Source organism: Dendrobates tinctorius, unplaced genomic scaffold, assembly GCF_039654945.1.
Source record: "Dendrobates tinctorius isolate UK_male_01 unplaced genomic scaffold, ASM3965494v1 ptg000063l, whole genome shotgun sequence".
In the NCBI taxonomy this organism is placed as follows: domain Eukaryota; kingdom Metazoa; phylum Chordata; class Amphibia; order Anura; family Dendrobatidae; genus Dendrobates; species Dendrobates tinctorius.
Genome location: NW_027361731.1, coordinates 12,076,316 through 12,216,432, shown reverse-complemented (window position 1 = coordinate 12,216,432; position 140,117 = coordinate 12,076,316). Strand labels below are relative to the sequence as shown.

At 45.8% G+C, this 140,117-nt stretch overlaps 1 protein-coding gene and 1 pseudogene across 2 annotated transcripts; one reads left to right on the top strand and one right to left on the bottom strand.

Moving 5' to 3' along the window:
- Nucleotides 1–29,507: 29,507 nt before the first annotated feature.
- On the bottom strand, nt 29,508–111,451 carry LOC141094230 (uncharacterized). 2 transcript variants are annotated; one of them, XM_073580038.1, is made up of 7 exons: nt 111,323–111,451; nt 90,147–90,296; nt 89,838–90,017; nt 89,632–89,755; nt 89,451–89,548; nt 89,162–89,264; nt 29,508–34,142 (listed from the first exon to the last, which is right to left on the bottom strand). In XM_073580038.1, exons 2-7 carry the CDS (start codon nt 90,222–90,224, stop codon nt 32,470–32,472), a joined length of 2,256 nt encoding a protein of 751 aa, XP_073436139.1. In that variant the 5' UTR covers nt 90,225–90,296; nt 111,323–111,451; the 3' UTR covers nt 29,508–32,469. The 2 variants fall into 2 exon arrangements, with proteins under 2 accessions (XP_073436139.1, XP_073436140.1); XM_073580039.1 differs by having other exon boundaries at nt 89,162–89,252.
- A 123-nt stretch (nt 111,452–111,574) lies between these two features.
- Nucleotides 111,575–136,706, top strand: LOC141094257 (uncharacterized; annotated as a pseudogene).
- Nucleotides 136,707–140,117: the final 3,411 nt, after the last annotated feature.

Sequence of the window (140,117 nt, the reverse complement as noted above, 5' to 3'; positions counted from 1 at the left end):
TTTATGAGCGCAGCGACGGCCTGCGCACGGCCGCCGCTAAGCCCCGCCCCCTGCCGCACCTCCGCCGGTAGCTCCGCCCACCGGCGCATGACGCTGCATGCGCCCTGCGTCCCCTATCTTTATCACGGGGGCGCAGGCCGTGCGCAGTATGCGTTTGGCGGCGCATGCGCCTTTTTGACTGTGCGCCGACGCAACCAAACTGCAGCAGGTTGCATTTGGCGCAGGTCGGCGCACCGTCAAAAGGATGCATGCGCCGCCAAACGCATACTGCGCACGGCCTGCGCCCCCAGTGATAAAGATAGGGGACGCAGGGCGCATGCAGCATCATGCGCCGGTGGGCGGAGCTACCGGCGGGGCACGGCAGGGGGCGGGGCTTAGCGGCGGCCGTGCTCAGGCCGTCGCTGCGCTCATAAACGCTAGTGTGAAACTAGCCTAAGAAAGATTTACAAACAATTTTAAGCCGTCTAAGCCTTGGTAATTTTCCTTGCCTTGGATGTGCTTGCTGCAAAAATTTGGTGAAAGGGGCCCAGTTTTTTCATCCCCAAACAGGGAATAAGTACGAGGTTCGGAAGCGATATACCTGTACTAGTGATTTTGTTATTTATGTCCTGAGTTGTCCATGTGGTGTCTTCTATGTGGGGGGATACCACTAAGGAGGTAAAAGCAAGAATTAGTAAACATAAGAGCAGGATCAGGACCGGTATGACGGAACTTCCTGTGCCGAGACATTTTCGCGATATGGGTCATTCTGTCAATTACGGTACAGGGTGATTGATGATGTGCCTGTACTCAGACGAGGTGGGATCGGATTACCCGTCTGAAAAAAAAGGAACTTGTGTGGATTTTTGAACTGGATACCCTGCAGCCTAAAGGCAAGAACGTGGGTTTGTTGGCTTCTTTGTATATCGTTTCCAAATCTCGTACTTATTCCCTGTTTGGGGGTGTTTTTTGGTGGTGTCTCATCGGTATATTGTTTTTAACCATGTTTATATACTGAGTATAATTTTTATCTGAGTATTGTGGGGCTATGGTTAATATGGGGTGGTTGATTTAGGGGCGCATCCCCCCTACTCTGGAACTCTACCACAACATATCAGACTCTCGCCTACCATGGAAACCTTCAAAAAGTACCTGAAGACCCACCTCTTCCGACAAGCCTACAACCTGCAGTAACCACCGATCCACCAAACCGCTGCACGACCAGCTCTACCCTCGCCTACTGTATCCTCACCCATCCCATTGTAGATTGTGAGCCCTCGCGGGCAGGGTCCTCTCTCATCCTGTGCCAGTCGTAACTTGTATTAAGATTACTGTACTTGTATGTATTATGTATACCCCTCCTCACATGTAAAGCGCCATGGAATAAATGGAGCTATAATAAATATTTGTATGTAACTTTTTTATGCAATACAGCTCACTTGAACTGATTCTTATGTGTTTATCTGATTATATAGGGTGGATTAGGGCATCCTGGGTACTTTTATATCCTTTGACAACTTTAGGGTTATTGTGGATTTATTCCACCTTAGTACCCGGGTTACATTTTTTCCCGAATTGAATGGTATTATGTTGCGAATGAGCCCCTATTATGTCTGTCCTATATCGCTTGTTCTATGATAGATTTATATCTAATTGGATGTGTATCTAACCATATTTACATAGTGTGGAACCAGCAGCCATTCTAGGCTGAAGTTGTATGGCTTTGTCGGATCACAGCCGCTAAGCAGCTTGAGGCTGGGCCAGTACCGGCATGGGAGACCTGCTGGGAATCCCTGGTCTAAGTTTTCTGGGTATGGTTATTTGGGATCATTTATAAGGTTTTATGCCTGCTTGAAGCGTACCCTAAGTGAAATGTATTTAATGATGAAATTATTTGCTTCTTTTAAATGTTATACCTGAGCTTTATATTTCCATAGGTATTTCTGCCGATTGATGTGATTTTTCTGATGTACTGGCATTTCTTCCCATATTATGTTTTTTGTTTTTTTTTTACTTTGTGTCAGACTAAGGCTAGTTTCACACTAGCATTTATTCCACGCAGCGCACGGCGCCGCTAAGCCCCCCCCTGCCCGCCTCATCCAGTCATCGCCGCCTACTATCGCACATGGACGCTTGCGATCTGCGCACCCTATCTTTAGCATAGGGTGCGCAGATCGTGCACTGGCCATGCGCTAATAGGATTTTGGCGTGCGCCCGCGTGCACCGAACGCAGCATGTTGCATTTCGGCGCACCTTCAAAAATGTGCAGTGCACGCCAAAATCCTACTAGCGCACGGCCAGTGCACGATCTGCGCACCCTATGCTAAAGATAGGGTGCGCAGATCGTAAGCATCCATGTGCGATAGTAGGCGGCGATGACCGGATGGGGCGGGGCTTAGCGGCGCCGTGCGCTGCGTGGAATAAATGCTAGTGTGAAACTAGCCTAATACATATAGGGGCGTTTATTACTGTGATGGACATCTTCAGTTAACCAATCACCTGGGAGTATCTGGGGGTCGACTAGACAAAAACACTGCGACATGTGCAGTGGAATTCAATGCAAGAACATGAGAGCTGCTAATTTAGCTGTCCGGACATGCGCAGTGATATGGAGCAAGTGCGGCATATTCATCAGCGTGAGCGGATTGGAGTTGTGCGGCGCTAAGGACTGCTGGGATATGTGCAGTACTATGCACTGTGAAGACGACGTGACATGCGCCATTATATTCTTTTTTGATTGGCTATAGTGTTGTCTACTATGATGACGCTGTGACATGTGCTGTTGTGTTTTTCTATGATTGGTTCTGGGGGTTTTGTGACCGCCTTTTTGGGGAGTGGCTGTCACTATGACAATGAGAATGCTCTTTAATGATTGGTGGGATGCCTTCTTTATTTACATGTGATCTCTGGGAGTTAGTTACAGGTTTTTGCATCTTCCTTTATGTATAATAGCGATCAGAACTAGCGATTTTGATGTCAACTTAACCATTAGTAGAACAGATAGTAGGATTGTTTTTAATTATGTGTTGGGATTTGTACCTTTATGTAACTATATGTGTATTTTCGATTGTTGATCTGTTAATTAGTGGGTGGTTCTTGTATATAAGGGTGGTTTGAACACTTTTGTACTGTGCTTGAAAAAGGTCTCTTGACCGAAACGTCGCCACAGGAGGCAGAATAAATATAAGGTTATGTGCACACGTATGCAGAAAATTTCTGCATAAAAACCGGACTCCTTCCCAGAAAACGTGCGTTTTTCCCGTGATTTTTTCTGGAGCGTCCCCAGACACAGAAAACAGCCAGAAATGCTGAATTTACTGCAAAATTAATGAGCATGCTGCATTTTTTTCACGGTAAAAAAACGCATCAATATGCACAAAAAGTGCAAAATGCATTAAAATGAATGGGAAGCTTCTTTTAGGCGTTTTTTGAGCGGATTTTTTGGTAAATCCGCGGGAAAAACGCGAAAAAAAAGAGACGTGTGAACACAGCCTAACACTTATTTCTTTAAAAAAAAGCCACAGGAGGCAGAATAAAGGTAAGACTTATTTCTTCACCACTGTCTGGGGCGCTGTCTTCTTTTTTTATTGTCATGCAATTTTTCCAGGTTGGACTCCCTGGTATTTGACATGCGCCTCAGGAACTTTGTCTATAAGATTTTGACATTTGAGGGGTGCGCTTTAACCCTTTTGTTCAAATTTTGTAATTGTCTTGTATATACTTTAACCCCTTTCTGACATCAGACGTACTATCCCGTCCATGGGACCCGGGCCCCTATGCCCATGGACGGGATAGTACGTCTACCGCGATCAGCGGCGCCCACGTGGTGAGCGCCGCTGATCGCGGACGGGTGTCAGCTGATTATCACAGCTGACACCCGGCACAATGTGTCAGGGGCGGTCACGGACCGCCCCCGACATGTTAACCCCTTGCACACCGCGATCAAACACGATCGCGGTGTACCGGGGGTTAAAGGGAAGCTTCGGCAGGGAGGGGGCTCCCTCCGTGCTTCCCTGAGCCCCCCACGGCAGCGCAATGTGCAGCGCTGCTGCGGGGAACTCCTTTCCTGCAGGCCCCCGAATCCAAGATGGTGACGGAGGCCTGCAGGAAGCTGGCTTCCTCAGTGCCTGCAAAGCGCAGGCAAGAGGAAGTCTTCAATGCCTGTGACAGATTGCTGATCTGTCACAGTGATCTGTGATGTGACAGATCAGCGATCTGTCACAGGACAGTGATGTCCCACCTGGGACTATTTAATAAAGTAAAAAAAAAAATAAAAAAAAAGTGTTAAAATAATTTAAAAAAAATCGCCAAATAAATTAGAAAAAAAAAAAATATTCCCCCAAATAAATCCATTTTTTGGAAATAAAAAAAAACAAACAATAAAAGTACACATATTAGGTATCGCCGCGTCCATAACGACCCGCCCTATAAAACTCCCATTAGTTAACCCCTTTAGCGAACCCCTTAAAAAATAAAAATAAAAAACGAAGCAAAAAATAATGATTTATTATCATACCGCCAAACAAAAAGTGTAATAACGCGCGATCAAAAAGACGCATATAAATATCCATGGTACCGTTGAAAACGTCATCTTGTTCCGCAAAAAACGAGCCACCACACAGCGTCATCAGCGAAAAAATAAAAAAGTTACAGCTCGCAGAATAAAGCGATGCAAAAATAATTATTTTTTATATAAAATAGTTTTCATTGCATAAAACCGACAAAACATAAAAAAAGACCTAAATGAGGTATCGCTGTAACCGTACTGACCCGAAGAATAAAACCGCTTTATCAATTTTACCGCACGCGGAACGGTGTAAACGCACCCACCCAAAAGAAATTCATGAAACGCTGGTTTTTGTTCATTCTGCGTCCCAACAATCAGAATAAAAAGCGATCAAAAAATGTCACGTGCCCGAAAATGGTACCAATAAAAACGTCAACTCGTCCCGCAAAAAATAAGACCTCACATGACTCGGTGGGTCAAAATACGGAATAATTATAGCTCTCAATATGTGGTGATACAAAAACTATTTTTACAATAAAAAGCGTCTTTTAGCGTGCGACAGCTGCCAAACATAAAAAACGCCATAAATAGTAAATAAAACCCCCCGTTATCACCCCCTTAGTTAGGGAAAAATAATAAAATAAAAAAAATGTATTTATTTCCATTTTTCCATTAGGGTTAGGGGTAGGGCTAGGGTCAGGGCTGAGATTAAGGTTAGGGGTGTGTTGGGGTTCGGGTTGGAGTTAGAATTGGGGGTTTCCACTGTTTGGGCACATCAGGGGCTCTCCAAATGCAACATTGCATCTGAGCTCAATTCCAGCCAATTCTGAGTTGAAAAAGTCAAATGGTGCTCCTTCCCTTCCAAGCTCTGCCATGCACCCAAACAGTGTTTTATCCCCACATGTAGGGTATCAGCCTACTCAGGACAAATTGCAAAACAATTTTTGGGATCCAATTTCTCCTGTTACCCTTAGGAAAATAAAAAATTGGGGGCAAAAATATCATTTTTGTGGAAAAAAATGATTTTTTTATTTTCACGTCCGAGCGTTATAAACTTCTGTGAAGCACTTGGGGGTTCAAAGTGCTCACCACACATCTAGATAAGTTCCTTAGGGGGTCTAGTTTTCAAAATGGGGTCATTTGTGGGGGGTTTACACTGTTTAGGTACATTAGGGGCTCTCCAAAGGCAACATGACACCCGCAGACCATTCCATCAATGTCTGCATTCCAAAACGTCACTACTTCCCTTCCGTGCCCCGACGTGTGCCCATACAGTAGTTTTCTCCCACATATGGGGTATCAGCATACTCAGGACAAATTGGACAACTTTTGGGGTCCAATTTCTCCTGGTACCCTTGGGAAAATAAAAAAATGGTGGCTAAAAGATCATGTTTGTGGAAAAAATATGAATTTTTTATTTTCACGCCCGGGCGTTCTAAACTTCTGTGAAGCACTGGGGGGTTCAAAGTGCTCACCACACATCTAGATAAGTTCCTTGGGGGGTCTAATTTACAAAATGGGGTCATTTGTGGGGGGTTTCCACTGTTTAGGTACATCAAGGGTTTTCCAATCGCGACATGGTGTCCGATCTCAATTCCAGCCAAAAACGTCAAATGGCGCTGCTTCGCTTCCGAGCTCTGCCATGCGCCCAAATAGTGGTTTACCCCCACATGTGGGGTATCAGCGTACTTGGGACAAATTGCACAATAACTTTTAGGGTGCTGTTACCCTTGGAAAAATAAGAATTGAGGGTGAAAAGATCATTTTTGTGGGAAAAATATGATTTTTTAATTGTACCGCTGTACGTTATAAACTTCTGTAAAGCCCTTGTGGGTTCAAAGTTCTCACCACATATCTAGATAAGTTCCTTGGGGGGTTTAGTTTCCAAAATGGGGTCACTCATAGGGGGTTTCCACTGTTTAGGTACATCAGGGACTCTCCAAACGTGACATGGCGTCTGATCTGAATTCCAGCCAATTTTGCATTGAAAAAGTCAAACGGCGCTCCTTCCATTCTGAGCTCTGCCATGCGCCGAAACAGTCGTTCCCCCCCACATATCAGGTATCAGCGTACTCAGGACAAATTGCACAATAACTTTTGCAGTCCAATTTCTCCTGTTACCCTTGGTAAAATAAAAAAAATTGAACCTGAAGTATTTTTTTTGTGAAAAAAAGTTAGATGTTCATTTTTTTTTAAATATTCAAAAAAATTCCTGTGACGCACCTAAAGGGTTAATAAACTTCTTGAATGTGGTTTTGAGCACCTTAAGGGGTGCAGTTTTTAGAATGGTGTCACTTTTGGGTATTTTCTATCATATAGACCCCTCAAAGTGGCTTCAAATGTGATGTGGTCCTAAAAATAAAATGGTGCTGTAAAAATGAGAAATCGCTGGTCAACTTTTAACCCTTATAACTTCCTAACAAAAAAAAATTTTGGTTCCAAAATTGTGCTGATGTAAAGTAAACATGTGGGAAAGGTTAGTTATCAAGTTTTTTGTGTGCCGTATCTCTGATTTAAGGGCATAAAAATTCAAAGTTGGAAAATTGCGAAATTTTCAAAATTTTTGCCAAATTTCTGTTTTTTTCACAAATAAACGCAAGTTATTTGAATGAAATTTTACCACTAACATGAAGTACAATATGTCACGAGAAAACAATGTCAGAACCACCGGGATCCATGTAAGCGTTCCAGAGTTATGACCTCATAAAGGTACAGTGGTCAGAATTGTAAAAATTGGCCCGGTCATGAACGTGCAAACCACCCTTGGGGGTGAAGGGGTTAATTGTATCATATTGCTATATCTTTTATACCTTTTGTAAACACTGCCTACCTTTTTGGAGTAAAATATGTAAAATTACTGGCTTTGTTTCTCCATGCTCTAACACGAATCTGCACACCTTCTGAAATGAATTGCGCTACCAAATTGGGTTGGCTTCGGACCCCTTATTAATTAAGAAATCGGAGCTGGTGGCAGCAAAGTGTGTTCTGAGCTGGCAGTGACAGAACGGGATTTATAAGCGTATTGCCTGGCGGTGGCTAGGAATAGTTATAATTCCCTCGCTGCAGCGTGCCTAATAGCCAGTACACATTCAACGGGCCTGTCCGGCGACTAATTATCCTAGGTTCAGTTCCCTGATGACCTGAGGGTAAGGGGGGTGCCGTAAAGTTGCGAGTTCCAAAGTGGAACTGGAAAGTGGGATATACATAAATCCCTGCAGTTCTTGACATATTGGAGGCAGAGGTGGGATAGCTAAAATAAGCCCCCCTGCAAATGTGATATATAGATGTGTGTGTGTGTGAGGTTTTTTCCCGACACTTTGGTCTTGATAAAACACAGTGGACCTACACCAGTCGATGACGTGACTTTCCAAACCATCATTGATTGAGGAAACTTCACTGTTATGGAAATATATATGTATATGTATTTCATCTAGATCTCACTTGCCTGCTATAGGCTATATACTATTGACAAAAAAGTGACGGCACATCTAGAACTAGTCTGAATAGGTGCATACCAAAAAACAGCTTACATATCAAACAAGGAAATGGTTGCACTCAATTGCATTAAGGCATATCAAATATGAAATATGTGAAATACGAATAGCATAATGGCTTTGGTAATCTAGAAAAACATATGAGATACTTAGCACAAAATGTCAAATATGAATATCTGACATACGAATAGCATAATGGCTTTTGTAATCTAGAAAAACATGAGATACTTAGCACAAAATTTGGCCAAAAGATGTGAGCCCATTCACCAATGTCAAGGTGATCTCATTGAACAGGTCCCTATTCTAACTGCCTAGTGTGAACTAACCTCTGGCTAATAACATGGTAAAGCCTGTTTTTATAGGACAATAGGAACCAAAATGTGATTGGATGTAATTAAAATCACAGCCTGATGAAGGGCTGAGTGCTCAGTCAGAAAGCTAATATACAATTGACAAAAAACTGACGGCACAACTAGAACTAGTCTGAATAGGTGCTAATTTTGTGCTAAGTATCTCATGTTTTTCTAGATTACAAAAGCCATTATGCTATTCGTATTTCACATATTCATATTTGGCATTTTGTGCTAAGTATCTCATATGTTTTTCTAGATTACCAAAGCCATTATGCTATTCGTATTACACATATTTCATATTTGATATGCCTTAATGCAATTGAGTGCAACCATTTCCTTGTTTGATATATAGGCTATATACTGCTATATACTTATATACTCTTATATACTCATATGCACACAGATACATATTCAGTTTGAACCTTCTAACTAGTTGGTGGAAATGACCTGCTACCTCCCCCATGAGAGTCTGGGAGCTGATGGTATCTCATGATAGCATTGCCTTGTGACATTTGTCCCAGACACACAGAAGAGGAAGTTAGGCCAGATGGTCCAAGCCGATATTGGAGTCTTGCTGACATTGTAAGACAAGGGACAGCAGTAAATCATCTGATATTTAACTCACCTCAGGTTGGACACCCATATATGTTCATGTATTTAAACTGACCAATTAGATAAGTTCAGCCTTTATGTTAATGAGTAACCACTCCTTTGTACGAACTGATAAAACCAAGTATATTCAATAAACTTCCAGAGTTCTGCTGGAATGGATTGCTATTAACCAGGTGTGGTGTCTTTCCTTTCTTGAGCGCTCAATAAGACTCTGTCTAATTAGGACAGGCCACAGCACGCTCAAGGGTATATCTACCTAATCAAAAATCCATGACATCACAGTAGACCTCAAGCAGCTTGTATTGTGGCATCTCCACTTCTCTTGATTCTTTGACCTTGATGCCCAAATGAAATGCAATTTACTTTCATCTGAAAACACCTTGGACCACTGACAACAGTCCATTTCTTTTTCTCCTTGGCCCAGGTATGATGCTTCTGGTGTTGTCTATTTGTCATAGCCTTGACCACAAGGAATGCAACACTTGTAACCCATGTCCTGGATTTGTCTGTGTGTGGTGGTTCTTGAAGCAATGACTCCAGCAGCTGTCCACTCCTTGTGAATTTCCCCCCCAATTTTTGAATGGCCTTTTCTTAATCCTTTCAAGGCTGCGGTTATCCCGGTTGCTTGTTCACATTTTTCTACCACACTTTATCCTTCCACACAACTTTCCATTAATATGCTTGGATACAGCACACTGTGACCAGCCAGCTTCTTTAGCAATGACCTTTTGTGGCTTATCCTCCTGGTGGAGTGTGTTAATGACTGTCTTCTGGACATCTGTCAAGTCATCAGTGTTCCCCATGATTGTGTGGCCTAGTAAAACAGACCAAGTGACCTTTTTAAATGCTTAGGAAGCTTTTGCTTTTGATATTTATTCTAATTTACTGATATAATGACTTTTGGGTTTCCATTGGTTGTAAGCCATAATCATCAATATTAACAGAAATAAACACTTGAAATAGATCACTGTTTGTAATGACTATATAATGAGTTTCACTTTTTGTTGTTTTGTGACACCATTTTGAAAACTAGACGCCCAAGGAACTTATCTAGATGTGTGGTAAGAACTTTGAACCCCCAAGGGCTTCACCGAAGTTAAGAACTTACAGGTGTACAATTAAAAAAATCATTTTTTCCAAAAAAATCTTTTCACCAACAATTTTTATTTTCCCAAGGGTAAGTTATTGTGTAATTTGTCCTGAGTACGCTGATACCCTACATGTGGGGGTAAACCACTATTTGGGCGCATGGCAGAGCTCAGAAGGGAAGCAGCGCCATTTTACTTTTTTTGGCTGGAATTGAGATCGGATGCCATGTCGCGTTTGGAAAGCACCTGATGTGCCTAAACAGTGGAAGCCCCCCACAAATGACACCATTTTGGCAACTAGAACCCCAAGGAACTTATCTAGATGTGTGGTGAGCACTTTGAACACCAAAGGGCTTCACAGAAGTTTATAACGCCCGGGCGTGAAAATAAAAAAATCATATTTTTTCCACAAACATGATCTTTTAGTCCCCAATTTTTTCATTTTCCCAAGGGTAACAGGAGAAATTCGACTCCAAAAGTTGTTGTCCAATTTGTCCTGAGTATGCTGATATCCCATATGTGGGAGAAAACTACTGTATGGGCACACTTCGGGGCTTGGAAGGGAAGTAGCGATGTTTTGGAATGCAGACTTTGATGGAATGGTCTACGGGTGTCATATTGCCTTTGGAGAGCCCCAGATGTGCCTAAACTGTCAAAAAAAACCCCACAAGTGACCCCATGTTGGAAACTAGACCCCAAAAGGAATGTATCTAGATGTGTGGTGAGCACTTTGAACCCCCAAGTGCTTCACAGAAGTTTATAACGTATAGCCATAAAAATAAAAAAAAACATTTTTCCACAAAAATGAAATTTTTGCCTATTTTTTTTTCTCAAGGGTAACAGGAGAAATTGGACCCCAAAAGTTGTTGTGCAATTTGTCCTGAGTAGGCTGATACCCCATATGTGGGGGTATACCACTGTTTGGGCGCATGGCAGAGCTTGGAAGGGAAGGAGCACCATTTGACTTTTTCAACGCAGAATTGGCTGGAATTGAGATCAGACGCCATGTTGCATTTGGAGAGCCCCTGATGTGCCTAAACAGTGAAAACCCCCCAATTCTAACTACAACCCTAACCCCAACACACCCCTAACCCTAATCTCAGCCCTAACCCTAGCCCTAATCCTAATGGGAAAATGGAAATAAATACATTTTTTTAATTTTATTATTTTTCCCTAACTAAGGGGGTGATAACGGGGGGTTTGATTTACTATTTATGGCGGGTTTTTATGTTTGGCAGCTGTCGCACGCTAAAAGATGCTTTTTATTGTAAAAATAGTTTTTGCATCACTACATTTTGAGAGCTATAATTTTTCCATATTTTGACCCACAGAATCATGTGAGGTCTTATTTTTTGCAGGACAAGTTGATGTTTTTATTGGCACCATTTTCGGGCACGTGACTTTTTTGATCACTTTTTATTCCGATTTTTGGGAAGCAGAATGAACAAAAACCAGCATTTCATGAATTTTTTTTGGGAGGGGGCGTTTACACAGTTCCGCATGTGGTAAAATTGATAAAGCGGTTTTATTCTTTGGGTCAGTATGATTACTGCGATAGCTCTTTTATGTCATTTTTTGTTTTGGCGCTTTTATGCAATGAACACTATTTTATATAAAAAATAATTATTTTTGCATCGCTTTATTCTGCGAGCTGTAACTTTTTTTTATTTTTTTGGTTATGACGCTTTATGGTGGCTTATTTTTTGCGGAACAATATGATGTTTTCAGCGGTACCATGGTTATTTATATCCGTCTTTTTGATCGCGCGTTATTGCACTTTTTGTTCAGCGGTATGATGATAAAGCATTGTTTTTTGCTAAGTTTATTTTTATTTTTTAAGGGGTTCACTAAAGGGGTTAACTAGTGCGACAGTTTTATAGGACAGGTCGTTATGGATGCGGCAATACTAAATATGTGTTCTTTTGTTTTTTATTAGCAAAAAATGAATTTATTAGGGAATATTTTTTTTAATTTATTTAGGGATTTTTTATAAATTATTTTTACACTTTTTTTACTTTATTTTACTGTCTAGTGTCAGATCGCTGATCTGACAGGTGCTGCTGAAGTCTTTCTCAGTGATCTGAGCAGGCACTGAGAAAGACGCCTCCCTGCAGGAGGCCATATTGGATCCGGGGGCCTGCACTGAGGGAGGCTCTTGGAACAGCGCAATCACATCGCGCTGTTCCGAGGGTCCAGGGAAGCGCGCAGGGAGCCTCTTCCCTGCGCATTTCTTCCCTGTGCCCCGGTACACTGCGATCATGTGCCAGGGGCAGTCCGTGACCGCCCCTGACACATAGTGCCAGGGGTCAGCTGTGATAATCAGCTGACACCCGGCCGCGATCAGCGGCGCTCCCCCCAGGGGGCGCAGCTGATCACTTACACGTACTATCCCGTCCCTGGTCATAGGGGCCCAGGAATCGTGGATGGGATAGTACGTCTAACGTCAGAAAGGGGTTAATAGGAACCCTAGGACTGAAAGTTTGACTTACACCTGTAAAGACAACCCCTGTTAGGGACTTCCAGTGGGATCAGCTTGTTTTGCAGTTTCCTAATGTTCGGTATATTCACAATCTATACCTCCTCTTAGACACGGAGAGGTAGACATTACTATCTAACATCTATACTTCCATTGTTCTCTTTTTTTCCATAAAATATGGCTTGGCTAAAAACTTGCTCATTGAATGTCAGAGGACTTAATGTTCCAGAGAAAAGAGCTCCAGTGTTTTATCAGATGCAGAAACTACACGGACATTTTCTCTCTCTTCAGGAGACCCTCTTTAGGGGCGATCATACACCTCAGTTACTAGCAGATATTATTCACCTTGGAGCCACAGTACAAATGCTGGCTCGAGGTCTAAGGTGCTCAGTATGGGCCGACACAAATCACTGCCGCAGACTATGTTAGAACCACTGTCTGACACGGAGGGGAGGTGTGTGTCTGATAAGATCTCCATCTACACCAAAAATTTGACTTTCACAAACTTCTATCTCCCCAATTGTGACCAAATTAAGACATGCCATCAATACTTAAAGAAATGTAAACGTTTTGCGGAGGGTCTTATCATCATTGGAGGTGACTTTATTTTGTCTTGGATCCTTCTTTAGACGTGTCCCTGGGCCGGAGTCACCAATCTAGATCACAAAGAAAAGCTTTGCTAAATGTGCTCTGGTCGCTCCAACTGGTCAATGTATGGAGGATACTACTGTAAAATAATGCATATCCTGTAAAATACTCAGGACTAGTTACCAGATAAAAATATAGTGGTTTATTTGATTTCTTCCATCAAAGAAAGGTTATTACAGAAAAACAGGTGAATAAAAATAAGTGAAAGAGATATTGTCCATTAGATCATGCTCTGAGATCCCACATGACAAAAGCAACATGTATTCTTCTTCTCTCCGAGATCCTGAATAGCAAATGGCTGCTGTGTCTCAGTTCGGCTTCTCACATCGCCGTCAAGTAATATACCAGCTGTTATGTCATGTCATCTTGCGTCTGTCTCTCATGATGGTGAGGGAAGAAGAGGAGCGACCTCTACAGTTAGCCATGAATTATATACGTCTCCTAAAGCACGTGGTCTCTACATATATGGAGCTGTCTTTCTACCATGAGCCAAGCTTAAAAATAGCCTATGTCATGTAAGCTAAAGCATTCTACAGAACTGGGTCTTATAAGAAATTAACGGATTATTAATATTTAACAATTCCCCCTTTTGAGGGAGACAGACATTAATTGGAACCCTCAAATATAACGATCTTTTTTCTTCTTTTCTTCTTCTTTGACAAAATAATTTAATATCAATAATAATAATAATAATAATATTAGATTACCGTTATAAGTACTCAATGACATAATTGATGTGAATTCATGTTATGGTAAGCCGTGAACAATATTCATATAAAATATGTATAATTATACTTCCCTAAGTCTAAATTGAAGCATCTCAGGTCCAGTCATCATCATCTGATGTCATCTGGTCTTCATTTTGATGTCTTCTGTCTTCTTCTTGGTTCTTTTAAAAATACAGTTTTCTTATAGCATATAGATGTTGTAGGAATTGTGTGGTGTATCAAATCAAAGTCCATAAATTCAAATGTTGATAAGAAACAAAGTCTATAGATGAAATGCAGCTTTAATATCTGTGCAGTGTCATCTTTAAAAACCTGGGCTTACATTGGCTCGCCTTGGATATTCTGGAATCCTCCATCGGTACTGGTCTTTGAACAGGTGTGACGTCTTTGGTCAGCAAAGCAAGGGTTAAAATGACTCTTCCTTGCTAAACATAGCACCATAACCAGTCCTTGTCCTAATGCACAGGACATATGTCAGGGTTGTAGCTTCCTGATAATTACCTTCATTGTTCACCAGCTTTCATCGAAGCTTTTCAGGTGATTGAAAACCTCTGGAACTTGATAAGAACGTGATAACACCGTTCATCTCAGCATCATAGGATCATCGTCCTCTGGTTGTCAGGTTAGACACTTTAATTGTGACTGTCGGTGGTGGATACTGCACTTGTGACTGTCAGTGGTGGATACTGCACTTGTGACTGTCAGTGGTGGATACTGCATTTGTAATTAACACAGTCTATTACTCAGTAATCATAGCTTTGTTACCTTCTGGGATTTCTGGATCGCGGCATTCTTCTTCTTGCAACTGATAAAAATCAATGAAGTTTAGAAATGTGAAAAGTCTTTATTAACATAATTTCAGTATCTTGCTTGAAGTCTTCATTCCCTATTCTATACCAAATCTGGTAATTTCCCTATCCCATAATATCACAGCGTACCATAGCAATCAGTAATATCCATATAATTATTATCAGAATTTGTACTGTATATGGATTTCAATATTTGAAATAATAAACCAATAATAAGTGATAATACATTATTATCCATTTTTTTCATGTGATAGAACATTTTTATGTCATAGGTGTAATTACCTTTTTCAACCCATAGGTGTCACTGTGTTTTATGTAACCAGTGTTTTCATCTTTATTAATAAGGAATATATTTATTATACTAATAATATGTAGGAATGTATAGCCATGAACCAAAATAAGAATATATGAGTGAGCGAATGAATGAATAAAAGAATTGTTGCATATAACTCAGAAGTGAAACATTTTCTTAGTAATAGAACCATATAATTGCTATATTTAATGAAGCAATATTCTCAGTAGATATTACTTTACTAAATATTGGTGAAAGAATTAAAAATAATGAAAAATAAGAATAAAAATAAAAATAAGAATAAGGCCTTTATGTTGATGCAGAGTAGTTATGTCTTCAGTAACATATACCCTTAATATTTCCATGATCTGGATTATTTCATAATTGTCATAAACTTGTGTTACCAAAATATTCAAATTATGCAACTTTGCATGTAATTCCTCTTAGTGTAAAGAAATGACTCTTTATAATACTTGTTATTATACCCAATACTTATACCATTGTACCTTATTAATATTTTTTCCTATTAAAATGTGTGAAGAAGAGGTATTAATCAAATGTGATTATGTAGTCAGGATAAAAAACATATTTCCCCCTTAATACCAAAAAATATTGTTTCATGAAATAATTCATTTATCAAAACCAAAATTAAAAATAATTAATGTATAAATTATGTGAATTTATACTTGCTTATACCATTATTTGTCTGAAGATGTGTAACCATCAAAATTAATTTGAATATCATAAAATTATCCTTTGGAAAAATTAATTTAAATGTAACACACTTGGACAGAGAAGGAAGGTCCACTATTCCCAGATGCAGCTGGTGAATACCAGGCTCTGTGCTGGTGCCTGTTTAAAAGAGCTAAAGCTGATAAGGAAAGAATAGATTTTCTTCCTAAACTATTTTCTATTTTGTTGTGCGATTGCACTTATCCACAATTAACTAAATCAAGAAATAATTACTATAGAAATACAGAAATATATGTTGTATAGATAATATTTCATTATATATCCTAATATTCTAATAATTTAACTGATCTGCATATTTCCTCCTAAAGATAAAAGCTTTTGGGGTTTTTTTTTTTTTTTTTTTCTCTCTTATAGAATCCTGAGGTCTCACAAACATATCACATTACTCGCTCAGCAGCTGCTCATACACTCAGTCACTGTCACTCAGACTGTGTCACATATTAACTTTAAACCAAATACCTCACATATGAAGGTGTGATGAATACACGTATTTTAACCCAAATTATCCTAATTATCAATGCATTGTAAACTATTTCAATTTAGTCTCTTAATATTTCTTTGAATATTCCCCAAATACACATGACATAAATATATGTATATGTATAGCTATACTTGACATTTAGGCCTGGAAAAAAAATTCCATTGCTTTGCAAAAGTTGAGACCCCCTTTAAAATTCTTTTCCTAAGGAACAGGGACATAGCATACTGGTATACTTGTATTATTAGAACAAGGTTCAAATTCCCCTGCTGTGGTTGTCATTCAAACCATGCAGTAAAGCACACACCCAGAACATTTTAAAAAGCAATTAGTTATTTCCTTTTAAGGGTTAGATATATAAAATCATGCAATATTGCAACTTCCTGTGTAAATAAAGGCATAAATCCTTGGAAGAGAATTTTTCTCGATTAAGTCCTGCTTTGAAATGAAAATTCTAAGGAAACATAAAAAAATAAGGTTAATATCATATTCATATTCTAAATATTATTACTGATGTAGATTTTAATTTTCATTAAAAAATACAGTTCTACTATTTCTACTTCTACAAACACTCTATATATATACTGTATGACTATGTATATATCCACAAACCATAAAACTACAGGATTATACTCTATAACTCACTAATTGTATAACACTGTTACACAATATATATTACTTTTTTCCTAGCCAATTCCTACACCCATACTTATTTCTCTGCAAAAAATATCCTGAAAGGTTCTTGCCATTTTAAAGCTGATAGATTCTTGGAGCAGAGTATTCAGTTTACAGGCCATGATGTCACTCACCACCTGTTTCTGTCTGTTAAATTCGGCCATCTTTGTTACAGAAAGAAAATCAGAACTCATCATTTTTCTTAATTCAATTTGTGTCTTTTCGGTGTTCTTTTGCATCATTCCATATGGTTTATAACAAACATGTGATTTTCTTTTTCTTTCTTCGTAGATTTGATTTTGGGGAAAACTCATTTTAGAAGGTTTTGCTAATACCGGCTTCTGATAAGATTTTACTCTGCCTGTCTTTACAAAATTAGCACAATTTACTTTCCTCTCACGATTCTCGTGTTTTCTGGCAAAATCAAGGGATTGCGCACATTCAAACAAAGAATCTTTTTGTGACGCAATAACGCGAGATGCAGGATTTAGAAACCAAAATTTGCTTACAAAACTCCTTATGAGGGACGGTGTTTTGACATTCTCACTCAGCATTTTGTACAAACGTTCATATATGGACATGAACGTAAAAATACATTCCTTCCGACCAATCCTTAATTTTTGAAGAATATCAATATCTGGATGATTTTCATTTGATGAACAAAAAATGAGAATTTTTAATCTGTCTTTATCAGTTAAATTCTCATGTGTTTCACCAGATAACTTTAAAGACAATCTCCTAGCAAAATTTACAGGGATCCACATTTTGAACAACTGATTCTTCTCCTCGTTAGATAAATCAAAGTTATCAGAACAACTTTCAAAGATCTCAGAGTTCCTACAAACATCTATTTTGTTGTCATAAGCAGGAATTATTTGGCATATCTTTATCAAATCCTTCCTCACGCTACTTCGGATTTGGGCCTGTGAGTCTTCTATTTTTAGTGGTACGTCTTTCCTTTGTACATCCTCTACGTCAGTTCTGAAGTCTCCTCCTACTTCTCCATCTTGTTCCACGTCTGCAAGGTCACCTTCAATGGCTGCTACAGACACTTGATTACAGTCAATCTCCCTAACTTTACAGCCAATCTCGAGAACATCACAACAATCATTTTTGGATTTCTCTGACACAGATCTATGAAATATATCTACCATCTGTAGAATATTTTTTAATCTCTCTCTTTCTCTATTGAAAAACTTAGAATCTAACCTCTGATTCTCGAGTTCACACTCGGCATATAAACTTAACCATAAAACTTCTGAATTAGAATTGTCTACAGACTTAAATTTCAATTTACTCTGCTTAGCAAGACAATTAATGACATCCATTTTATCTTACCTTGAAATGTCTCAGCTCCTTTGATGGACAACGCTGGGTTCCTGTCTTCACACGTCTGGCTTAGGTCTGGTACTTTTGGCACTTGTAGTACTTCTCAATCTATCTGGTACTTCTTACTTCTAGGTTCTATGTGATTCTTGTAAGTAGTGGAATTCCCGATAACTTGCACATATGATTTGACGTTAGCAAAGTCCAATCCCCCGTGTGTGCAAGTTGAGGGAAATCCGCAAAAAAGTACAAAAATTCAGATCTGGCTGGCTCTCCAATGTAAAATAATGCATATCCTGTAAAATACTCAGGACTAGTTACCAGATAAAAATATAGTGGTTTATTTGATTTCTTCCATCAAAGAAAGGTTATTACAGAAAAACAGGTGAATAAAAATAAGTGAAAGAGATATTGTCCATTAGATCATGCTCTGAGATCCCACATGACAAAAGCAACATGTATTCTTCTTCTCTCCGAGATCCTGAATAGCAAACGGCTGCTGTGTCTCAGTTCGGCTTCTCACATCGCCGTCAAGTAATATACCAGCTGTTATGTCATGTCATCTTGCGTCTGTCTCTCATGATGGTGAGGGAAGAAGAGGAGCGACCTCTACAGTTAGCCATGAATTATATACGTCTCCTAAAGCACGTGGTCTCTACATATATGGAGCTGTCTTTCTACCATGAGCCAAGCTTAAAAATAGCCTATGTCATGTAAGCTAAAGCATTCTACAGAACTGGGTCTTATAAGAAATTAACGGATTATTAATATTTAACAACTACAAGACGTAAAGGGTTATGCGTATTATTCTCCTATACACAATACACATGTCATGATCCAGGCAGGGGTTTGTTTCAGGTTACTCTCTCCCCAGTGTGGTCATGCGGGGGTTAACTTTCTCTGCCTCGTTTTGTTTTCTATGTGGCTATTTCAGTCTGCTGTGCCCTACAGACCAATGTCAGTGATAGTTTATGCTTCCAGGTTTGAGCTGCTGACCCCTTGATACCGTGTTTTGTTCTCTGTCCGTTTATTCTGTTCCCATGACTTCCCTCTCCTTCCACCCCATTTGTCTTAGTGTTCGTTCCCTGTGCTTGGACATTTTGGCATTTGACTCGGCTTGCCCTGTGACATGTTTTCTGCCTCACGTCTCGGTTATCTCTGCTCCTGTCTGGCTCTGACTTCTGGATTGGATTTTGACCATGTAAATTGCTGTTACAATGCCTACTCGTGTAGACTTTCTTAATTAGCCATCACTTGCTTACGTGGGAACATACAGCTCAGATAAAAACTGCTATAGGGTCAGATCATGCTCCTGTATATTGTAATGTGACTGTACCAGACTCCACCAAGGCTTCAGATGTTGAATCGTAAATGATAATCTGCTGTAAGACTCACTCTGTATCTCAGACCTTCGTGAGACTATCGCCTCCTTCAGATATACAGTGGCCAAAAGAAGTATTTGATCCCTTGCTGATTTTGTAAGTTTGCCCACTATCAAACACATGAACAGTCTATAATTTTAAAGATAGGTTAATTTTAACATTGAGAGATAGAATATCAAAAATAAAATACATTCTCATTTTGCAGTGAGAAATAAGTATTTGATCCCTCTGGTAAACAAAACTTAATACTTGGTTGCAAAACCCTTGTTGGCAAGCACAGCAGACACTTTTTTTTAGTTCACGAGGTTTACTCACGTCAGGACGAATTTTGGTCCAGTCCTCTTTGCAGATCATCTCTAAATCATTCAGGTTTTGAGGCTGTCGCTTGGCAACTCGTAGCTTCAACTCCCTCCAAAAGTTTTCTAAGGGATTACGGTTTGGAGACTGGCCACTCCATGACCTTAATGCACTTTTTGAGCCACTCTTTTGTTGCCTGGGCTGTAAGTTTTGGGTCATTGTCTTGCTAGAAGACCCAGCCACGCCCATTTTTAATGTCCTGGAGGAGGGAAGAAGGTTGTCACTCAGGATTTTACGGTACATGGCTCCATCCATTCTCTTATAGATGCGGTGAAGTAGCCCTGTGCCCTTAGCAGAGGAACAACCCCAAAACATCCATGCTTGACAGTGGGGACGCTATTCTTTGGGTCATAGGCAGCATTTCTCTTCCTCCAAACACGGTGAGTTGAGTTAATGCCAAAGAGTTTAATTTGTCTCATTTGACAACAGCACCTTCTCCCAAGTCACTCATAGAATCATCCAGGTGTTCAAGGGGAACCTTGCGGACACTGCAGGATTTTAAACCTTTTATGGTGTAATGTGTTAGCAATGACAGTGCAGCAAACACCGCTTCTGATAGGCGGTGAAATCATCCCCGGTCAGAGAGCTGCGGTTCTCACAATTTAAAAAAAAAACCCGGAGTGGGTCCCCCTGTATTTTTTATAACGAGCCAGGCGCATTGCCTGGCTCTTCCCACTTGCCCTGTAGTGGTGGCAAGTGGGGTTAATATTTGTGGGGTTGATGTCACCTTTGTACTGTTAGGCGACATCTGTAAGACACATCTCCATTACTAGTCCTATAGTTGTATGGTAAATAAACACAGCCAGAATAAAGCCCTTTATTAGAAAAAAATCAAAACCCTTATTTTTAAATAAAAATTGAAAACTAACAGTTATACTCACCTAAAGCCTAATTCCACTGAAGCCCTTGATCTCCTGTAATAAACAAAAAATAAAAAAACAATATACCATTCCTGTCTGTCGTTCTGTCCCACGCCGTAATCCATGTCTGAGGGATAGTTTTCAATCTGGACGGTGCCAAGATGCGACCGTTCAGGCTGAGATCCACTGGTGACTGAACTGCTGCGAGTGCAGCCTGAGTGACCGGTGGAGACGTCATCGAGGTTACCTCCAGTCACTGAGGCTGAGTTCCTCATGTTGCTGAACAGCCGTGACCTCGGTAAGATCCCTGCTCGCAGCGTGAGAAAGACTCTCACCGAGGTCACGGCAGTTCAGCCCGGCTGGGAACGGAGCCTCAATGACATGACAGCATGACAAACACTGTATGTTTGGGCCCCCCATTCAAGTGAATGGGGTCCGGGTTTGGGTACTGTTCTGGTACCTAAACCCAAATCTTTTGTAACTGTTTGGCCAAACCCATCGTACCCAAACATCCAGGAGTCCACCCATCTCTACTTGGCACCTGTCCACAATGCCAGAAGTACATGGCAGAAAATACCCAAAAGTGACACCATTCTAAATACTGCACCCCTCAAGCTGATCAAAACCACATTCAAGAAGTTTATTAACCCTTCATGTGTTTCACAGCAATAGAAGCAACATGAAAGGAAAAATGAACATTTAACTTTTTAGTCACAAAAACGATCTTTTAGGCTGGTTTCACACTTGCATTTTTTCGCGCTGTTTTTTAGCGCAAAAAACCCATGCGTTTTTTCCCCCTATCTTTTACATGGGTGCGCATACACATGCGTTTGTACGCGTTTGTACGCGCATGCTTTTTTTGTAGTGTGCGCTCGGGCGCACAAAATGCATCCTGTTGCATTTTTTGTGTGTCCGACTTGCCCCCAAAAAACGCATGCGCACACAATGCGTTTTTTTACAGCAAAACACCCATTATAGTCTATGGGTGCGCATTGTAATGCGCACATATGCGCAAAAAAGCACCAAAACCCGCAAAAAAACGCACAAACGCTTGATGCGTTTTTTTCATGCGTTTGTGTGCGCAAAAAATGCACAGCAAAAAAACGCAAGTGTGAAAGTAGCCTTAGCAACAATTTTTTTTATTTTCCCAAGGGTAAAAGGAGAAAGTGGACCCCAAAAGTTGTCCAATTTGTCCCGAGTACGCTGAAACCCCATATGTGGGGGGAACCAATGTTTTGGCGCACAGCAGGGCTCAGAAGGGAAGGAGCGCCATTTGACTTTTTGAATGGAAAATTGGCTCCAATCGTTAGCGGACACCATGTTGTGTATGGAGAGCCGCTGTGTGCCTAAACATTGGAGCTCCCCCACAAGTGACCAATTTGGAAACTAGACCCCCCCAAGGAACTTATCTAGATGTGTGGTGCACACTCTGAACCCCCAAGGGCTTCACAGAAGTTTATAACGCAGAGCCATGAAAATAAAACAAATTTTTTTCCTCAAAAAAATAATTTTTTTAGCCCGCAATTTTTTATTTTAACAAGGGTAACAGGAATAATTGGACCCCAAAAGTTGTTTTCCAGTTTGTCCTGAGTACGCTGGTACCCCATATGTGGGGGGGAAACCACTGTTTGGGCACACATCGGGGCTCGGAAGCGAAGTAGTGACGTTTTGAAATGCCAACTTGATAGAATGGTCTGCGGGTGTCATGTTACGTTTGCAGAGCTCCTGATGTGCCTAAACAGTAGAAATCCCCCACAAGTGACCCCATTTTGGAAACTAAACCCCCCCAAGGAACTTATCTAGATGTGTGGTGAGCACTTTGATCTCCCAAGTGCTTCACAAAAGTTTATAACACAGAGCCGTGAAAATAAAAAATCATTTTCCACAAAAATAAATTTTTAGCCTCCAATTTTTTTATTTTACCAAGGGTAACAGGAGAAATTAGACCCCCAGATTGTTGTGCAATTTTCCCTGAGTACGCTGATACCCCATATGTTGGGGTAAACCACTGTTTGGGCACACGTCGGGGCTTGGAAGCGAGGGATCACCGTTTGACTTTTTGAACGCAAAACTGGCTGGAATCAATGTTGGCGCCATGTCACGTTTGGAGACCCCCTGATGTGCCTAAACAGTGGAAACCCCTCAATTCTAACTCAACCCTAATCCCAACCTTATCCCTAATTCCAACCCTAATTCCAACCCTAATGCTAATTCTAACCCTAACAGAAAAATAAAAATATATTTTCTTTATTTCATTAATTTTCCCTACCTATGGGGGTAATAAAGGGGGTTTATTTACTTTTTTATTTTGATCACTGTGATAAACCTTATCACAGTGATCAAAATGTACCTGGAATGAATGAATCTGCTGGCCGATTCGGCGGGCACACTACACTACTAGTGTGCCCGCCATTTTGGAAGATGGCAGCGCCCATGGAGGATGAAGCAGGGACACCGGGACTCAGGAGGTAAAGGGGGGCATCAGAAGGTGGGGGGAGCGGAGGGCAGGGGGAGCAAATACTGACGGCGGGTGAAGTGCAAGACATCCTGTACCTGCGGGTCGGGTGACCTTTCGGTGACCCCGTCACCCGACCAGCAGGAGCGCGATCTCCCCATGATGTCACATAGGCGTCAGAGGGCAGATTGGCACCGACTTTCATAACGCCTACGTGGTGTCAAAAGTCAGGAAAGGGTTAATGGTGAAACCAGGTTTATGTGTCCAAATCTGCCCTGTTGATAAAGATGAATGGTGGCCGATATTTTTCAAAGCTTTATTTCAAATAGGTTAATAGTCGACGTGTTTTGAGATCATGGAGGAACTCTTCCTCAGGACAAACTTTACAAGTGGATTATCAGATCTGCACGTTCTTATATGCTGCTTTTTTTTTTCAATTTTCTCAAAAAAAAAAAATGCCAAACCGGGCACATGACAAGTCAAAGTTCATAAAGCAAAAAAACATCACAATGATTAAATACAATACAAAGAGACAGACTGTGATGGTGTGATATGTTATGTGGATATTATTTTTTGTATATTCCTATTTTTAACAATTCCAGTTATTTTCATAGTGTTTTTCTTATTACATTGTAAGTCTACAGCCTCACTGTATCTGTCTCTTGATGACCCCCTGTAGTGCATTAATCCCAAAGGCCTTTTGTTCTCCTCTGGGAGGCAACTTGTCGGACTACCCCTGGACAAGGAAGGGGGTGGGGGGAAGAACGGCAGCTGGACAGGTCAGTTCCGGTATAGACATGATGGTGAAAAGGCTGCATTTCAGAGAGAAGGATCCATTTTTATCCTCTGAATGCTAGAGTTGTGGAATCTCGTTTCCCTGGACATTTTATCCTGATACTGGACTGCATTCTTATTCTGGACTATCTTATCCTTTGTGTGGTGGACTGAATATGGACCTTTTCGTATTTTTGCCTGAATAAAGGTCTTGGAATTGTTCACTCTTCGCTTGCTCTGTTGATTGTGTGATACCAGAGAAGGACCCCGTGACAACTGGTGGCAGCGGTGGGATCAACAGAGCGTAACCCAATGGAGAACCACCCACAGAGTGAGTACAGAAATTGGACTGTATGCAGTTTACAGGAGAGAGCCAGAGACCTGGGCCTGAACTACTAGGGACTGACTAAAGAGGCCTTAATCGATCTACTGGTGGGCGCTAGCCCGGCCACCTCCTCCCAGATGTCTGAAGGACAAGCACTGGAGACCGGGATCCCCATCCAGAAAAGCCAGTGGTTGGTGTGGTATGAAGAGATGGCGGTTCTGGACCCCGGCGTCTCTCAGGAGTACAAGGAGGAGGCTGCCCGCCGGGCACAGCGGAGACAGGAAGCAATGGAGCTTGAAAAAGGGAGTAACGCAATGTGGAGTGTAACCCCAACAATCCGGGAGCCTGTGCGGATCACCCGGACAGAGTTTAAGCCATTTGATGAGGCTTCTGGAGATGTGGAGGGGTTCTTCAAAGACTTTGAGCAGCAGTGTGCTGTGATGGAGGTGCCCCACTCTAGCTGGATTCGTTTGTTAGTGGGGCTCCTGAACGGAAGCTTGGCGGAGGCTTACCGAACCATTGATGCACAGCGGAATCGGGATTATAACATTGTAAAGCGGACTATCCTGGATTACCATGCTATCACCCCAGACTCATATAGGGCCAAGTTCCGAGACCTCCCATGCACCATGGGGGGATCGTTTAGGATGTATGCACATAAGATGTCCGAGGCATGTCAGAGATGGCTGGAAGCAGAAAACGCCTTTACTGTGGAAGATGTTATACAGGCGTTCCTTATAGAACAATTTCTTGCCAAGTGCCCTGCAGAGGTACGGGAATGGGTCCAGGAGCGCACGCCGTGTACCGTGGATAGAGCTGCAGCCCTGGCCAATGAAGCCCTTACTATCCGGCCGCAATGGAGGCTTCTGGACAATGAACCACGGCCTGCTCCCGCGCCCCGTCCCTCTCCAATTATATCTGCCCTTCCACCTAGTCGCAAGCCGATGACAATCACGGCTCACAATCCTAGGCCCCCTTTAGTTCCGACCACGACCTGGGGGTATCACAGAGAGGAGGTGTTATGGGTGTGGGCAACCTGGACATTTGCAGTCTGGCTGCCCCTCCAAGATTCGGAGGGAGCCCCACCTCGTCCAGTGCATCTTGTACATTCCACCACACCTGAGGAAGAGCTACCACCACCCCCACCAGAGTAGACCACCGACCATGGCACCATGGATACCCCACCTGGAGTGTTCGGACTCCGGCCTCTGTCCTTTAGCTACTCAGAGCAACGGCAACGCCACCTGCAGGATGTCTTTATTGATGGATACAAAGTGTCAGGATTTAGAAACATGGGGGCATTCTTGACTATCGCTGACCCCCGTGTGGTTCGACCCTAGGCAATTTACCAGGGTCCGGGAGTTCCCATTGTCCTGGCGGGCGGTGCCCGCAAATATATACAGCGAGCTTCTGTGCGTTTGGATTATGGTTGTGGAGAAAAACTGTGTTGGATTGGAGTTATGGGAGGACTTCCTGCAGATATCCTCCTTGGGAATGACATTGGGGAGTTACAGTGCCAATTTGTGGGAGCAGTCACCCGACTACAGGCCCTTCAAGCACTACGTCATCCGGACCCCACCGGGGAGCAACCACCACAAACCGCATCAGAGTCGGTAAGCAATACTTTCGCTGATACTACATTGGGAGAGTCTTGGGACAGAGAGGAGTTTAGGAGAGAAATAGAGGGTGACACTACCTTAGCAGCCCTTAGGCAAAAGGCAGAAACTGGGCACATGGGAGATAATGGGGATGGCTTCACTCGAGAAAACGGACTGTATTATCATGTAACAACGGGCAGTGACCAGGGCAACCCTGACGCAACGACCAGGCAACTCATTGTCCCTCAGAAGTACAGGGCACAGCTACTTCAACTGGCCCATGACATCCCCTTGGCTGGGCATCAAGGGAGAAAAAGGACTGAAAAGAGACTCACCCAAAGTTTTTACTGGCCGGGCGTCTCGCAGTCTGTAGCCCATTATTGCCGCACCTGTGATGTGTGCCAGCGAATGCGGCATCCAGGAGCGTGACATAAGGTACCCCTGCAATCCCTGCCCATAATTGAGGAACCATTTCAACGTGTAGCCGTCGACATCATAGGTCCTCTGGCCCACCCCAGCAGGTCAGGGAAAAAAATATATCCTGGCCGTGGTGGACTATGCCACTAGGTATCCTGAAGCTGTGGCCCTGTCCAGTATTACAGCAGTAAAGGTAGACGAGGCCCTTATTACCATCTTTACCCGGGTAGGGTTTCCTAGTGAAATATTGTCAGATCAAGGCACTCAGTTCATGTCAGATCTGGTCCAGTCCCCATGGCATACCTGTGGTGTTCGAGCCATTCGCACCACCCCATACCACCCGCAGACCAACGGACTATGTGAACGCTTTAATGGAACCCTAAAAAATATGCTGAGGGCTTTTGTTGACGTTGAAAAAGACTGGGAAAAGTACCTGCCACATCTCTTCACCTATCGGGAGGTTCCCCAAGAGTCCACAGGGTTCTCTCCCTTCGAACTACTGTTTAGCCGGAAGGTCCGTGGGCCTCTCACTCTTCTGAAAGAACATTTGGAGGGAGACATCTCAGATACCGGAATGCCCATCATTCTCTATGTTCTAGAGCTCAGAGACCGTCTCGCCCAGCTAGCTACCTACGCTAAAGAACATCAGCGAATGGCCCAGTCCAGACAAAAAACCTGGTATGACCGTAATGCCAGGAACCGGGAATTTATGGAAGGACAGCAAGTGCTCATGATTACTGCTTCCCCTGCCAACAAGCTTCAAGCAGTGTGGGAAGGCCCTTACCAGGTTGTCAAGAAAATGAATGACAGTTATTGCCCTGGACTCTAGTGGTCGACGACAGAAAACAGTCCACATTAACATGCTGAAAGACTACCACGACCGATCTCTGCCTGTTCTAGCTGTCTGCCACCCCCCTAGTGATACCGCCGACGACGAGTATCTCCCAGATCTCCTCCAGGTTGCCGAAGCGGGAGGATCACTGGAACAAGTGCCCCTGGGCTCCCATTTATCGGATATACAAAAGGACGATATTGTCGCCGTACTAAGGCCAAGGGCTGCTGCTTTCTCCTCAAAGCCGGGGAAGACTACTCTCACCAGTCACCATGTGGAAACCCCTGGACAACGCCCCATCCAGCAGGCTGCCTACCGGGTTCCAGAGGCTGTTCAAGGCATGATAAAGAATGAACTGGAGGAGATGAAACTGGGAGTTATTCAGCCATCTCACAGTTCTTGGGCCTCTCCTGTCGTCCTGGTCCCCAAGAAGGATGGTATAACACGATTCTGTGTTGATTACAGATGACTAAATGATGCCACCAAGAGTGATGCTTATCCCATGCCCAGGATTGATGATCTATTGGATCGTCTGGCCAGTGCCCAATTTGTGACCACGTTAGACTTGAGCAAGGGGTACTGGCAGATACCCCTAACAGAGGACGCTCGGGAGCGCTCAGCCTTCATTACTCCATTTGGGCTTTATGAGTTCCTGGGAATGCCCTTTGGGATGAAAACTGCCCCCGCTACTTTCCAGAGACTGGTGGATCGACTGTTACAACAATGTCAGGACTTTGCCTGTGCTTACTTAGACATCGCCATTTTTAGCACAACCTGGGAGGAACATCTTAAACACTTGGGCATAGTGCTGGACTGTATCCTTACTGCAGGACTGACCATTCGCCCTGATAAGTGCCAAATAGGGATGGCTGAGGTGCAGTACCTCGGGCATAGAGTAGGGGGTGGGACACTAAGGCCTGAGCCTGCCAAGGTGGAAGCCATTAGCAACTGGTGTAGACCCCAGACTAAAAAGCAGGTACTTGCGTTTTTAGGAACTGCTGGTTACTATCGCAAATTTGTTTCTAACTTCAGCACCTTGGCCAAGCCCCTAACCGACCTGACCCGCAAGAACATGCCTAGGAATGTGACGTGGACGACAGCATGCAAGGATGCCTTTTCAGCGTTAAAGACTGCCCTCGTCACTGCTCCTGTCTTGGCTGCCCCGGATTACAAACGCAGGTTCCTCGTGCAGACAGATGCATCCAACTTTGGGATTGGGGCAGTACTTAGCCAAGTGAACACCGCCGGAGAAGAACATCCTGTTGCTTTTGCCAGTCGGAAACTACTGGATCGGGAAGTTGCCAATGCCACTATTGAAAAGGAGTGCCTTGCCATCGTATGGGCGCTAAAAAAATTGCAGCCCTACTTGTATGGCAGAGACTTCACAATTGTTACAGACCACAACCCCCTCACATGGCTGAACCACGTATCAGGGGACAATGGAAGATTGCTGCGGTGGAGCTTGTCCTTACAACCCTACAGCTTCTCCATCCAATACAAGCGGGGAAGCCAACACCAGAACGCCGATGGACTGTCTCGACAAGAACCATAGGCTCCCCAGGCCGACCTACCCCTGCCACTGTACAAGGAACTATAAATAACTGAGCAATATGGACTAAAGTGAGCAGGCCAGAGGTCTGTGTAGACCTCATGGCATGCTCACTTATTATGGGGGGGGAGAGGTTGTGATGGTGTGATATGTTATGTGGATGTCATTTTTTGTATATTCCTATTTTTAACAATTCCAGTTATTTTCATAGTGTTTTTCTTGTTACATTGTAAGTCTACAGCCTCACTGTATGTCTCTTGATGACCCCCTGTAGTGCATTAATCCGTAAGGCCTTTTGTTCTCCTCTGGGAGGCAACTTGTCGGACTACCCCTGGACAAGGAAGGGGGTGGGGGGAAGAACGGCAGCTGGACAGGTCAGTTCCGGTATAGACATGATGGTGAAAAGGCTGCATTTCAGAGAGAAGGATCCATTTTTATCCTCTGAATGCTAGAGTTGTGGAATCTCGTTTCCCTGGACATTTTATCCTGATACTGGACTGCATTCTTATTCTGGACTATCTTATCCTTTGTGTGGTGGACTGAATATGGACCTTTTCGTATTTTTGCCTGAATAAGGGTCTTGGAATTGTTCACTCTTCGCTTGCTCTGTTGATTATGTGATACCAGAGGACACCGTGACACAGACCATGTATGTAACGAGTCTACAAATAAAAAGAACCATCCAGAAAAATAAAAACACTAGTAATAAAATTTATAAAAATGATTGCTGAATAAAAAGCTCCTTTATCAAAACCTTTATTTGTCTTTGCGAAACAATTTATCCGAGATACGAACTCATGTTCAAATGACCTGAAGTTACCAAGCCCTTGTCAACAGGGCAGCGAGCCACTCAACCCGCATCAGGTCACCGGGAACATACTCTAGACCTGGCTAAAGTTAGAAGACGGACTGGTGCTTGTTAAGGATGACAGATAAGTGAATGGGTAACTCCTGGGAAAAAAGCCTCATGTGTGTTACACAAATGTATAGAATTAAATCAAAATGCTGGCAGAATTTTTTTTTTCTTTTAGGAATAGCAGAGAAGGCAAAACATTAAAATAGTGACGAGGGAATGTGGAAAACATCATATGAAAGTGAATGAAAATGCAGTGAATAGAGTGGTATATTCATTCATTTAATAATAAAGGTCGAGAGATGAAAATGCAAATTCATTATTTAGACTTGCTGAATAGTGCTAGGTATGGAGAAACAACCTAGCTGTGAGTGTAGGACAGCAGAGTGCTGCTAGATTCATTGGCAGTGGACCGATATCACCAGTGGGGAACGTGACTCTGTGTAGGTGAAACAAGTTAGGAAAAACAATTCAGCATGGGAACAAAACCGGGAGGATTCATGGTAAAAAAAACATTGAGCTACCTACTGACTCTGTGCATAAGGCATCTGAAAAATCAGATCAGTGAGCAGGGATGGGGACTGTTGGGCTGCGTTCCCTTACCCGAAGTGGGCTGTGTAAGTATTCGTGAGTATTTTATATTATATACTCACACATAGCGTGGGAGGGGAAAAATATAAGGAAAAAAGAGCAATGTATAAAAGAACACGACCTGGTAACCCATGTGCCCTCAAAAAAAGAATCTCCTCAGGGGTAGGAACAAGAACTGAAGGCCCTGAAATTGAAAAATGCCAAAATGTCGACATTTTTGCTAGTCAAGATGGGGTGCAGAGTGTACATTAATGAGAGAAAAATGAACTTTTTGAATTTATCAAATGGCTGCAAAAATTTCAAGGGGTCTGAACACTTTCCGTACCCACTGTACATCTCAGTAGGCGTACATTTCGGATTTAAAAAAAAAAATTCAAGCTGGTGTTATAAAGTATTCTAATTTAGTGAGATAATGACTTTTGGGATTTCATTGGCTGTAAGCCATAATCATCAACATTAACAGAAATAAACACATGAAATAGATCACTCTGTAATGACTTTATAGAATCAGAGTTTCACTTTTTGTATTGAAGAACTGAAATAAATTAACTTTTTGATGACATTCTAATTTTGTGATAATCACACTAAATATGGATTCTGGGAATGTCCAGGGCATCACAGAATGGTCTCATGTCGCTCGGATCTTTAAAAGTATACAACGTTCCATTTCTCCGGATCTGCAGCTGGAAAATGCACCTCCAGGAGCAAATCAGGACATTTTCCCAGACGGCATCAAGTAGTAGTTTCAATACCCTTTTTTTAGGAAGTGTCATTCAGGATGTGCGTTTTCCATTTAAATCAACAGAGACCAAACTCCTTGATTTCCTCATAATGGACTCTTTTACATTGAAAAAAAATGTGTGACAGATAACGTCTCTTGGACGCTCAGGATCTGGGCCATGATTGCCTAGTGTATATCAATCTTCAGTTCCTTATCAATAGGGTCACCAAAGATAATTTTGAATTATGTTTACAGTGTTGACTTAATCGCTTGTGCATTGATGCGTTGAAGTATACCCCTTATCCGATTATTGCAATTTTCTTGGTAATCAACCATATTAATCAGACTGTTTTTGTGGCTGTGAAGATCCAGTGTTTATGAGCATTTTGATGGCTCATAACTTGTTCGACATCATCCTGTAATCTCTGTACCTTGTCAGTAAGCTGTGACTATTCTAGAAGTGAGGGAACGTATTTCAGTTTTGTATGTGGTCTCCAGCCTCTGTGTATATTGCTCAAAGTCTTGATTAGTAGGGAAACACATAATATGATGCTTCAAATCAATTATGGCCTTCCCCATATCAGAATCTCCTGTGGCTAGGGAGGGGGGTTCTTAAATTTCACCGTGAAGCAAGCACTGCTCAGTGTGTGGTTTTCAGTGAGTATACGGAGATTGGTTGAGCTTTTTTCTTTCCCCCTATTGTGTTAAATATGTTTTTTCCATATGTTTTTTTGTTTTCTCCCTTCCTCCCCTCCCTGATATTCTCTCCTTTTAACCATCTCTCCTGGAGATTTCTCTGTTACTCTCTACTGCTTATAACAAAGCTGTTTGATTTAGGCTTGCTCAAAACGCTATCTCACTGTTCCTTATCAATTTCAACAGGAATTTTCTGTCTTTCTTCATCAACCGTCTCTATTGATCGCTTGTATTGTAAACTAGAGAGATATTTTCAAAGGGTATGTCCTATTTTGAGTTCTTACAAACCTCTGAGATTCTTGATATGCATCCAAAAGACCTTGCCAATTTTACCAGGCCTTTTGCCATTGCTGTCTCTATGCTTTGTATAATAATTAAAATATGTACAAAAATTAAAGTATGTATGGTAAAGTAACTATACCTTCATTGGTAACCTATAGTCATGCTCCCAAACTTGTATTTTGTTTTTTGCCGTGACATGTTTTCTTTATATATGTAAATATGTATATATTTTCTGTCTTTTCTGCATGATTTATTGTTTTCTTTCACTTATTTTCAGCGGCATTGTGATCAAGGCCATTAAGTGGCCGAAACGTTCATTTTTACCTCTCAGTTCGCCTATCACCTGTAATAAACGATTCACTTGAAGCAAACCTCTTCAACCTCTATGAGTGCAGTGATTATTCTACTTTTTTCTTTTAAGGCCGACATTGAGAGAAGATGGTGCAGGACTTACAGGCTTGAGCTGTCAGGCATCATGAGGGATAAGACTGCTTCTTTTTCTACATTGAGGTGAGGCAGTAATGGAGTGGGAAGATGAGCCATTCAGTAAAAAAGGTCTCTACCCTGTGTGACTGCTCTGGTGACTAAGAAGAAAGGATTTCTTCACAAAACATTTTCCACATTCTGAACATTTAAAAGGCTTCTCCCCTGTGTGGGTTCTCTGATGGTAGACAAGACTTGATTGCTGTGAAAAACATTTCCCACATTCTGAACATGAAAAAGGCTTCTCCCCTGTGTGGGTTCTCTGGTGGCTAACAAGTTGCGTTTTCTGGATAAAACCTTTCCCACATTCTGAACATGTAAAAGGCTTCACCCCCGTGTGAATTCTCTGGTGGCTATCATGATTCCATTTCTGGGAAAAACATTTCCCACATTCTGAACATGAAAAAGGCTTCTCCCCTGTTTGAGTTCTCCGATGCCTATCAAGATGCGCTTTCCGATTAAAACATTTCCCACATTCTGAACATGAAAAACGCTTCTCTCCCGTGCGAGTTCTCTGGCGTACAACATTATATTTCTCGTTAAAATGTTTCCCACATTCTGAACATGTAAAGGGCTTCTCCCCTGTGGGGGTTCTCTGGTGGCTAACAAGTTGTGTTTTCCAGATAACACCTTTCCCACATTCTGAACATGTAAAAAGCTTCTCCCCTGTGTGGGTTCTTTGGTGCCTAACAAGTTCTGATCTAAAGTTAAAACATTTCTCACATTCTGAACAGGAAAAAGGCTTCTTCCCTGTGTGGGTTCTTTGGTGCCTAACAAGTTCTGATTTAAAGTTAAAACATTTCCCACATTCTGAACAGGAAAAAGGCTTCTCCTCCCCTGTGTGGTTTCTCTGGTGGCTAACAAGTTGCGTTTTCTGGATAAAACCTTTCCCACATTCTGAACATGTAAAAGGCTTCACCCCCGTGTGAATTTTCTGGTGGTTATCATGATTCCGTTTCTGGGAAAAACATTTCCCACATTCTGAACATGAAAAAGGCTTCTCCCCTGTATGAGTTCTCCGATGCGTATCAAGCTCCGCTTTCGAATTAAAACATTTCCCACATTCTGAACATGAAAAAGGCTTCTCCCCTGTATGAGTTCTCTGATGCGTATCAAGCTGTGCTTTCGAATTAAAACATTTCCCACATTCTGAACATGAAAAAGGCTTCTCCCCTGTATGAGTTCTCCAATGCGTATCAAGCTGCGCTTTCGAATTAAAACATTTCCCACATTCTGAACATGAAAAAGGCTTCTCCCCTGTATGAGTTCTCCAGTGCGTATCAAGATGCGCTTTCGAATTAAAACATTTCCCACATTCTGAACATGAAAAACGCTTCTCCTCTGTGTGAATTCTCTTATGCTTAACTAAATATGATTTCTGGTTAAAAAATTTCCCACACTTGAAACAAGAAAATCTATTCTCCTCTGTGTGAATTTTTTGATGTTTAAAAGAAGACTTTTTGAGGGGAGAACTATTTCCATATTTGGAACATGAAAACGGCTTCTTTGCTTTTGTTGCAATTTGTTTTTTAATGCTTATTTTGTGACTTTGATTTTCCTTAGTAGTCAGTAATGAATCAGAAGACAGGACCTGTTTCAAAGGATCAGATGACATATTGCTGCTGTGAAGAGATGATGGTCTATCTGGAGTAATGGCATTCATTTCAATTGTATCCTGTGGGATCTCAAGAACATCTGATTTTAAAATTGAAGATGTCAGCTGTCCCCCTGATCTCCTGGTAAAGTCATCTGCAAAGCATAAAAAGAATTAGTATTTCGGAATAAAAAATTCTTGAATTTCACATTTTATTAACATTTCTACTTAAACGGTCAGTTAAAATGGCAATCTAATTAAAAAGATTCAATTATTCACCAGGACAGTGACAGTTCACAGTCTAATAGAAAACATCATAGGATGAACCAGTGGAACCTGGTGTTCAACTGTTTGTTTATTCCAATATTTGGAAGGCAGAATGAACAGGACACCAAACAATCTTATGTAGGTGAAAATAACACCAATAAAATCTTGTACTCATCTCGTATCTTGAGTGGGGACTTGAAAAAAGTCTTAGATACTTATCAGTAACAGGATTTTTCCAAACCTATGACAGCACCACAAGAGAGGGGATCTGTCAACCAAGCACATGAAACCTACAGGCTAAAAAGGCGGCACCTCTTCCTCGCTCGCATAAGTTGGATTACACAGCATAAGAGGACCTCCAATGGTTATTAATCAAAACATAATAAAACTAACACCACCTAATAAACTAAAGGTGTGGAAACACAACGCTAGCTAAAGTAGTGTTCACCCACATGTAATGGGAAAGAATAAAAGGGTGCTGTCATGGGTTCCGAAAAATCATGTTACCGGTAAGTAACTAAGACTTTATCGATCACCCATGACAGCACAATGAGAGATTCACAGGGAAATTTCATAATCTAAGGTGGGACTACCTCCTGGAGCAGCCCTGCCCAAAGGTGAGGTTGGAGGACGCACCCATATCCTATCTATAGTGCCTACAGAAGGTAGAAGTAGAGGACCAGGTTGCTGCATTACAGAAGTCTTCTATCGAGTCTTCTGACCTCTCTGCCCAGGAGGATGCCACGGCCCGAGTAGTATGATCCTTCAGACGTTATGGGGCCATCTTGCCACTTACTAAGTAGGCTAGAGAAATGGCCTCCGTAATCCAACTTGCAATTGTGGGTTTTGAGGCATTACACACTTTCCTAAAACTCTGGAGGGATAAGAACCAAAACCTATCCTTTCTCCGGTGTCTCAAAGTGGACAGGTATCTAATTACACATCTCCTATCATCCAAAGTATGCAGTTTTTCCTCCTTCTGATTTTTTGGATTGGAACAAAAGGAGGGGAGGTTGACTTCTTGTAGCTTGGAATCATGACCCTACTTTGGAAAGGTAGGCTGGATCGGGCTTAAAGGTTACCCTATCGTCTAGGATTTGGGTGAATGGTGGGGCTATAGAAAGAGTCTGAATATCACTGAATCTTCTGGCTGACATCAATGCTACCAGCAGACCCGTTTTAAGCGAAAGAACCTTCAGGGATGCCGGTTCAAAGGGAGCATCCGTTAAGGCTTTCAGGACCAGATTTAAGCCCCAAAATAGAAATGGTCCTTGATTTTAACCTCTTTCTGTCATGTGACGTACTATCCCGTCCATGTGCCCTGGGACTTAATCCCCAGGGATGGGATAGTACGTCACAGCGATCAGCAGCGCCCACGTGGTGAGCGCCGCTGATCGCGGCCGGGTGTCAGCTGATTATCACAGCTGACACCCGGCACAATGTGTCAGGGGCGGTCACGGACCACCCCCGACACGTTAACCCCTGGCACACGGCGATCAAACACGATCACGGTGTACCGGGGGTTAAAGGGAAGCATCGGCAGGGAGGGGGCTCCCTCTGTGCTTCCCTGAGCCCCCCACAGCAGCGCAATGTGCAGCGCTGCTGCGGGGGGCTCCATCCCTGCAGGTCCCCAAATCCAAGATGGCGACGGGGACCTTCGGGGGCCTGCAGGGAGCTGGCTTCCTCATGCCTGCAAAGCGCAGGCATGAGGAAGTCTTGTGCAGTGCCTGTGACAGATCGCTGATCTGTCACAGTGATCTGTGATGTGACAGATCAGCGATCTGTCACAGGACAGTGATGTCCCACCTGGGACAATGTAATAAAAGTTAAAAAAAAAAAAAAAAAAAAAAAAAAAAAAATATTCCCTAATAAATTCATTTTTTGGAAATAAAAAAAAAAACAATTAAAGCACACATATTTGGTATCACCGCGTGCATATTCATGAGTTTTAATGAACGGTACCACGTGACCGCTGAAGGCAGGAAGAGAGAACACGGAGAAGCTGGGGGCTCAAGAGACAGAGTCAGGATGGGTAAGTATGACCTGACACCCCTGCCCCCCTCCCCCTCTGACCCCCCGGTGTATATGACTCGAATATAAGCCGAGAGGGGGACTTTCAGCCCAAAAAAAAGGTCTGAAAATCTCGGCTTATATTCGAGTATATACGGTAAATATGCATATGGTACCGCTGAAAACGTCATCTTGTCCCGCAAAAAACGAGCCGCCATACAGAGTCATCAGTGACAAAATAAGTTATAGCTCGCAGAATAAAGCGATGCAAAATTAATTATTTTTTATATAAAATGGTTTTCATTGCATAAAAGCGCCAAAACACAAAAAAAGACCTAAATGAGGTATCGCTGTAACTGTACTGACCCGAAGAATAAAAAGGGCTTTATCAATTTTACCGCACGCGGAACGGTGTAAACGCACCCCCCAAAAGAAATTCATGAAACGCTGGTTTTTGTTCATTCTGCGTCCCAAAAATCGGAATAAAAAGTGATCAAAAGATGTCATGTGCCCGAAAATGGTGCCAATAAAAGCGTCAACTCGTCCTGCAAAAAATAAGACCTCACATGACTCAGTGGGTCAAAATATGGAAAAATTATATCTCTCAATATGTGGTGATGCAAAAACTATTTTTACAATAAAAAGCGTCTTTTAGCATGCGACAGCTGCCAAACATAAAAACCCACTATAAATAGTAAATCAAACCCCCCATTATCACCCCCTTAGTTAGGGAAAAATAATACATTTTCTTTTAATTTTATTTATTTCCATTTTCCCATTAGGGTTAGGGCTGAGATTAGGATTGGAGTTAGAATTGGGGGGGTTTCCACTGTTTGGGCACATCAGGTGCTCTCCAAATGCAACATGGTGTCTGATCTCAATTCCAGCCAATTCTGCGTTGAAAAAGTCAAATGGTGCTCCTTCCCTTCCAAGCTCTGCCATGCACCCAAACAGTGTTTTACCCCCACATATAGGGTATCAGCGTACTCAGGACAAATTGCAAAACAACTTTTGGGGTCCAATTTCTCCTGTTACCCTTAGGAAAATAAAAAATTGGGGGCAAAAATATCATGTTTGTGGAAAAAATACGATTTTTTTATTTTCACGCCCGGGCGTTATAAACTTCAGTGAAGCCCTTGGGGGTTCAAAGTGCTCACCACACATCTAGATAAGTTCCTTGGGGGGTCTAGTTTCCAAAATGGTGTCATTTGTGGGGGGTTTCCACTGTTTTGGTACATCAGGGGCTTTCCAATCGCGACATGGTGTCCGATCTCAATTCCAGCCAATTTTGCATTGAAAAAGTCAAAAGGCGCTCCTTCCCTTCTGAGCTCTGCCATGCGCCGAAACAGTGGTTCCCCCCCACATGTGGGGTATCAGCGTACTCAGGACAAACTGCACAATAACTTTTGCAGTCCAACTTCTCCTGTTACCCTTGGTAAAATGAAAAAAATTGAACCTGAAGTATTTTTTTTGTGAAAAAAAGTTAAATGTTCATTTTTTTTTAAATATTCAAAAAATTCCTGTGACGCACCTAAAGGGTTAATAAACTTCTTGAATGTGGTTTTGAGCACCTTAAGGGGTGCAGTTTTTAGAATGGTGTCACTTTTGGGTATTTTCTATCATATAGACCCCTCAAAGTGGCTTCAAATATGATGTGGTCCGTAAAAATAAAATGGTGTTGCAAAAATGAGAAATCGCTGGTCAACTTTTAACCCTTATAACTTCCTAAGAAAAAAAATTTGGGTTCCAAAATTGTGCTGATGTAAAGTAAACATGTGGGAAATGTTACTTATTAAGTTTTTTGTGTGCCATATCTCTGTGATTTAAGGGAATAAAAATTCAAAGTTGGAAAATTGCAAAATTTTCGACAAATTTCCGTCTTTTTCACAAATAAACGCAAGTTATATGAATGAAATTTTACCACTAGCATGAAATACAATATGTCACGAGAAACAATGTCAGAATCACCAGGATCCATGGAAGCGTTCCAGAGTTATTACCTCATAAAGGGACAGTGGTCAGAATTGTAATAAATTGGCCCGGTCATGAACGTGCAAACCACCTTTGTGGGTTAAGGGGTTAATGAGGCTTTTATAAATCGTGAAACCTAATAATTACCGGCCACATCACAGCTGTACAGAGCCCCAAGAGCTGCCACGTGCACTTTAATGGTACTGGTGGACAAACCTAACTCAAAGCTTTCTGCAAAAATTTGAAGATAATCCTTACCAGTGGTCCATCTTCAACCCTAGAACCTGAAGAGTATAAAAATCTTATCCATGTCCTAGCATATTTTTTGGTCGTGACTGCTTTCCTACTTTGAAGCAGAATGGATACAAGGTTTGGGGAAAAAACTCTCCCTTAACAGTGCGCTTTCAAATACCACAGTCAAGTTGAGGCTGGTTGCTTGCAGATTTCGTAACACTGACCCCTGAGAAAGAAGCTTCAGCACCTCCGAAAGAACCCATGGATTGGATACCTATATCCTTCTTAGCCATGAAAACCATGGTCTTTTGAGTCAGATGGGAGCAATCAACACAATCCTTGCCCTGTCCTCTCTGATTTTTCTTATGACTAGTGGGATCCGGGCTATTGCAGAGAATGAGTATGTCAGGCTAAAATCCCAGGAGGCCCGGAATGCGCCTACTACTAGGGGATACCGGTTTAGTCTGCTTGCAAAAAGGTCTATGAGCGAGAGACCCCACATCCAAACTATCTGAAGACTTCATGACTCAGCTTCCACTCCCCTTGATTTACATAAGCCACTGATAATTGATTGTCCAAGAGGATCGTGATATGCAGGCCCTGTAGAGATACAAGACATTTATTTACAGCCATCTCTACTGCCAGCAATTCCTTTGCATTTGACAACAGTATTTACTCACTCGTGGTCCATACTCCCTGGACCACCTCTCTTCCTAGTTCAACCCTGTGGAGACACGGGGGTCAGTGGGTGCTCTTGTCCACTTGCCCGGCTGTCTTTAGAAAGACTGCATGGACCAGGCTTATACCACTGAATGTCCTCTCTCCCCGTGGGCAGAACACTACTCAAACAACACAATGTGAAGGTAAAACAGTGTGGCATTGATATATTGAACCACCAACACACAATAGCATACATAACATTCCCAGCAAATACCCATGATGGTGAAAATTACCGTCTCACCCTTCTGCTGACTTGCCGGGATCAGAGCTGCTTCCAGTGCCAAATACCCCCACCAGTGGCTCACCACTTTTGGCGGGCCCCCACAGCGAGGAGGTAACGACAAGCTTAGGACGTTATATGAGAGCAGTGAGGTATGTGGCCAGGTGACCCGACTGTCCCAATCTGGATTCTTTAAGACATCTCTGGGGTTTCAGTGATGATCAATGAAGCAGTCCTGTGTTTTTCCAGCCATTTCCATGATCTTTTCCTTTTTACTGGGAGATAGAGACAGCGATTTCATTGCCGTAGAGGAAGGGCTGCAATTTCTTTAGGGCCAAGACTATGGCCGAGCATTTTTTTTCTATTGCGGTGTATGCCCTCTCCCGGTTCAACAGTTTCCGGGAAACATAAGCTACCGGGTGTTTCTGACCATCGTCCCCCACTTGAATGAGTAAAGCTCCCAATCCAATGTCCGATGCATCTATTTGGACAATGAACCGATGGTTTAAGTCAGGAGCAGTCAGGACTGTGCTTTGGGCTAGCTGTATTTTCAACTGGAGGAATGTGGACTCACACGCTGAGATCCAGATGATATTGCGTTCATATAATTTGGTTGGAAGGTCGGTGACGGGCTTTGCTACTGTAATTGATAAACATTTGATAATAGTTTACAGTCCCTAGGAAGGCACGCACCAGTTTTTGGTTGGCTGGGCGAGGCCACTGGGTAATGGCTTCTACTTTTGCAGGTTTGGGGCGAATGCACCCACTTCCCACCCAATGGCCGAGGTATAGTACCTCGGCCATCCCCATCTGGCAACTGTCAGATCTGATGGTAAGCTAGCCTTTTACTACGATCTGAGGCACATGTTGATGATGCTCTTCCCAGGTATCGCTGAAGATAGCGTTGTCATCCAGGTAGGCCCGGGCATACCCCTGACATCCCTCTAACTGGTCCACCATCCTTTGGAAAGTAGCTGGGGCGTTCTTCAACCCAAATGGTATGCTGGTAAATCCATACAGGCCAAAGGGGGTGATGAATGCAGACTTCTCTTGAACCTCTTGTGAGTGAGATCTGCCAGTATTCCTTGCTCAAAGCGATGGTAGATATCAACCGAGATCTGACTAATCTGTCTAGTAGTTCATCCACCTGAGGCATGGGGTACGCGTCTGTAAGTGACCTCATTGAGTCGCCTATAGATCACAAAGAAGCGAGTACTCTTGTCTTTCTTGGGCACTAACACTACACTAGCTGCCCATGGGCTATGGAAAGGAATTATGACCCCCATATTCAACAAGTCATCCACGACGGCCTTCATCATTGCCAACACTAGAGGTGTCACCTGGTAGGCACGTTGTCTTAGTGGAGTAGCTACCCCTGTTTTGATATAATGCTGGACCAAGGGGGTTCGACCAGGCCGACTTGTGAACAGGGAGCCATGTGTTCCAATCAGTCCTACAGACTTGTTCACTGTGTGCATGGCCCATGTGTTTGTATTTAATTTGCTTATTGTTTTTGCAAGATTAGGGAGGTTTTCCAGCGCTCTCATGGGCCAGCAAATATAGGTCGTCCTCTGTAGCGTGTCCACATCGGACATTACCTGTCTGAATACTGCTCATATAGGTACTATACACATGATCAGGTTTTTAAATACATCAGTTAGGGACTGCTCTGATATGGGTTACCTTGACGTTTGGTGGAGCGGCTTAGTATACATTTTTTTTTCCAAAAAATATATCAACAAATACCCTATTTTTTATCATCTTTTTACTAGCACGTGCTGATTATTGTTACTACTGTACAACAGAGTATTTTTATACACTTGTTTTACTGTGTTTTTCTGTGTTTCAGTTTTAATTGCTGTTTCTGTGATGAAGAAAGACGCTCGCCCAAAGGGACATCCATTAACCCCATTTCTCTTTTGGAATCCATCAATAAGTCTGGGATCTGGTCCAGATCTAGGTCATCTAAAGGGGGACAACAAACTGCTAGGTTGGTAACTTTCCTTTCTTCATAAGCTTTTAGCCTGTTAACATGATTGATGGAGCAGGTGTGCATTAACAGACCTAAAGCCACAGTGTAATTAGTCTCCCCGCATTTCCTAGTGATGGTAAACGGACCTGCCTACATGGCTTGCAGTTTGTTTTTGCGTACTGGTAACTAGTACTAGAACCTATTGTCCACAGGAAATTCTCGGAATCTGGCAGCATGGTTGTAACACTGTTATTGCCTTTACTGAGCTACTTCAAAATTCCCATGGGCTAAGACCGTGAGGTACCTCATCTTTCCCTTAAACTTTTGGACATACTCTAGAATAGGAACCTCTTCTGTGGGAAAAATGCCCTCCCAACTCTCTTACTAGCTCCAATGACCCTCGTACTTTGTAGCTGTACAGCAATTCAAAAGGAGAGAAGCCGGTAGAATCCTGCGGCACCTCCCAGAAGGCTAACAGGAGCTGCTGTAGGTTTTTCTCCCAGTCCCCCCTCATCAGACTCCACATATTGACTAATGAAGCTGCTTGAGTGTTCCGTTGAAACGCTCACACAACCTGTTAGTTTCGGTGTGGTACGCATGGCGTGGACACCAGGTTTCTCACAGAGGGTCTGAATCAGCTCGCTTTGGAACTGGGTCACCTAGTCGGTTAATACCTCCTGTGGAAACCCTACTCGACTAAAAATGTCCAGTAGAGCTCGAGCCACATGCTCCGCATCTATGGATGACAGGGCAACGGCCTCCGGATTGCAGGTGGCAAAGTCGAACAGGGTGAGGATGAACCCTTTTACACTGCAGCTGGAGATAGCTAAAGGGCCCACTAAATCAATTAGAACACCTAAAGCATTTACTAATATATGGGTATACTCAGTTGAACCAACATAAAGAAAACCCAAGACCTTTTTTTTTTTTTTTAAATTTTTTTTTGATACAATAGAGTAAATATATGTAGACAAATATAACTGACAGCACCTAGAACAAGGTAGGTTTTAAAAAAACGATACAGATCATCTCAGGAAAAGAGTGGAATATCAAATATAAGCCCTCTTGAATACCAATATAAACAATATTTTTATTTGACAAAAATATATTAAAGTAGTCCTATTGCAATAAAGGGCTACAAAGTCGACATAATAGTATATTACAAAAAACAAAACCAACCTATCACCACCCAACCACAAACCCAAAAAAACAGCTGAATAGCCAGTAGAGTTTATAGGTCTTTGAGGAAACGAGCACTTGCTCCTAAATTGAAGCAGTGTGAACTATAGTATACCTCACTACACTTGGTGAAAACATTGTCTCAAAAAATGCCCATACAAAACTGACCCTCAATAAGAGGTATTCTTCGCCAGTTAGTCATCCCGTAGACTATGCCATATAAAGTACTATATGGCCAAGAATTCCACTACCTGGATGTAATATGCCTAGTCTAGAAGCTTTCCCTCAAGCAATAAAGAAAGTGGGCTCTTACAACGAAATTCACATAAGCTTGATGTACAAACATGCTATGTCTACTCAGCTAGTAAATATCTGAACATGCTTGGTAGCCACATGTGGTTCGTGGTCCCATGAATTGGGGACGACTGGGTTAGGCAAATCATGGGTACTGTTGGTGACACTTTGTACTGGTGGCTTTTCTGCTGGGTAGCGAGAAAATCCTGCTTGAGTGACTGGTAGTCGATCAAATCTTTGGTTGAAGGGTCTTACTGTATCGGTGAGCATATTGAGTCTCCAACAGGGTTGATTGGCTGTAAACTCTTCAGCCAATCAGTCTTTTACCATCATGGGGAGCAATGGGAACAGGAGATAAGGAACCTGGGCCCCTGAACTGCACTCATGGAAGGGGAACTCTGTCTTTCCGTAACTCAGGGGTACCGTTGATGGTAGGGAAGGCCTGAGTCACTGACCTGTCCCCATCTCCTGTCCAGCCCTGAGCTGAACCCCAACCCCCACCTTTGGAGGTGAACCGTAATATAAAACACTGATAAAGACTGACAGGGATCAAGTAAACTGCACCACAAAGCAAACTATCAGAACGACACAAAATGTGTGGGGGGAACACAATACAAATAGGGAAACGAACAAACAAAGTATACTTAAACCAGACTCCAAATTCAGATTTGAATATCAACAGCTACTCCAACACAGGACCGGTAAAGCAAGAGGCATGCAAATGCTATAGTCGGCATCCAGGAATGTTCTGAGCCACACTTTAAAGGAGAATGCGTTCCCAGCAGCCTCAGCCTTCAATTGATACTAATCAAAAAATTAACTCCTGCAAAGCTGAACATCAGAGAACAAACCACTGCCGATGCCCATACTCAGGCTGAGCAACAGGAAAGTTTAAGACTGCACATCAGACTCCCCAGTGTGAACAGAGTCCAAAAGCCGGCATGACAACTACCCACTCTTGAATTTCTAGGGCCATTTTTTTCCATAAGTTGCTCAAGCACCGATCACATCCCGAAGGGCAGCAGCGGAGTGGGCAGCCCTACCATCAAGCCAGCGGTTGCGGTGTCGCTGGAATTGACTGCCAAATTCGACATAGGCGACCCCTTGGCAATGTCTGGAACTGAGGTGCGATATCGCTCGGGTGTGATGGTAAAAAGTGACAGCAGAGTGTCCTTAATAGTTCCATAGTCCAGGCAGTATTGAGGTCAAAGTGACCGGGCAGCATCCCGTACCCAACCAGTCAAACTAGTCTACAGGTATTTAGCCCAATCAGCTGTGGGCACCTGGTGCATCATCATTAGAGTCTCAAAATCTTGCAGATGTTCATCGACTTTAGTGTTGGACTTTTTTTTTTTTTTTTTTAAAAATCAAATGTTATTGATTTTTTATAAAGATTTACACAAAGGGAAAAAAAAAAAAAAAAAAAAGAGAAACAACAACTAGACAAACATTGGAGAAACACAGTTCTCCACCCCACCAACCTTAAGAAGCATTCCACAAGAGCTAATTATATATCTTGACTCTGCAAAACCAGCATAATAATTAGATGAACAAATATTTGAACATAGCAACAACAGTAAAAAAAAATACATATAACTTGTGGAAGGACTAATAACATTTTAATTCATTTTCAAAGAAGTTTAAGGCGAAATCTCCTCAGGTCCCTAGATGTCAATCCAGAACCAATCCATAGAACCCATATCTTGTCAGATTTAGAGATAGCATCTCTTTTTAGGTATATGCCTTTTTTCAAATTTACCATCCAGTTACCTTTATCAATAAATGCTGATATCATAGGCTTCTGATCTGCTATCCATTTTTGGGCTATCAATTTTCTTGCCATATATATATATAACATACGTGCGGCTGCAATTTTGCCATACTCCTCAATAGACAGATCCTCAACGTATCCCAATATACAGTATATACTAATGGAGAAAGCTCTACATCAATTGAATAAACCCTGTTATTCATTGCTACAACACTCTTCAAATGGACACCAAGTTAGGACAGTTCCACCTCATATGAAGCATTTCTGCTATATTAGTTTTGCATCTAGGACAGTGGGGACTTTAACAAAATCCTATATTAAATAAGAATTGAGGTGTCCTGTATCCCTGGTGTATTATTATTTATTATCACATATATATGGGGCAGTCTATGGGAGTCGCTTACAGACAGCTGTGGAACGCTCTCCAGTATATCTGACCAGTGATTTTCCTCTATGGGTCCCATTACACTCTCCCATTTCTCTTTTGATCGTATCGGCTGATTTGTCAATATAATATCTAAGAGAATGTTATAAAGCAATGAGATCAGTCCACGAGAACGATGTAGATTAGCTATTCTCTGTATTATTGAGTTTTGGGGTGCCCCTCCTTCCACAACAATGCCTTCCCCTCGATATGCGTGCCTAAATTGTAAGTATTTGTAGAATTCAGAGGGAGGTAACCCATATTTGTTTTTCCGCTGTGAGAATTCCTTAATCACATCACCTATCAGCACTTGATTAAGTCTGTTTAAACCCATGGTGCTCCAGGAGACAAATCCCACCAGCTGATATAAATTTGGAAGCCCATGGAGTGTTCCATAACGAGGTAAATTGTCAAATTTTCATCATTCCCCAAAGTTTATGACATAACAGCATAGTCGGTATTTTGCCTCCAAGTGTCCCAAACTTTTGCGCCTCCAATACCTCAGTTTATCCGATCGGAAATGGTGCTGTAGCAACGTACGCGGAGCTCCTCCTCCCCCAGGGTCATTCCATCCCCGAATATGTTGAAGCTGAGATGCCACATAATATACCCACGGGTTAGGAACCACAAGCCCTCCCATTGTTTTGTTTCTTTACAATGTTTCCAGTTGAATTCTCGGAGTCTGTTTGTCCCATATTAATTTTCTAAACTCCTGACTGACCTTACATGTTCATGACCGGGCCTATTTTTACAATTCTGACCACTGTCCCTTTATGAGCTCATAACTCTGGAACGCTTCCATGGATCCCGGTGATTCTGACATTGTTTTCTCGTTACATATTGTACTTCATGTTAGTGGTAAAATTTCATTGATATAACTTGCGTTTATTTGTGAAAAAAAAAGGAAATTTGGCAAAAATTTTGCAATTTTCCAACTTTGAATTTTTATGCCCTTAAATCACAGAGATATGTCACACAAAAAACTTAAGTAACATTTTCCACATGTTTACTTTACATCAGCAGAATTTTGGAACCAACATTTTTTTGTTAGGAAGTTATAAGGGTTAAAAGTTGACCAGTGATTTATCATTTTTACAACAAAATTTACAAAACCATTTTTTTTAGGGACCACATCATATTTAAAGTCATTTTGAGGGTGTACATGACAGAAAATACCCAAAAGTGACACCAACCTAAAAACTGGACCCCTCAAGGTGCTGAAAACCACATTCAAGAAGTTTATTAACCCTTTACGTGCTTCACAGGAACTGAAGTAATGTGGAAGGAAAAAATTAAGATTTAACTTTTTTTTGCAAAAAATTTACTTCAGAACCAATTTTTTTTTATTTTCACAAGTGTTAAAAGAGAAAATGAACCATAAAATTTGTTGTGCAATTTCTCCTGAATACGCCGATACCCCATATGTGGGGGTAAACCACTTTTTGGGTGCACGGCAGGGCCCGGAAGGGAAGGAGCGCCGTTTGACTTTCAATGCAGAATTGGCTGGATTTGAGATCAGACAACATGTTGCGTTTGCAAAGCCCCTGATGTGCCTAAACAGTGAAAAAAAAACCACAAGTGACCCCATTTTGGAAACTAGACCCCTTAAGGAACTTATCTAGATGTGTGGTGAGCACTTTGAATCCCCCCAAGTGCTTCACAAAAGTATATAACGCAAAGCAGTGAAAATAAAAAATCATTTTTTTCCCTCAAAAATTATTTTTTAGCCCGCTATTTTTTATTTTCACAAGGCTAACAGGAGAAATTGGACCATAAAAGTTGGTGTGCAATTTGTCCTGAGTACAACGATAACCCATATGTGGGGGGGGGGGGGACTACTGTTTGGGCGCATGGGAGAGCTGGGAAGAAGCACCATTTTGGAATGCAGACTTTGATGGAATGTTCTGCAGGCGTCATGTTGCGTTTGCAGAGCCTCTGATGTACCTAAACAGTAGAAACCCCCACAAGTGATCAAAATGTATATATTTTTTTAAATTCGTTTATTGAACCTCAGGACATAAAAAATGTACAATATACATATTGGCTTATGATAACAAGCATTATACAGAGCACACTTGTTTCCATCCATTGTGAAATATAAAGCAAAGAAATTGCACACTTTTACTGATAAACAAGGTAATATGTACATACCCTTCCAAGCATACGCAAAGGATAATTGGTTATACACTGTAAAGCATGTATATCAATCAAATTTCACAAGCATTGTCATATCACTTGGATAATATAGTCTAACTGGAAATTCCAAAACTACGCCTACCACTACATCAACTAGTATCTACTATTTTCGCAGCCTGGTTTCCTATATCATTATCTCGCATGTGATGTCTCAACATTGCAAAGTAAGATGAGAGAGGAATTCCACCTCTCCCAAATCTTTTCAAATTTACCCGGGCATCCCCTAGATTGGTATAACGTGCGCTCATATGGAACAATCAAATTTACCAAATCAATCCAAACTCTAAGTGAGGGACATGAGCTTCCCATCCACCGTAGTGCCAGTACCTTCCATGCCATAAAGTGTCTGGCGCAGGAAGACCCCGGTATAGCGATCCCAAATCTACTCCTCCCATACCCCAAATAAGCAGACCAATGGCTCTAGAGGGACACGGGCTTGTACTAGGGATGTCAGTAGTGACGTCACCTCTTTCCAGTAATGTAGGATAGTGGGACACTGCCATATCATATGAATAAAATCTGCATCTGGTGAGTGACATCATAAACATTCTGATGATTGAAGTCGACCCATCCTAAAAAGTTGGGTCGGAGTCAAGTATGATTGATTTATTATATATAATTGTATCATTCTGTTGTTAATAGATGGTGATACTCCGATCGGAGATTCCAGGATCTCCTCCCACTCCTCTCCTTGCGTATTATGGATGAGTCGTTCCTACTTCCTAAAGCTTATGGCAGATTCTGCCCCTACTGACAGCATATATGTATATAAAGAGGAGATGAGACCCTGGGGACCCTGCGAATTAAGGATTCCTATCAGAGGTAGAGATGAAATAGTACGGCACACACCCCTACACCTCATGTGTGATTGAAGAGCCGATCTCAGCTGTAAATAGCGGAAAAATTGAGATCTCGGGATATCATGTGTAACCTGTAATTGTTCAAAAGACATTAAGGTCCCCTGGTCATACAAGTCCCCCATCGAGGAGACGTTATACTGAATCCAAAAATCAGTGGATGGGTGATTTAGCAATTCCGGAAAATAATCATTATTCCACAGGGTCATCTCAGCTATAAAATCTTTAAACCCAATCACTTTCTTGATTTGCCTCCATGTTAATCGTGCCAGTCGGAGCAGGGGCACCAGTCCTCTCTAACTCCAGGAAACCCAATGGGCAGTCAGTGTGTGCAGCATAGAATCATAGAATCGTAGAGTTGGAAGGGACCTCCTGGGCCATCTGGTACAACCCCCTGCTCAAAGCAGGATTCGCTAAATCATCCCAGTCAGATGTCTGTCCAGTCTCTGTTTGAAGACTTCCATTGAAGGAGAACTCACCACTTCTCGTGGCAGCTTGTTCCACTCATTGATCACTCTGTCAAAAAGTTTTTTCTAATATCTAATCTGTGTCTCCTCCCATTCAGTTTCATCCCATTGCTTCTAGTCTTTCCTTGTGCAAATGAGAATAAAGTTGATCCTTCTACAATGAAGCAGGTGACTTTCAGAATTGGGGAGGTAATTATCTGGCATCCATTTACCTAAGGCTTTAGCCTGCCCAGTCAATTAGTACAGGAAAAACTCTGGTAACGCCGCCCCACCTCCCTTTTTAGGTCTTTGTAAAGTGGACAATTTAAGTTTGGGCCTAGTTTTCCCCCGTATAAAGGATGTGATCTGGGAATTGAGATTCACAAAGAAAGATTTGGGTACCATTACAGCACTGTGTTGAAGGGAGTAGCTAAGCTTGGGGAGTAATATCATTTTAATCAGGTTAATGCGTCCGGCTATAGACAACGGAAGCTTGCTCCAGGATACAAATTTAACTTTAACTAGTTCCAGCAGTGGGTGGACATTAAGTTGTAAGTCAAGCGCACTATTGTGAGATATGTAGATACCCAAATATTTAAAACTAGATACAATAGACAGCGAGGAGAGAGCCTCCAGCTGGGGCATCGGGGCATGGGAGAAGGGTAACAGGGCAGACTTCTCCCCATTTATATATAAGCCTGAATATTTACAGAATCTATCTATAATGGCTATCACCTGCGGCAAAGTTTCTTCCGCTTCATTCATGAATATCACCACATCGTCAGCATATAGGCCTATGGTATCCACCCGACCTGCTATATCTATACCCTTAATGCCAGGTGAAGACCTTAACGTATTGCCAGCAACCTCAATCGCAAGAGCGAAGAGGACCGGGGAAAGGGGAGCAGGCTTGACGAGTCCCCCTATGTAATGAAAAAGACTCAGATACAGAATTATTTACTATAATACGGGCTTTGGGTTTCATATATAATATTTTGATCCATTTTATAAATTTATCTCCAAAGCCATATCTTTGCAAGCATGCGGAGAGGAAAGGCCATTCAAGAGAGTCAAAAGCCTTGGCAGCATCTAATGATGCCAGTGCCCATTTGTTGTCTGGCATTAGGGAACTATATTGGACTATTAACTGGACTCTTCTGATGTTAATGGAAGTTCTGCGGTGAACACAGCGTCCATAAGGGCTCGCTGTTCAGGATCTAATGTGGGGAATGACATATCTGATAAAGTCTAAACACCCCAAGTTATCAAAGTCACTTTTAGATTCATATAATGACCTGTAATAGTCGTAAAAACAACCAAGTATCTCCTCGGTGGAAGACACCAATAGACCATCCGCCCTACGAATCTCTAATATTGTGTTAGAGGTGTTGTGTTGGCGTACTAAATAGGCCAAGAATTTGCTTGCCTGGTTTCCCAGTTCGAAATAAGATTGACGGGTAAAGAATAGTTTACGCTTAGACTTAGTGTCTATTTGCTGAGCGTATAACCTCTGGGCAGCCAGCCACTCAATCCTGTTGCCGTTAGTTTGGTTTGATATATATATGTAGCCTCTGAATCTTTCAATCGCCACTCCATTTCATCATCCTCCCTTGAGGATACCCGCTTGATATAAGAGATCGTGGAGGACAAACAGCCCCTCAGATATGCCTTAAGGGCATCCCGAAATAAATATCTTGAGGTTACGGGTGGGAAGCGATGAAACAATGCAACTGATCGATCGTTCTATAGGGAGACCCCATCAACTTTAACCAGAAAGGATTCACCTTCCAAGCTATCCTATTGTTTAATTGTCCATATTTAAGTTTAAGAATGACCGGGCTATGGTCTGAGATCCCCCTACTGCCATGCTCTATATCATCCACCCACATCGCCAGACCGCTGAAACCAAATATATATTCTATGCGCAATAGAGAGCGTTTAGTGGATGAGTGACAGGTATATTCTCTTAACTCAGGGTGACGCACCCGCCACAAATCCAACCATCCGCAATCCCCCATAGTGACAGCGGGGTTGTAGTCGGCGAAGAGGACCCCCCAGTCATTCCATCATCCAATCGCAATTTATCAATGCAGTTGTTCATGACCATATTGAAGTCTCCCATACAAATAACATCTGCGTCTGGATAATTTAGGGCAAAACTCATTGCCTTCCGAAGAATGGACATATGAGCCGGAGGGAGGTTATAAACATATAGGATTACATATTTACTGGTATTTATCAATGCATGCACAAAAACCCTCAGGGTCCCTCCGAGTCTCCCTGGCTTCCCATCTAACATCTCTATGTATCAACAGTGAAACCCCTCTCGAATAGCTAGTGTGGAATGCATGGACAGACCATTGTACCCAAGGCTTCTGCACGCACCGAGCTGTATCAGCTGTATCCCTGGTCAGGTGCGTCTCCACCAAGGCCACAATATGAGAGTGATAATGTCTGATTTGCGAGAAAACTTTGATCTTTTTCCGAAGGGTTTTTATACCCCTCACATTCCATGTCATACATATCAACTCAGACCCCATGTATTACTCCACTGAATATGGCGCATAGCATTACCCAGGTAAAATTTAGAGACATCACCTAAAGACTGAAATTGCTGTCGGCTGCGATTTTTACCTAAAAAATACATAGAACCACTATAGAGAAAAAACAAAGTAAATAAACAACAAACAATATGGGAGCAGAGTTCTGTACTCCCATCATGAAGCAAACAAGGGGATACCATCACTGAGCTCAGTGTCCGGTATTGTTGGTAATTTGGACGCTTGCGAACAAAGCTCCAATCAGACCATTAATAGAAAAGTACTAACTTGCAATAGATACATTAGGATTCCTTTGCAGCAGACCCTTTGTGGGACCATAGCCACTCAGTCGCCTACGCTGGATCCGTAAAAAACAAGGTAGAACCCTCGTGCACCACCCGAAGCCAGGCCAAACAGATCGAGTACATCACATTCCTCTCCCGGAGAAGCCTCTTGACTTCTGTGAACTGTGCCCGTTGTTTCTGAAGTTCAATAGAGAAGTCTGGGAAAATCAAGATCGTGGCATTGATGAACTTGATACGACTTTTTTGCCGTGCCAGACGCAGAGCCACATCCCTGTCTCTGCAGTTGAGGAGACGCGCCAGAAAAGGTCTAGGTGGGGCTCCAGGAGGAAGAGGCCTAGTAGGGACCCTGTGAGCCCTTTCCACCATAAATGTTTGTGAGAATTTGACTCCCAGAGTAGTTTTGAGCCAATCTTCTAGGAATTGCTCCGGATGTTGACCTTCCGAGCGTTCCGGCAGTCCAATAACTCGGATATTATTCTGACGCATTCTGTTCTCCAGGTCATCTGCTTTTTGCATCCACGCGTTCATAGAGCCTGCCACTTTTGTTAGTTTGGCTTCCATAGGTGTGATGGTGTCTTCTACCTGGGATACCCTTGTCTCCACCTCCGTAATGCGGCCCCTCATGGCTTGCATATCTTGTCGGAGACGCCCCACCTCGGTGCACACGTCCTCTATCCTCCCAGTCAGAGATGTCCTGTTAAGGAGATGGCCTGCATCAGTTGTTCGGACGCCTGTATAAGGGTTAATTCCTCTATTCTAGCATACTGTTTTTCAGCTGCTCCCAACCCCTTAGAACGACTCATTTCAATAGCAATATGGCACAGCCGGATATTAAGAACGGTACACTTTGGAGTCTTCTGATTCAAAGTTATAAACGTAGCTATCATATAGTGGCAGCAGAGCCCCAAGAGCAGCACAGATCTGAAGGGTCATGCAGGGAGGCAATGTCCGGCTCCGAGCAGAAAATAAGGGCCTTTATGATCCGGGGGAGACCCGGAGCACCCCACAGGGACAGCAGTCAGGAAGGGTTCCAAAGCCCTTAAAGTAATAGCGCTGGCAGGCCACGTGACTCAAAGAGGAGGAACGCGGGGCCCAATCTTTTAGAGCACTCACTGCTTGTCCCCCACAAATCTTCAGGGTATGTGCTCACCATCCGTCAGCGCTGCAGCGATGGGGACCGACGTCGCGTCTCTCACAGGCAGAGCGTGCGCTTCCAAAGATGGCCGCCACCGCCGGCCGCCCCGGTCTTCACAGCTGCCAGCACACGGTAGTTCAGCAGCATTCTCCCGCGGGGGTCCAGGTGTGTCCCAGAGCCCAGAGGGGTCCGAAGACGGGCAAATATGTCGCGGTGGTAAGGGTCCGCTGGTCGGATATCTTCAGGATGCCAGGAGCTCTTTCTAAGTGCGTCCTCTCTCCGCCGCTACATAGCCACGCCCCCGATCAAAATGTATATTGAATGAATGTAATCTGCCGGTCGATTCGGCAGGCACACTGCGTATGTGCCCGCCATTTTCTTCCCGGACCAAGATGGCAGCACCCACCAGAGGAGGCAGGAGGGCCTGAGGATCACCGGGAGGTACCAGGAAGGGGGGATAGGGGACCCTATTTCTCTCTCCTGTGATGTGCGATCACATCAGAGGAGAGAGAAAGTGAAAGGAAAATTGAGGCTTATTTTTTTGCGGTCGCTGTTATACGGTCAATAACGGCGATCGCAACAGCGGGATCGGTAAAAGCTGAACCGAATCATGTTCTCTGGGGTCTCGGCTACCCCCGGAGAGAATCTGACTCTGGGGGGGGGCGCTATACACTTTCTCCATAGCGCCGTTAATTAATGGCGCTGTGGTTTAAGTACCCTTAACTACCGCCGTTAAAAGGCGTATCTGCGGTTAAGGGGTTAAAACTCCTTGTAAGCACACGTTCATGGCATCCCATAATGTGTTTTGCGACACTAGTTTGTCGTTTTCCTTAAAATAATGTTCTAAGGTAAATGTGATCAGAGGAATATCTATAATATGAAGCCAGAAAGGATTCATGGCCACATGGTCAAAGAATCCAGCGGCCTGGGTGAAAAACAAAGGGGGAAATATGTTCTGTGCCCAATACCATATCAATACGCGATAATGTTTTGTGTGTCTTAGAACAGCAAGAAAATTGTCTAGTGTTAGGATATTTGAGACACCATATGTCCACTAATTATAGTTCTGATAGTATTTCTCCAAACTTCCCTTTTATAACTCTTTTTACGGTATTTCCACTTATTCGCCTTGACCGCTAGTATCTGCAGAAACAGACAAGTTATAGAAATAAAAACCCCGCAAACACATTTAAACAAGTAAACATTAATCCATCCATTCAGCATGGATTGAAGAAAGGCACCAGCTCATCCTATAGCCCTATGCAAGGCAAGGGAACAATCGACCTAAAATAAAAAAAGGTTAAAACACTTCCTGGGGGCCTTCAATATTCGGATGTAGCTTAGGATAGTTGTGTCCACTGGGCTGTGGGCTAGGCAATAAAGGATATGACTCCAACAGTCAATCTTTAATTACACTGTGTTACCAAGGTTTTGTCCCTCGGACAATTTTTCATGCTGATTTCAGAAATGACTTCAGAATTTTCCTATCACGTAAGGTTTTTGAGAAATGATACGAAACATTAATATTCTGTTATAATTCTAAAAACTCATATGAACTTTTTCTGAAACAGTATATTCTGAATTTTCCACTGAAATAACAAAATCGCTGATCTACACATATGCAAGCACTTATTATGCGAATTCCGCGCAGGTGCAGTGAATCATTCGGCTGACCGTGTACGGAGCATACCACATCTCCTGGGCAGGGGAGGAATCAAAAGACAATACTGACATACTTAGAGCATGGCTGAATGGATCACGACCTTCAATGCCGTTCGCTGTCCCAATGATATGGAGAGAGCAGAGAGATAATGTAACAGATTGCTACTTCTGCCTTACTAATGTAACAGGATATTTAGCAAAGAACAAGAAATCAATAAAATATCATAAATCTTCCTTTTGCCATAAGACCAGTGCAACATGATGAAAGTCTTCGTATTCCAAAGCCGCCCAAAGTATGGACAATAGAGGACGACGAAGATGAACTAACAATGTCAGTGGAACATTAAACTGCTGCAGACCCAGACTTTGAGCCTTCTACATCTAATCCACATCTGTTCAGTCAAGCTGATCGGAGTTCAAGCAAAAAAGGAAGCACACTGTAGCGCCATAACATGCAAATATGAAAAATGAATTGCATTACTGCATTAGAAATATGAAAAATTGAGAAAGTTTAGCGCATTTTATGCGCTAAACTTTCTTAATTTTTCATATTTCTAATGCAGTAATGCAGTTCATTTTTCATATTTGCATGTTATGGCGCTACAGTGTGCTTCCTTTTTTGCTTGAATGTACTGTATATGAGTTGGTGTCTCTAGGTTAAGCAACTGTTCACACTATGCTTGGATGTGATGGTCAGTTTTTGAAACCTGTATTCATTTACTTTCTGACTGAGCACTCCACCTGTTAGCCGCAGGCATTTTTAATCAAAGCAGGGCCACTTCCCCTTTACAGAGATATAGACTTCAGTCTAAACAGAAGATTTTTCATAGGTTCCCATTCAGATATAGACTTCAGTCTTAGTGAGGATTGGCATAGACAGGGACCTGGAAAACGAGAAATGCCTTAACGTGGCTTCCAGGTACACATAACTTGGCCATTTTATGCGCTAAACTTTCTCAATTTTTCATATTTCTAATGCAGTAATGCAATTCATTTTTCATATTTGCATGTTATGGCGCTACAGTGTGCTTCCTTTTTTGCTTGAATGTATATGAGTTGGTGACTAGTTTAAGCACCTGTTCACACTATGCTTGGATGTGATGGTCAGTTTTTGAAACTTCTAAGCTGATCTGAGTGACTTGGTCAGAGATTTGAAATTGTCAAAGAGGCAGGCAGAATTATTGGGATCAAGGCTACAAGAACGGAATCTCTTACTACCAGGAACAAGAGTTTCTATTTTTCCCAGTCGTCATAAAGACCTTAATCAATTTTTCAACCATTTTGACAGTTTAACCTTTTGCAACGACATCTTGGGGTTGTTTGGTGCTCTTGGATGAGAACATAACCCGAAGCAATGGCGACTGTTCATTCACTCGTCAGTTTTAAGTCTGAAGGCTGTTTTACTACACAACGGAAATATCTATCTTTCTATACCTATTGGACATGCTGTACACATGAATAAAACGTATGAGAATATGGAGTTCCTGTTGACCCACATTAATTATAGAAATTATAACTGGAATGTATGTGGTGATCTAAAAGTTGTTGCCCTTCTTCTTGGACTGCAGGTTAAATATACCAAGTATTGTTGTTTTATTTGTAAGTGGGACAGTCGTGCACGACAAATGCACTGTTTCAGAAAGGACTGGCCACTCCGCGAAAACCTGGATGCTGGACAGAAGAATGTTAAACATAATCCTCTTGTTGATCCAGCAAAGATATTTTTCCCTCCTTTGCATATTAAACCTGGGTTTATGAAGAATTTTGTCAAAGCAATGAACAAAGAATCGGAAGCCTTTTCTCACTTGCAACAGAAATTTCCAAGAATAAGTGACGCAAAGATTAAAGAAGGTATTTTTTATTGGCCCACAGATCAGAGAAATAATGAATGACAGTAGCTTTGATGGTCTTTTGCAAGGTGCTGAACAAGTGGCATGGCGAGCCTTTAAAGATGTGACCTTCAACTTCCTTGGCAACAGCAGGGCACCGAACTTTGAACAACTCGTGGAGAACACGATGATGAAATGCAATATGTAACTAAAAATGCATTTTCTACAATCTCACTTGGACTTTTTTCCAGCCAATCTTGGTGCCATTAGCGATGAACGCGGTAAAGATTTCACCAAGACATTGCGCTGATGGAGAAAAGGTACCAGGAAAAGTGGAGTACGTCAATGCTGGCTGACTATTGCTGGAATCTCATTCGAGAAGCATCTGATATTGGTTATAAACGAAAGTCGTCTGCAGAACACTTTTGAACAATTGCTTTTGCTACTGACATCGATGCATATGTATGTAATGTCTCTGACGTCATAATGTAGACTATAAACTGTTGTTTCTTAAAAACCATACGTGACAGACTTTTGGAGCACATATTCGTGTTCAGCATATCAAAATCTATAAGATACAAAAAATTTTTCTCAGGGAACAAGAACGTCCCTGAAATTTGTTGCGCAGTGTTATCCAAGGTCAAAGATACTGATTTTGACGGATCCTCTGGTTAATCAGATCAATCCAGCGGAGTGCATCTTTCAGATGTTCAAAAAAGAATGTCTATCCCAGAGCCGCCACTCTAAGTTTCGCAGGGTAAATCATGGAGTATATGATTTGCAGACTACGCAACTTTCGTTTTACATCAAGAAACTGCTCCCTACATTTTGAAACGTCAATGGAGTAATCCAGAAAAAAGCTGTTAACAGAAATGTCCCCTTTATCACGGGCAGCCTTAAAAGGGAACCTGTCACCTCTTTTTGCCATAATAAGATGCGGCCACTGCCTTTCAGGGCTTATCTACAGCATTCTATAATGCTGTAGATAAGCCAGTGGTCCGACCTGAAGGATAAGAAAAATAAGTTTTATTATACTCACTCGGAGGGGATCTGATGCAGTCGGGTCAGATGGGTGTTGTCCGGGTCTGTCGCCTCTTCTTGCGACGCCATCCTCCTGACTGCTTCATCGCTCCTGGCATCGCGCTCCTGCGCCTTCATACTTCTCTGCCCTGTTGAGAGGAGAGCAAAGCACTGCAGTGCGCAGGGCCTCTCTGACCTTTCACGGTGCAGGTATTTGCTCTGCCTTCAACAGGGCAGAGAATTACACCTGCACATGAGCGTGACACAAAGAAAGCAGAAGGACAACATCGCATGAAGATGGGAGGCACCGGTCCCGGACCTACAACACCCATCAGACTGGACCGCATCGGACTGCCCCCCTGAGGCAGTATAATAAAACTTATTATTCTTATCTTTCAGGTTGGACTGGGGGCTTATCTACAGCATTATAGAATGCTGTAGATAATCCCTGAAGGCGGTGGCCGCATCTTATAGCGGCAAAAAGAGGTGACAGGTGCACTTTAAGGATGGCATCTCTGTCTTTGTAGTGCAGCAGCTTTATTAATACTGGACGTGGAGGGGCCCCTGGTGGTAATGGCCGGGTTGTCACCCTATGAGCCCTTTCCACAGCAAAGAGGGCAGACAGGCATTCAGTCCCAAAGAACGTAACCATGTCTCAAAGTACTCATTCGGATTATTGCTTAGTTTTTTTCCCGATACACCACTCACTCATTATTTTGCCTGAGTCTGTTCTCCAAATCATCTGTTTTAGCTAATAGGGCTAGTGATGAGCGAGTGTACTTATTGCTCAGGTTTTCCCGAGCATGCTCGGGTGATGTCCAAGTATTTTGGTGTGCTCGGAGATTTAGTGTTTGTCGAGGCAGCTGCATGATTTGCGGCTGCTAGATAGTCTGAATACATGTGTATACATGTGTGGAATTCCTATCTAGCAGCCACAAATCATGCAGCTGCCTCGACAAACACTAAGGCTGAATGCAGACGTACTTTTTAGCCCTGCGGATTTTTCCGCGCAGAATTGAAGAAATCCGCAGGTCAAATGACCTGCGTTTTTCCTGGGGATTTCTTCCATTTTTAATGCGGTTTTCTTGCGGTTTTCCACTGCGGATTCCCCCCTGCAGATTTGGAGACTGGGGAGGTGGAAAACCGCACAAAAGAAGTAACATGCTTCTGATTTTGTACTGCAGGAAAACCGCACGGAAAAATCTGCAGCGTCTGCACAGCGATTTTTTTTCTTTTCATTGATTTAAATGCTACTGTACATCACGATGCGGATATGCAGCGTTTCTGCGTGGAAAAACCCGCTGCGGATCCGCTGGATATCCGCATCGTGTGCACACAGCCTAAATCTCCAAGCACACCCAAACACTCAGAATACCCGAGCAACGAGTATACTCGCTCATCACTAAATAGGGCGATCATTTGTTTGTCATGTCTCTGGCTGTCTCTTATCTGTAGAGGTTTGTCCTCCATATCATGGATTCTACCCTCTGCTGCTGTAGTGCACTCATTAATCTTTTGTAGCCCATGCCTCATAAAACACAATTCCTCTTTAATCTCTCCCATCTGACTGCTAAGTGAGGTTAAAGCAGCTCGATACTGTGTTACAGCTATAAACACCTTTTATCGTGGGCTCATTATGCTGAGCTGTATTATGGTGGGAAGCAGTGATTTCTGTCTCAGGCTGAAGGGTACAGGAATTTGCAGAGACCTCATTAGCAGTGTTATTGAATTCCTCTGAGAGAACAGAGAAAGGATTAGACACCTCAATGATTTGTGTCTGTGCCTCATTGCTAGTGCAGGCTCCTGTACTTGTAGTGCTAAGAAATCCAGCCAGCCTCAGTGCTGTGCCTGCAGACACTGTCTTCCCTGTTCTGGTACCTGCTGTAGAAGAGCCTGCACCATCTTGGATGCTTCCATTCCCTCCTTCTGTTGCTCCCCCGGCCATGATCGCTCCTCCTATGCACACCAGTAAGTGCTAGGACGTATATAGAAGGGGTAATACCACTGAAGTTCAGGGCCCAGCGGATCCTCCGGCAGGCTAGTTATCCCGGGAGCTTTTCTATCCCACTTCCATGTTCGGACAGGTCACGCCCCCCGGTGTTGGACTCATTAAACACTGACAAATCTCTGTAATGGAGCAGAGTTCCTTGGTGGGGGAGTATCATATAGGGGTGGGGGGGGGGGGGGGTCCAGTGCTGGCTGTAGGTATACTGGAACTCCGAAAACTGATTCCATTACACAAGCTTTCCCTACTTGAGGCTCCAGGTCCCAATGCAACCAACAACTCCTGGATTTGGGATGCAGGTGACTGGGTTAATTCCAGACTGTCAATGGGTCCTTGCTCTAGCAATTCCTCTGGATCTGTCTCAGCAGAGTTTTTGTCATCCTCAACAATGGTCTGGGCATCCCAATGAACCAATTCCTTGATTAAATCCAACCGAGTATCTTTAGTCTGGTATTCAATCCATCAAAGCTGGCACAGCACCTGTAGTTGTTTCTTGTTGCGGCTATACATCCACTCTGGTCCTCTTCCCAAGGCCGAGTTGGTAGGGATGGACATGGTGGTGTCCGAAACCTACTGGGTATGCCTCATCAATGGTCTGCTGGGTCTGTCTGTATCCCTCCCTGATTGTGGATCTCTGGACGGTGTCTATGAACACCAGTCCCCTGCAGCTCCGCTGGGCTGAGTAGTATCCCACTTGCTGCCACCAAGTGTGGAGATAGGAGATATGAGGGTCAGTGAGTGCTCTCGTCTGCTGGCCCGGCTGTCTTTAGAAAGACTGTATGGACCAGGGCTCATACCACTGAACGCCCGCGCTCTCTCCCCCTGGGCATAACACTACTTAGACAACACAGGGTAAGGGTAAAACAGTGTGGCATCAATTTATTGAACCACCAACACACAATAGCATACAGAACAGTCCCAGCAAATACCCATGATGGTGCAAACTACAGAGTCTCACCCTTCCGCTGACTTGCTGGGATTAGCGTTGCTTCCAATGCCGAATACCCCCACCAGTGGCTCCCCACTTTTGGTGGGCCCCCACAGCGAGTAAGTAATGACAGTCTTAGGAAGCTAACCAAGAGCAGTAAGATATGTGGCTAGGTGACCCGATTATTCCAACCTGGATTCTTCAAGTTGTCTCTGGAGTTTCAGTGATGATCAATGAAGCAGTCCAGTATTCTTCCAGATGGGGCCGTCACACAGACCAAAAGAAAAAGTCTTTATACAGTTCACAACTGGCCTTCAGCTAGCATCCAGAGGTCAGAGATGAGAATAAGGCCAATCGCAATTGTTTGATTATGTAATCTATTTGCATAGTTTTTCCTCCTGTGTTTGGGAATGCCATCAAACTGTCTAGCATAGACAATGTATGTAATCAACATATTAAGAAAACATCATTGTTCAGTGGCCATGCATTATAACTAGAGTTGAGCGACTTTGGTCGGATCGGGTTTCATGAAACAAAATTTGAGTCGGATGAAACTGGTCCGACAAGGGCAAAAAAAAGTCGTAGTTTCGTCCGAAACCCGACCCCAATGCAAGTCAATGGGAAATAAAAGTCGGAATTGAGCAGATGACATTCATCCACTCAATGCCGACTTTTATTCCCCATCGACTTGCATTGGGGTCGGGTTTCGGACGAAACGCCGACATTTTTTTGCCCTAGTCGGACCAGTTTCATCCGACTCAAATTTTGTTTCATGAAACCCGATCCGACCAAAGTCGCTCAACTCTAATTATAACAGAAAAAAACTGTAGTAGATAATTTTAGAGGTAAATATTCATCCTACAAAAAGAGTCAATCCTTCAGACAACAGTTTATGATTCTGGGCCTACACAATTTAAATCTGGCATGCTTAAGAAGAAAGGCTGAGTGGTCACAAGTCCCCAATCCCGTGGGGCTCACATCCATGGTGACAATTTGTGTGATATTTACAACCCAGAGAACCACTCTGGACAGGTTTGATTCATTCAACCACCACTGAAGAGATTGAACTGCCGGTGGGAATAGTGTCATCATACCTTCCAGGTGCCCCCTAAAGGTACTGTCACACTTAGCGATGTACCAGCGATCCCGACCAGCGATATGACGCGGTCAGGATCGCTGGTGCATCGCTAAGTGGTCGCTAGTGAGCTGCCACACAGGCAGATCTCACCATCGACATCGCTGGGGACGGGGGTCGCTACTTACCTGTCACACTAGGCGATCCTGCGTCCTCCCGCCCAGCTCCACGCTCGTCTCTCCACAGGAAGCGCCGCAGGAAGCTGACGACGAGAAACGGTCCTGGACGTTCTCGCGCGATCAACGATAACCAGCAGGGGAGCCGGCCGTAGGTAAGTATCAGACACAGCGATGTCGCTAGCAATATCGCTATAACGTCACAAGTTATAGCGATATTGCTAGCGATATCGCTTAGTGTGACAGTACTTTTACGGAAGATTCATTATGTAACACATCTGTGGCGACATCACATTTGATCTGAATTATCCAGACATGTTATGTCAGTAGGCTCAATGACATGAGCTACAGTTCATGTGAGAATGACTGTTGATTCTTATTGTCACTGAATTATTGTTTACTGACTGCATTTGTTGCCTGGCTGCTTATTAGCTATTGTATCTGTCCTTGTATTGCAGTCCTAGTCCTGTTCTACTATCTTTGGGAAACAAAGGCACAATGTTTGTTAATATGTTGATGACCAATTGGTGCTCTGCCATATGAAGGACAATCTATGCATGTTGTTTGAACACTCCAGTAGTGAGGGATGGCCTCCTTCCACCTTCCCCCCCAAGCCTGTGGTGAAATGACTGAATGAGAAGTTGTGACTTATAAAAAAAAAGAGCATCTGCCTTTGTTCAGGGAGTCTACATTACAGAAGTCATGGCATCATCACTTCAACTGAAGAAATACAGAGCTGCCTCACTGACTATCACTGAATCCTCAAAGACATTTAGAGAATCCATGTTGGGACAATCAAGTCACCTGGTGTCATACATCAATGGATTGTCAGCTTCCTAAGCTTGTCATTACCTCCTCGCTGTAGGGGCCCGCCAAAAACGGGGAGCCACTGGTGAGGGTATTCGACATTGGAAGCAGCCCTAATCCCGGTAAGTAAGGGGAAGGGTGAGACTCTAATTTGCACCATCTTGGGCTAATTGCTGGGATTGTTCTGTTTGCTAGTGTGTGTTGGTGGTTCAATAGTCGTAGTTACTCACCGGTTAACGGTATTTTTCGGTCCATGACAGCACCACCTGAGAGAGGGGATCCGCTCTTCAGGAACAGGATATCCTACAGATACATAAGGGCGGCACCTCTCCCACGCATCAGTTGGTTTACAGAGCACAAGAGGACCACCAAGGTTAATAGCATAATTTATGTACAATACTTTACACAACTATTCGTTACCAGTGTACAGAAGTGCACACCCAAACTAAACTAAAGGGAGGGAATATACGGGTGCTGTCATGTAGTTAACCGGTGAGTAACTACGACTTTATTCGGTCGTCCATGACAGCACCACCTGAGAGAATTATAGAGAGTAATAATTACTTTAGGGAGGGACTACAGCCTGCAGAACCCTGACACCGAAGGAGAGGTCTGAGGAAGCACTCAGGTCTAGTCTATAATGATTGAAAAAGGTGCTCGGAGAGGACCAAGTAGCTGCCTTACATATTTGGTCGATCGAGACTTCCGATCTCTCTGCCCACGAGGTTGCCATGGCACTGGTGGAATGCACCCTCAACTTGCCAGGAGTCGGTTTGCCCTTTGAGGTGTATGCTAATGAAATGGCCTCCCTAATCCACCTCGCTAGCGAGCTTTTCAAAGCCCTAAGGCCCTTTCAAGTGCCCTGATAAGAGATAAACAAGGCATTATCCTTTTTCCAAGGGTCAGTAACTGCCAGGTACTCTAGGAGACATCTTCTAAGGTCTAGAGTGTGTAGTTTCCTTTCCTTATCGTTCGTGGGATTAGGGAAGAAAGATGGAAGGACTATCTTCTGAGTTCTATGGAAACTGGAGGCTACTTTAAGCAGGTATGCTGGATCGGGTGTAAGAATTACCCTGTTGTCCCTGAATTGTATGTAGGGAGGAAGTCTAGATAACGCCTGGATGTCACTTACTCTATGGGCTGATGTCAACGCTACCAGAAGAGCCACTTTAAGAGACAGGTTTTTTGTGGAGGCTGATGAGATAGGCTCAAATGGGGCCTCAGTCATGGCCGTGAGGACTAGGTTTAGATCCCATGGCATAAATTTATTTCTTACTACCGGTCTGGACCTGCCTGTTGCCTTAATAAACCTATTGATCCAATAGTTACTGGCGATGTTGCAGTTAAAAAGCGCCCCTAAAGGCGACACCTGTACTTTAAGGGTGCTGGTGGAGAGCCCCATGTCCAAACCTCTCTGTAAGAACTCTAGGATCTGCGCTATTGGTGTGGACTGCCCAGCTACTACCCCTGAACCCTGAAGGAATCTTTTCCAGATCCTAACGTAGATTTTGGTTGCAATTGGTTTTCTGCTTTTGAGCAGGGTGTTAATTAGGGCTGGGGAGAAACCTTTCTCCTTTAGTAGTGCCCGTTCAAAATCCAAGCCGTCAGATGTAGGCCAGCCACCTGAGGATGGTAAACTGGGCCCTGTGATAGGAGATCTGGGATGTTTGGTAGGACCCAAGGGTCGGACACCGACATGGTCCTGAGACATGAGAACCATGTCCTCCTGGGCCAAAATGGGGCGATCACTATAATCCTCGCTTTGTCCTTCCTGACTTTCCTCATCACCAGGGGTAGTAGAGACAGGGGAGGGAAGGCGTATGCTAGCCCGAAGTCCCATTTGATCAGAAGAGCGTCTACTGCCAGAGGGCTTTCTCTGGGATTTAGAGAGCATAACTGAGGCACCTTCCTTTTCTCTCTGGTGGCAAAGAGGTCCACTTCTGGCTGCCCCCATTTTTGTACGATCAGGTCGAAGATGGAGGTTTTTAAAAGACCATTCCCCTTGCCTTAGAAGGTTGCGGCTTAGGAAGTCTGCTGTGGTGTTTTCTTTTCCTTTTATGTGCAGAGCTGTTAAAGACAGGAGATGCTGCTCTGCCCATTGATACAGCCGCTCTGCTACCTTCATCAGGGGTCTGGAACGAGTCCCACCTTGGTGGTTGATGTAAGCCACGGTGACCTGATTGTCGGAGAATATTCGAACATGGTGACCCTGTAGATACACAAGAAGGTTTTTAACCGCCTGCTCTACGGCTGTTAGCTCTTTCAGGTTGGAGGACATTCCCAACTGATGGTACTCCCATAGGTCCTGGATTAAGACCTCCCCCATGTGGGCCCCCCAACCCGTAGGGCTTGCGTCTGTGGTGACTACCCGGGTTACATTAAATTCCCAGGGCACCACTCTAGCCAGATTGTTTTCGTCTAGCCACCACTCAAGGGATTTCAAAGTATGTTGGGACAAAGTCAACAGGCCTTCCAGATAACCGCCCAGGGTTTTTTGAGGACGTAAAACCTCGCCCTGTAGCACCCTTGTATGGAACTGGGCCCACCGAACTGCGGGGATGCAGGACGAGAGAGAACCTAGGAGGGACATTGCCTTCCTAAGAGACATGGTTCGGTTCCTGGAGGCATTCAGGACCTGATGACATAGGTGAACTAATTTTTCGGGTGGAAGACGACACTCCTGATTCTACGAATCTAGGGTTAGGCCCAAGAACTGCTGAACTTTCATGGGCTGTAGACGGGAGTTCTTAATGTTTAGTAGCCACCCTAACTGGTCCAGAGCTGATTTTGCTTTTTGCAATTGATGCAGACCAATGGTCTGCTATTCTGCCTACGATAAGGAAGTCATCCAGGTAGGGGATTACCAGGATGTCTGCTTCTCGTAGATGGGCCATAACCTCCGTTATAACTTTAGTGAACACCCGGGGGGTGACTGCTATACCAAAGGGAAGGGCGACATACTGGAAATGCTGTACCGACCCCTCTAAATGAACCGCCACTCTAAGGAAACGCTGATGAGACGCATGAATGGGTACATGGTAATAGGAGTCTTAAATCCAACACCACCATAAAGCAGTTTTCAAGCAGTAACTTTATTGTGGAATTGATAGTTTCCATTTTAAATGGCCAAATGACCAGGTATCTACTGAGTGCCTTCAGGTTGATTATGGTCCTGTAAGAATTATCCGGTTTATGGACCAAAAATAGGGGGGAGTAGAAGCCTTCGCCCTTCTCTGCCTCTGGTACCTTTATCAGTACTCTTTTATGGCATAGGTCATGGATTTCGGTCTCTAGGGCAACCTGTTCCGACAGGGAAGACCTGAGCGGGGTGACCTTAAAAGTGTTCCGGGGGGCACAGGCAAATTCTAGCCTTAGACCTGAGGCTACCAACCCCAGGATCCAGTTACTGTTTGAGATCCGTGACCAGGCTTGGTAGAAGGCCGATAGTCTACCTCCCACCGGAGCCGCTAGTCATTGGGGAGATTTCTTGGCCTCACGTGAGGCTTCCTGGCGTCCCCCTCCAAACATCTTCCCATCTGCCCCGGTCTCTGGATGATGAAAAATCTCTTCCTAGTAAAGGGACGTCTATAGGAAGGGGTGGGCAGGGAAGGGAATTTCTTTTTATCGTCGCCGGCTTTCTCCAGAAGTTCATCTAGGACTGGTCCGAATATATTCCCCTCACATGGGATGGAGCAAAGCCAGGATCTGGCCTGGATATCCCCGGGCCAGCACTTCAGCCATATAGCCCTTCGGGCTGCATTTGATAGGCCTGCGACTTTGGCCGCCACTCTTGCAGAATCTGCCGAAGTGTCGGCTAAAAGGGCTGCCGCATTCTGGATGGTAGGTAGGGTCTTCAAGATAGATTCTCTTGAGGCTCTGTCCTCTAATTGTGATTCCAGCTGGTCCAGCCAGACCATCATAGATCTGGCTGTGTAGGTAGCTGCTACTGCCGGTCTCAGGGCGCCAGCTGACATTTCCCATGTCCCTTTCAGGTAGGAGTGTGCCTTTTTATCTAGTGGATCTTTTAAAGAAACCCTGTCGTCAAAGGGAATAGTGGATTTTTTGGACGCTTTAGCCACTGCTGCGTCCAATTTTGGGGCCTTGTCCCATTTGTTTACCAAGGGGTCCTCAAAAGGGATATCGCCGCTTAAAAGCCGGTGGTAGGGAGCCTTTTCTTTCTGGTTTCTTCCATTCCCTATTGATCAGGTTTTGGACTTTGTCGTTTAACGGGAACGACTTACGTTTCCTGGGGTCTAAACTACTGAACATTAGGTCCTGCGCTGACCGTTCTGGTTTCGTGTCTGTTACCCCCATGGTGGCCCTAACTGCCTTGACTAATTTGTCCACTTGTTCTAGACCCAGGCAGAAACGACTGCCATCCTCCTCTGAAGAGGACGCAGACGAGGTGGGCTCTGAGGAATCTTCATTTCCTCTAGCACTTCCGGCCTTTGTGAACGCGCAGGGGCCGCCAGCGACACGGCGCCGCCCGACCCGGCACGGCGCTCCCCGCCCGCCATCAGGCTACAGCCGCCGTCCCCCGACCGCGACCCGGACCAAGGGGAGACCGCAGCTGGCCGCCTAGGGATCGGGGGGGGGGGGTTTATACTCACCTGCCGGCGCCGGCCCTGGAGACGGGCATCTGCCGGATCCCGCTCGTACCTGCTTCGCACACTGTTGTGGAGCCCTGCCTGGGCCCACCGTGGCACTTCCAGGGGACCCCGCACTGCCCGAGGTAGGAGACTCCCCCGCTACCTGAGTCGGATAGCTGGCCTGGGGATTCCTCGTCCATGATGGTACGATCTGTAGGGAATCCTGTCCTCCAGGTGAGAGGTGCCGCCCTTATGTATCTGTAAGATTTCCTGTTCCTGATGGGCGGATCCCCTCTCTCAGGTGGTGCTGTCATGGACGACCGAATAAAAATTATTGCCACACTGTTTTACCCTCACCCTGTGTTGTCCGAGTAGTGTTCTGCCCACGGGGAGAGAGATCAGGAATTCAGGCCTGGTCCATGCAATCTTTCTAAAGAAAGCCAGGCCAGCAGACGAGATCACCCACTAAATCTGTATCTCCACAACATCCCACTGCAGAGTTCTGGAGTGGAACTGGGCCCACAGAACTGCCAGAAAGCACAATGTTAAACTACCCAAGAGGGACATTGTCCTCCTAAGCGACATGGAAAGGACCTCTATAGCTTTCTCCACCTGGTACTGGATCTTTTTTATCTTAGACACTTGGGAGGTGACACTCCTGCACTTCTGAGTTCACAATGAGCCCCAGAAACTCCTGAATCTTCCAGGGGACTAATCTGGATTTTTTTTTTTTTTTTTTTTAAATTCAGTAACCAGTCCAGGCCCTCTAGGGTAACCATCACCACTTCTAGCTTATTACTACACTGGTGGACTGATTTACCTACCCCAAGGAAATCACCCAGATATGGAATGATCAAGATAATTTTTCCTGGATATGAGCTATTACCTCTACGAACACCTTTGTAAAAAAAAAAAAAAAAAAAAAAACCCTAGGGGCTACCGTCAACCCAAGTGGGAGGGCCCTAAACTGCAAGAGTCTAACCTCCCCGTCAATGGCAAATGCAACTCTAAAATATCTCTGATGTTCTATGTGTATGGGCAACATGATAACATGCATCCTTAAAGGGAATCTGTCACCTATTTCTCTGCATATAAGCTGCAGCCACTGCCATCAGGGGATTATCTACAGCATTCTGTAATGCTGTAGATAAGCCCCTGATGTAACCTGAAAGAGAAGTAAAACGAGTTATATTATACTCACCCAGGGGCGGTCCGGGTCCGATGGGTGCCTCCCATCTTCCTAGCGATGACGTCCTTTTCTTGGCTTCTGCTGCGGCTCCGGCGTACTGCTCTGCCCTGTTGAGGGCAGAGCAGACTACTGCAGTGCGCAGGAGCCGGACCTCTTCCAGCACCTGAGCACTGCAGTACTCTGCCCTCAACAGGGCAGAGCAGTGTGCCTGCGCCGCGGCAGAAGCCTAGAAGAGGACGTCATCCTAGGATGACGTCCTAGGAAGATGGGAGGCGCTGGACCGGACCACGCCACCCATCGGACCCGAACAGGACCGCCCCTGGGTGAGTATAATCTAACTCGTTTTTCTTCTCTTTCAAGTTACATCGGGGGGCTTATCTACAGCATTACAGAATGCTGGTGGTTGCAGCTGAAAAGAGGAAATCGGAAAAACCAGGGGAAGAGTCTTGAGGAGATCATTTGCATATTCCCAGTGCCTTCTGGGATAAGTGAAGAGTCTCCGCGAGCTCAACGATCACTGGGTTTTGGTGGTTGCAGCTGAAAAGAGGAAATCGGAAAAACCAGGGGAAGAGTCTTGAGGAGATCATTTGCATATTCCCAGTGCCTTCTGGGATAAGTGAAGAGTCTCCGCGAGCTCAACGATCACTGGGTTTTGGTGGTTGCAGCTGAAAAGAGGAAATCGGAAAAATTTGGCTCATCTTTCATCGTTTTTAAGAAATCTCAAGATGGAAGAGGCGAGGAGCCATTTGGTGAGCTGCATTTCTTGCTACATGTTCACAGATTTACCAGTGGAAAAGCCAAACTTCACATGCCACAAATGCAAGCTTGTGTCCCTGTTGGAGGAAAAGTTGCAAAATCTCGAAGAGAGGTTAGCTACGTTGAAGATCATTAAGGAAGGTGAAGAGTTCTTGGACAGAGCAGAATTATCTCTTCATGTTACAGAAAGAGAAGAAATTCGAAGTGCACCTGAAGAAACAGAGGAATGGAGACATGTGACCCAGAGAAGCAGGAGGATCAGGAGGCAGTCAGCACCCATACTGCTCAGAAACCAGTACCAGGCTCTCACGCAGGAAAACGATGAAGAAATACATCAGGATAAGACTTTGCCAACAAACAGCAACCTTGTACGCCCTCAGAGTCCTCCTGGATGGAGAAAGAAAAATGTTGTGAAGAAGAAACGGAGAGTGGTGGTCATGGGGGATTCCCTGCTGAGAGGAACAGAGGCCGCTATCTGCAGACCGGATATAACTACAAGAGAAATGTGCTGTCTTCCAGGTGCAAAAATTAAAGATGTGTCTGACAGGATATCAGGACTCTTCAGACCTACAGATGACTACCCATTCCTGCTACTACATGTGGGGACAAATGACACCGCAAGAAACGACCTGGAAATCATCTGCAGAGACTTTGAAGACTTAGGCAAGAAAGTGAAAGAACTGGGAGCGCAGGTGGTCTTCTCTTCCATCCTCCCAGTGGATGGCCATGGAACAAGGAGGTGGAATAAGATTCTGCAGGTGAACAACTGGCTACGTCGATGGTGCCGTCAGCAACGATTTGGATTTCTGGATCACGGAGTGAACTACTTATACGATGGACTACTTGCTAGAGATGGGGTGCACCTTACGAAGACTGGAAAGCATGTATTTGGAAGTCGCCTTGCTACACTTGTAAGGAGAGCTTTAAACTAGAACAACATGGGAAGGGAAGCAAAAGACCAGAAAAAGCCATACACCTGACAAATGCTATTGAGAACTCTGCTATTAGAAGTGGAAAGGAAGAACAAAGACGAAAGAATCTAATTAATAAAAATATTGGAGAAAGAGAAACCAATCACAAACTAAAATGTTTCTATACTAATGCACAAAGCATGGGCAACAAACAAGGAGAATTGGAACTACTAACACAGGAAAAGAAATATGATGTAATTGGAATCACTGAAACTTGGTGGGACAATACACATGATTGGAATACAAGACTAGAAGGATACAACTTATTTGCAAGAAACAGACTTGATAAACGAGGAGGGGGTGTCGCATTGTATGTTCGAAACGCGTATATCTGCACAGAGATTGAAGCTTCAGAGACTGGGAGTTCTGTGGAAACTGTTTGGGTAAGAATACAAGGACAGAACAATGGAAAGGACACCATTGTAGGCATTTACTACAGGCCGCCTGTGCAAGCCGAAGATATAGATGAACTCTTTATGCATCAGATGGCCAAGTTCTCCAAAAAATATGACATAGTTGTCATGGGAGATTTCAACTATCCAGACATTTGTTGGGAATCTCTCTCAGGCAAAACTAACAGGTCAAGGAAATTCTTATCCTCTCTTGCTGACAACTTTATCTTCCAAAAGGTAAGGGAGAAAACAAGGGGAACTGCTACCTTGGATCTAATCCTTATAAACAGGGAGGAAATGGTTGAGGAGGTAAAAGTGGCTGGGACCCTAGGAGGTAGCGACCATGCTATTTTAGAATTTTGGATAACTAGAGGTGGAAGACCTGTGAAGACTCAGACGTCAAGGTTAGATTTCAGAAAGGCAGATTTTAAGGGATTCAGAAAGAGAATTGGAGGGATCCAATGGCTGGATATCCTTAAAGACAAAAATGTCCAGGAAGGATGGGAAATCTTGAAAAATGAAATTCTCAAAGCACAGTTGTTAACAATTCCGAAAAGAGGGAAGAATAGGAAGCATTTAAGGAAACCAGGAAGGATGAACACAGAACTTAAGCACATGCTAAAAAGGAAGAAAAAAATGTTTATAAAATGGAAAGAGGGAGGCATATCTAAAGAAGAATATAATGCTGTCTGCAGAACCTGCAGGGCACAAATCAGATTATCTAAAGCTGAAAATGAACTGAGGCTTGCAAGAGATGTCAAAAGCAATAATAAAGGATTTTGGGGATATGTCAAAAGTAAAAGAAAAGTCAAAGATGCTATAGGATTTTTACAGGATGAAAATGATGAAATGGTAAGACAGGATGTTGAGAAGGCTGAACTTTTAAATTCCTATTTTGCATCTGTTTTCTCTCAGAAAGGAAATGCAACATCAACTGTTATTCACTGTCCTATTAAGGGAATAGAAGAATCCAGGATATCTATAAACAGAAAGATAGTGAGGAAACACTTAGCTAACCTAAATGAATTCAAGTCTCCAGGTCCAGATGAATTACACCCCAGAGTACTGAAGGAGATAGCAGAAGAAATTTTTGAACCCCTCTCCATAATCTTTGAAAATTCTTGGAGAACAGGAGAAGTGCCAGAAGACTGGAGAAGAGCAAATGTTGTTCCTATCTTCAAAAAGGGGAAGAAGGTGGACCCAGGCAACTATAGGCCGGTGAGTCTGACTTCTATACCAGGAAAGATCTTTGAACAAATTATTAAACAACATGTATGTCAATACCTGGATAAGAATGAAGTGATTAAACAGAGTCAGCATGGGTTTCTAACTAATAAGTCATGTCAGACTAACTTAATTTCCTTCTATGACGGTATCACTGATTGGGTGGATCAAGGAAATGCTGTAGATATAGTATATCTTGACTTCAGCAAAGCATTTGACAAAGTCTCTCATACAATCCTTATTGAAAAAATGACTAAGTATGGAATGGACAAGGCAACTGTTAGGTGGATTCATAACTGGCTTAGTGATCGGACCCAAAGAGTGGTCGTAAATGGCTGCACATCCAGTTGGAAGAATGTCTCAAGTGGGGTACCACAGGGCTCTGTCCTGGGCCCTGTATTGTTCAACATCTTTATCAACGATTTAGATGAAGGAATTGAGGGTAAACTGATTAAATTTGCTGATGACACAAAGCTAGGAGGGATAGCTAATACTAGAGAAGAGAGAGAGAGGATTCAAAAAGATTTAAATAAACTGGAGAAGTGGGCAGCAACTAACAGAATGGTTTTTAACAGGGAGAAATGCAAAGTACTACATCTGGGCAATAAAAATGAAAAAAGCATATATAGAATGGGAGGAATAGGGCTAAGTGACAGCACATGTGAAAAAGACTTGGGTATACTAATAGATCACAGACTGAATATGAGTCAACAGTGTGATGCAGCAGCAAAAAAGGCAAATGCAATTCTAGGATGTATTAACAGAAGCATACAGTCTAGATCACGTGAAGTCATTATTTCCCTCTACTCCTCTTTGGTCAGACCTCATCTGGAATATTGTGTCCAGTTTTGGGCACCACATTTTAAAAAAGACATCAACAAACTGGAGCAAGTTCAGAAAAGAGCGACCAGAATGGTGACCGGTCTGCAAACCCTGTCTTATGAGGAAAGGTTGCAGGATTTGGGAATGTTTAGTTTGCAAAAGAGAAGACTGAGAGGAGACTTAATAGCTGTCTACAAATATCTAAAGGGCTGTCACTTTGTAGAAGGATCAACTTTATTCTCATTTGCACAAGGAAAGACTAGAAGCAATGGGATGAAACTGAATGGGAAGAGACACAGATTAGATATTAGAAAAAACTTTTTGACAGTTAGAGTGATCAATGAGTGGAACAGGCTGCCACGAGAAGTGGTGAGTTCTCCTTCAATGGAAGTCTTCAAACAGAGGCTGGACAGACATCTGACTGGGATGATTTAGCGAATCCTGCTTTGAGCAGGGGGTTGGACCAGATGGCCCAGGAGGTCCCTTCCAACTCTACGATTCTATGATTCTATGATTCATAGAATTTTATAACGTAGACCCGTGGAAATTTAAAAAACAAACATTTTTTCCAAAATAAATCTGTTTAGCTCCATATTTTGCAATTTCTTAAGGGTAATAGGGAAAATTGCTCCATACAATTTGTTGCGCAAATTCTCCTGAGTACACCGATATCCCATATGTGGGAGAATACTACTGTTTGGGCGCACGGCAGAGGTTGCAAGGAAGGAGCGCCATTTGAATTTTTGAATGTAAAATTTACTGGAATAATTAGCGGATACCATGTAGTGTTTGGAGAGCCACAGATGTACCTAAACTGTGGAAACCCCAGACAAGTGACCACATTTTCAAAATTATAACCCTTTGGGAATTTATCTACAGATGTAGTGACTATTTTGACTCCATGGGTGTTTTCCAGAAACAAGCAGGAGTGGATATTGCGGAGTGAAATTTGCAAATTGCCGTTGTAATGTCCAGTACATTATGTCCAGCTCATGCTTCTAGAGACACGCAGGTGTAAATTAGTCGGGCTCTCATCACTACAAAAATTCAAAATATGTGGGTGCTAAATGTTATTTAGGCACACTGGGGCTCTGAAGGGGGAGCGTCATTAGGATTTGGGAGCGCAGAATTTGTGGAATTTCTTTTGGGGACCATGAAGCCATTTCGCTTTTCCAGGGTCTTTGTGCTACCTGTAAGGTGGAAACCCCCTATATTTCCATTAACAGATGACGGTCCTGAGTTGGGACTTGCTTTTTTTGTGGATTGAGTGGAAGTTTTTATTGGGAATATTTTACATAACGTTTCGGATCAGTTATCTAGCGCTCCGAGCTGAGCACTTACATTAGGGATTCCATCTAAATCTCTAAGTGACATGACAGATGAAATACCCCGAGGGATCCATTCACTATAATGAGACAGCAGATTTACTCTGGACGCCGTCTGGCTTCTGTTCAGCGGTGTCCTTTTCAGAAGCGCACAAATGTGTGGCCTTTTATTGCAATCCCAAAAAGATGGAGACCGTTGGATCACAGGTCCTATGGCGCCCACAGTACCGCCCATCTACCTCGTCATAGGGAATCGTCCACTGTGGGTTCTGTCTGAATCATGTATTTCAGAGCTTTACAAAGAAACCCCAGTGTAAGCGCTCAGCGTAGAGCGCAGGATAAATGTGCACCGGGCATTACTGCGATTTTTGGGAGGCAGAATGAAAAAAAAAAAAAAAAAAAATCAACTGCATGTGAAGAATTGGTTTTATTATTTTACACCATTCCTCGTGCAGTAAAAGTGACTAGACAACTTCATTCTTGGGGTCGATGCGATTGCAGCGACACCAGATTTATATCGGGTTTTTATGTTTGACAGCTGTCAAACACTAAAGGACGCTTTTTATTGCGAAAACTAGTTTCTGCATCACCATACTTTGAGAGCTATAATTTTTTCATATTTCGGTTGACAGTCATGTTATGGTTTATTTTTTGTAGGACGAGCTGACGTTTTTATTGGTACATGACATTTTTAGATCGCTTTCTATTCCAATTTTCTGGGTAATGAACAAAAACCAGCAATTCAGGAATTGCTTTTTTTTTTTTTTTTTTTTTAAATACCATTCCGTAAATTGGTAAGGCAGCTTTATTCTTTGGGTCAGTAAGATTACATCGATAATCTTATTTTTTTTATGTTTTGACGCTTTTACACGAAAACTATTTAACAGAAAAAATTTTTGCATCGCTTTATTCTGAGAGCTACGGACCTTTTTTACTTTTCTGCTGATGGAGCTGCATGGTTGCTTGTTTTTTGTGGGACACAATGACGTTTTCTTCGGTACCATTTTTATTTACCTCCATCTTTTTGATCGCATTTTATTGCACTTTTTGTTTGCCGGTATGATGACAAAGCATTTACCTCGTTAATTGTTTTACGCTGTACTGAAGGGGCTAACTAGTGGGATAGTTTTATAGAGCAGTCGTTACGGACTTATAGTTTATTTAAATAAAAAATGTATTTCTTGGAAAATATGTATTTTTTTTCCTTTATTTAGGAATATTTTTACACATTATACTATCCTTTTTTCATTGTTCCAGTATGGGACATCACTATATAATGTCAGCTCGCTGATATGACACTTAGCACTGCTTAGTATCAGATCAGTGATCTGATAGGCAGTGAAGGAGGCATGTCGATGCCTGCTCTCAGCAGGTGCTCACAAGCCACCTCATTGAGGGACCCCGCGGCCATCTTGGTGCCAGGGGTCTCTATGGAGACCTTCAGGACAACGCTATCGCATTGCGTTGTTCTGAGGGAAGCGCGCAGGGAGCCCCCCCCCTGCGTGATGCTTCTCTATGCTGCTGTCACTACTGACAGCGGCATCAGATGGGTTAAGGCTGTGTGCACACGCTGCGGAAAAGGTGCGGATTCATACGCGCGGATTTTGTAAAATCTGCAGGTGAAACCGCAGGTCAAAATACCTGTGAGGCCGCGAGATCGGTGCGTCGTACTAGTACTGCTGTTTGCAGGAATGCACATCCTGCAGAGCAGTACTAGTACAGTGCATGTCAGGAAGGGGTTAAAATCTAGGACTGCCATGAAACAACAAGGAAAAGGCAACTTTATTGCTGAATAGCTGAAGAGCCCGAGCTGCCGGGCATAGTAACTAACTACGGTTAGTTACCACTCCGCATAGCCACATTCACTATAATATCCCACATCATCCCGTCAGCCAGAGCCACTGGACTTCTACCCCTAATATCCCACATCAGCCACAGCCACCAGACTACTACCCCTAATATCCTACATCGTCCAGTCAGCCAGAGCCACCGGACTACTACCACTAATATCCCACATCATCCCATCAGCCAGAACCACCGGACTACTACCCCTAATATCCCACATCATCCTGTCAGCCAGAGCCACCTGACTACTCCCCCTAATATCCCACATCATCCTGTCAAAGCCACCCGACTACTACCCCTAATATCCCACATCATCCTGTCAGCCAGAGCCACCGGACAACTACCCCTAATATCCCACATCATTCCATCAGAGCCACAGGACTACTCCCCCTAATATCCCACATCATCCTGTCAGCCAGAGCCACCAGACTACTGCCCCTAATATCCCACATCATCCCGTCAGCCAGAGCCACCCGACTACTACCCCTAATATCCCACATCATCCCGTCAGCCAGAGCTACCCGACTACTACCCCTAATATCCCACATCATCCCGTCAGCCAGAGCTACCGGACTACTACCCCTAATATCCCACATCATCCCGTCAGCCAGAGCCACCGGACTACTACCACTAATATCCCACATCATCCCGTCAGCCAGAGCCACCGGACTACTACCCCTAATATCCCACATCATCCTGTCAGCCAGAGCCACCAGACTACTACCCCTAATATCCCACATCATCCCGTCAGCCAGAGCCACCTGACCACTACCCCTAATATCCCACATCATCCTGTCAGCCAGAGCCACCGGACTACTACCACTAATATCTCACATCATCCTGTCAAAGCCACCCGACTACTACCCCTAATATCCCACATCATCCTGTCAGCCAGAGCCACCGGACAACTACCCCTAATATCCCACATCATTCCATCAGAGCCACAGGACTACTCCCCCTAATATCCCACATCATCCTGTCAGCCAGAGCCACCGGACTACTACCACTAATATCTCACATCATCCTGTCAAAGCCACCCGACTACTACCCCTAATATCCCACATCATCCTGTCAGCCAGAGCCACCGGACAACTACCCCTAATATCCCACATCATTCCATCAGAGCCACAGGACTACTCCCCCTAATATCCCACATCATCCTGTCAGCCAGAGCCACCAGACTACTGCCCCTAATATCCCACATCATCCTGTCAGCCAGAGCCACCAGACTACTACCCCTAATATCCCACATCATCCCGTCAGCCAGAGCCACCCGACTACTACCCCTAATATCCCACATCATCCCGTCAGCCAGAGCTACCGGACTACTACCCCTAATATCCCACATCATCCCGTCAGCCAGAGCCACCGGACTACTCCACCTAATATCCCACATCATCCCGTCAGCCAGAGCTACCGGACTACTACCCCTAATATCCCACATCTTCCCGTCAGCCAGAGCCACCCGACTACTACCCCTAATATCCCACATCATCCCGTCAGCCAGAGCTACCGGACTACTACCCCTAATATCCCACATCATTCCATCAGAGCCACAGGACTACTCCCCCTAATATCCCACATCATCCTGTCAGCCAGAGCCACCAGACTACTACCCCTAATATCCCACATCATCCCGTCAGCCAGAGCCACCTGACTACTACCCCTAATATCCCACATCATCCTGTCAGCCAGAGCCACCGGACTACTACCCCTAATATCCCACATCATCCTGTCAGCCAGAGCCACCTGACTACTACCCCTAATATCCCACATCATCCCGTCAGCCAGAGCCACCTGACTACTACCCCTAATATCCCACATCATCCTGTCAGCCAGAGCCACCGGACTACTACCCCTAATATCCCACATCATCCTGTCAGCCAGAGCCACCTGACTACTCCCCCTAATATCCCACATCATCCTGTCAAAGCCACCCGACTACTACCCCTAATATCCCACATCATCCTGTCAGCCAGAGCCACCGGACAACTACCCCTAATATCCCACATCATTCCATCAGAGCCACAGGACTACTCCCCCTAATATCCCACATCATCCTGTCAGCCAGAGCCACCAGACTACTGCCCCTAATATCCCACATCATCCTGTCAGCCAGAGCCACCAGACTACTACCCCTAATATCCCACATCATCCCGTCAGCCAGAGCCACCCGACTACTACCCCTAATATCCCACATCATCCCGTCAGCCAGAGCTACCGGACTACTACCCCTAATATCCCACATCATCCCGTCAGCCAGAGCCACCGGACTACTACCACTAATATCCCACATCATCCCGTCAGCCAGAGCCACCGGACTACTACCCCTAATATCCCACATCATCCTGTCAGCCAGAGCCACCAGACTACTACCCCTAATATCCCACATCATCCCGTCAGCCAGAGCCACCTGACCACTACCCCTAATATCCCACATCATCCTGTCAGCCAGAGCCACCGGACTACTACCACTAATATCTCACATCATCCTGTCAAAGCCACCCGACTACTACCCCTAATATCCCACATCATCCTGTCAGCCAGAGCCACCGGACAACTACCCCTAATATCCCACATCATTCCATCAGAGCCACAGGACTACTCCCCCTAATATCCCACATCATCCTGTCAGCCAGAGCCACCGGACTACTACCACTAATATCTCACATCATCCTGTCAAAGCCACCCGACTACTACCCCTAATATCCCACATCATCCTGTCAGCCAGAGCCACCGGACAACTACCCCTAATATCCCACATCATTCCATCAGAGCCACAGGACTACTCCCCCTAATATCCCACATCATCCTGTCAGCCAGAGCCACCAGACTACTGCCCCTAATATCCCACATCATCCTGTCAGCCAGAGCCACCAGACTACTGCCCCTAATATCCCACATCATCCCGTCAGCCAGAGCCACCCGACTACTACCCCTAATATCCCACATCATCCCGTCAGCCAGAGCTACCGGACTACTACCCCTAATATCCCACATCATCCCGTCAGCCAGAGCCACCGGACTACTCCACCTAATATCCCACATCATCCCGTCAGCCAGAGCTACCGGACTACTACCCCTAATATCCCACATCTTCCCGTCAGCCAGAGCCACCCGACTACTACCCCTAATATCCCACATCATCCCGTCAGCCAGAGCTACCGGACTACTACCCCTAATATCCCACATCATTCCATCAGAGCCACAGGACTACTCCCCCTAATATCCCACATCATCCTGTCAGCCAGAGCCACCAGACTACTACCCCTAATATCCCACATCATCCCGTCAGCCAGAGCCACCTGACTACTACCCCTAATATCCCACATCATCCTGTCAGCCAGAGCCACCGGACTACTACCCCTAATATCCCACATCATCCTGTCAGCCAGAGCCACCTGACTACTACCCCTAATATCCCACATCATCCCGTCAGCCAGAGCCACCTGACTACTACCCCTAATATCCCACATCATCCTGTCAGCCAGAGCCACCGGACTACTACCCCTAATATCCCACATCATCCTGTCAGCCAGAGCCACCGGACTACTACCCCTAATATCCCACATCATCCCGTCAGCCAGAGCCACCTGACTACTACCCCTAATATCCCACATCATCCTGTCAGCCAGAGCCACCGGACTACTACCCCTAATATCCCACATCATCCCATCAGCCAGAGCTACCTGACTACTCCCCCTAATATCCCACATCATCCTGTCAGCCAGAGCCACCTGTCTACTACCCCTAATATCCCACATCATCCTGTCAGCCAGAGCCACCTGACTACTCCCCCTAATATCCCACATCATCCTGTCAAAGCCACCCGACTACTACCCCTAATATCCCACATCATCCTGTCAGCCAGAGCCACCGGACAACTACCCCTAATATCCCACATCATTCCGTCAGCCAGAGCCACCGGACTACTACCCCTAATATCCCACATCATCCCATCAGCCTGGGGTCAGAACCAGAGCGCTGAGTGGAACGGTCCTAACCTCATACCGGGGATCCCTTTAAGAGAGGCCTGGCGTCAGAACCAGAGCGCTGAGTGGATTTGCCCTGACTTCTGTACAGGAGGTCCCTTTAAGAGAACCTGGGGTCAGTATCAGAGCATTTGAAGGCAATTGCCTTGACTTCCATACCGGGGATAACTTTAAGAGAGGCATGGGGTCAGAACCAAAGCACTGGATGGATTTGCCCTGCCTTCCATACCGGAGATCCCTTTAACTCCTTCCTGACATGAGACGTACTATCCCGTCCATGGGACCCGGGCCCCTATGCCCATGGATGGGATAGTACGTCTACCGCGATCAGCGGCGCCCAAGTGGTGAGCGCCGCTGATCGCGGCCAGGTGTCAGCTGTGATTATCACAGCTGACACCCGGTACAATGTGTCAGGGGCGGTCACGGACCGCCCCCGACACGTTAACCCCTTGCACACCGCGATCAAACACGATTGCGGTGTACCGGGAGTTAAAGGGAAGCATCGGCAGGGAGGGGGCTCCCTCCGTGCTTCCCTGAGCCCCCCACCGCAGCGCAATGTGCAGCGCTGCGGCGGGGGGCTCCTTTCCTCCCGGCCCCCGAATCCAAGATGGCGACGGGGGCCTGCAGGAAGCTGGCTTCCTCAGTGCCTGCAAAGCGCAGGCAAGAGGAAGTCTTCTTCAATGCCTGTGACAGATTGCTGATCTGTCACAGTGATCTGTGATGTGACAGATCAGCGATCTGTCACAGGACAGTGATGTCCCACCTGGGACTATGTAATAAAGTAAAAAAAAAATAAAAAAAAAGTGTAAAAATAATTTTAAAAAAATCGCCAAATAAATTAGTAAAAAAAAAAAAAAAATATTCCCCAATAAATTCATTTTTTGAAAATAAAAAAAACCCAAAACAATAAATGTACACATATTAGGTATCGCCGCGTCCGTAACGACCCGCCCTATAAAACTGTCCCATTAGTTAACCCCTTTAGCGAACCTCTTAAAAAATAAAAATAAAAAACGAAGCAAAAAATAATGATTTATCATACCGCCAAACAAAAAGTGTAATAACGCGCGATCAAAAAGACGCATATAAATATCCATGGTACTGCTGAAAACGTCATCTTGTCCCGCAAAAAACGAGCCGCCACACAGCATCATCAGCGAAAAAATAAAAAAGTTATAGCTCCCAGAATAATGCGATGCAAAAATAATTATTTTTTATATAAAAATAGTTTTCATTGCATAAAACCGACAAAACATAAAAAAACGACCTAAATGAGGTATCGCTGTAACCGTACTGACCCGAAGAATAAAACCGCTTTATCAATTTTACCGCACGAGGAACGGTGTAAACGCACTCCCCCAAAAGAAATTCATGAAATGCTGGTTTTTGTTCATTCTGCGTCCCAAAAATCGGAATAAAAAGCGATCAAAAAATGTCACGTGCCCGAAAATGGTACCAATAAAAACGTCAACTCGTCCCGCAAAAAATAAGACCTCACATGACTCGGTGGGTCAAAATACAGAAAAATTATAGCTCTCAATATGTGGTGATGCAAAAACTATTTTTACAATAAAAAGCGTCTTTCAGCGTGCGACAGCTGCCAAAAATAAAAACCGCCATAAATAGTAAATCAAACCCCCCGTTATCACCCCCTTAGTTAGGGAAAAATAATAAAATTAAAAAAATGTATTTATTTCCATTTTTCCATTAGGGTTAGGGCTAGGGTTAGGGCTTGGGTTAGGGCTAGGGCAAGGGTTAGGGCTGAGATTAGGGTTAGGGGTGTGTTGGGGTTCGGGTTGGAGTTAGAATTGGGGGGTTTCCACTGTTTGGGCACATCAGGGGCTCTCCAAATGCAACACTGAGTCTGATCTCAATTCCAGCCAATTCTGAGTTGAAAAAGTCATATGGTGCTCCTTCCCTTCCAAGCTCTGCCATGCGCCCAAACAGTGTTTTACCCCCACATGTAGGGTTTCAGCCTACTCAGGACAAATTGCAAAACAATTTTTGGGGTCCAATTTCTCCTGTTACCCTGAGGAAAATAAAAAATTGGGGGCAAAAATATCATTTTTGTGGAAAAAAATGATTTTTTTATTTTCACGTCCGAGCGTTATAAACTTCTGTGAAGCACTTGGGGGTTCAAAGTGCTCACCACACATCTAGATAAGTTCCGTGGGGGGGTCTAGTGTCCAAAATGGGGTCACTTGTGGGAAGTTTCAATAGTTTAGGTACATCAGGGGCTCTCCAAATGCACATGACACCCGCAGACCATTCCATCAAAGTCTGCATTCCAAAATGGCACTGCTTCCCTTCCGAGCCCCGACGTGTGTCCATACAGTAGTTTTCTCCCACATATGGGGTGTCAGCGTACTCATGACAAATTCGACAACAACTTTTGGGGTCCAATTTCTCCTGTTACCCTTGGGAAAATGAAAAAATTGGGGACTAATTGATCATGTTTGTGGAAAAAATACGATTTTTTTATTTTCATGCCCGGGCATTATAAACTTCTGTGAAGCCCTTGGGGGTTCAAAGTGCTCACCACACATCTAGATAAGTTCCTTAGGGGTTCTCGTTTCCAAAATGGGGTCATTTGTGGGTGTTTCCACTGTTTAGGTACATTAGGGGCTCTCCAAAGGCAACATGACACCCGCAGACCATTCCATCAAAGTCTGCATTCCAAAACGTCACTACTTCCCTTCCGAGCCCCGACGTGTCCCCATACAGTAGTTTTCTCCCACGTATGGGGTGTCAGCGTACTCAGGACAAATTGGACAACAACTTTTGGGGTTCAATTTCTCCTGTTACCCTTGGGAAAATAAAAAAAATTGGGGACTAATTGATCATGTTTGTGGAAAAAATACGATTTTTTTATTTTCATGCCCTGGCATTATAAACTTCTGTGAAGCCCTTGGGGGTTCAAAGTGCTCACCTCACATCTAGATAAGTTCCTTAGGGGGTCTAGTTTTCAAAATGGGGTCATTTGTGGGGGGTTTCCACTGTTTAGGTACATTAGGGGCTCTCCAAAGGCAACATGACACCCGCAGACCATTCCATCAATGTCTGCATTCCAAAACGTCACTACTTCCCTTCCGAGCCCCGACATGTGCCCATACAGTAGTTTTCTCCCACATATGGGGTATCAGCATACTCAATACAAATTGGACAACAACTTTTGGGGTCTAATTTCTCCTGTTACCCTTGGGAAAATAAAAAAATGGTGACTAAAAGATTATGTTTGTGGAAAAAATACAAATTTTTTATTTTCACGCTCGGGCATTATAAACTTCTGTGAAGCACTGTGGGGTTCAAAGTGCTCACCACACATCTAGATAAGTTCCTTGGGGGGTCTAGTTTACAAAATGGTGTCATTTGTGGGGGGTTTCCACTGTTTTGGTACATCAGGGGTTTTCCAATCGCGACATGGTGTCCGATCTCAATTCCAGCCAAAAACGTCAAATGGCGCTGCTTCCCTTCCGAGCTCTGCCATGCGCCCAAATAGTGGTTTACCCCCACATGTGGGGTATCAGCGTACTCAGGACAAATTGCACAATAACTTTTAGGGTGCTGTTACCCTTGGAAAAATAAGAATTGAGGGTGAAAAGATCATTTTTGTGGAAAAAATATGATTTTTTAATTGTACGGCTTTATGTTATAAACTTCTGTGAAGCCCTTGGGGGTTCAAAGTTCTCACCACACATCTAGATAAGTTCCTTAGGGGGTCTAGTTTCCAAAATGGTGTCATTTGTGGGGGGTTTCCACTGTTTTGGTACATCAGGGGTTTTCCAATCGCGACATGATGTCCGATCTCAATTCCAGCCAAAAACGTCAAATGGCGCTGCTTCCCTTCCGAGCTCTGCCATGCGCCCAAATAGTGGTTTACCCCCACATGTGGGGTATCAGCATACTCAGGACAAATTGCACAATAACTTTTAGGGTCCTGTTACCCTTGGGAAAATAAAAATTGGGGTGAAAAGATCATTTTTGTGGAAAAAATATGATTTTTTAATTGTACCGCTGTACGTTATAAACTTCTGTAAAGCCCTTGTGGATTCAAAGTTCTCACCACATATCTAGATAAGTTCCTTGGGGGGGTCTAGTTTCCAAAATGGGGTCACATGTAGGGGGTTTCCACTGTTTAGGTACATCAGGGACTCTCCAAACGTGACATGGCATCTGATCTGAATTCCAGCCAATTTTGCATTGAAAAAGTCAAACGGCGCTCCTTCCATTCTGAGCTCTGCCATGCGCCGAAACAGTCGTTCCCCCACACAAATCAGGTATAAGCGTACTCAGGACAAATTGCACAATAACTTTTGCAGTCCAATTTCTCCTGTTACCCTTGGTAAAATAAAAAAAATTGAACCTGAAGTATTTTTTTTGTGAAAAAAAGTTAGATGTTCATTTTTTTTTAAATATTCAAAAAAATTCCTGTGATGCACCTAAAGGGTTAATAAACTTCTTGAATGTGGTTTTGAGCACCTTAAGGGGTGCAGTTTTTAGAATGGTGTCACTTTTGGGTATTTTCTATCCTATAGACCCCTCAAAGTGGCTTCAAATGTGATGTGGTCCTAAAAATAATATGGTGTTGTAAAAATGAGAAATCGCTGGTCAACTTTTAACCCTTATAACTTCCTAACAAAAAAAATGTTGGTTCCAAAATTGTGCTGATGTAAAGTAAACATGTGGGAAATGTTAGTTATCAAGTTTTTTGTGTGCCGTATCTCTGTGATTTACGGGCATAAAAATTCAAAGTTGGAAAATTGCGAAATTTTCAAAATTTTTGCCAAATTTCCGTTTTTTTCACAAATAAACGCAAGTTATTTGAATGAAATTTTACCACTAACATGAAGTACAATATGTCACGAGAAAACAATGTCAGAATCACCGGGATCCATGGAAGCGTTCCAGAGTTATGACCTCATAAAGGTACAGTGGTCAGAATTGTAAAAATTGGCCCGGTCATGAACGTGCAAACCACCCTTGGGGGTGAAGGGGTTAAGAAACGCCTGGCGTCAGTACCTAAATGCTGAGTGGATTTGCCCTAATTTGCATACCAATGATCCCTTTAAGAGACCCTGGGGTCAGAACCACAGAGTTGAGTGGAACGGTCCTAACTTCCATACCGGTCCTAACTTCCATACCTTTAAGAGAGGCCTGGGGTCAAAACCAATGCGCTGGATGGATTTGCCCTGACTTCCATACCGGAGATCCCTTTAAAAGGGAAGATGTGCCTATGGGATGTGTGATGTGTATATGGGCACGGGAGGGGGGGGGATTCATTTCTGTCATGTGCTCTGTGCTCCTTTCTGGGGGGCAGACAATGGCTGGGAGCTTATGTTCCCGGGTATGCTAGATTTCTCCCACCATGTCAGTGTCTGCTGAGGTGTTGTCAAGTGGGAAACTTGCTCATAGCAACCAATCACAGCTCATCTTCTTTTGAACAGCTCTGGTGAAATGAAAGATGTTTTGTGATTGGTTGGTGATACACACACATACATACATTCAGTTTTATATAGAGCGATTTCATAGATTCCATTTGAAAGGACTGCACCTTCAGGGACTTGTTTTGAGACGTCAGATTAACTATAGTTCTGAAGGAGTTGTCTGGCTTGGTTATTAGAAAGAGAGGGGAGTAGAACCCCATCCCTATTTTACCCATTTCAGACTCCGGGACTTCCAGGACAGCTTCCTGAACAAAGTCCAAGACCTCTGTCTCTAGTGCCAATTGCTCACTCAGGACAGAATGAAGTGTCAACACAAATATTTCTCCTGGAACCGTTAGGAACTCTAATTTCAATCCTGACCTAATCAGGCTGAGGATCCAGACACAGGCTGAAATAACCTCCCAGCCAGGGAATAAGGAAGAAAGCCTTCCCCCAACCTGGGCTGGGAGTCATTGACCTGATTTTCTGGCCTCCTGGGAAGAGGTTCCAAACATGAGGCCTCTACCATTTCTTCTGCGATCTTCCCATTTGACCAGGTCCCTGAAAGGCCTCCTCCAGACAAACCTCCTTCTTCGGAAGGATCATTTGTAGTTAGGCACAGAAAGACTGAGTAACCCCTTCTTGGTATCTCCCGCCTTCTCCAGGATCTCGTCCAGGGAAGGGACAAAGAGATACTCCCCCTCAGAAGATATGGAACACAACCTCAACATGGCCTGGATGACCCCTGGCCAGTATTTCAGTCAAAGCCCTACAGGCTGTATTGGAAAGGGATTCCAGTCTATTCAGCCAGATCATCAAGAACCTGGCCGTGCAGGTGCTGCTACTGCTGGTTTCAGGGCACCAGCAGATGTCTCCCAAGTCCCCCTTAAGAAAGGTGTCTGCTTTTCAATCCAGGGGATCCCGCAATGGCCCCATATCAAAGCGTATAGCAGATCTTTTGGAAACCTATTGCAAAGTCCAGTTTAGGGGCTTTTTCCCATAATGACAAAGGTGGCTCGTCAAAGGGGTATTTTCTCTTGAAAGAAGGGGGTAGGGAGCCCTTCCTTTCCAGCCTCTTCCATTACTTTTGCACTAAAGCCCTGATCTTTTCATTCAATGGGAAGGATTTTCGTTTCCTCTGGTCTAGGCCTCGGAACATTATATCCTGCACTGACTTCTCAGGCCTAGTGTCCATAATGACCATATTTTTTCTCACTGATTTCACTAGCCTATCTACTTACTCAGGTTTAATACAATGTTGTCTTGATGCCTGATAATGAGGTCTGTGAGGAGGAAGCACCCAAGTCATCCCCGCTGTCTGAATTAGAGGAAATTATTATTATTTATTGTTATAGCGCCATTTATTCCATGGCGCTTTACATGTAAGGAGGGGTATACATAATAAAAACAAGTACAATAATGTTAAACAATACAAGTCATAACTGGTACAGGAGGAGGACCCTGCCCGCGAAGGCTCACAATCTACAAGGGATGGGTGAGAATACAGTAGGCGAGGGTAGAGCTGGCCGGTGGTTACTGCAGGTTGTAGGCTTGTCGGAAGAGGTGGGTCTTCAGGCTCTTTTTGAAGGTTTCGATGGTAGGGGAGAGTCTGATATGTTGTGGTAGAGAGTTCCAGAGTAGGGGTGATGCGCGAGAGAAATCTTGTATTCGATTGTGGGAAGAGGAGATAAGAGGGGAGTAGAGAAGGAGATCTTGTGAGGATCGGAGGTTGCGTGCAGGAAAGTACCGGGAGACGAGGTCACAGATGTATGGAGGAGACAGGTTGTGGATGGCTTTGTATGTCATGGTTAGGGTTTTGTACTGGAGTCTCTGGGCAATGGGGAGCCAGTGAAGGGATTGACAGAGGGGAGAAGCTGGGGAATAGCGGGGGGACAGGTAGATTAGTCGGGCAGCAGAGTTTAGAATAGATTGGAGGGGTGCGAGAGTGTTCGAGGGGAGGCCACAGAGCAGGAGGTTGCAGTAGTCAAGGCGAGAGATAATGAGGGCATGGACTAGGGTTTTTGCAGATTTTTGGTTGAGGAATGAACGGATTTGTGAAGTATTTTTGAGTTGAAGTCGGCAGGAAGTGGAAAGGGCTTGGAAATGTGGTTTGAAGGAGAGATCAGCGTCAAGGATTACCCCAAGGCAGCGAGCATGTGGGACTGGAGAGAGTGAGCAGCCATTTACTGTAATGGATAGGTTCCTTGGGGGGGTCACGTGAGATGGGGGAAAGATGATAAATTCTGTTTTGTCCATGTTAAGTTTCAGAAATCTAGCGGAGAAGAAGGATGAAATAGTGGACAGACATTGAGGGATTCTGGTTAGTAGGAAGGTGATATCTGGTCCAGAGATGTAGATCTGTGTGTCATCAGCATAGAGATGATACTGAAAGCCATGAGATTCTATGAGATGTCCCAGGCCAAAGGTGTAAATGGAGAAGAGCAGGGGTCCTAGGACTGAACCTTGTGGGACTCCGACAGATAGGGGGCGAGGTGAGGAGGTGGTGTGTGAGTGGGAGACGCTGAATGTCCGGTCTGTTAGGTATGATGAGATCCAGGATAGGGCCAAGTCTGTGATGCCAAGGGATGAGAGGGTCCGTAATAATAATGTCAGATGTCAGGGAGGCCACTCTAACACTTCTATAATTCTTCGCTTTCTGTACCTCTTTCTGGGAGAGGGATCTAAAGGACATTTAATCTCTGCTTTTATGATGGCTCTTAAGCCGGTGGTGAAGTTACGGGTCTCTCATCACTGTCTGCTCTATACAGGATTGTGTGCATATACCCCAATGAAAATAAAGAAGTAAAAAAGTGCATTAAATAATTAACATAGGGTACTTAGTAAACACTGTTTTTGATCCAAAAAAGCATAAAGCTGTCCCACCACGACAAGGTGTAAAAGCATGTTCACACTGGCCATGGGTGCACCTTTTTTACTTATTTATTTTCATTAGGGTATATGCAGACATTGTCTTTTCTTTGGTTTTGTTTGCTTCCATGGCAAATGTGAACATGCTTTTACATTATGCGGTGAGCCCACCTCAAAGTCGTGACATGTCAGCTGTTATAAACAGCTGACATGTGCCCGCAATAGGCGAGAGCGGAATCGCGATCCGCCCGCATCTATTAACTAGTTAAATCCCGCTGTCAAACGCTGACAGCGGGCTTTTTAGCTAGAGCTTCTGGCCGCGCAGCCGGAAACTAGCGCATTGCCAACCCCCGTCACGTAATCGGGGGTCAGCGATGCGTTGCAATAACAACCTGAGGACTCCTCGACACCTCTATGGCTGTTGATGCCAGATTGCTGTGAGCGCCACCCTGTGGTCGGCGCTCATTGCAATGCTGTAATTCTACTACATAGAGGTGATCTATGCATCGCCTCTATGTAGCAGAGGCGATCATGTTATGGCAGCTTCTAGCCTCCTATGGAGACTATTGAAGCATGCCAAAAGTAAAAAATAAAAAAAAAAATAAAGCGTTTAAAAATATTAAAAAAACATAAAAGTTTAAATCACCTCCCTTTTGCCCCAATTAAAATAAAACAAAAAAAAATCAAACCTACACATATTTGGTTTTGCCACGTTCAGAATTACCCAATCAATAAAAAAAAAAGGATTAACCTGATCACTAAATGGCGTAGCGAGAAAAAAAATCAAAACGCCAGAATTACGTTTTTTTGGTCACTGTGACATTGCATTAAAACGCAATAACGGGCGATCAAAAGAACGTATCTGCACAAAAGCACAAAAGTAGTATCATTAAAAATGTCAGCCCGGCACGCGAAAAATAAGCCCTCATCCAACCCCAGATCATGAAAAATGTAGACGCTACGGGTATTGGAAAATGGGGCAATTTTTTTCTTTTTTAAGCAAACTTTGGAAATTTTTTTCACCACTTAGATAAAATAGAACCTAGAGATGTTTGGGTCTATGAACTCGTAATTACCTGGAGAATCATGATGGCAGGGCAGTTTTAGCATTTAGTGAACCTAGCAAAAAAAGCCAAACAAAAAACACGTGTGGGATTGCACTTTTTTTTTTCAATTTCACTGCACTTGGAATTTTTTTCCCGTTTTCGAGTACACGACATTGTAAAACCAAAGGTGTCGTTGAAAAGTACAACTCATCCCACAAACAAGCCCTCACATGGCCATATTGACGGAAAAATAAAAAAGTTATGACTCCGGAAAGAAGGGGAGTGAAAAAACAAAATGATCAGGGTTCTAGGAAGCCAACAGCATCATTACCCTCCACTTTCTGATACAGACCCATCATAATACTTTTCTTTAGGTTATTTTCTAACTTGTCAACACATTCTACGTACGCTGTCATTTGGCTTTGTAGTTTACAGACCTGGGCAGGTAACGGTCAGCGTCTTCTAATCCCAGGGGGTAGGTGGATCATTCAGGTTGTAAGTTCTATAGAAAAGGGCTTTCAATACCCAAAGTCATATGAACAGTTTTGGGTGGAGGAACATTTTGTGGTCTAGAGGCAAAATGGTGATCACATGATGTGATACGGCCGGACTACAAGGCAGATGAAGCAGTCACAACCGGTAACTGAGAAAAATCTGTGACTTCGCTGCATTTAGTGGTTAGCACTCACCTGGGTAGTCATATGTGGGAATCTCCTCTTTACACCGCTCATCACCCCTCACATATGTCTCTGTAGTATTAATATGGGTCAGATCTTCACCCTGAAACAAATACTGTAAAAGCCACAGACAGATGGAGAAGTCACATCTATGATCAGCTCTAATCCTGCCATCTCCACCGCTCTCATTACACAAGTATAAAACATATAACACTGGTGGATAAAACAAGACTGAGCACAAGACCTTCACAGCCGTCTACACATCATAGGGGAGATCTCATGATACCTTCTCTCCATCTACCTGATGATCCTGAGGAGCATTGGGATCTTCTTGTTTACAGTCCTGTGCAAGAAGAGGACGGGGACATCTCTCTGGTGTTGTCCTCTTACTGGATAGATCTGGAGGAAACACATACAGGGACTGAATTCATTCTTTACATACAGATAATTATAGGCCGTGTGTATTTAGTCCCGTCTGTTACCTGGTGATGTGAGGGGCTGGGGAACCTCCATCATGACGTCCTTGTACAGATCTTTGTGTCCTTCTAAATACTCCCACTCCTCCATGGAGAAATAGACAGCGACATCCTGACACCTTATAGGTACCTGACACATACAATGATACCGTCATCCCCCGATCCCTTCATAGTGTTACTGTATAATGGCCCAACATTCCCAGCAGTGTCACCTCTCCAGTCAGCAGCTCAATCATCTTGTAGATGAGGTCTAGGATCTTCTGGTGATTGATGTCCTCATGTATCAGGGGGTGAGGTGGAGGCCCCGTGATTGGGCTCAGGGGTCTTCCCCATCCCTCAGACACAGGGTCCTGACAGCGCTCACTAGAGGTCTTCTTCACTACTGTGTAATCCTGGTTATGGAGAGACACATTAATAAATCTCACTACAGACATTTCCAGAGTCCTCACCTCTCCAGTTCTGTCCATCTGTTATTCCCATAGATAAGAATGATGTAATGTGACGTCATAAGGATCTCTCACCTCTCCAGTAAGCCGGAAGAGGATCTCTAGGGTGAGGTGTAATATCCTCTCCGCCATCTTGTCTCTGTCCATATCCATCTTTGATGGGTAAATCAGGAAAATTCTCTTATGTAGAAGATCTTCATTGACAGGAGATTATATTGTAGAGACCTGAATAGAAAGACGATGTAAAATCTACTGGCTAACACGGTACAAAGATATACATCTTTCCTGTAAAATCATAAAGAATTCTATATAATACAATTAATGACAAAAATTAGAACTGAAGGCAGCACTGAGTCCTCAAGCAGTGGGTATAACATACAAGTGTGCTTTTATAGGTATACTAGCTGAAGAGCCCGGCGCTGCCCGGGCATAGTAACTAACTACGGGTAGTTATAACAAATTATAATGATTATATCTATACATATAAAGGTGAGTCTATAGCCCCGCCCACTCCACAGAGCCACATTCACTATAATATCCCATATCATCCCATCAGCCAGAGCCACCGGACTACTACCCCTAATATCCCACATCATCCCGTCAGCCAGAGCCACCGGACTACTACCCCTAATATCCCACATCATCCCGTCAGCCAGAGCCACCGGACTACTCCCCCTAATATCCCACATCATCCCGTCAGCCAGAGCCACCGGACTACTACCCCTAATATCCCACATCATCCCGTCAGCCAGAGCCACCGGACTACTACCCCTAATATCCCACATCATCCCGTCAGCCAGAGTCACCGGACTACTACCCCTAATATCCCACATCATCCAGTCAGCCAGAGCCACCGGACTACTACCCCTAATATCCCACATCATCCCGTCAGCCAGAGCCACCGGACTACTACCCCTAATATCCCACATCATCCCGTCAGCCAGAGCCACCGGACTACTCCCCCTAATATCCCACATCATCCCGTCAGCCAGAGCCACCGGACTACTACCCCTAATATCCCACATCATCCCGTCAGCCAGAGTCACCGGACTACTACCCCTAATATCCCACATCATCCCGTCAGTCAGAGCCACCGGACTACTACCCCTAATATCCCACATCATCCAGTCAGCCAGAGCCACCGGACTACTACCCCTAATATCCCACATCATCCCGTCAGCCAGAGCCATCGGACTACTACCCCTAATATCCCACATCATCCCGTCAGCCAGAGCCACCGGACTACTACCTCTAATATCCCACATCATCCCGTCAGCCAGAGCTACCGGACTACTACCCCTAATATCCCACATCATCCCGTCAGCCAGAGCCACCGGACTACTACCTCTCTAATATCCCACATCATCCCGTCAGCCAGAGCCACCGGACTACTACCCCTAATATCCCACATCATCCCGTCAGCCAGAGCCACCAGAGTACTACCCCTAATATCCCACATCATCCCGTCAGCCAGAGCCACCGAACTACTCCCGTCAGCCAGAGCCACCGGACTACTACCCCTAATATCCCACATCATCCCGTCAGCCAGAGTCACCGGACTACTCCCCCTAATATCCCACATCATCCCGTCAGCCAGAGCCACTGGACTACTCCACCTAATATCCCACATCATCCCGTCAGCCAGAGCCACCGGACTACTACCCCTAATATCCCACATCATCCCGTCAGCCAGAGTCATCGGACTACTCCCCCTAATATCCCACATCATCCCGTCAGCCAGAGCCACCGGACTACTCCACCTAATATCCCACATCATCCCGTCAGCCAGAGCCACCGGACTACTATCCCTAATATCCCACATCATCTCGTCAGTCATAGCCACCGGACTACTACCCCTAATATCCCACATCATCCCGTCAGCCAGAGCCACCGGACTACTCCCCCTAATATCCCACATCATCCCGTCAGCCAGAGCCACCGGACTACTACCCCTAATATCCCACATCTTCCCGTCACCCAGAGCCACCAGACTACTACCCCTAATATCCCACATTATCCTGTCAGCCAGAGCCACCGGACTACTACCCCTAATATCCCACATCTTCCCGTCAGCCAGAGCCACCGGACTACTACCCCTAATATCCCACATCATCCTGTCAGCCAGAGCCACCGGACTACTACCCCTAACATCCCACATCATCCCGTCACAGTTGCCGGACTACTACCCCTAATATCCCACATCATCCCGTCAGCCAGAGCCACCGGACTACTACCCCTAATATCCCATATCATCCTGTCAGCCAGAGCCACCGGACTACTACCCCTAATATCCCACATCATCCCATCAGCCAGAGCCACCGGACTACTCCCCCTAATATCCCACGTCATCCCGTCAGCCAGAGCCACCGGACTACTACCACTAATATCCCACATCATCCCGTCAGCCAGAGCCACCGGACTACTACCCCTAATATCCCACATCATCCCGTCAGCCAGAGCCACCGGACTACTACCATTAATATCCCACATCATCCCGTCAGCCATAGCCACCGGACTACTAACACTAATATCCCACATCATCCCGTCAGCCAGAGCCACCGGACTACTACCCCTAATATCCCACATCTTCCCGTCAGCCAGAGCCACCGGACTACTACCCCTAACATCCCACATCATCCCGTCCGCCAGAGCCACCGGACTACTACCCCTAATATCCCACATCTTCCCGTCAGCCAGAGCCACCGGACTACTACCCCTAATATCCCACATCATCCCGTCAGCCAGAGTCACCGGACTACTACCCCTAATATCCCACATCATCCCGTCACAGCTGCCGGACTACTACCCCTAATATCCCACATCATCCCGTCAGCCAGAGCCACCGGACTACTACCCCTAATATCCCACATCATCCCGTCAGCCAGAGTCACCGGACTACTACCCCTAATATCCCACATCATCCCGTCACAGCTGCCGGACTACTCCCCCTAATATCCCACATCTTCCCGTCAGCCAGAGCCACCGGACTACTACCCCTAATATCCCACTTCATCCTGTCACAGCTGCCAGACTACTACCCCTAATATCCCACATCATCCCGTCAGCCAGAGCCACCAGACTACTACCCCTAATATCCCACATCTTCCCGTCAGCCAGAGCCACCGGACTACTACCCCTAATATCCCACATTATCCCATCAGCCAGGGCCACCGGACTACTACCACTAATATCCCACATCATCCTGTCAGCCAGAGCCACCGGACTACTACCACTAATATCCCACATCATCCCGTCAGCCAGTGCTACCGGACTACTCCCCCTAATATCCCACATCATCCCGTCAGCCAGGGCCACCGGACTACTACCCCTAATATCCCACATTATCCCATCAGCCAGGGCCACCGGACTACTCCCCCTAATATCCCACATCATCCCGTCAGCCAGGGCCACCGGACTACTACCCCTAACATCCCACATCATCCCGTCAGCCAGAGCTACCGTTCTACTACCACTAATATCCCACATCATCCCGTCAGAGCCACCAGACTACTACCCCTAATATCCCACATCATCCCGTCACAGCCGCCGGACTACTACCCCTAATATCCCACATATGGTGGAGGTGGGCATCCGTGGGGGTGGGATCTCTAGGAGGTTGGCCCAACTTCAGTCCAGACGGATATGGACAATTGGGTCAGTCCACACATATGGACTCAATGAAAATATTAGTTATGCCCCATTTCTGTAAGAACTGTTCTGTTCATAGATAACACCTACGTTATGTGGATTCTCACTTTTAATATTTTATATGTCTTTTTAATATTTTAGTTTTCTTTTGGAGCTATGAGGAAGGATAATGTGAACTGTACACTTATGGATATCTTATATAACTCTAGCCCACGTGGGTGAATAACTTTTGTCAAGAAATGAAGAAACCAACAATGATTATGAAGTCTGCCATTTGGTCTAGGTCTTTGATATGGTCTGTTATTGATGTGCAATAATAATTTATAGTGAGATATTTTTGGAATTTAGATATATATACTACTATTTTGATAGGTAATTGTTGGTATTATAAGCACTTTGAATGTATTCATTGTTTGGTATATCCTCGCTGATGTGTTCACAACGGGTGTGTGCTTTATATGGGTGTAAGTCAGCGCCCCCCGGCTCAGTACGCGCCTGTCTCCATCGCCGCTGCCCCTGCTTGGTGTCTCTACATGATGGTTGCGGCCCGCCCCGGCCACTCCCACTGTGTGACGCCAGCGCAGACCGGCATTTCAGTTGCCTCGGCGACGGAGCGTGTCACTTCTGGGCCGGGAGCGCGACTTACGGTAACGTCGGTCATGATGCGGCGCCCGGGCACACTATAAAATGATGCCAGTTCACATACTGACAAGGCCCCTTGAAGAAGGCGGGTCCGAAACGCGCGTCGGGGCGGACGCGCTATCCAGGCACTGGAGCACCTCCTGACCATCACCGCCGTTACCTATTATATAATGGGCTTTGTTCCTTATTTGTACAGCGGCCATTATGGCAGATCCAAGGGTGGTATAATAGGTGGATAGTCAGGATGTGTGGTCTTGCTTATGCAGCACCCACCAGTACTGAGTACTATATATTGGGCAGTGTGTTTTAGTTATAGTGGCCACTATGGCAATTGCAGTGGTAGATGCTAAGTAAAAATAGACTTCTAGAATATGGTCTTTTTACACTATGTGCTGTTATAATGTACAACTTCAGTAGTGAATTTTGGTAGAATTATTTATATATGGCAATATGATTATTAATTTTTGAAGATTGTCTATTTTGGATAATTAGCGACCATATTTGGGACGGCTTTATAATTAGTAGACACACAGTGTGTACTATCCTCTATGTGCTGGATGTGGGCGTCATCACACTATACATATGTGTATGTCTATTTCCCCTTGTCCCTTCAATTGGTGATATGTAATGATTTTAAATGTTTTTCTAGCAATAAAATCTTTTTCTATAGATTGATAAAAGTGACTTCGGATCATCTTTGTTGTTGTGGATATGTTATGTAGTTGATGATAGGCATCTTAAATCCATGTGGATACATGGCGAGAATAATTACAGGTAATAATTGATACCATGTGTCCCAGCCATACTTGGTGGATTGAGCTGTATAATGAGGCCAAGGCTTTATAATGAAGGGACTGGAGGGAGAAAAGAGAGGAACGTAGCAAGAAGAGCCGGACTGCCCATCACTAGACCACTATACAGCTGTATAATGAAGCCCAGGCTTTATAGTGAAGAGACTGGAGGGAGAAAAGAGGGGAAAGGAACAAGAAGAGCCGGACTGCCCATCACTAGACCCCTGTACAGCTGTATAATGAGGCCCAGGCTTTATAGTGAAGGCACTGGAGGGAGAAAAGAGAGGAACACAGCAAGAAGAGCCGGACTGACCATCACTAGACCCCTGTACAGCTGTATAATGAGGCCCAGGCTTTATAGTGAAGGCACTGGAGGGAGAAAAGAGAGAAACACAGCAAGAAGAGCCGGACTGACCATCACTAGACCCCTGTACAGCTGTATAATGAGGCACAGGCTTTATAGTGAAGGCACTGGAGGGAGAAAAGAGAGGAACACAGCAAGAAGAGCCGGACTGACCATCACTAGACCCCTGTACAGCTGTATAATGAGGCCCAGGCTTTATAGTGAAGGGACTGGAGAGAGAAAAGAGGGGAAAGGAGCAAGAAGAGCCAGACAGCCCATCACTAGAGCCCTGTACAGCTGTATAATGAAGCCCAGGCTTTATAGTGAAGAGACTGGAAGGAGAAAAGAGGGGAAAGGAACAAGAAGAGCCAGACAGCCCATCACTAGAGCCCTGTACAGCTGTATAATGAGGCCCAGGCTTTATAGTGAAGGGACTGGAGGGAGAAAAGAGAGGAACACAGCAAGAGGAGACGGACTGACCATCACTAGACCCCTGTACAGCTGTATAATGAGGCCCAGGCTTTATAGTGAAGGGACTGGAGGGAGAAAAGAGAGGAACACAGCAAGAAGAGCCGGACTGCTCATCACTAGACCCCTGTACAGCTGTATAATGAGGCCCAGGCTTTATAGTGAAGAGACTGGAGGGAGAAAATAGGGGAAAGGAGCAAGAAGAGCCAGACTGCCCATCACTAGAGCCCTGTACAGCTGTATAATGAGGCCCAGGCTTTATAGTGAAGGGACTGGAGGGAGAAAAGAGAGGAACACAGCAAGAAGAGCCGGACTGCTCATCACTAGACCACTGTACAGCTGTATAATGAGGCCCAGGCTTTATAGTGAAGGGACTGGAGGGAGAAAAGAGGGAAAGGAGCAAGAAGAGCCGGACTGCTCATCACTAGACCCCTGTACAGCTGTATAATGAGGCCCAGGCTTTATAGTGAAGGGACTGGAGGGAGAAAAGAGGGGAAAGAAGCAAGAAGAGCCGGACTGCCCATCACTAGACCCCTGTACAGCTGTATAATGAGGCCCAGGCTTTATAGTGAAGAGACTGGAGGGAGAAAAGAGGGGAAAGGAGCAAGAAGAGCCGGACTGCCCATCACTAGACCCCTGGTACAGCTGTATAATGAGGCCCAGGCTTTATAGTGAAGGGACTGGAGAGAGAAAACAGGGAAAAGGAGCAAGAAGAGTCGGACTGCCCATCACTAGACCCCTGTACAGCTGTATAATGAGGCCCAGGCTTTATAGTGAAGAGACAAGAGGGAGAAAAGAGGGGAAAGGAGCAAAAAGAGCCAGACTGACCATCAATAGACCCCTGTACAGCTATATAATGAGGCCCAGGCTTTATAGTGAAGAGACTGGAGAGAGAAAACAGGGAAAAGGAGCAAGAAGAGTCGGACTGCCCATCACTAGACCCCTGTACAGCTGCATAATGAGGCCCAGGCTTTATAGTGAAGAGACTGGAGGGAGATAAGAGGGGAATGGAGCAAGAAGAGCCGGACTGCCCATCACTAACCTGCAGAGCCGCACTCCACATAGAGAATAATTGAGCCTCCGGCACCGACCTCCACCCGCAGAGCCACACTCCAGAGAATAATGGAGCCTCCGGCACCGACCTCCACCCGCAGAGCCACACTCCAGAGAATAATGGAACCTCCGGCACCGACCTCCACCCGCAAAGTCCCACTCCACATAGAGAATAATGGAGCCTCCAGCACCGACCTCCACCAGCACTCCACATAGAGAATAATGGAGCCTCCAGCACCGACCTCCACCCGCAGAGCCGCACTCCACATAGAGAATAATGGAGCCTCCGGCACCAACCTCCACCCGCAGAGTTGCACTCCACATAGAGAATAATGGAGCCTTCGGCACCGACCTCCACCCGCAGAGCCGCACTCCACATAGAGAATAATGAAGCCTCCAGCACCGACCTCCACCCACAGAGCCACACTCCACATAGAGAATAATGGAGCCTTCGGCAATGACCTACACCCGCAGAGCCGCACTCCACACAGAGAATAATGGAGCCTCCGGCACCGACCTCCACCCGCAGAGTTGCACTCCACATAGAGAATAATGGAGCCTTCGGCACCGACCTCCACCCGCAGAGCCGCACTCCACATAGAGAATAATGAAGCCTCCAGCACCGACCTCCACCCACAGAGCCACACTCCACATAGAGAATAATGGAGCCTCCGGCACCGACCTCCACCCGCAGAGCCGCACTCCACATAGAGAATAATGGAGCCTCCAGCACCGACCTCCACCAGCAGAGCCGCACTCCACATAGAGAATAATGGAGCCTCCAGCACCGACCTCCACCCGCAGAGCCGCACTCCACATAGACAATAATGGAGCCTTCGGCAATGACCTCCACCCGCAGAGCCGCACTCCACATAGAGAATAATGAAGCCTCCAGCACCGACCTCTACCCGCAGAGCCACACTCCACATAGAGAATAATGGAGCCTCCGGCACCGACCTCCACCCGAAGAGCCGCACTCCACATAGAGAATAATGGAGCCTCCGGCACCGACCTCCACCAGCAGAGCCGGACTCCGCATAGAGAATAATGGAACCTCCGGCACCGACCTCCACCCGCAGAGCCGCACTCCACATAGAGAATAATGGGGCCTCCAGCACCGACCTCCACCCGCAGAGCCGCACTCCACATAGAGAATAATGGAGCCTCCAGCACGGACCTCCACTCGCACTCCACATAGAGAATAATGGAGCCTCCAGCACCGACCTCCACCTGCAGAGCCACACTCCACATAGAGAATAATGGAGCCTCCAGCACCGACCTCCACCCGCAGAGCCACACTCCACATAGAGAATAATGGAGCCTCCAGCACCGACCTCCACCCGCAGAGCCGCACTCCACATAGAGAATAATGGAGCCTCCGGCACCGACCTCCACCCGCAGAGTTGCACTCCACATAGAGAATAATGGAGCCTCCAGCACCGACCTCCACCCGCAGAGCAGCACACCACATAGAGAATAATGGAGCCTTCGGCACCGACCTCCACCAGCAGAGCGGCACTCCACATAGAGAATAATGAAGCCTCCAGCACCGACCTCCACCCGCAGAGCCGCACTCCACATAAAGAATAATGGAGCCTCCAGCACCGACCTCCACCCGCAGAGCTATACTCCACATAGAGAATGGAGCCTCCAGCACCAACCTCCACCCGCACTCCACATAAAAAATAATGGAGCCACCAGCACCGACCTCCACCCGCAGAGCCGCACTCCACATAGAGAATAATGGAGCATCCAGCACCGACCTCCACCAGCAGAGCCGTACTCCACAGAGAGAATAATGGAGCCTCCGGCACCGACCTCCACCCGCAGAGTTGCACTCCACATAGAGAATAATGGAGCCTCCAGCACCGACCTCCACCCGCAGAACCACACTCTACATAGAGAATAATGGAGCCTCCAGCACCGACCTCCACCCGCAGAGCCGCACTCCACAGAGAGAATAATGGAGCCTTCGGCACCGACCTCCACCAGCAGAGCCGCACTCCACATAGAGAATAATGGAGCCTCCAGCACCGACCTCCACCCGCAGAGCCGCACTCCACATAGAGAATAATGGAGCCTTCGGCACCGACCTCCACCAGCAGAGCCGCACTCCACATAGAGAATAATGGAGCCTCCAGCACCGACCTCCACCCGCAGAGCCGCACTCCACATAAAGAATAATGGAGCCTCCGGCACCGAACTCCACCCGCAGAGCCACACTCCACATAGAGAATAATGGAGCCTCCCGCACCTACTTCCACCCGCAGAGCCGCACTCCACATAGAGAATAATGGAGCCTCCGGCACCGACCTCCACCCGCACTCCACATAAAAAATAATGGAGCCACCAGCACCGACCTCCACCCGCACTCCACATAAAAAATAATGGAGCCACCAGCACCGACCTCCACCCGCAGAGCCGCACTCCACATAGAGAATAATGGAGCCTCCAGCACCGACCTCCACCAGCAGAGCCGCACTCCACATAGAGAATAATGGAGCCTCCAGCACCGACCTCCACCCGCAGAGCCGCACTCCACATAGACAATAATGGAGCCTTCGGCAAGGACCTACACCCGCAGAGCCGCACTCCACACAGAGAATAATGGAGCCTCCGGCACCGACCTCCACCCGCAGAGTTGCACTCCACATAAAAAATAATGGAGCCACCAGCACCGACCTCCACCCGCAGAGCCGCACTCCACATAGAGAATAATGGAGCCTCCAGCACCGACCTCCACCAGCAGAGCCGCACTCCACAGAGAGAATAATGGAGCCTCCAGCACCGACCTCCACCCGCAGAGCCACACTCCACATAGAGAATAATGGAGCCTCCAGCACCGACCTCCACTCCACATACAGAATAATGGAGCCTCCGGCACCGACCTCCACCCGCAGAGCCGCACTCCACATACAGAATAATGGAGCCTCCGGCACCGACCTCCACCCGCAGAGCCACACTCCACATAAAGAATAATGGAGCCTCCGGCACCGACCTCCACCCGCAGAGCCACACTCCACATAGAGAATAATGAAGCATCCAGCACCGACCTCCACTGGCAGAGCTGCACTCCACATAGAGAATAATGGAGCCTCCAGCACCTACCTCCACCCGCAGAGCCGCACTCCACATAGAGAATAATGGAGCCTCCAGCACCGACCTCCACCCGCAGAGCCACACTCCACATAGAGAATAATGGAGCATCCAGCACCGACCTCCACCCGCAGAGCCACACTCCACATAGAGAATAATGGAGCCTCCAGCACCGACCTCCACCCGCAGAGCCACACTACACATAGAGAATAATGGAGCCTCCAGCACCGACCTCCACCCGCAGAGCCGCACTCCACATAGAGAATAATGGAGCCTCCAGCACCGACCTCCACCCGCAGAGCCTCACTCCACATAGAGAATAATGGAGCCTCCGGCACCGACCTCCACCCGCAGAGCCGCACTCCACATAGAGAATAATGGAGCCTCCGGCACCGACCTCCACCCGCAGAGCCACACTCCACATAGAGAATAATGGAGCCTCCGGCACCGACCTCCACCCGCAGAGCCACACTCCACATAGAGAATAATGGGGCCTCCAGCACCGACCTCCACCCGCAGAGCCGCACTCCACAGAGTATAATGGGGCCTCCGGCATCGACCTCCACCTGCAGAGCCGCACTCCACATAGAGAATAATGGAGCCTCCAGCACCGACCTCCACCCGCAGAGCTGCACTCCACATAGAGAATAATGGAGCCTCCAGCACCGACCTCCACCCGCAGAGCCGCATTCCACATATATGGCTGCTCTGTGTGCACAGGACCTGTGAAGAGGTCACAGGAGGGGAGGAGTCAGGGGTCACATGATCAGGGGCCTCAGGGTATGCAGGAATCTGCTGTGCTGGTTATCATGGTGCGGGATGAGGGGAAGTTTATATGTGGGAGGGGTTAATAGTGTGGATGAAAAAGAGCCGAGTGTCCTATTGGAGACGATTCATGTACGGAGCAGAGCCGCGTCTGTCCTATTGGGGGTGATTCATGTACGGAGCGGAGCCGCGTGTGTCCCATTGGTGGCAATTCATGTACGGAGCGGAGCCGCGTGTGTCCCATTGGGGGCAATTCATGTACAGAGCGGAGCAGCGTGTGTCCTATTGGGGGTGATTCATGTATGGAGCGGAGCCGCGTGTCTTATTGGGGGAGATTCATGTACGGAGCGGAGCCGCGTGTGTCTTATTGGGGGAGATTCATGTACGGAGCGGAGCCGCGTGTGTCCTATTGGGGGTGATTCATGTACGGAGCCGCGTGTGTCTTATTGGGGGAGATTCATGTACGGAGCGGAGCCGCGTGTGTCCTATTGGGGGTGATTCATGTACGGAGCGGAGCCGCGTGTGTCTTATTGGGGGAGATTCATGTACGGAGCGGAGCCGCGTGTGTCTTATTGGGGGAGATTCATGTACGGAGCGGAGCCGCGTGTGTCTTATTGGGGGAGATTCATGTACGGAGCGGAGCCGCGTGTGTCCTATTGGGGGAGATTCATGTACGGAGCGGAGCCGCGTGTGTCTTATTGGGGGTGATTCATGTACGGAGCCGCGTGTGTACTATTGGGGGAGATTCATGTACGGAGCGGAGCCGCGTGTGTCTTATTGGGGGAGATTCATGTACGGAGCGGAGCCGCGTGTCTTATTGGGGGAGATTTATGTACGGAGCGGAGCCGCGTGTGTCTTATTGGGGGAGATTCATGTACGGAGCGGAGCCGCGTGTGTCCTATTGGGGGTGATTCATGTACGGAGCCGCGTGTGTCTTATTGGGGGAGATTCATGTACGGAGCGGAGCCGCGTGTGTCCTATTGGGGGTGATTCATGTACGGAGCGGAGCCGCGTGTGTCTTATTGGGGGTGATTCATGTACGGAGCCGCGTGTGTCTTATTGGGGGAGATTCATGTACGGAGCGGAGCCGCGTGTGTCCTATTGGGGGTGATTCATGTACGGAGCGGAGCCGCGTGTGTCTTATTGGGGGTGATTCATGTACGGAGCCGCGTGTGTCTTATTGGGGGAGATTCATGTACGGAGCGGAGCCGCGTGTGTCTTATTGGGGGAGATTTATGTACGGAGCGGAGCCGCGTGTGTCTTATTGGGGGAGATTCATGTACGGAGCGGAGCCGCGTGTGTCTTATTGGGGGTGATTCATGTACGGAGCCGCGTGTGTCTTATTGGGGGAGATTCATGTACGGAGCGGAGCCGCGTGTGTCCTATTGGGGGTGATTCATGTACGGAGCCGCGTGTGTCTTATTGGGGGAGATTCATGTACGGAGCGGAGCCGCGTGTGTCTTATTGGGGGAGATTCATGTACGGAGCGGAGCCGCGTGTGTCCTATTGGGGGAGATTCATGTACGGAGCGGAGCCGCGTGTGTCTTATTGGGGGTGATTCATGTACGGAGCCGCGTGTGTCTTATTGGGGGAGATTCATGTACGGAGCGGAGCCGCGTGTCTTATTGGGGGAGATTCATGTACGGAGCGGAGCCGCGTGTGTCTTATTGGGGGAGATTCATGTACGGAGCGGAGCCGCGTGTGTCCTATTGGGGGTGATTCATGTACGGAGCCGCGTGTGTCTTATTGGGGGAGATTCATGTACGGAGCGGAGCCGCGTGTGTCCTATTGGGGGTGATTCATGTACGGAGCGGAGCCGCGTGTGTCTTATTGGGGGTGATTCATGTACGGAGCCGCGTGTGTCTTATTGGGGGAGATTCATGTACGGAGCGGAGCCGCGTGTGTCCTATTGGGGGAGATTCATGTACGGAGCGGAGCCGCGTGTGTCTTATTGGGGGAGATTCATGTACGGAGCGGAGCCGCGTGTGTCTTATTGGGGGTGATTCATGTACGGAGCCGCGTGTGTCTTATTGGGGGAGATTCATGTACGGAGCGGAGCCGCGTGTGTCCTATTGGGGGTGATTCATGTACGGAGCGGAGCCGCGTGTGTCTTATTGGGGGTGATTCATGTACGGAGCCGCGTGTGTCCTATTGGGGGAGATTCATGTACGGAGCGGAGCCGCGTGTGTCTTATTGGGGGAGATTCATGTACGGAGCGGAGCCGCGTGTGTCCTATTGGGGGAGATTCATGTAAGGAGCGGAGCCGCGTGTGTCTTATTGGGGGTGATTCATGTACGGAGCCGCGTGTGTCTTATTGGGGGAGATTCATGTACGGAGCGGAGCCGCGTGTCTTATTGGGGGAGATTCATGTACGGAGCGGAGCCGCGTGTGTCTTATTGGGGGAGATTCATGTACGGAGCGGAGCCGCGTGTGTCCTATTGGGGGTGATTCATGTACGGAGCCGCGTGTGTCTTATTGGGGGAGATTCATGTACGGAGCGGAGCCGCGTGTGTCCTATTGGGGGTGATTCATGTACGGAGCGGAGCCGCGTGTGTCTTATTGGGGGTGATTCATGTATGGAGCCGCGTGTGTCTTATTGGGGGAGATTCATGTACGGAGCGGAGCCGCGTGTGTCTTATTGGGGGAGATTCATGTACGGAGCGGAGCCGCGTGTGTCTTATTGGGGGAGATTCATGTACGGAGCGGAGCCGCGTGTGTCTTATTGGGGGAGATTCATGTACGGAGCGGAGCCGCGTGTGTCCTATTGGGGGTGATTCATGTACGGAGCGGAGCCGCGTGTGTCTTATTGGGGGTGATTCATGTACGGAGCGGAGCCGCGTGTGTCCTATTGGGGGAGATTCATGTACGGAGCCGCGTGTGTCTTATTGGGGGAGATTCATGTACGGAGCCGCGTGTGTCTTATTGGGGGTGATTCATGTACGGAGCGGAGCCGCGTGTGTCCTATTGGGGGAGATTCATGTACGGAGCCGCGTGTGTCCTATTGGGGGAGATTCATGTACGGAGCGGAGCCGCGTGTGTCCTATTGGGGGTGATTCATGTACGGAGCGGAGCCGCGTGTGTCTTATTGGGGGTGATTCATGTACGGAGCCGCGTGTGTCTTATTGGGGGAGATTCATGTACGGAGCGGAGCCGCGTGTGTCTTATTGGGGGTGATTCATGTATGGAGCCGCGTGTGTCTTATTGGGGGAGATTCATGTACGAAGCGGAGCCGCGTGTGTCTTATTGGGGGAGATTCATGTACGGAGCGGAGCCGCGTGTGTCTTATTGGGGGAGATTCATGTACGGAGCGGAGCCGCGTGTGTCTTATTGGGGGAGATTCATGTACGGAGCGGAGCCGCGTGTGTCCTATTGGGGGTGATTCATGTACGGAGCGGAGCCGCGTGTGTCTTATTGGGGGTGATTCATGTACGGAGCGGAGCCGCGTGTGTCCTATTGGGGGAGATTCATGTACGGAGCCGCGTGTGTCTTATTGGGGGAGATTCATGTACGGAGCCGCGTGTGTCTTATTGGGGGTGATTCATGTACGGAGCGGAGCCGCGTGTGTCCTATTGGGGGAGATTCATGTACGGAGCCGCGTGTGTCCTATTGGGGGAGATTCATGTACGGAGCGGAGCCGCGTGTGTCCTATTGGGGGTGATTCATGTACGGAGCGGAGCCGCGTGTGTCTTATTGGGGGTGATTCATGTACGGAGCCGCGTGTGTCTTATTGGGGGAGATTCATGTACGGAGCGGAGCCGCGTGTGTCTTATTGGGGGAGATTCATGTACGGAGCGGAGCCGCGTGTGTCTTATTGGGGGAGATTCATGTACGGAGCGGAGCCGCGTGTGTCCTATTGGGGGTGATTCATGTACGGAGCGGAGCCGCGTGTGTCTTATTGGGGGTGATTCATGTACGGAGCGGAGCCGCGTGTGTCCTATTGGGGGAGATTCATGTACGGAGCCGCGTGTGTCTTATTGGGGGAGATTCATGTACGGAGCCGCGTGTGTCTTATTGGGGGTGATTCATGTACGGAGCGGAGCCGCGTGTGTCCTATTGGGGGTGATTCATGTACGGAGCCGCGTGTGTCTTATTGGGGGAGATTCATGTACGGAGCGGAGCCGCGTGTGTCTTATTGGGGGTGATTCATGTACGGAGCGGAGCCGCGAGTGTCCTATTCGGGGAGATTCATGTACGGAGCCGCGTGTGTCTTATTGGGGGAGATTCATGTACGGAGCCGCGTGTGTCTTATTGGGGGTGATTCATGTACGGAGCGGAGCCGCGTGTGTCCTATTGGGGGTGATTCATGTACGGAGCGGAGCCGCGTGTGTCCTATTGGGGGTGATTCATGTACGGAGCCGCGTGTGTCTTATTGGGGGAGATTCATGTACGGAGCGGAGCCGCGTGTGTCCTATTGGGGGTGATTCATGTACGGAGCGGAGCCGCGTGTGTCCTATTGGGGGGGATTCATGTACGGAGCCGCGTGTCTTATTGGGGGTGATTCATGTACGGAGCCGCGTGTGTCCTATTGGGGGTGATTCATGTACGGAGCGGAGCCGCGTGTGTCCTATTGGGGGAGATTCATGTACGGAGCCGCGTGTGTACTATTGGGGGAGATTCATGTACGGAGCGGAGCCGCGTGTCTTATTGGGGGTGATTCATGTACGGAGCCGCGTGTGTCTTATTGGGGGAGATTCATGTACGGAGCCGCGTGTGTACTATTGGGGGTGATTCATGTACGGAGCGGAGCCGCGTGTGTCTTATTGGGGGTGATTCATGTACGGAGCCGCGTGTGTCCTATTGGGGGAGATTCATGTACGGAGCGGAGCCGCGTGTGTCTTATTGGGGGAGATTCATGTACGGAGCGGAGCCGCGTGTGTCTTATTGGGGGAGATTCATGTACGGAGCGGAGCCGCGTGTGTCTTATTGGGGGTGATTCATGTACGGAGCCGCGTGTGTCTTATTGGGGGAGATTCATGTACGGAGCGGAGCCGCGTGTGTCCTATTGGGGGTGATTCATGTACGGAGCGGAGCCGCGTGTGTCTTATTGGGGGTGATTCATGTACGGAGCCGCGTGTGTCCTATTGGGGGAGATTCATGTACGGAGCGGAGCCGCGTGTGTCTTATTGGGGGAGATTCATGTACGGAGCGGAGCCGCGTGTGTCCTATTGGGGGAGATTCATGTACGGAGCGGAGCCGCGTGTGTCTTATTGGGGGAGATTCATGTACGGAGCGGAGCCGCGTGTGTCTTATTGGGGGTGATTCATGTACGGAGCCGCGTGTGTCTTATTGGGGGAGATTCATGTACGGAGCGGAGCCGTGTGTGTCCTATTGGGGGTGATTCATGTACGGAGCGGAGCCGCGTGTGTCTTATTGGGGGTGATTCATGTACGGAGCCGCGTGTGTCCTATTGGGGGAGATTCATGTACGGAGCGGAGCCGCGTGTGTCCTATTGGGGGAGATTCATGTACGGAGCGGAGCCGCGTGTGTCCTATTGGGGGAGATTCATGTACGGAGCGGAGCCGCGTGTGTCTTATTGGGGGTGATTCATGTACGGAGCCGCGTGTGTCTTATTGGGGGAGATTCATGTACGGAGCGGAGCCGCGTGTCTTATTGGGGGAGATTCATGTACGGAGCGGAGCCGCGTGTGTCTTATTGGGGGGAGATTCATGTACGGAGCGGAGACGCGTGTGTCCTATTGGGGGTGATTCATGTACGGAGCCGCGTGTGTCTTATTGGGGGAGATTCATGTACGGAGCGGAGCCGCGTGTGTCCTATTGGGGGTGATTCATGTACGGAGCGGAGCCGCGTGTGTCTTATTGGGGGTGATTCATGTACGGAGCCGCGTGTGTCTTATTGGGGGAGATTCATGTACGGAGCGGAGCCGCGTGTCTTATTGGGGGAGATTCATGTACGGAGCGGTGCCGCGTGTGTCTTATTGGGGGAGATTCATGTACGGAGCGGAGCCGCGTGTGTCCTATTGGGGGTGATTCATGTACGGAGCCGCGTGTGTCTTATTGGGGGAGATTCATGTACGGAGCGGAGCCGCGTGTGTCTTATTGGGGGAGATTCATGTACGGAGCGGAGCCGCGTGTGTCTTATTGGGGGAGATTCATGTACGGAGCGGAGCCGCGTGTGTCCTATTGGGGGTGATTCATGTACGGAGCGGAGCCGCGTGTGTCTTATTGGGGGTGATTCATGTACGGAGCGGAGCCGCGTGTGTCCTATTGGGGGAGATTCATGTACGGAGCCGCGTGTGTCTTATTGGGGGAGATTCATGTACGGAGCCGCGTGTGTCTTATTGGGGGTGATTCATGTACGGAGCGGAGCCGCGTGTGTCCTATTGGGGGAGATTCATGTACGGAGCCGCGTGTGTACTATTGGGGGAGATTCATGTACGGAGCGGAGCCGCGTGTGTCCTATTGGGGGTGATTCATGTACGGAGCGGAGCCGCGTGTGTCTTATTGGGGGTGATTCATGTACGGAGCCGCGTGTGTCTTATTGGGGGAGATTCATGTACGGAGCGGAGCCGCGTGTGTCTTATTGGGGGAGATTCATGTACGGAGCGGAGCCGCGTGTGTCTTATTGGGGGAGATTCATGTACGGAGCGGAGCCGCGTGTGTCCTATTGGGGGTGATTCATGTACGGAGCGGAGCCGCGTGTGTCTTATTGGGGGTGATTCATGTACGGAGCGGAGCCGCGTGTGTCCTATTGGGGGAGATTCATGTACGGAGCCGCGTGTGTCTTATTGGGGGAGATTCATGTACGGAGCCGCGTGTGTCTTATTGGGGGTGATTCATGTACGGAGCGGAGCCGCGTGTGTCCTATTGGGGGTGATTCATGTACGGAGCCGCGTGTGTCTTATTGGGGGAGATTCATGTACGGAGCGGAGCCGCGTGTGTCTTATTGGGGGTGATTCATGTACGGAGCGGAGCCGCGAGTGTCCTATTCGGGGAGATTCATGTACGGAGCCGCGTGTGTCTTATTGGGGGAGATTCATGTACGGAGCCGCGTGTGTCTTATTGGGGGTGATTCATGTACGGAGCGGAGCCGCGTGTGTCCTATTGGGGGTGATTCATGTACGGAGCGGAGCCGCGTGTGTCCTATTGGGGGTGATTCATGTACGGAGCCGCGTGTGTCTTATTGGGGGAGATTCATGTACGGAGCGGAGCCGCGTGTGTCTTATTGGGGGTGATTCATGTACGGAGCGGAGCCGCGTGTGTCCTATTGGGGGGGATTCATGTACGGAGCCGCGTGTCTTATTGGGGGTGATTCATGTACGGAGCCGCGTGTGTCCTATTGGGGGTGATTCATGTACGGAGCGGAGCCGCGTGTGTCCTATTGGGGGAGATTCATGTACGGAGCCGCGTGTGTACTATTGGGGGAGATTCATGTACGGAGCGGAGCCGCGTGTCTTATTGGGGGTGATTCATGTACGGAGCCGCGTGTGTCTTATTGGGGGAGATTCATGTACGGAGCCGCGTGTGTACTATTGGGGGTGATTCATGTACGGAGCGGAGCCGCGTGTGTCTTATTGGGGGTGATTCATGTACGGAGCCGCGTGTGTCCTATTGGGGGAGATTCATGTACGGAGCGGAGCCGCGTGTGTCTTATTGGGGGAGATTCATGTACGGAGCGGAGCCGCGTGTGTCTTATTGGGGGAGATTCATGTACGGAGCGGAGCCGCGTGTGTCTTATTGGGGGTGATTCATGTACGGAGCCGCGTGTGTCTTATTGGGGGAGATTCATGTACGGAGCGGAGCCGCGTGTGTCCTATTGGGGGTGATTCATGTACGGAGCGGAGCCGCGTGTGTCTTATTGGGGGTGATTCATGTACGGAGCCGCGTGTGTCCTATTGGGGGAGATTCATGTACGGAGCGGAGCCGCGTGTGTCTTATTGGGGGAGATTCATGTACGGAGCGGAGCCGCGTGTGTCCTATTGGGGGAGATTCATGTACGGAGCGGAGCCGCGTGTGTCTTATTGGGGGAGATTCATGTACGGAGCGGAGCCGCGTGTGTCTTATTGGGGGTGATTCATGTACGGAGCCGCGTGTGTCTTATTGGGGGAGATTCATGTACGGAGCGGAGCCGTGTGTGTCCTATTGGGGGTGATTCATGTACGGAGCGGAGCCGCGTGTGTCTTATTGGGGGTGATTCATGTACGGAGCCGCGTGTGTCCTATTGGGGGAGATTCATGTACGGAGCGGAGCCGCGTGTGTCCTATTGGGGGAGATTCATGTACGGAGCGGAGCCGCGTGTGTCCTATTGGGGGAGATTCATGTACGGAGCGGAGCCGCGTGTGTCTTATTGGGGGTGATTCATGTACGGAGCCGCGTGTGTCTTATTGGGGGAGATTCATGTACGGAGCGGAGCCGCGTGTCTTATTGGGGGAGATTCATGTACGGAGCGGAGCCGCGTGTGTCTTATTGGGGGGAGATTCATGTACGGAGCGGAGACGCGTGTGTCCTATTGGGGGTGATTCATGTACGGAGCCGCGTGTGTCTTATTGGGGGAGATTCATGTACGGAGCGGAGCCGCGTGTGTCCTATTGGGGGTGATTCATGTACGGAGCGGAGCCGCGTGTGTCTTATTGGGGGTGATTCATGTACGGAGCCGCGTGTGTCTTATTGGGGGAGATTCATGTACGGAGCGGAGCCGCGTGTCTTATTGGGGGAGATTCATGTACGGAGCGGTGCCGCGTGTGTCTTATTGGGGGAGATTCATGTACGGAGCGGAGCCGCGTGTGTCCTATTGGGGGTGATTCATGTACGGAGCCGCGTGTGTCTTATTGGGGGAGATTCATGTACGGAGCGGAGCCGCGTGTGTCTTATTGGGGGAGATTCATGTACGGAGCGGAGCCGCGTGTGTCTTATTGGGGGAGATTCATGTACGGAGCGGAGCCGCGTGTGTCCTATTGGGGGTGATTCATGTACGGAGCGGAGCCGCGTGTGTCTTATTGGGGGTGATTCATGTACGGAGCGGAGCCGCGTGTGTCCTATTGGGGGAGATTCATGTACGGAGCCGCGTGTGTCTTATTGGGGGAGATTCATGTACGGAGCCGCGTGTGTCTTATTGGGGGTGATTCATGTACGGAGCGGAGCCGCGTGTGTCTTATTGGGGGAGATTCATGTACGGAGCGGAGCCGCGTGTGTCCTATTGGGGGAGATTCATGTACGGAGCCGCGTGTGTACTATTGGGGGAGATTCATGTACGGAGCGGAGCCGCGTGTGTCTTATTGGGGGAGATTCATGTACGGAGCGGAGCCGCGTGTGTCCTATTGGGGGAGATTCATGTACGGAGCCGCGTGTGTACTATTGGGGGAGATTCATGTACGGAGCGGAGCCGCGTGTGTCTTATTGGGGGTGATTCATGTACGGAGCCGCGTGTGTCTTATTGGGGGAGATTCATGTACGGAGCGGAGCCGCGTGTGTCTTATTGGGGGAGATTCATGTACGGAGCGGAGCCGCGTGTGTCCTATTGGGGGTGATTCATGTACGGAGCGGAGCCGCGTGTGTCTTATTGGGGGTGATTCATGTACGGAGCCGCGTGTGTCTTATTGGGGGAGATTCATGTACGGAGCGGAGCCGCGTGTGTCTTATTGGGGGAGATTCATGTACGGAGCGGAGCCGCGTGTGTCCTATTGGGGGTGATTCATGTACGGAGCGGAGCCGCGTGTGTCTTATTGGGGGTGATTCATGTACGGAGCGGAGCCGCGTGTGTCCTATTGGGGTGATTCATGTACGGAGCGGAGCCGCGTGTGTCCTATTGGGGGTGATTCATGTACGGAGCGGAGCCGCGTGTGTCCTAATGGGGGAGATTCATGTACGGAGCCGCGTGTGTCCTATTGGGGGCGATTTGTGTACGGAGCGGAGCCGCGTGTGTCCTATTGGGGGTGATTCATGTACGGAGCGGAGCCGCGTGTGTCTTATTGGGGGTGATTCATGTACGGAGCGGAGCCGCGTGTGTCCTATTGGGGTGATTCATGTACGGAGCGGAGCCGCGTGTGTCCTATTGGGGGTGATTCATGTACGGAGCGGAGCCGCGTGTGTCCTAATGGGGGAGATTCATGTACGGAGCCGCGTGTGTCCTATTGGGGGCGATTTGTGTACGGAGCGGAGCCGCGTGTGTCCTATTGGGGGCGATTCGTGTACGGAGCGGAGCCGCGTGTGTCCTATTGGGGGCGATTCGTGTACGGAGCGGAGCCGCGTGTTTCCTACTGGGGGCGCTGTCCGCGGTGTAGGGCCGCCAGTGTGACTGAGGCTGCAGTTCCCGGGAGGAGGATTAACCCCTTATCAGCCGGAGAACAGCGCTCTCCCATGTGACAACTTCCCGGATACAGATTGAAAGCGGAACATCACACAGAGGAAAACCGAGTGTTTGTGTGTGGAGAACGGACGAGTCTGAACAGCGGTGAATCCTGAGTGCGGATAACGGGACCTTACACCTACCTGCACCCGCAGAGACGCGCGGCACAGGTTGGACGGTATGGGCTCCGTCCAAGTGTGACGTCATTTCCGGGGGCGTGTCGTGCGGGGAGGCCGGGTGGAGCGTAGACTGTACGGGCTCCGCCTCCTGTCAGGTCCTGACTGCAGCACAGACAGTGCAGCCGGCTCACCACTGAAGATGCTGCACCAATCAGCGTCAGGCCATTTGCAGCCCTGTAGCCAATCAGCAGCTGCAGCTCTCAGAGACTGCACCTCCCCTGACACTCTTCCTAGACAGAGGACACCGCTAGGCCCCGCCACTTCCGTGACGTCATCATGTCACAGGAAGCTCCTCCCTCCGCCGTGGATTCCTCCTCGTCGTGTTGTCCCGGTGCGCGGCTCTGCGGGTGGAGGTCTGTACATTGTCCTCCTCCTCCTATGTCGCCTCCATGCTCCGCCGCGCTGTACACAGTCTCCTCACCCCTGTGACTGCGGTCAGTGCTGTGGTCGCGGTTCCTCTCTCCCCTGTGTCCCGGCCGCTGTAACAATTCTCCCCTCACCTGTCCCCTGCAGGCGGCCATCATTCCTTCTCTGGCGCCAAATAGGATTAACCCCCGGAGGGAATTTCATTTTCGTTTTTTCCTCTCCTTGTTCCCAGAGCCATAACGTTTTTAGTTTTCCGCCAATATGGCCGTGTGATTGCTTATTTTTTGCGGGACGAGTTGTACTTTTGAACGACACCATTGGTTTTACCATGTCGTGTACTGGAAAACGGGAAATAAATTCCATGTGTGGTGAAATTGCAAAAAAAGTGCAATCCCACACGTGTTTTTCCTTTGGCTTCTTTGCTCGGTTCACTAGATGCTAAATCTGCCATCATGATTCTCCAGGTCATTACGAGCTCATAGACACCAAACACGTCTGGGTTCTATTTTATCTAAGTGGTGAAAAAAAAGTTTGCTACAGAAATTGCGCCATTTTCCGAGACCCGTAGCGTCTCCATTTTTCGTGATCTGGGGCCGGGTGAGGGCTTATTTTTTCCTCGCCAGGCTGTTGTTTTTAATGATGCCACTTTGGGGCTGATACGTTATTTCGATCGCCCGTTATTGCGTTTTAATGCAATGTCACCGCAACAAAAAAAACCGTAATTCTGGCGTCTTGCCTTTTTTTCTCATTACGCCGTTTAGCGATCGGGTTAATGCTTTTTTCTATTGATGGATCAGGCGATTGTGAACGCGGCGACACCTAATATGTGTATGTGGGATTTTATTTTTATTGTTTTATTTTGAAAGGGGGGTGATTTCTACTTCCATATTTTTTATATATATATTTTTATAAACTCTTTTTTACGTTTGGCATGCTTCAATAGCCTCCATGGGTTTATGAAGCAAATAAAACCGCACAGACTTTTTAACCCCTTCCTGACAACAGACGTACTATCCCGCAGGATAGTACGTCTCAGCGATCAGCGGCGGCCGGGTGTCAGCTAACTATCACAGCTGACACCCGGCACAACGTGTCGACACGTTAACCCCTTGCACACCACGATCAAACATGATAGCGGTGTACCGGGGGTTAAAGGGAAGCATCGGCAGGGAGAGGGCTCCCTCCGTGCTTCCCTGAGCCCCCCACTGCAGCGCAATGTGCAGCACTACTGCGGGGGGGCTCTTTCCCTGCAGGCCCCCAAATCCAAGATGGCGACGGGGCCTGCAGGGAGCTGGCTTCCTCAGTGCCTGCAAAGCGCAGGCATGAGGAAGTCTGCAGCAGTGCCTGTGACAGATCGCTGATCTGTCACAGGACAGTGATGTCCCACCTGGGACTATGTAATAAAGTTAAAAAAAAAAAAGTGTAAAAAAAAAAAAAATATTCCCCTAATAAATCTATTTTTTGTAAATAAAAAAAATCAAAATAATTAAAGTACACATATTTGGTATCGCCGCATCCATAACGACCTGCCCTATAAAACGGTCCCTTTAGTTAACCCCTTAAAAAATAAAAAAAAAGCAAAAAATAATGATTTATCATACTGACGAACGAAAAGTGCAATAACGCGCGATCAAAAAGACGCATATAAATATCCATGGCACTGCTGAAAACGTCACCTTGTCCCGCAAAAAATGAGCCGCCACACAGCATCATCAGCGAAAAAATAAAAAAGTTATAGCTCGCAGAATAAAGCGATGCAAAAATAATTATTTTTTATACAAAATAGTTTTCATTGCATAAAACCGACAAAACATAAAAAAAACCTAAATGAGGTATCACTGTAACCGTACTGACCCAAAGAATAAAAACGCTTCATCAATTTTACCGCACGCGGAACGGTGTAAACGCACCCCCCCCAAAAGAAATTCATGAAACGCTGGTTTTTGTTCATTCTGCGTCCCAAAAATCGGAATAAAAAGCGATCAAAAAACGTCTCATGCCCGAAAATGGTACCAATAAAAACATCAACTCGTCCCGCAAAGAATAAGACCTCACATGACTCGGTGGGTCAAAATACGGAAAAATTATAGCTCTCAATATGTGGTGATGCAAAAACTATTTTTACAATAAAAAGCGTCTTTTAGCGTGTGACAGCTGCCAAACATAAAAACCACCATAAATAGTAAATCAAACCCCCCGTTATTACCCCCTTAGTTAGGGAAAAATAATAAAACTAAAAGAAAATGTACTTATTTCCATTTTCCCATTAGGGTTGGGGCTAGGGTTAGGGCTGAGATTAGGGTTAGGGTTGGAGTTATAATTGGGGGGTTTCCACTGTTTGGGCACATCAGGTGCTCTCCAAACGCAACATGGCGTCTGATCTCAATTCCAGCTATTTCTGAGTTGAAAAAGTCAAATGGTGCTCCTTCCCTTCCAAGCTCTGCCATGCGCCCAAACTGTGTTTTACCCCCACATATGGGGTATCAGCATACTCAGGACAAATTGCAAAACAACTTTTGGGGTCCAATTTCTCCTGTTACCCTTAGGAAAATAAAAAATTGGTGGCAAAAATATCGTTTTTGTGGAAAAAAATGATATTTTTTATTTTCATGGCTCTGCGTTATAAACTTCTGTGAAGCACTTGGGGGTTCAAAGTGCTCACCACACATCTAGGTAAGTTCTGTGGGGGGTCTAGTGTCCAAAATGTGGTCACTTGTGAGGGTTTCCACTGTTTAGGTACATCAGGGGCTCTCCAAACGCACATGACACCCGCAGACCATTCCATCAAAGTCTGCATTCCAAAACGTCACTACTTCCCTTCCGAGCCCCAACGTGTGCCCATACCGTAGTTTTCTCCCACATATGGGGTATCAGCGTACTCAGGACAAATTGGACAACAACTTTTGGGGTCCAATTTCTCCTGTTACCCTTGGGAAAATAAATTGGTGACTAATTGATCATGTTTGTGGAAATAATACGATTGTTTTTATTTTCATGCCCGGGCATTATTATCTTCTGTGAAGCCCTTGGGGGTTCAAAGTGCTCACCACACAACTAGATAAGTTCCTTGGGGGGTCTAGTTTCCAAAATGGTGTCATTTGTGGGGGATTTCCACTGTTTTGGTACATCAGGGACTTTCCAAACGCGACATGGTGTCAGATATAAATTCCAGCCAAAAACGTCAAATGGCGCTGCTTCCCTTCTGAGATCTGCCATGCGCCCAAATAGTGGTTTACCCCCACATGTGGGGTATCAGCGTGCTCAGGACAAATTGCATAATAACTTTTAGGTTCCTGTTACCCTTGGGAAAATAAGAATTGGGGGTGAAAAGATCATTTTTGTGGAAAAAATATGATTTTTTTAATTGTACCGCTGTACATTATAAACTTCTGTGAAGCCCTTGTGGGTTTAAAGTTCTCACCACATATCTAGATAAGTTCCTTGGGGGGTCTAGTTTCCAAAATGGGGTCACTTGTGGGGGTTTCCACTGTTTAGGTACATCAGGGACTCTCCAAACGTGACATGGCATCCAATCTGAATTCCAGCCAATTTTGCATTGAAAAAGTCAAACGGCGCTCCTTCCCTTCTGAGCTCTGCCATGCGCCGAAACAGTGGTTCCCCCCCACATATCAGGTATCAGCGTACTCAGGACAAATTGCACAATAACTTTTGCAGTCCAATTTGTCCTGTTACCCTTGGGAAAATAAAAACAATTGAACCTGAAGTATTTTTTTTTGTGAAAAAAGTTAGATGTTCATTTATTTTTTTTAAATATTCAAAAAATTCCTGTGACGCACCTAAAGGGTTAATAAACTTCTTGAATGTGGTTTTGAGCACCTTAAGGGGTGTAGTTTTTAGAATGGTGTCAATTTTGGGTATTTTCTATCATAGAGACCCCTCAAAGTGGCTTCAAATGTGATGTGGTCCGTAAAAATAAAATGGTGTTGCAAAAATGAGAAATCGCTGGTCAACTTTTAACCCTTATAGCTTCCTAACAAAAAAAAATTTGGTTCCAAAATTGTGCTGATGTAAAGTAAACATGTGGGAAATGTTACTTATCAAGTTTTTTGTGTGCCGTATCTCTGTGATTTAAGGGCATAAAAATTCAAAGTTTCCATTTTTTTCACAAATAAACGCAAGTTATTTGATTGAAATTTTACCACTAACATGAAGTACAATATGTCACGAGAAAACAATGTCAGAATCACCGGGATCCATGGAAGCGTTCCAGAGTTATGACCTCATAAAGGGACAGTGGTCAGAATTGTAAAAATTGGCCCGGTCATGAACGTGCAAACCACCCTTGGGGTGAAGGGGTTAAAGGATCACACCTCCTGCTTTCCTCCTGCCGTACATGAGTACAATCCTCTACATGATCCACCGAGTCATGTGAGGTCTTATTTTTTGCGGGACGAGTTGACGCTTTTATTGGTATCATTTTCGGGCACGTGACATTTTTTGATCGCTTTTTATTCCGATTTTTGGGAAGCAGTATGAACAAAAACCAGCAATTCATGAATTCCTTTTGGGGGGTGCGTTTATACCCTTCCGCGTGTGGTAAAATTGATAAAGCGTTTTATTCTTCGGGTCAGTACAATTACAGCGATACCTCAGTTATGTCTTTTTTATGTTTTGGAGCTTTTATACAATAAAACAATTTTATATAAAAAATTATTTTTGCATCACTTTATTCTGCGAGCTATAACTTTTTTTTTTTTTTTTTCTTCGCTGATGACGCTGTGTGGTGGCTCGTTTTTTGCAGGACAAGATGACGTTTTCAGTGGTACCATGGATAATTTATGTCTTTTTGATCGCGCGTTATTCCACTTTTTGTTCGGCGGTATCGTGATAAAGCATTGTTTTTTGCCTTGTTTTTTATTGTTTGATGGTGTTCACTAAAGGGGTTAACTAGTGGGACAGTTTTATAGGTCGGGTCGTACACAAATGTGTACTGTTTAGATTTTTTTTTATTCAAATATTTTTTTAGTGATAGAATATATATGTGTATATATATTATTACATATATAATCTATTATACTAGATGGAGGCCCGATGATGTCGCATCGGGAGGGGGGGTGGTAATGTCACGATGGGGGCAGGCGTTGCAGTGTTGAGAATCTCCCCCCATGTGATCACCCTCCTATCCACTCTCTCTTTCCCCATGTGCTGACTTCTCCCGTCTGTGCTCTCTTCCTTGACCTCTCTACTCCATGTGCTCTCCCCCTTGTCTGCTCTCTCTCCACCACTGTGCTGTCTTCTTCCTGACATTACAGCAGGAGATCGCAGAGGATACATTTTGTGATGTAAAATATTGTTTAAAAACAGTCAGTGAATTATTTTACCTCACAAAATGAATCCTCTGTGATCCCCTGCTGTAATGTCAGTATTGTCTTTTGCTTCCTCCCCTGCCCAGGAGCTGTGGTATGTTCTGTACATGGTCAGACACAGACAATTTTTAAAATGAACTTTCGTGCGTGGGAAAACCCCTTTAATGTGACCGGCTTCCTCTGCCTGTAGACACGTCGTGCATCTGCCGCCGGAATCAGCCGAATGATTCACTGCACCTGCATGGAATTCTGTATGTGTGTGTGGTTCGTACGGCGTATACAGTGTGTGTGGTGCGACGGTGTTCTACTGGTGGTACTGTGCAAGAAGCTGGTACCACCAGCAGTTTCCATATTGAGACACCCATCACTTAGGTGTCCCAATATGGCGGTGTGTGAACTTCCGCCGCTTGGAATTCTGGGATCTGGACGGAACAGGCAATTATATATATAAATATAGATATTGATTTTTTTTTATAATTATTTTTGATTTTTTTAATATTTTTACAATTATTTAAAAAAAAATTTCACCTTTTTCTAACTTTTTTACTTTGTTCCACGATGGGACAATCATTGTTTGCAAGCTGACCAATTCTAGAGCATGCAGATGAAGCAGCATCTGTATGCCATAGTAGATGCTGTCAGCGCTGCACTGACAGAGACACTTTCTGATTATGCATTGAGCATGATCATTAAGTTTCCTCGCTCTGCTGAACCAGATGTTGTCATTACGACATCGGGTCACCATGGCAACGATTGGGACCCCGCGTCATGCCGCGGGTATCAGATCCAAAGGCAGAGGGGCTGTCAAGCCCTGTGCCAGCTTCCGGAATGATGCGATAGTGTTCTATCGCAGTATTTCGGGGATTAAAGTGCCGGAAGCCGTCTGTCACCACACCTGGCACCTAGTGCCGGGTGTCAGCTGTGAGAATCAGCTGACACCGGGCGGCGATCGCCCCCTCACCCCCTGTGTGCGCAGCCGATCGAGATGATGTAATATTCTGTACCTGGTCAATAAGGCCCAGGTCACATGGATGGAATCATACATCAGATGTCAGAAAGGAGCTAAACCCCTCTGATCAGAGCGATCATACAACATACAAGCCTCTGATGGCTGCGGTGATGCCCTGTACTACTGTAGTGCTGTGTATCATCACTGCCTGTCAGTGTAATACTAACAGCCCCATACACATGAGATAAGTGTTGGCTGAACGGTCATTTGGCAGACGGCTATCTCTCCCGACTCCCCCATACACACAAATATTCCAGCTTTCCTGTGGTCTGTATGAGAGAGTCGCCTCCAGACTCCTCTAGCGGAGGATTATCTACAGGAAGAACAAACGGATTATCCTGTGAAATTCAGGATGCCAAATCCTCTGCCCTGACATCTGTCGGGAGACACTCAAACACATTATATGGTCGCCCAAACCCCCGAAATCAGTGCTTTCATGTAACTTTACTCTAATGTGTATGGGGGCGATGAAAGGTAACTTATTGGACGCTGCCTCTGGCCCGGCCTAATAGTCCTTCGTACATTGAAGCCCAGACACTATTATTAGGCATGTAAGTATCGTAGTAACTAGGCCGCCTCTTACTATCGAGTACTTGGGGGCGGAGGGCATTCAGCCGAACTCTGTCCCACCTTCTGAGATGCCATGTTTGCTTTTCACAGCAGCAAGTGGTTAAACTGCCAGGGTTTTTGTTGCAGCCACTCCTGTGCCGTCCCTGCGGTGTACATCTATGTTTTGGTGCACAAAAGGGTTAATTTTTTTGAAACAATTGTTTGTGTTAAGAAATAAAATGTTTCTTCTGCTTTTTTATGATTTTTTCTCTTTACATGAATTGTTGAGGCCAATTTTCTTTAGGCCTGTTTCACACATCAGTTTTTCATGTCAGTTGAAATCCGCCAAAATGTTGGAAAACGGATCCGTGGCTGACGAAACACCAACGGGAGTCACCGGACCGCTGGTGCGCTGGGATCCGCCGATATTGTAATGTTAAAGGAACCGCGCCTGAAAAGGAAAAAAAATAATACCGGCGATATCGCGGTATTCAGGGTCGAGAATGTGCATATCGCGGGACCTGGGAGCGGGCAAGTGGATATCGCGGGACGAGAGAGAATATCTTCTGCCGGTATTTAGGGTTAAATCTCCTAGAAAAGCCAAAATGCGGATCCGACATTGAAAAAAACGTTGCAGTGTCCGTCAAGTGATGTCAGCAGACGCCAAAATCTTGGCGAATCCGCAAAATATCGGATCCAACGGATGACCATCCGTCAAGATCCGCCGATAATGCAAGTCTATGGGGGAAAAAAATGGATCCGCCAAGAAAAATGGCGGATCCGTTTTTTTTGCAAATCGGCGGATCTTGGCTGATGCTGAAAAACTGATGTGTGAAACAGGCCTTAGAAACATTTTAGTATCTATTTTTTTTTTTTGTAATGTAGGAAATCCTAAGGCCAGAAATAAACCCCATAAATCACTGTACATGGAGACTTTGGGATCAGATAATTTCTGTCTGTGATAGAAGATTCCAGTGCGTGGAAGACGGGAAACCTTCATATAGACGGCCGGTGGGGATGGAGTCAGTGACGGACTCTGGACAAATATGTATCTAGAGCCGTAGTAGAAGATGAAGATGTCGTCCTCATCATGAAGTAGTTATTTCTCCTGTCACGTGTAATGAATATCTCCTGCAGTATTGCTAATGCCGATTCCAGTGTCGGTAAATGAGACGAGAATTAGCGTTATGGAAGATGAGTCTATGAGGAACGTATTCAGCTGCCGACTCCGAGGAGGAAACTGCTTGTTGTCTGTGGCCTAAATATATAGGTTTTATTATTAGATGTCAAGAAGAAAACTACTGTAAAATAATAAATCTCATATGTTTCCCTTATCATCTCCAGTAATTGTATTATTACACAGGATTTTTATGATGTTACATCGGCTCATCTTCTCATTCAGGTCTCTACAATATCGGGTCCTCTCAGTGAAGATCTTCTGCATAAGAACATTTTCCTGATTTACCCATGAAGGATGAATATGGACAGAGGCAAGATGGCGGAGAGGATATTACACCTCACCCTAGATATTCTCTTCAGGCTTACTGGAGAGGTGAGAGATTCTGATGACGTCACATTACATCATTCTTATCTATGGGAATAACAGATGGACAGAACTGGAGAGGTGAGGACTCTGGAAATGTCTGTAGTGAGATTTATTAATGTGTCTCTCCATAACCAGGATTACACAGTAGTGAAGAAGACCTCTAGTGAGCGCTGCCAGGACCCTGTGTCTGAGGAATGGGGAAGACCCCTGAACCCAATAACGGGGCCTCCACCTCACCCCCTGATCCATGACGACATCAATGACCAGAAGATCCTAGAACTCATCTATAAGATGACTGAGCTGCTGACTGGAGAGGTGACACTGCTGGGAATGCTGGGATATTTTAGAGTAACGCTATGAAGGGATCGGGGGATGACGGTATCATTGTATGTGTCAGGTTCCTATAAGGTGTCAGGATGTCTGCGTCTATTTCTCCATGGAGGAGTGGGAGTATTTAGAACGACACAAAGATCTGTACAAGGACGTCATGATAGAGGTTCCCCAGCCCCTCACATCGCCAGGTAATAGACAGGACTAAATACACACGGCCTATAATTATCTGTATGTAAAGAATGAATTCAGTCCCTGTATGTGTTTCCTCCAGATCTATCCAGTAAGAGGACAACACCAGAGAGATGTCCCCGTCCTCTTCTTCCACAGGACTGTAAACAAGAAGATCCCAATGTTCCTCAGGATCATCAGGTAGATGGAGAGAAGGTGTCATGAGATCTCCCCTATGATGTGTAGACGGCTGTGAAGGTCTTGTGCTCAGTCTTGTTTTATCCACCAGTATTATATGTTTTATATTTGTGTAATGAGAGCGGTGGAGATGGCAGGATTAGAGCTGATCATAGATGGGACTTCTCCATCTGTCTGTGACTTTTACAATATTTGTTTCAGGGTGAAGATCTGACCCATATTAATACTACAGAGACATATGTGAGGGGTGATGAGCGGTGTAAAGAGGAGATTCCCACATATGACTACCCAGGTGAGTAATAACCACTAAATCCAGAGAAGTCACAGATTCTTCTCAGTCACCGGCTGCGGCTGCTTCATCGGTGTAGTCCGGCCATATCACAATCGTGTGATCACCATTTTGCCTCTAGACCACAACATTCTCCCCCTCCCAAAACTGTTCAAATGACTTTGGGCATTGAAAGCCCTTTTCTATAGAACTTACAACCTGGAGGATCCACCTACCCTCTGGGATTAGAAGATGCTGACCGTTACCTGCCCAGATCTGTAAACTACAAACCCAAATGACAGTGTAGAATGTGCTGACAAGTTACAAAATCACTTGGAGAAAAGTATTATGATAGGTCTGTAAGAGAAAGCGGAGGGTAATGATGCTGTTGGCTTCCTAGATCCCTGATATCTTATTGGATGAATCTCCCTTCTCTCCCTCCTGTGCTGCTGAATGTCTCATATGGTCCCTACAAGACCAGGTCCAGTCTTTCTGGCCAAACTTTGCTTTTATGATCAACAACATTAAATGTGCAATGAGGGCAAAGTATGAATTTCTGTACAATAACAACAGAGTTTCCTTTTATCCTGACTTTTGAATTTGTATTAAAACTAATTTCAAGGAGGATTGTGATAAACTACAGGAAAACCATTACACCTGTGCCATGATATATCTCTAAACTGTGCGTGGATGATGGCTGTAATATACATTTATTCACGCCTGTAGGAGATGTGTTGGCATGGCTCGAGCCCTGGATTCATGGATTAAATTGCAATATGTTTTCAATTCTAAGGAATTCAGATTACTGCAAAATCTCTCCTGAAATGGGGAGCAATATTATTTTCTCTAATCTTCTGGTCAGGATTCATAGTAGTTCCAATGGTCCACCATGTGACGAACAGCCCACCGCCGTTCGTCCAAATGCGAAGGCGACTAACGGGGGTCCCGCTGCCACCAAAACGCGACGGACAGCGGACCCTGTGTCACCACTATGTCACAGTCCCACCACTGACACGGGTGTATCAGCGGACGGAGGGACGAGACACAATGCCGGCACACGGCTATCACAGGCACCGTTGGGGCTTAGCTTAGTTATCCCACCACTGGCACCATGTGACAAAAATATCCAGCAAGCTAATCTCGCTCTACAATTTGCCGCAGGGGGAGTTTAATTTGGATGCCCCACCACTGCTATCAATCTTCCAAGAACTGCGGGGATTTATGTATATCCCACTTTCTCAGTTCCACTTTGGAACTCGCAGCTCTCCGGCGCCCCCCTTACCCTCAGGTCAGTCAGGGAACTGCACCTAGGATAATTAGTCGCCGGACGGGCTGCCTGTTGTGAACCGGCAATCAGGCTTCTGCAGTAAGGGAATTATCAATGCTGTGGCCGCAGCCCCTCATTCAGCAATATAAGACCCTTCTAAACTGCCAGCAAGCCGCAATAGCCGTACACAACGCGCTGCCACCAGTCACGGTTACTTAATTCACAGTGTTAAATTAAGAGGGTCCGTGGCAAACCCCTTGAATTAGTAGCGATTATCTATCAAAGGCGTATAGTTCGATTCTTAGAGCATGGAGACAGATCTAAATAATTATATCATTTATTTTCCGAAAGAGGACAGTGATTACAGATAAAAGTTGCTATAAAATTGAGACATAAAATATGTACAGTACAGGTATAAAATAAAAGTGGAGAAAACAAAGAGATTACACTCACAGTTCCATATTGTTCCTTAGGCAGACCATGCGGCTTTAAGGGGGGAGGAGCCACACATCTCCACTCATCTGGAGTTCTTGTCAGCATGGACTCTGCAGCTGTTCTGCTCTGGTTTTGTCCAGGGAATGCTTTATAGACTTGCTATGTGACATCACGGATAGATGCATGCTGGGTTAATCCCACCTCTCCCTTTTGGATGTAGAATTACACTAGAAAACTTATACTAATTATAACTCCGTGGGGGCAGCCCGCACAGACACATATAGGGCATCATTGGTTGTGATTTGTTGAGTACAATGATTCAAGACCAAATATGCAGTAGTTCTGATACACCGTTTAGAAGGAACCCATATTACAGGTTCTGTAAGTCTGAGAACTACGCCACAGGCGCCGTAAGGACGCCGGGATCGCACAGATCACAAAAATATGATTGTTATATCTCTGCTGGGTATGGTTTTCGTAATATGACTTATTTTTAGGTTTCCCATATACCGGCATACAGCCTGTGTTTTTCCGAACAAAGGGATCCCTTCCCCCTGCTCTTCGAGAGGAAGTTGGTTTAAGGTTTCAGAGCTAGCCCAGGCAGGGGGGCACTGGTCAGTGTGTGAGTGAGCCATGGGCGAAGAGAGGAGGGGGGGGAAGGGGCTGCATGAGCTGACAGCCTGCATTGTATATCACACCTCCCCCCTTAAGAGGGCGCTAAGGAGGCATTACCTCTCGGTAATCGGCCATGCGCACCTCCGCGGGTTCGCCCCGGCGGGCCAACCCATCGGCATTGCCGTTTTCACTGCCCTTCCTGTGTTTTACAGTAAAGTCGTACTGTTGAAGGGCAAGGCTCCAGCGGAGCAATCTTCCATTGGTTCCGGACACTGTGTGCAACCAGCTCAGAGGGTTGTGGTCAGTTACCACCGTGAAGGCGCGCCCGTACAGGTAGGGCTGCAAACGCTGCAGTGCCCACACCATGGCCAGACACTCCTTCTCGATGGTCGAGTATGCCACTTCCCTCGGCAAAAGTTTCCGGCTCAGATACAACACGGGGTGCTCTTGGTCCCCCGAGTCGACCTGGCTAAGCACAGCACCGAGGCCAAACTCGCTGGCTTCGGTCTGTACCAGAAACGGGCGACTGCTGTCGACTGCTCTCAACACTGGAGAGTTGCACAGGGCTGCTTTCAAAGCTTGGAAAGCCGCCTCACAGTCATCTGTCCAGTTGACTGTTTGGGGTAGCCTCTGCTTGGTGAGGTCAGTCAAGGGTTTGGCAAGGGCGCTATAGTCCTGTACGAACCGCCTATAGTACCCTGCAGTGCCCAAGAAGGACTTCACCTGTTTCTTGGTCCTGGGGGTGGGCCAGGACACGATTGCGTTCACTTTTTCTGGCTCCGGACTCATGGAACCCCCGCCTACCTGGTGCCCCAGGTAGTGGACCTTGCGCATGCCTATCTGGCACTTCCCCGGCTTGATGGTCAGGCCTGCCTGGTGAAGACGCTTGAGCACCTCCTGGAGGTGCTGAAGGTGTTCCTCCCCGGTGGAACTGAAGACGGCAATATCGTCTAAGTACGCCACCGCGTACTCCTCCAGTCCCCGAAGCAGGTGGTTGACCATCCGCTGGAAAGTGGCAGGGGCATTCTTCATGCCGAAGGGCATGACCGTGGACTCGTACAGTCCAAAGGGGGTGATAAAGGCGGATTTCTCCTGCGCCTCAGGGCTCAGGGGAATCTGCCAGTATCCCCGACTCAAATCCATGATGGATATGTAGTTGGCGTTTGTCAACCGCTCGAGCAGATCATCGATGCGCGGCATTGGATGGGCATCAGAGGTTGTGATGGCGTTGAGCCCCCTGTAGTCCACGCAGAACCGGGTGGTTCGATCCTTTTTTAGGCACGAGGACTACAGGTGAAGCCCACGCGCTTTTTGACCGTCGAATCACCCCCAGCCTTAACATCTCATCGATCTCTTGGCGCATGACTTGTTGCACCGTTTCAGAGATCCGATAAGGTGTTCGCCGTAATGGGGCGTGATTCCCGGTGTCCACCTCATGAACCGCTAACTCCGTCCTCCCCGGTTGGTTGGTGAACACGGGCCGGAAGAGTTCCAGGGTGGCCATCAACTGCAACCGCTGGGACACGGTGAGCGAACCACTTATCTCCATGTCCTCAATGGACCCATTGGCCTTGGCCTGGGCCAGCATGTCCAGGAGGGAATCTTCCTTCCCATCCTCTGGCAGATTGCAGACCGGTAGGACGCAAGCTCCACGTTCGTAGTGCGCCTTCAGCATGTTGACGTGAAAGGCCTTGCGCCTACCCCGAGCATGGTCAAGCGTGACCACGTAGGTGACCGGGTTGAGCTGTTGGTGGACGACGTATGGGCCTTCCCAGGCTGCCTGAAGCTTATCCGTTGGCACAGGGACCAGCACCCACACCTTTTGACCCACCTGGTAGGTCCGCTCCCGGGCGTTCTGGTCGTACCAGCGCTTCTGGTCAGCCTGAGCCTGCGTCATGTTGTCATGCACCAACTGCGTCAAGGTCTGCATCTTGTCACGGAAGCGCATGACATAATCCACGATGGACACTTCTGTGGGGTTTGGCTCATCTTCCCAGGATTCTCTTATCAACCCAAGGGGTCCCCGGACTCGCCTGCCATACAGGAGCTCGAAGGGGGAGAACCCGGTCGAGGCCTGCGGAACTTCTCTGTAAGCGAACAGCAGGTGTGGGAGGTACCGCTCCCAGTCGCGCCCTTGGGTCTCAACCAGTATGCGGAGCATCTGTTTGAAGGTACCGTTGAAGCGTTCACACAAACCATTAGTCTGTGGGTGATACGCACTCGATACCAGGTGCGTCACCTGCATTTTCTCACAGAGAGCCTCCATTAGGCGAGACATGAATTGGGGCCCTTGATCGGTAAGCATCTCCCTGGGAAATCCTACTCTTGAAAAGATGGTCACCAGTGCGTCAGCCACCTTATCTGCCCTGGTTAAAGACAGAGCTAGTGCCTCTGGGTACCGGGTAGCGTAGTCTACCACGGTGAGAATGTAGCGCTTTCCGGAGCTGCTGGGGACGGCCAGCGGGCCTACGATGTCCACCGCGATTCTCTGGAAAGGCTCTGCAGGCCCCGCCTTACCCACTTTTTGACAGGTGGCACAGGAGCGGCAGTAGTGTGTTACATCTGTCCCCATCTTGGGCCAATAGAAGTGTTGAGACAGCCGTGCCTTTGTTTTGCTGATCCCCAAGTGTCCAGGGAGTGGAATCTCATGGGCAATCCGCAACAACTCAGTTCTGAACTGATAGGGGACGACCAGCTGTCTTTCCCTCAACCACTCCTTTTTAGGATCTCCGGGTACTGTCTCCCGGTACAACCTTCCTCGTTCCCAGAACACCCTCTCCTTATCAGACTCGGAGGTGGGCGTCTCGGCGAGACCTCTCAATTTCTCCAGGCTGGCATCTGAGTGCAGAGCAGCCTGGAACTCCATGCTAGAGGCTGCCAGAAGTGACGTCAGGGTCCCCTCTTTACTGGGACCCTCTGGAACCGGCTCTGGGTTCACCTGGTTCAGTCTCCTGTAGCAGCAGAGGGTCCAGAAGACAGTGCGTTACCTGCGATCTGGGCACTCTGACTGTGTGTGACAGCTGCTATTTATGCTGTCTCCTTGGGGATTTCTACAGACCCACCAGCCGGTGCTGCCCTGGGCTCTACCTCCCCATCCACCCGCAACACTTCAGGAGCAGTGCTACTTATGGGCCAGTTACCTTCCTCGGTGGCACTGGTCAGCTGCATGGCATTACCTTCCTCATGGTCCCCATGCACCTCCCCATTTCCTTGAGCACCGTTGCTTACTCCTGCCAGGGGTTCCTCAGCCGTCTCACTCCGCAGAGTGACGGGGCTGAGCACTTCGGTACCTGTGGACACATCTACCGCTTCAAAGAAAGGGTTAACGGGTTCAGTCGGCACAGATACATCAACATCATCATCATCCTTCCTAGGAGAAGAATGGTTATCAGTTTGCTTTGGCACATTCACATCAGCATCAGCATCATACCTGGGGAAAGAATGGTTGTTAGTTGCATCAATACTCATCAAGGCATTAGCAGGTAACACATTCAGTTTCCCATCATCATCATCATCAGGGTTAACGTTACCCTTATTATCAGTTTGGGGAAGGGTGTCAGGGACCTAGTATGCAACCATCCGCCCCAAGTCAGTCCCCAATAAAACATCAGTGGGCAGGTTTTCAGACACTCCCACCTCCCTCAACCCGCTCCCGGCACCCCAATCAAGAAAAACCCGGGCCACTGGCAAGGGACAACGGGTGCCTCCAATCCCGGTGACAGTCAGGGTTTTCCCCTCAACAAACTCTTCAGGGGCCGCCAGTCCAGGACGGATGAGGGTTCGTTCAGCCCCGGTGTCCTTGAGGCCTGTAGCAAGACGGGCCCCCACCTGAACAGGTTGAACGTTGTCGTCAGCCCTCCCAACCACACCTCCCACCAAAAGAACAGAGGCGTTGGGCCCCGGGGCCTTGGCTGGGGGGTTCTTCGGCCTATTCGGACAGGCGTAAAAGAAGTGACCAGGCCGCTGGCAGTGGTGACACAGGAGATTGTCAGTAGCCGGCCTGTTGTTGGCAACAGGGACAGGGCCTCCGGAGGGACGGCTAGCTGGGGCACTGGGGTTGGCTGCAGGCTTACGCCCTCTCCAGCTGGTGGTGACTGTCCTCCGCGTCTCTGGCTTCCTGTTGGCCTCATGGTTGTCGGCGATCTGCGCCGCTTTGTCCGCATTCGTTGGTTCGCGGTCCAGGATGAACTGTCGGACCTCAGCTGGGCAGAGATGCAGGAACTGGTCTTTGATCATCAGGTCCCGTAGCTGCTCAAAGGTTTCAACGGACAGTCCATGGATCCACTGGTCAAAGTGGGTCCTGAGTCCTTGCACCACATCACTGTAGCTATCGTGTGGGCCACGTTGGAGGTGCCGGAACTTCTTTCGGTATACCTCAGGTGTCAGCCGGTATTTGGCGATCGGCGCCTGCTTTATGGCGTCATAGTCGTCATCGGCTTCTGGCGGAAGAGAAGCAAATGCCTCCAGGGCTTTGCCTTTTAGCCCTGGGGTCAAGTACCTTGCCCATTGGTCTCTAGGCAGCTGGTACTGTCTGCAGGCTTTCTCAAAGGCTCGCAGGAACGTGTCCAAGTCCCCGTCCTTTTCCATCACGGGAAAATGCTCTGGCCGGGGTTTAGGAGTCTGGATGCTGCTGGGCTCACCGCTTCGGGCTGTGGGGGCATTCCCACCCCGCTGGAGTACCTCCAGTTCATGGGCCCTCTGCGCCTGGCGCTCGGCTCTCTCAGCCTCTGCTCGGCGCTCAGCTCTCTCAGCCTGGGCTTGACGCTCGGCCCTCTCAGCCTCAGCTTGGCGCTCACGTTCGGCTTGGGCCTCCTGCCGATATTGCTGGATCAGCCTCACCCGCCCATCACTGTCTTCGGCGGGGAGTTCGTCCAAGGCCATTTGCAGATAGGGGTCCACCCCATTCTGGTTGAATGTGGGGCCAGCGCTCAGGAGTGGAGCCTCTGCTGCAGCCCCATTGCCACTTGGGCCAACTTCTGCGCTCGCTGGATTCTGGTCGTTGTCCAGCTGCACTAGAGCCGCGATCATTTGATCTTTGGTTCCGCCTGCGGCGTCTATGCCTCGGTACGTGCATAACCCAGCAAGAACTTCCTTTGTCTGCCGTTTGTACCAGGGTTCTCCTTTTGCCGCCATGGTTGCCAAATAAAAGATAGAAAAAGAAAAACGAAGAAACGGGAGGGGGGATACTTGCAAGTACACACTAATGTCTCAGGACTAGTAACCACTGAGTCTGTTCTCCAAAACCTATGATGCAGGATTCCCGCAGGAACCGTGCAGGTTTTTAGTGAGAGGAATGATTGCTCAAACCAAATCACTAATGCTCTAGGATTATCCCACCGCTCTGCCACCAATATGTGACGAACAGCCCACCGCCGTTCGTCCAAATACGGAGGCGACTAACGGGGGTCCCGCTGCCACCAAAACGCGACGGACAGCGGACCCTGTGTCACCACTATGTCACAGTCCCACCACTGACACGGGTGTATCAGCGGACGGAGGGACGAGACACAATGCCGGCACACGGCTATCACAGGCACCGTTGGGGTTTAGCTTAGTTATCCCACCACTGGCACCATGTGACAAAAATATCCAGCAAGCTAATCTCGCTCTACAATTTGCCGCAGGGGGAGTTTAATTTGGATGCCCCACCACTGCTATCAATCTTCCAAGAACTGCGGGGATTTATGTATATCCCACTTTCTCAGTTCCACTTTGGAACTCGCAGCTCTCCGGCGCCCCCCTTACCCTCAGGTCAGTCAGGGAACTGCACCTAGGATAATTAGTCGCCGGACGGGCTGCCTGTTGTGAACCGGCAATCAGGCTTCTGCAGTAAGGGAATTATCAATGCTGTGGCCGCAGCCCCTCATTCAGCAATATATAAGACCCTTCTAAACTGCCAGCAAGCCGCAATAGCCGTACACAACGCGCTGCCACCAGTCACGGTTACTTAATTCACAGTGTTAAATTAAGAGGGTCCGTGGCAAACCCCTTGAATTAGTAGCGATTATCTATCAAAGGCGTATAGTTCGATTCTTAGAGCATGGAGACAGATCTAAATAATTATATCATTTATTTTCCGAAAGAGGACTGATTACAGATAAAAGTTGCTATAAAATTGAGACATAAAATATGTACAGTACAGGTATAAAATAAAAGTGGAGAAAACAAAGAGATTACACTCACAGTTCCATATTGTTCCTTAGGCAGACCATGCGGCTTTAAGGGGGGAGGAGCCACACATCTCCACTCATCTGGAGTTCTTGTCAGCATGGACTCTGCAGCTGTTCTGCTCTGGTTTTGTCCAGGGAATGCTTTATATACTTGCTATGTGACATCACGGAGAGATGCATGCTGGGTTAATCCCACCTCTCCCTTTTGGATGTAGAATTACACTAGAAAACTTATACTAATCATAACTCCGTTGGGGCAGCCCGCACAGACACATATAGGGCATAATTGGTTGTGATTTGTTGAGTACAATGATTCAAGACCAAATATGCAGTAGTTCTGATACACCGTTTAGAAGGAACCCATATTTCAGGTTCTGTAAGTCTGAGAACTACGCCACAGGCGCCGTAAGGACGCCGGGATCGCGCAGATCACAAAAATATGATTGTTATATCTCTGCTGGGTATGGTTTTCGTAATATGACTTATTTTTAGGTTTCCCATATACCGGCATACAGCCTGTGTTTTTCCGAACAAAGGGATCCCTTCCCCCTGCTCTTCGAGAGGAAGTTGGTTTAAGGTTTCAGAGCTAGCCCAGGCAGGGGGGCACTGGTCAGTGTATGAGTGAGCCATGGGCGAAGAGAGGAGGGGGGGGAGGGGCTACATGAGCTGACAGCCTGCATTGTATATCACACCATTAATGAATGCAACTCCGGTTTACTGTTGGAGTTCTCCCCTCATACATACGTAGTTGTTGGGGACATAACCTATTTTTTTATTCTGTCTTTTTTTAACTGTTCATTCTGTATGATAGTTTCTGGTGGGATTGTCCTGCGTCACTTATGTGAGTCTGTAACTCCCTGATCGTCTTAAAAAAAGCTCTACACCTCTTCCAAATGCCTAAGATCTAAATTTTAAATAAATCTGTCAGCAGGATTGTGCACAGTAACCTACAGACAGTGTCAGGTCGGCGCCATTATACTGATTACAATGATACCTGGTGATGAAATCCATCTTGTGGTTGTTGTTTAATCTGTATTTGTAGTTTTCAGTTAATGAGATTCTCGTGCTTCGGGGCGGGGCTTTATGTGGTGCTCTGATTACATATGCATCTGTATTGGCTTATAACAGGTTACTGATCCCTCAGTGACCTGCCCCCATTTTTACATAATGCATATAATAGTGTTGATCTTTTTCTTGATAATGACTATAATATTGTGGCTGCTGAGAGGCTTAGAAAAAATTTTTTTACATCCAGCAAAATGACACCAGCGGCTTCTGTCCAGTAGCATCTATCTCTGTGACTTTTTGCTGAAAGTAATTTTTTTTCTAAACGATAATATCAACACTATTATATGCATTATGTAAAAATGGGGAGCAGGTCAGTGAGGGATCAGTGACCTGTCATAAGCCAATACAGATGCATATGTAATCAGAGCACCACATAAATCCCCGCCCACAGGCCCACCCCGAAGCATGAGAACATCATTAACTGAAAACTACAAACACAGATTAAACAACAACCACAAGACGGGTTTCATCACCAGGTATCACTGTAATCAGTATAACGGCGCCGCCTGACAGTGTCTGTAGGTTACTGTGCACAATCCTGCTGACAGGTTCACTTTAAGACATCTCAGCTCTTCACTATTATACACAATTCTCAATTAAATGCCTAATATTTCTTCTTGAAACTCATCTGACAGAAAATATTGGAGCTTACAATAGTTTAGATTGTGAAGTCACCGAGACACATACGCTAATTACATCAGAGAGGTTTCACAACTAGTGTCAGGATTACGAGATATGAGATTGCCCCAGTGGTCAGGGATTTATTATATCCCACCTTCCAGTTCCGGTTAGGAACTTGCAGCTCACCGGTGCCTCCTTTGCCCTCAGGTCAGTCAGGGAACTACACCTAGGATAAGTAGTTGTCAGAGCGGCTACCTTGCCGTTTACTGGCTAATGGGCACTCTGCAGTGAGGGCATTATGTATATCCCCAGTCTCAAGCAGGAAATACACATATAAACCTCCGTCCCGTCACTGCCAGGGTCTCCCAAAACCCCAGAACACTTTGCTGCCACCAGCTCCTCGTTCTATATTAAAACCAATATTTGGTCAGGAACCAGCCCATAAGGTAGCATAGTTTTTAGCGCAGAGGACGTGGCGGTTCATTCATAGAGCAAGGAAACACAAAACTAGTAAATGTTAATAGATTTACTTCAGAAAAGATAGGCAGTATTTACTAAAATATAAAAGATGTTACGTAAGAGACAAGATAAAGATCCATGTTCTTTTAAACAAAGGCTGAATTACCTGATCACAAACCACATTCCCGAGGGAGAGGGAAAGAGTGGGATAGAATTAGATGCATGCAGAGAGAACTGCAGCTACAGTCATATGTAAAAGTTTGGGCACCCCTATTAATGTTAACCTTTTTTCTTTATAACAATTTTGGTTTTTGCAACAGCTATTTCAGTTTCATATATCTAATAACTGATGGGCTCAGTTATATTTCTGGATTCAAATGAGGTTTATTGTACTAACAGAAAATGTGCAATCTGCATTTAAACAAAATTTGACCGGTGCAAAAGTATGGGCACCCTTATCATTTTCTTGATTTGAACACTCCTAACTACTTTTTACTGACTTCCTGAAGCACTAAATTGGTTTTGTAACCTCATTGAGCTTTGAACTTCATAGCCAGGTGTATCAAATCATGAGAAAAGATATTTAAGGTGGCCACTTGCAAGTAGTTCTCCTATTTGATTCTCCTATGAAGAGTGGCATCATGGGCTCCTCAAAACAACTCTCAAATGATCTGAAAACAAAGATTATTCAACATAGCTTTTCAGGGGAAGGATACAAAAAGTTGTCTCAGAGATTTAACCTGTAAGTTTCCACTGTGAGGAACATAGTAAGGAAATTGAAGAACACAGGTACAGTTCTTGTTAAGCCCAGAAGTGGCAGGCCAAGAAAAATATCAGAAAGGCAGAGAAGAAGAATGGTGAGAACAGCCAAGGACAATCCACAGACCACCTCCAAAGACCTGCAGCATCATCTTGCTGCAGATGGTGTCACTGTGCATCGGTCAACAATACAGCGCACTTTGCACAAGGAGAAGCTGTATGGGAGAGTGATGCGAAAGAAGCCGTTTCTGCAAGCACGCCACAAACAGAGTCGCCTGAGGTATGCAAAAGCACATTTGGACAAGCCAGTTACATTTTGGAAGAAGGCCATGTGGACTGATGAAACAAAGATTGAGTTGTTTGGTCATACAAAAAGGCGTTATAAATGCGCTGTATTGTTGACCGATGCACAGTGACACCATCTGCAGCAAGATGATGCTGCAGGTCTTTGGAGGTGGTCTGTGGATTGTCCTTGACTGTTCTCACCATTCTTCTTCTCTGCCTTTCAGATATTTTTCTTGGCCTGCCACTTCTGGGCTTAACAAGAACTGTACCTGTGTTCTTCCATTTCCTTACTATGTTCCTCACAGTGGAAACTGACAGGTTAAATCTCTGAGACAACTTTTTGTATCCTTCCCCTGAAAAGTTATGTTGAATAATCTTTGTTTTCAGATCATTTGAGAGTTGTTTTGAGGAGCCCATGATGCCACTCTTCATAGGAGAATCAAATAGGAGAACTACTTGCAAGTGGCCACCTTAAATACCTTTTCTCATGATTTGATACACCTGGCTATGACGTTCAAAGCTCAATGAGGTTACAAAACCAATTTAGTGCTTCAGGAAGTCAGTAAAAAGTAGTTAGGAGGGTTCAAATCAAGAAAATGATAAGGGTGCCCATACTTTTGCACCGGTCAAATTTTGTTTAAATGCAGATTGCACATTTTCTGTTAGTACAATAAACCTCATTTGAATCCAGAAATATAACTGAGTCCATTAGTTAATAGATATATGAAACTGAAATACCTGTTGCAAAAACCAAAATTGTTATAAAGAAAAAAGGTTAACATTAATAGGGGTGCCCAAACTTTTACATATGACTGTATGTGCCTGGACAACGCAAATGTAATGGGAGAGGGGCAGCACAAGCTCTGGAAGTGTACATAGACTTTCAGGACTTATTCATGTTTCCTGACCACTAGTTACTCATTTATTACTGATGAAGACTGTTGCGTTTGATCATTTCAGTAGATGTTATTGTCTATAGTCACAGTTTTCAACTACAGTAGTTAAGTGTCCAAAATACTCTGATTTATCCTCTTCCTGCAGCCAGTTTTGTGTTCCTAATCAGGCCCCATTTTTAAAATCTGACGTGTGTCACTTTATTTGCTGATAATTTTTAAATTATTTACAAAGGATAATAGAAAACAAATGGATCTTACAAATTATTTTCCAGCTTCACACAATACCCTATATACGATTGTACACTACTGTCTGGGCACATGGCGGTGTTCAGAAGGGAAGGAGCGCCATTTAGCTATTTGAATGCAGATCTAGCTGGAATAGTTTGCAGACACAATGTATTGGGAGCACTGTTCGTGGTCACCTGGCAGCTCAAAAGATGTCCACCATGAACATGCTTGGTACTATCTTCTCTGCTTTCCATATCTCTTGCTCATCACCCTTTAACACCCTTACATGGATCTGGACTTACACTGGGACCCCTAGGCTTGGACCATGGTGTTACCTGCTATTCTGTGGTGTTAGATGGCAAGAAGAATAGTCAGGTAGCTGGGTCAGAGCCAGAAGGACAGAATACAGAATCAGAAGACACAAGAGTAGTCAGTAAACGGGCCACGGTCACAACAGGAAACAAATACACAAGCCGCGAGCTGAGCACAGAGGACTGAACCAGAGGAGAACAACGCTGTATCTGGCAGATTCCGGCAATATGCTTTGAGCTTTAGTAGGGTGTGGTACTTTCCAATCGGCTGAAGTAGGGAGCAGATTACTCCAGCTGGACACCAGGAACAGATCCCAGATGACTTTGGACACACCTTATACAGGAGCCCTAATATAACTAAATGACAGAAAACCAGAACAGTCGAAATCCCCATAAAGTGATTCCATTATATAAATTAATTCACTGAGGCTTATAATCTATAGCAGGAAGCAATATTTTGACTCCACAGCCACTTTCCGGAAATTAACACGCAGTGGATGTTGGAGAGTGAAAATTACACATTTTGCCAGTTTATTACCCCACACATAGTGCCCAGATTGTGCTCCAGGAGACACACACTGTAAATTAAGTGGGTTCTTCTCACTATAATATTGCTAAATACAGGGATCCTTAATGTTTGAGCACACTGCAAGACTCAGAAGTGAGAGTGGATTTTGCTGGATTGGTTTACGGAAACCTTGTTGCTTTTTGAGCCACTAATAGTGTGTGAAGCTCTGTTTTTCCATTGACAGATGATGCACCTGAGTGGGGACTTGTTTTTTGTGAGATGAGAATTGGTGTTATTTTCACCTACATAACATTGATTGGTTTCTTTTTATTCGATATTTGGGAGGTAGAATGAGCAAATAGTTGAATACCACGCACTACTGGTTCATATAACAAGGTTTTATATTAGACTATGAACTGTCATTGTCTTGGTAAATAATTAGTTTTACACAGCTTGCCATTTTTATGGCCTGTTAAGTAGAAATGTTCAAAAATTTGAAACTCAAGGATATTTTATTAAAAAATTAAAAAAAATTTTTAACTTAGCAGATGACTGTACCAGGAGAACAGAGGGACAGCTGACATCTTCAATTTTTAAATCTGATGATCGTGAGATCCTACAAGATACAACTGAAGTGAATGCTATTACTCCAGATATACCATCATCCATTCACAGCAAAGATCTGTCATCTGATCCTATGAAGCAGGTCCCATCTTCTCATTCATTACTGACTACAAAGGAAATTCGAAGTAAAAAAAGAGGCATTAAAAAACAAACTGCTCCTAAAGCAAATAAGTCATTTTCATGTTCAGAATGTGGGAAATATTTTACACGGAAATCACAATTTGTTACTCACCAGAGAATTCACACAGGGGAGAAGCCTTTTTTATGTTCAGAATGTGGGAAATGTTTTACCCAGAAATGGTATCTTGTTATACACCAAAGAGCTCACACAGGGGAGAAGCCTTTTTTATGTTCAGAATGTGGGAAATGTTTTAAACAGAAATCAGAGCTTGTTACTCACCAGAGAATTCACACAGGAGCAAAACCTTTTGCATGTTCAGAATGTGGGAAGTGTTTTAACAGTAAATCAGATTGTGTTAAGCACCAGAGAACTCACACAGGGGAAAAACCTTTTTCATGTTTAGAATGTGGGAAATGTTTTAACAATACATCAGATTGTGTTAAACACCAGAGAACTCACACAGGGGAGAAACCTTTTTCATGTTCAGCATGTGGGAAATGTTTTTCAGAGAAGAAACATCTTGTTAACCACCAGAGAACCCACACAGGGGAGAAGCCTTTTTCCTGTTCAGAATGTGTGAAATGTTTTACAGAGAAATCACAACTTGTTAACCACCAGAGAACCCACATAGAGGAGAAGCCTTTTCCCTGTTCAGAATGTGGGAAATGTTTCATCCGGAAAGCACATCTTGTTAGACATCAGAGAACCCACACAGGGGAGAAGCCATATTCATGTTCAGAATGTGGGAAATGTTTTAACAATAAATCAGATTGTGTTAAGCATCAGAGAATCCACACAGGGGAGAAGCCTTTTTCATGTTCAGAATGTGGGAAATGTTTTAACAATAAATCAGATTGTGTTAAGCATCAGAGAATCCACACAAGGGAGAAGCCTTTTTCCTGTTCATAATGTGAGAAATGTTTTAACTGGAAATCGGCTCTTGTTACCCACCAGAGAGCAGCTCACACAGGGGAGAAACCTTTTTCATGTTCAGAATGTGGGAAATGTTTTAACTGGAAAGCGCTTCTTGTTAGACATCAGAGCAGTCACACAGGTGAGAAACCTTTTTCATGTTCAGAATGTGGGAAATGTTTTAACTGGAAAGCGCTTCTTGTTAGACATCAGAGCAGTCACACAGAGGAGAAGCCTTTTTCATTTTCTTAATATGAGAAAGATTTTACTTGGAAATCGACTGTTAGTAAACATCAGAGATGTCACATGGGGAGAATCCTTTTTTATATTCATACTGTTGGAATTGTTTTAACCAAAATTGGATCTTCTTAAAGGGGTTGTCTATAGTCATTCCTCATGTTTGCTGACAAAAGAATAAAACTTAAACTTTATTAATTCCAAATGTAAAACTATACCCATAATTCACCCCCTGAAGATTAGTCAGAAGGTGACTAAGAGAAAAAATTGTACCCTACATTTCAGTATTTAGGGTGAGGTGATGTATACACACTCTTCAAGCCTCTCATTTCTACAGGTTTTATCGGCCTCACCAAAAGTGACTCATCAGGAGACTGTTTAATATTAACCTATATTCAAGCGAGACTAGACAAAAAAAACTAAAATCATGTATCATGTTATCTGAAACAGTCAGAAAACTAGCCACATATTGGCAGATCCCAGACTTCAAAGTATATACTTCGTAAGTTTATAAGTCACTCCAGTGTCAGGAATAGATAGTATGTGAAAATACAGTATATACCACTCAGGGAAGACATAACTTCCAACGATAATTTCCATATTCATACTAAATAATTAGTATTTTTTATTTTGATCACTGTGATAGACCCTATCACAGTGACCAAAATAAACCAATAGGAAAAATCTACTTATTGTTGCCGGCGGCAGATCTCGGCGGGCGCACTGCACCTGTGCCCGCCATTTTCTTACCGGAAGAAGATGCTTGTGGCCGTGGGTGGAAGGAGGAGGACCCAGGGACATAGGGAGGTACCGTGGGGGGGATCGGGGACCCAATTTCTCTCTCCTCTGATGTACGATCACATCAGAGGAGAGAGAAATTCAATGGAGAATCATACTTTTTTATTTTTTGCGATCCTCGTTATACCGTTAATAATGGCGATTATGGAGAAATTCCGACGCTGGGGGGTGCTATACACTTATTTCTCTGCGCCATTAAAAAGCTTCGCTGAGGAATAAGTACCCTTAACTGCCACCATTAAAAGGTGTATTGGCCGTCGTTAAGGGGTTAAACTTCAAAAATCCCACACAGAGAAAAGTCACTATCATACCTAGAGTGAGAAATGAATTACAGGAAAATTGTATTTTGTTGACCTTCAAAAAAAACTCAAGACGGGGAGAACCTATATATATTTTTGACAAATTGTACAAAAACGTGATTAGCGCGGCGTGCGATCAAGGATGGAATATTATGTGGGAGTTTTATAGAATAAATTTAAGGTGAGAATATTATATGGAAATTTTATAGGATAAACCAAATACCAACAGAAAATAAGCGACTTAAAACAAACATTTATAAAGTATAAAAGAATTGCACCATTTTCCGATACCCGTCACTTCTCCGTTTTTCATGATCTCGGGTTGGGTGAGGGCTTATTTTTGGCTCGTCAAGCTGACGTTTTTAATGAATACCATTTTGGTGCAGATACGATCTTTTGATCGCCCGTTGTTGCACTTTAATTCAATGTTGCGGTGACCAAAAAAAGTAATTCTGGCGTTTTGACTTTTTTTTCTCGTTACGCCGTTAAGCTATCAGGTTAATCTATATATAAAATTTGATGTCAAGCCACGCCCATTTCACATAGCCACACTCGCTACACGCAAAGCCTCGTATAATAAATATCTAAAATATATATATATCTAATATATCTATTTCATAGGCACATCATCTTGACTACAAGAGGTTACACTGCCTGTGTTGCCCATAGCAACCAATCACTAAGCATCTTTCATTTCACCAGAGCTGTTTAAAAGATTAAAGCTGATCTGTGATTGGTTGCTATGAGCAACAGTTTTCCCACTCCACAACACCTCAGCAGACACTGACCGAGTGGGCGAAATCTAGCATCCACGGGAACATAAGCTCCCAGCCATTGTCTGCCCCCCAGAAAGGAGCAGAAAGCACATGACAGAAATGAATCCCCCCCTCCTCTATGCCAGGCTCTATTGTTACCAGTGTAGAAAACCGCATCATCAGTGGCTGCACACAGAGCAGCACTGCCAGGTTACATTACAGCACATCTCCAGGAACTCTATGCTCAGCGCCACCCAGCTGGGGACTATGGGATGGAGGATATGTGATGGGTATATGGGCACAGGACTATGGGATGGAGGATGTGTGATGGGTATATGGGCACTGGACTATGGAATGGAGGATGTGTGAAGGGTATATGGGCACGGGACTATGGGATGGAGGATATGTGTGATGGGTATATGGACATGGGACTATGGGATGGAGGATATGTATGATGGGTATATGGGCACAGGACTATGGGATGGTGGATGTGGGTATATGGGCATGGGACTATGGGATGGAAGATATGTATGATGGGTATATGGGCACGGAACTATGGGATGGAGGATGTGTATGATAGGTATATAGGCATGGGACTATGGGATGGAAGATATGTATGATGGTCATATGGGCACGGAACTATGGGATGGTGGATGTGGGTATATGGGCATTGGGCTATGGGATGGAAGATATGTATAATGGGTTTACGGGCACTGGACTATGGGATGGAGGATATGTATGATGGGTATATGGACAGAAATGAATCACCCCCTCTATTACTGCCAGGCTCTATTGCTACCGGCGTAGAAAATCGCATCATCAGTGGCTGCACACAGTCGCACTGCCAGGTTACATAACAGTACATCTCCAGCAACTCCCTGCTCAGCGCCACCCAGCTCAGGACTATGGGATGGAGGATGTGTGATGGGTATATGGGCACAGGACTATGGGATGGAGGATGGGGGTATATGGGCACTGGACTTTGGGATGGAGAATGTGTGATGGGTATATGGGCACTGGACTATGGGATGGAGGATGTATGATGGGTATATGGGCACTACAATATGGAATAGAGGATGGGTGTATGGGCACGGGACTATGGGATGAGGATATGTATGATGGGTATATGGGCACGAAACTATGGGATGGTGGATGTGGGTATATGGGCACTGGACTGTGGGATGGAGGATATGTATGATGGGTATATGGGCAAGAGAAATGTGCTGTCTTCCAGGTGCAAAAATTAAAGATGTGTCTGACAGGATATCAGGACTCTTCAGACCTACAGATGACTACCCATTCCTGCTAATACATGTGGGGACAAATGACACCGCAAGAAACGACCTGGAAACCATCTGCAGTGACTTTGAAAACTTAGGTAAGAAAGTGAAAGAACTGGGAGTGCAGGTGGTCTTCTCTTCCATCCTCCCAGTGGATGACCATGGAACAAGGAGGTGGAATAAGATTCTGCAGGTGAACAACTGGCTACATCGATGATGCCATCAGCAAGGATTTGGATTTCTGGATCACGGAGTGAATTACCTATACGTTGGACTACTTGCTAGAGATGAGGTGCACCTTACGAAGACTGGAAAACGTACTGTATTTGGAAGTCGCCTTGCTACAC

Bases quoted from the DNA above. Each gene is read 5' to 3' on its own strand.
- LOC141094230 (XM_073580038.1), bottom strand. From the start codon at position 90,224: ATGGATATGGACAGAGACAAGATGGCGGAGAGGATATTACACCTCACC. The intron at 89,549-89,631 runs GTAACAGACGGG...TGTTTCCTCCAG, and splicing joins CCAGCCCCTCACATCACCAG to ATCTATCCAGTAAGAGGACA. The intron at 89,265-89,450 runs GTAGATGGAGAG...TGGCTTTTACAG, and splicing joins ATGCTCCTCAGGATCATCAG to TATTTGTTTCAGGGTGAAGA.